Consider the following 141656-nt stretch of genomic DNA (forward strand, 5'->3'; position numbering starts at 1 on the left):
ATTGCAAATGTCAATGTAACATGAGGTATCAAAATGTGAAATTCCAGCAATATATTTAAACACTCATTCTGCCCCCTAACAATTTTAATACCAGGGTTCTCAAGGTGCAGTCCATGGAGGCAGTCGCAGCCCTTGATAACATTTTATGTGGTCTATGAGCGCAGCAGGACAAGAATGCACTACTGTACATTTGATTTATCTGCAGGTCAAGTCATTCTATGAAACAGCTGTGCAGAATGAGACCAGAGAGTTTCTTCTCTTTCTGTTAGAGCAGACTAAACTTTCCTAACACTGATAAATACACCTGGTATTAAGGAAATGTTGCAGCCACAGGAGCCACAGTTTGATAGAAGATAGTATTTAGACAAAGGTGTTTCTCATTAAAATAAATTAGGGCTCCATGCTAAAATGGAACAGAAACTTTAATGCCATTACAAACACCTGTATTTGCTTACCATTTCATGTTAAATCAGGTATATGATTAAAAAAAAAACCTCTAAAACAGTACAAATTATCAATATGAAGCGCTATCCTCTGAGCAGGCGTAAAAATATTGACTACACTTGATATGTGCAATTTTCTTGTGAGCCCTTCAGTTTCCCCAAAAATGTACTCAGTCATCAAAACTTTAAAAAACCACTGGTTTAGGGATAGCAGGGATAGCTCAGGATAGGGGCAGGGATAGCTCAGTAGGTAGAGTGGTGGCCTCATGATCGGAAGATCGGGGGTTCGATTCCCCTGAACAGCTACCCTGAGGTACCCCTGAGCAAGGTACCGTCCCTACACACTACTCCCCGGGCGCCCAATGGCTGCCCACTGCTTCACTGAGTGAATGGGTTAAATGCAGAGAGGAATTTCCCCACGGGGATCAATAAAGTACACTTTCTTTTTTCTAATGCTTTAAATAAATGCTCAGAAGCAGACGATATATAAGCTGAAACAGTGCTGTACACATATTTAAAGGCTAGTACAAGTAATTTCTGCACCTACATAATTTCTTGCACCACTTGAAAAATCGTAACTTTGATTTTTGATGCCAATTTTCTCCCAGGGTTGACAATTTTGCAATTCACCAACTGGCAGCGCCATCTTGTTCTCAATAAATTATGCAATGATTTGCATATTTTTCAATTCAAATATTTAAATCAGCCACATCTGACATGTTTCCCAATATTTTTTTGAACTGTAGAATCATAATGCATAATATGGCTTAAACTGGATTAATATCACTGCTCAGGGAGCAGTTTTAACTTTTTTTTTTTTTAACATGGTTAGTTAAATACAAAAGAATACATCACACTTTGTGAAGTCACCTTATATTTTGCAGCCAAATAACAACAGTGGAGCAAACTGAAATGAAAAAGCAATGTAATTAAAAGTAAATATCCAATAATCTACTAATACTTTCACTTTTTTAAAATGAGGACCAAGTTTCTCTTTCTCTCTATGCATTTTGATGCTAATGGTGTTATAATAATATATAAGTGTGAACAGACTGTTGACACATCTACAAAAGCTAAATGTGCTCTAACTGTTCACTTTCATGTGCCAGTGTGAACACATGAACAGGTCCAAATTTGCTGTTCTATAACTGAAGTCAGACACTCAAATTCTGACTGTAAGTGTATGCTGAATGCAAAGGAACATCTTTACTTCTTGCCGGTTGCTTGCTATAGATTTAAACAGTCATCTTGTGTTTGCTCTGCAGTGTGTAATTATACAGGATGTTTAGGATATTTGGGTTATTTGAATGTCTAAACTATTGTTTCCAGTCTCTCCACACTCTGCCAGACTGCCAGTCAAGACAACTTCCTCCCTTGATTTGGGTAGAAAGGAGTCCTGTAATTGAATAAAAAGAGACCCCTCCCTCTCTTTACATACTACACACACAAACACACACATGCACATTTTACAGGCTGGTGTATAAACTTAATAGGGTGCATTTGGTTCCAAAGCCCCCAGCCCGCTTGATGGAAAGTGAGCTGGATTGTTTTTCAGTTTCTTAATGTCGAAGTTTATAACAGCCAGATAAAAACAACGTTACCATGGTGATTTAACCACAACATCGCAATTACCTTGATGCTGCGAGACTCTCCAGGCTTACAAACAAACCAGTATAATGCAATTAAGATATAAGCACCACAAAAATGTTGGTAAAACGCAGAGGAAGGATGTAGGACAGCAACAAAGTGAAATAATCATGGTGGCTTTTCCAGGATCAAAGTTATTGATAAATATAGTAAATAACCAAGCACCATGCCAAAATTCACTTCTTTTAATCCTCAGCATAGCAGGAGTTCTTTCCTTAATGAGCACTGCAGGATGGAATTAAGGGGACACATTTTTTTTTCTCTCGCTAGATATTTTTCTCCTAACAAATAACTTAATGAGCGAAAGAACACCAAAAAATGATAGCACTGTAAAAATTCGCTAACATATTTTTCACATCAACTTCAAAGTGCTTCTATCAGGCAGCTGCTTTAACAAAATCATATAGCAAAAAAAAAAAAAAACACCCTGCACCAGCCTCCCCCACCCCCCACCTTTCCTTTGAGGGACAAAATAAAAATGTGGATAAATGGAATAATTGCCCAACTTCAAAGTGCAGGTTATTGCCTGCATTTACTGTTGCGATTGCAATGCAGTGGGGATGTTTTCTCTTCATAAGGGTGGCTCGGCTTGGTGGGAGAAGTGCTTCATTCCTGTCAGGGTGCAAATCCCATTTGAATGCCTAAAAACACTGACCCTTCTGCCCCGGGCTTAGCCAGAAGAGGAGCGCATGACACTTTCAAACTGATTCCATGATAGTTTCTAATACTCACATTATAAGCTTTGTGATTTTTTTATTTTATTTTTATTTATTTTTTTTGATGGAGGGGATGTTGTACTTTTTAAAGAACAGCAGACATTAAAAATTTTTAGAGGAACAGAAAGTGCAAAAGAAACAAAGAAATTCCTGGTCAGAAAAGAGGAAGAGCTCTTGGTCACAGCCATGCACATTTTCAGACTTTATTAACAGCACTCTTAGACACACTCCTGCACAAACACACACACCTACATTCAGTCAAATGATACATGCGGATGCACAAAGTGTACTTGATACACGGGAGTTTCCAGACTCACCTTACAATATAAATGTCCATAATCGGGTTTCACATGGATGATATAAAACAAAGTAACTTGATTACTTAAGTGTGCATAACAGTGTTATCACAGCCCAATGAATGCCCGTTTCGCCTTTTTGTCACACAGACAAAAAATAAAATAAAATTTAAAAAAATCACTCATACAATAAAAATGCTGGTTCAAAGTTCAGAAACATACAATACCAATACATTGGTGCTTATTTGGAATTTCACAGGAAAGCCTAAATGATGAAGGATTTCAGGCTTACCTGCCTTCAATAAGGCCTCGACGCACTTTTAAAGCAGTGTGTGAATGTATATCACCTTTAAATCACTGTACATCAAGGGACCGGTGCTTTGTGATCCGATTTCGTCATTTGATTACTCAATGTACAACCTGTAACCTAGTAAAAAAAAAACCCACCTTAAATAGAAATATCACACAGATGGAACGATAAGAAACGCCCATGAACTGTACATTTATATCTGGAAGAGGGATACCCCCTAGTGGTTGCAGCGTTGAACTGAATGTTTTCACAGAAGAGTCTGTAAATTTGCAACAAGTTCTTTAACTGCGATGTGGTTAAAAATTTGATCATATTCTAAAAATGTTTTACCAAGAGGACACTGTGTAGATTCAGGGGTGAACGAAAAAGTAAGAAAATAAAATCTATCTGGGCTTGTATAAAACGGGGCTGGATTTATCAGAAAAGTTTAGAAGTCAGCGAAAAATCCTGCTCAGAATTAAAAATGAACCAGTACGTGGTGACGTGGAGACCCTGTTCAAGGTCATGATGCTCTGCATAAAGAAAAGAAAAAAAGCACTGCTGGTTTATTTTTTTACTCCTCCATCAGCTCCACACTGTGAGAGCAAAGTCTGTGCATCTTCTGTAAGATGCAGGACTTTGCCTCAGAAGTCACTGAGGATACCGATGTCCTCAAACTCAGTGCGGTATTGTTCAGCAGTGTGGGTGAGCATGAAGGACCATTTCAGGGTCATGACGCTCCACACACAGGACAGGAAGAAGCTCTGAGGGTCAGTGAAGGCTGCGAAAACAGAGACACACAATTCAATTCAATTTTATTTATATAGAACCAATCCACACAACAGCTCCCTCAGGGCGCTTTGACAATCAAATAACCCCTTGTGAGCAAGCACTTGGGGTTATTAGGAAAAACTCCCTTTAACAGGAAGATGCTGTTAGATAGATAGATAGATAGATAGATAGATAGATAGATAGATAGATAGATAGATAGATAGATAGATAGATAGATAGATAGATAGATAGATAGATAGATAGATAGATAGATAGATAGATAGATAGTAAAAGTAAAAGATGCTGGCTGCAAAGTACTGGGTCAAATAATAAAACTATTTGAAATAAGTAATTGATAAACAATGATTTTACATAGCAACAAGTCTGATTATGTACACCACAGAGCTGTTTGGTAATGAACAATATACATTAAAAAAATGAAGTGAGACCAGAAAGTGATGCCGAACAACTCACTGTCTTTGTATATGGCGCCAATGCCCAGGAAAACAACGAAGCTTGCGAGTGCCAGCAGAGAGAAGAAAATCCCAATGAGCATGAAAAACCTGAGGCCTTTCAGCCAGGTCCGCCAGTAGTCCTGCAGGTACATGATGTGAGTGATCAGGGTCCAGAGTGCCAACACACCTGAGGGAAGAGACCAGGTACAGACAGCAAAGTTAGCTTTCAGCTTCATGAGTCTGTTTAAAAAGCACAGTACTACAGGTTTTACATGATATGATCCACCTTCTTGGCATTTTCTAATAATATGTAAATGCATCAACATATTTCCACATTATTACACTTTTTTAATTTTATTGCTGCACTGTAACAGAGCTGCAGTTGTTGTGCACATATTCAACTCCTCTCTGATTCAGATTTAATGCTAAAGCTCTTGTTTTACTAACCTTTAAGCCTTACGTCAGGACTGGTGCTGAAAACTAAGTCTAATTGGAGGAGGAAGTCTGAATATTACATTGAGACTGGCTGAGAATCTGTATTTGGTGATATCTATAAGAGTTCTGATTCTCAAGTGTTTGGTTTCAGTTTCCTTGAGTTCATCAGTGGGGAAAAGATTAAAGATTAAACTTGTGTCAAGTACGTTTTAAACCCCCTTTGAGTTGATGGCAGCTTGGAAATTTGGAAAATACTCTGAGGGACCAATTTGTGTCCCAAAGAGGAAAACATCCTTTACAATAACAGCTCCTCACTTCTGGAACATTATTCTAACTTAGCTGTTTTCCTTATATGCTCACATTTTCTTTTTGTTTGATTGATTTGTAATTCATACAAGCTAACTGTATGTTCTGTCTAACATCAACTTTTTGCCTAGTTTTTGCTCACTTTATCCATTAATGACTTTTATGCTTTCAAAAAGTAGCTAGGAGGCAGATTCTGCATCAGCCATTTGGCTAACGCTGGCACATTTATGGTAACCTTCATTAATGCAGACTGTCCCTGACAATTAACACTAACATTAAAAATGTGTAGTAAACAACACACTTACAGCTGAACTGAACATACAGCCATGTGAAATAGCCTGTGAAAAACTAAGTACACCTCATGATTCAGACGCTTGTAGCACCACCTACAGCAGAGATAATTTAAAGTAATGGTTTTCATTATGAATTTATTAGTCGCTAACATTATTTGGGAGGAATTCTGGCCCACTTTTCTTTGTTTGCTGAGTTCATTGAGGTTTTTGGGCATTTGTTTATGCGCAGTTTTCTTAAGGTCCTGCTACAGTATTTTAATCAAGCTGAGGTCTGGACTTTGACTGGACCATTGCAACACCTTGATTCTTTTCTCTTTCGGTCATTGCGTTATAGATTTGCTAGAGTGCTTGGGAACTTTGTTGTACTGCATAACCCACTTTTAGCTAAGTAACATACGAGCCTTCATATTTGACTCTAGAATACTTGGGTATACAGAGCAGTTCATGGTTGATTTAGTGACTACAAGATGCTACTTCAGGAGCTCAGGTCCTATGGCTGAAAACCCCTAATCATCAACCTTCCAACTGCCATACCCAACAGTCGGTACGAGGTGTTTGTGCAGTGCATTATAGCCAAACATCTGCATGTGCTTTTTAGTGAAAAGAGGCTTTCTCTTTGTATTCCTTCTAAATGAGCCATACTTGTTCAGAAACTCCTTTGAGTTTGAGTCTAACCTTATTGTAAATTTGCTGGGGTGTCACTTCCGGAAAGACTTGAAAGCTCGATCCTAGAAAATTAACAAAACATCTGCTTTTATACAGGTGCTCAAACTTGCTGAATCATTTAATCAGGTGCACTATTTACCCTCTTAATTCATATGGAAGAAGTAAGAGTTTACTTAGCTTTCACAGTGAAAACTGTCTTTTTCACATGACTGCATATACCAGTCATTGACATAAATTTGACTGGTCATGAACTTTTGTTTATATGATCAATTAATGTTGGATCATGACACAGCATGCTGCCAAATGCTGAGTCAATAAATCACACTTCTCTTTTTGTCATTGCAACAGAAGGAAGTGCAACAACTTTTATATTAGTTGAAGATCAGTGAAGATGCACAGGATACACTTTTGCTCTTTCCTGTGGGATGACTCATCATCATGTAAACATGTTTGTGGTCTCACAGTATCAGATTCAGATTTACTTGTGGGTAAAAGAATTCAAAATCTTGATATTATATCAATATGTATTTTAAAAAGAATGAGAAAAACATGGTATGGTGCAAATGAACCTTTAACTGTTTACTGTGTGCTAGTTTTTTTTTAAAAAAAGAAGTTGGGATGGACAGTCTGTATGCAAGCATACAACAACAACCATGACTCTACTTCATGTGCTGGATTATTTCTGATATTGTGTTAATAAAATAACAGCTTTGATTAAAATCAATAGCCCAATTCTGTTCAACTCTGACTGACTGTGAAATAAATCAGGCACGTCAATTACGCCCCAGCCTGATGGACAAAGAAAATGCAGCTCTTCATTTTCAGTCCGATTAATGTGTTACTACCAATGTAATTAGGAATGGTTACTGACTAACTGCACAAAAAGATGACACCACTGTTGTACTTTAACTAGTTTGATCTTTGGTAAAAATGCATATTTAACAACCGCTACACTACACCCTATCAGCAGATGAGCGCAGAGGTTTCAGATGCTCATCTGTAAACCTCTATAGAGTTTCAAAGGTCAAATTTCCAGATGCAACTCTTTTAGTAAGTAAGTAAAATTTATTTATATAGCGCTTATAGTTAAGCCCGAGAAGATGTATGTGGTTTCAGCAGGTCAGATAAATATTGAGGAGCCTGACCATGTAGGGCCCTAAAGGTTAGAACTAAAATTTTAAAATGAAACCTAAAATTTACAGGCAACCAGTGAAGGGAGGCCAAGACTGGAGTGATATGCGATCTTCTCTTGGTGCCTGTTAAGAGACGTGCTGCAGCATTCTGCACAGTCTGAAGACGATTTAAGGCTGATTTGTTAAAACAAGTAAAAAGGCCATTACAATAGTCTAAACGAGAAGAAATAAAAGCATGAATAATCATCTCAAGTTCAAGCTTTGATACCATTAGTCTGAGTTTAGAAATATTCCGTAAATGATAAAAACAGTTTCGGACCAGCTGCTTAGAATGCTGCTCGAGCGACATCGAGCTGTCAAATATGACACCGAGATTTCTAAGGCTTGAATCACCGTTGCACAGTTGTGCACGGGCGGAAGCATTTTTATCTTTTTGGCAAACCTAACAGGATCTAACATTGCAATTTATAGACTTACAAAATTGTGACCAACACCCTGTCAAGTCCATTGTCCATATGTTCACACTGCATGATAAAATCTGAACTCAAAGCAGCACAGTCGTAAAGGAAATGCTACTGCTCTAAAACAACAGCCTTTCTTTTGCAATGTTGACATATTTTCCTTTTATTGTGAGTTTGCACAGACATGCCCTTTAACCAGGTGTAAATCTGTACTCGGATTATACTCGGATATACTTGGATTATACTTCACGCTCCCTTATTCACCGTCAATGTCCACAGTAAGTCATTCATTTGTAGAGACTGATTCAGTACAACCGACATCTGCATGAGGAGGTTGAGAGAAAAAAAAGTGGTTTTCAGAAATACAAAGTACTGGTGATTTAGGATTGGAAAGGTTTTAAAAATGTCCTTTAAAAACTGACATTGGAGAACGGAGACTCTAATGGTTGATCTAGTAGGTGTTCACCAGTGGGAACAGGTTAAAGTATAAACAACAGGAATGCTATTATACTTGTTAATAAATGATGCTGAAAACCACCGAAAAAGACTCTTCTACTGTGGATAGTGTTATTTGTCTAAATGTTCTGAGAATTAATTCATAATTCAGATGAACACAGAGCGACTTATTTTACTTAGATTTATAGGATTTGGGTTTTTCGTGGTCTTGAACATATTTAAACTTTCTATTTAAAAAAGACACTTGTGTAGAAGTTTATGAACATAAAGTGACATCTGATTATTTTAAGGTATTTAAGACGAACAGCAAATTTAACAAAAACAATTTTAAAAAAAAACTGCAATATTTACGCACACATTTAGTTGCCGCATGTGTCATAAAGTTAGATGACCTGGCCTTGAAATAGAAGTTATACCTGTGACCCATCTCTAACTCTACGCTCCCATAAATGCCAATAAATCTCTCATTCACTGCTCCTCACACGTATCACATGTATCGCTGCAGAGAGTGTTTACTTCACCTGACAGTCCTCCCATGGCTCCAGTCCAAGGCTGATTGTACACGAAGTTCCACACCAGAAAGGCTGAAAAGCCCACGATCGTACCAAACGAAGCATAGGCGATCCTCATGTACGTCTTATTGATACCCATGATTGCAAATTTAAAGTTAATAATAAAAAATAAAAAAAATAACAGGCTGTGTGGGGAGAAGCAGTCGCGGGCTGGGCTGGAGGAGAGCCGAGTGTCTGCGAGAGCGACAGCTGCAGCAGGAGGTGAGAGCTGGTAATAATAAAATATCTACATCCGGTCAACCGGACCAAAAAAAAAAAGGTCCACGAGGACACAGTGTGACTAAAATAACGTGTGTGCTCTGCTGGCTAAGGGTTAATGTGGTTACTGTGAAACATGACAGCGCGTTTCTGATGAGGGATGTCCTATCCAGCTGCAAAAACACACAGCCTTGCGTTACGTCATCAAGAAATCTGATCATGGTGGGTGGACACAGCAACCCCTACAGGACCACAGAGGAAATTATCTACCTCAGAGCTCTGTGTGTGTGTGTGTGTGTGTGTGTGTGTGTGTGTGTGTGTGTGTGTGTGTGTGTGTGTGTGTGTGTGTAAAATAACAGCTGGACGGATTAAAACCCTTTTTAATTTGCATGTTGGATTCATAGATGATGAATGACAAATGTGTTCTTATTTTATCTGGGCAGATCATAAGTGAAAAAAAAAAAAAGAAAATGATCCAGCATGATTTATATGGAGATTTTGAATAAAATAACGTGCTTCTTGGGGCTGTTATATTACAATTTTATTTGATCTGTGTACTGCATTTGAAACAGATGGCCACATTGTCCATAGAAACTGCTGGTGTTGGTACAAAGGCTCCTGTCTTGTCTTCATAGGAGAATTCTCCCCATCCTCAGCCATCCTTCATGGGGTCTTTCCCATATTCTCAATCTAAATGCCATCCCTGGGTCAAGATAATCCATTTATACAGTCATGTGGAAAAGAAAGTTGTCACTTTCTAAATCGTCTTGTAAAACACTCAGTAGGCTCTCATTGCTTTCATGGGAATTAAGTGGCTAAATAGGTGTTGCTCATCAAAATAAAACCATGCAATGGTTGCAAAAGCACCATGAGCTACATCTAAGATGCTACAGAAGTTAGCATGTTAAATGTTTAAGTTCATGACAGTACAATCACAAAAACATTGAACAAGTATGGCTTGTTTAGAAGCTATACAAGGAAAAAGCCTCTCGTCTCTCACATGGCAGAACAGCTTAAGTTTGCAAAGCTGCATCAAAGGGATAAAACCATAAGACAGATAATGGTCATAATGCTGTGAGTTATGTACTGATAGGCTGTTTGGTTTTCTCCAAACAACTCATACTGACTGTCACCAAGGTAGAATAATGTTCCCAAAGTGAGGAGCTGTTATTCTAAAGGATGTTTTCATCTTTGGGACACTAATTCTCCCCTCAGAATATTCTCCAATTTTATGCTGCCATCAATTCAAAGAGTACCACAGGCACCTCTGACACAATGCTATCTTACATACAAAGCACTCCATTGATTGCAGCAGTGTTCTAAACCTGCACAATTAATGTTTTGGCAAAAGAGCGCAACAACATTCAAAAGGGCAATGGTATATTTACATATATATAAATATATTTATTTACAATATATTTATTGTAGAGTCCTAATTTCCACTGCTATGCAGACGATCAGCTCAGTGATCCTACGCCCGAGGTCCTTTCATCAGGCCCAAAAAAGGATTTCTTTTTTTTATATATATATATTTTATTTTAAAAAGACCACAAAAAAATGTCATCCATGCTTTCACATCTTCATGTTTGGACTGCTATATTTCCTGCTTTCAGAGGCTGTAGGCCAGGAGCTAGAGCAGGTCAGGTTGGTGGTTTGATCCCCGGCTGCTCCAGTCTGCATGCAAAATATCCTTGGGCAAGGTACTAAGCCCAAGTTGCTCTCTGATACATCCACTGGAATATCAGTGTTAGAAAGTGCTTGAGCATAGAAAAAAGTGCTAGCGTGAATGAGTGAATGAGGCATGTTGTACAGGGTGGGCCATTTATATGGATACACCGTAATAACATGGGAATGGTTGGTGATATTAAAGCCCTGTTTGTGGCACATTAGTATATGTGAGGGGCAAACTCCTCAAGATGGGCGGTGACCATGGTGGCCATTTAGAAGTCGGCCATCTTGGATACAACTTTTGTTTTTTTCAATAGGAAGAGGGCCATGTGACCAGTGTTGGGCAAGTTACTTTGAAAAAGTAATTAATTATAGTTACTAGTTACTTCTTCAAAAAAGTAACTGAGTTAGTAACTGAGTTACAATATTCTAAAAGTAATTCATTATTTGAAAAGTAACTATTGCGTTACTTTAAAAAAAAAAAAAACGTTTAACCCTCTGGGGTCCAGGGTATAATTGGCCATTTTTAACTACTTTTGATTTTCCCTCCACATTTTACCTTTAAAAACTATTTACTTTGCCTTATTTGGTATCATCCTTTTCAGCACAACCTCACGTGCCTGAATTTACAGTTATGTTTTCATTGTAACATACTGTATTAACACAATTGATCTAAAATCAGACAAAAAACAGAAAATCAGAGTAGAAAAAGTTATATATTTTACTGTAACAACCACAAACATGTTTAATGAATCATATTTCATAACTTTAAATGCAAATATAAATGGTCAATTTTAAAATCATATGCACAAGTTTTGCAAACAACAAATTTATTTGCATCCATTTACCGTTTACCTTGATTTTTTAAATAACCATTTCAAACTATTTACAGAACAATCAGCTGTTCTGCATTCAATATGATGCCACACAAATTATTTGTGCCACTCCAAAAAAATAATTTCTGTCCACTATAAAGGAGAACATCACAGCCTGATACCTGCAGGTCTGACAGCAGCAGGTGTTTCACTCCTTTTTCTACCTGGAGACAGCAGTCCCCTCATTGTTCTGACACACAACACAAAACTATCCACAACACTACACACTAACTACACAAGACAACACATTAACTACACACCCCAAACACGCTAAACATCACAAATCTCTCACATCTCAAAACTCGCTCTCTCCCTTTTTCTGCTGTCTTTATTTCTCTCTCTCTCTCTCACTCCTAAAACTTCCCCTTTTTGTTTGTTTGTTTGTTTGTTTTTTGCTCATAAGCGGAGAGTGCTTGCTAGCGCTGTCCTTGGACAGTAAAAGTGACGAAACTATTGAGGAAAAAACGGCGCGTATATATTGTTTATCATGACTCTTGTTTTACGTGGCCTATAACACAATTTAAAAACTGGTATATATCACCTTGTTGCTTTGTCTTTAAGTGGTCGTGTGATTGGCTTACCATGACTACTTTATTCTTCCTCAGTCAAACAGCAGCACTCATGTTATTGTTTTGCCCCCCCTTAGCTCCAGGTGTTGTGCTAGACAGTGATCGTGATTGCTGTCCGCGGGAGCGCGCGCAGCTGCTTAAAGCTGTAGCGTTGTAACAATAGGAATAGTAATTAGCTAGATTACTCGTTACTGAAAAAAGTAACGCCGTTACTTATAACGCCGTTATTCCCATCACTGCATGTGACACATCAAACTTATTAGTAATGTCACAAGAAAAACAATGGTGTGCTTGGTTTCAACGTAACTTTATTCTTTCATGAGTTATTTACAAGTTTCTGACCACTTATAAAATGTGTTCATTGTGCTGCCCATTGTGTTGGATTGTCAATGCAACCCTCTTCTCCCACTCTTCACACACTGATAGCTACACCGCAGGAGAAATGCCAGCACAGGCATTCAGTATCCGTAGTTTCAGGTGCTGCACATCTCGTATCTTCACACCATAGACAATTACCTTCAGATGACCCAAAAGATAAAAGTCTAAGGGGGTCAGATCGGGAGACCTTGGGGGCCATTCAACTGGCCCACGATGACAAATCCACTTTCCAGGAAACTGTTCATCTAGGAATGCTCGGACCTGGCACCCATAATGTGGTGGTGCACCATCTTGCTGGAAAAACTCAGGGAACGTGCCAGCTTCAGTGCATAAAGAGGGAAACACATCATCATGTAGCAATTTCAAATATCCAGTGGCCTTGAGGTTTCTATTGATGAAGAATGGACCCACTATCGTTGTACCCCATATACCACACCAAACCATCACTTTTGTTGGTCCAGCAGTCTTGGAGGGATCCATCAAATGTGGGTTAGTGTCAGACCAATAGCGGTGGTTTTGTTTATTAACTTCACCATTCACATAAAAGTTTGCCTCACCACTGAACAAAATCTTCTGCGTGAACTGAGGGTCCTATTCCAATTTTTGTTTTGCCCATTCTGCAAATTTTGTGCACCAATCTGGGTCATCCTCGTTGAGATGCTGCAGTAGCTGGAGTTTGTAAGTGTGCCATTTGTGAGTAGCTAATATCTGCCGAAGGGATGTTCAACTAATGCCACTCTCCAGTGACATGCGGCGAGTGCTACGCTGTGGGCTCTTGCTGAATAGGACAGCCACTGATGTTTCTTCATTAGTGACAGTTTTCTTGCGTGCACATTTTGGCAAATCCAACACTGAACCAGTTTCATGAAACTTAGCAAGCAGTTTGCTAACTGTAGCATGGGAGATGGGTGGTCTCGTAGGGTGTCTTGCATTGAAATCTGCTGCAATGACCCGGTTACTGCGTTCACCAGATATCAACACAATTTCGATCCGCTCCTCACGTGTTAACCTCTTCGACATGTCAATGGCTGTGAACAAAGAGAAACTTGTAAATAACTCATGAAAGAATAAAGTTACGTTGAAACCAAGCACACCATTGTTTTTCTTGTGACATTACCAATAAGTTTGATGTGTCACATGGCCCTCTTCATACTGAAAAAACAAAAGTTGTATCCAAGATGGCCAACTTCTAAATGGCCACCATGGTCACCACCCATCTTGAGGAGTTTGCCCCCTCACATATATTAATGTGCCACAAACAGAACTTTAATATCACCAACCATTCCCATGTTATTACGGTGTATCCATATAAATGGCCCACCCTTGTTGTGGGATTTCTCTTTAATGTATTGTCCTTTAATGTATTGTCTTGATGAAATGCTTTCATGTTACTTAGTTTAGTACGTCTGGTTCACACCTCATTCACGCCGGAAAACAGACGGTGAGAAACTGGTGAATGTCTCCCTGGAGACGGAAGCCAGGAGACAGAAGCTCACACAGGAAGACTTGACCCCAGAGTGGGGGAGATTCACACAGGTGATAGAGAGTCTTTCTGTTTAGAGCCAAGGTGTGAACTGCAACTGTAAAAGCCTTTTGTTCTGCGACTGTGTATAAAAGGGACCTGAACTGTTCATTGTCAGAGACGACTTTCAGTGCCCCCTGACTGACGTCCCTCCTTATGCATAAGATAGCTGAAATAAAGGTGTTGTTACGACTCATCGTGTCTGCATTGGTAATTAAAATTTCCACAACACCCTGTATAAAGTGCTTCGAGTGCCCATGCCACTCTAAGTGGTTCAACAGCCACCTGGTGGATGTTAAGAGGTTTACACCAGAAATAGTTACTCATTTGCACGATCAGCTTGGTAATAACAGGTATCGAAAAAGTTAAACTTTCTGTTACAAACACAGCTGTGTGCCAACCTAGACCTTGCTGCTTCTTCATATCAATTGTATTGATTAAAATGTGCAATTCTATAAAAGCATACCAAATATGACCTGGGCCCTGTTTCAGAAAGCCGGTTTAGTGCAAACTCTGAGTAAGTATACCCTGAGTTAACGAAAACTCTGGGTTTTTGGTTTCACAAAGCGAGTTTAGATTAACTCTGAGTGAGTTACTATGACGACACACTCCATGAAGCTAACCTGCCCCCTAGCAGGTTTACTTCAACTAACCCTGACTTTCTCCGCCTCTTTGTTGGAAACCTGACTGTAGGAAGTGTCAGACATGGCGTGCCCCTTCCTTGAAGAGCCAGTAGATGTTGAAGCCCAAATTCTCCGCAGAGCTCTCCGCCGGGAGAGAGTGATTAGAGCACGTTTGGACATTTTATCATTTCCTGATGATTTTCTGTGTGAACGTTACCGTTTTTCAGCACAATCTATAATTTATTTGAATAACATCCTCAGGCCTAATATTGCTCATGTGACACATCGCGGACATTCTCTCAGTTCTGTACATATTATTTGTATTGCACTTCGTTTTTTTGCAAACGGGAGCTTTCTGTATAATATTGGTGACGCTGAGCACGTTTCCAAGGCTACCGTCTGTCGGGCAGTCAGGAATGTTACAGTTGCACTGAAACGTCTCCTGTACTCGTTTGTGGTGTTCCCCGGTCATAGACCCACAAGATTTATCAAAGAGGGATTCCACAAAATTGCAGGTATCAGGATGAACAAAACTTAATTCATGATGTGGTGATACTTGAACTACTACTTAAATTTTACATTTATTTTCAGGGTTCCCAGGCATGATTGGCTGTATAGATGGCACTCACATTCCAATCATTGCTCCTTCAGTAAATGAAGGAGACTATGTGAACAGGAAGTCTTTCCACAGCATTAATGTACAGGTACATAGTTCCCTGTAGCATTTCAAACTAACAAATTATTTCATTATAGTAATGGATGCTAATTTGTGTTCTCTGCACTGTGAAGATCATATGTGATGCTGCCAACATTATCACAAATGTGGAAGCCAAGTGGCCAGGCTCTGTTCATGACTCACGAATTTTTCGTGAATGTACACTGAGCACAAAATTCGGACATGGTGAGTTGAAAATACTTTAAAATATATAAAGACCAATTGCTACAGGGACATTTGAACTGAAGTGTATCCTTCTGTCTTAGGAGAGTTCACTGGCTACTTGCTTGGTGATAGGGGGTATCCATGTTTACCCTATTTGCTTACCCCTTACCCTGACCCTGAACCGGGCCCACAGCAGCGATATAATCTGGCTCATTGCAGGACAAGAGCCAGAGTTGAAATGACTATCGGAATGCTTAAGGCCCGGTTCCAGTGCCTTCAAAGACTCAGGGTCACCCCAGAAAGGGCATGTGACATTATTGTGGCATGTGTGATTCTTCACAACATTGCCACAATTAGAAGAGAACACTGTCCTTCTGAACCAAACATCAGCAGTGATCCAAACCATGAACATCCTGACCCTCCCACGGACATACAAGATGGAAGAGCAGTCAGAGACACCATATGTCACAATCTTTTCCTTTGACCCATCACCTCAACATGTTGAAAGAAGAATAAACAGATTTTTTGTTCAACTGGCTTTATTGGTTGCCTGTATTTCCTGTACACAAAGTATTAATAAGTATATTATTATGTTGTTCAAACACTGAAATAATTCGTCCATCTCTGACCACTTCACCCACCCTTAACTGATGTTCCAGCAGTAAAATCTCAATCTTGGTCTTTTGGATCTGCTGCTTGAAGTGTTCCATTTCCAAGTCGCATTTTTTTATTTTCTTGATCAAATAGGTCTTGTACAGCTGCTTTACAGGGAGCTATTGAAACACAGTAAATAGCATTGACATTCATAGTACATGCCTACTTAGGTTGGTTGTAAATCAGTGCTGAACATCTTACTGAGGAAAGGTTTGTTGGAGAAGTGGCTGGACCCTCTTCCTCTTCATTTCCATCATCACTCTGTTAGAGACATAGAAAGTCCATGGTTTTATTATAGTACCACATTTTATTCAATTGTTATATTTTCCATTGTAAGATGTAAACCTCATAAAGTGTCTCTGTTGCTTCCTCCTCTGTAACAGCTGTCAATGTTTCTTCATTATTTTCCTGTAGTAAAGAAATTAACATGAGGTTTATACAGGTCACTTATAACTTACAAGGGACCAAATGGCAATTAACAAACATATACCAATCACCTTACACTTCATTGTCATTATGCTCTCAAAGACAACCAAGACTGAGGGAAGGCAAAATCAGTAGGAAAATAACTTCACTACAAAATAATTCATTATGGTAAAGAGTTTATCAAATGAATGAGTAGCACTGCAAAGGTGACTGTGAAGAAAGGATGTATGCACATCATGTATTATTTTGAATTTACCTCTTATGTAGGCACTTGTGTCTTGCGGGGTTATTGACTCAGAGGATGTCCCCGCAGAGATGCCTTCAGCCACACGGCGCCCACTGTTTTGGCTGAGGGCCAACTGCTCAGCCTCTGTGAGTGGTGGTGGTGGTGGAGGACCCCCACCTGTTTTTCGGGCCTCCGCTTTTTTTCTGTTGGCTATAACGGGTCACATTTGAGCATACAGAGTAAGCAAATATGTACTTGTAATGTGCTCAGATAATTTCAATAAGTGCTTACAGGAAGAAAATTAATGTAGCCTCTAACTGCAATTGATTTACATAGACCAAGCACTATGGCTCATAATACAATTACACCTTACCTGTTTGGACTATATTTTTATATTTCATTTTATATTTCATTTTTACTTGCTGCCAGGAATGTTTGGGGCCTGTTGGGTTGCACCTGCGCTCACATCACATCACAAAATAAAATGTATAAAATAAAAAATAAAATAAAATATAATAAAATAACGTGTTAAATGGGTGGAAATCCCTAGATCAATGTTTAAATTAACACTCACGCATTGACTCTGTCGGCTATGTTTTGCCATGCATGCTCCCTTTCTTTTGCAGCTGAGGCTGTGTTACTTTTTTTCCGCAAAATTTGCATGTTATCGGCATATGCTGCCATCAGAATTTCAGCCTCAAGCGCTGTAAAATACATTGACCGCGCCTTCTTTCCCTCCGTCTCCATGGTGACTCGCTTAATCTGTGCTCCACTAATCAGGGCTTTATGTATCCTTGTGCGCGCGCTTAACTTGGGGTTAAAGCAACTCCGCGTTGATTGAACTAATTGTTATCAGCCTTTCTGAAACCGAATATTCCGAGTTGGACAGTTCGGGGTTACTCAACCCTGAGTATCATTTTTAACTCTGAGTTTTCTAAACCCGCTTTCTGAAACAGACCCCTGGGGTTGAAGTTAAAGGTACATGTAAACATAATGAAGAGTTGTCTGTGAAGGCTCTCAGTCATCCAGGTCATTGTAGTCTAAGGAGCTTGGAAAGAAAAGCGTCTGGACTTCTTTAAGTTGCTTGAAGACGTTTCACCTCTCATCAGAGAAGCTTCTTCAGTTCTAAGGGTCAAAAGGTGGATAGTCCCAGGTTTAAATCCAGTGGGAGTTTCCCCCCCAAAGAGGGACGAAGGACCCCCTGATGATCCTCTACCTAATCACATGAGCCAAGGTGTGAAAACGGGTGTGGGTCACAATCAGCCAGGGTTTCGGGTGAGCTCATTGTGAAACCTAGCCCCACCCTATCATGTGATTTCCTGAGTTCTGGAAGAGTTCTGGAAATCTGAAAGATAACAGGAGTTAGAGTCAGAAGAAGTGTAGAACTGAAGAACTGTATGAATAAAAATAAAAAATGACCTTTATACAAAAAGGGGAAGACGGTAAAGGATTTTAGAAGACCTGATACAGTTTTATTGTAGCTCAAAGATGAAGATCGATGACTTGAAATGGGTCAAAATGTCAAAGAATGAGCTTTGTAAGGGGTAATGTCAGTTGGACTGACACAGTCAAAAACAGCAGTTGACACATTAGTTAAAAGAACTTTAAACCAACACAGAAATATGTTTTTCTCTTTAAACTTTTTATTTCAAAAACAGTCCAACTCTTTGTTTAACGCTGTACAAAAAAGTAATCAAAGAACTGTGCAAATTATTGGTAAACTGATTAGTTCAATAAAATAATCATCACAGTGTACGCAGGACTACAGCCTGGAATCATGCAGTAATAAGGAGGGAAAAGTGACAAATAATAATTGCATGTAAGGTCTGGCAGATTTTATTTTTTTAAAGAAACTAAACTAAAATGACACAAATTAAGAAGTTCAACAAATACATAAACCTCCAATAAAAAGTAATGAGAAAGTTACATTTACAATAATTCCAGCAGAAAAGATGACTTTAAAACAAATGTTCAGAGAACATCATGCTAACATTTTCCACATGAAGCCATTGCCTCCTATTTAGTTACTCTGTATTAATGATTTTAGACAAAAACCTGAGTGGAGTTAAGCTATTGATCATGTATACTGAACCTGGGAAGGTTCAGAACTCTTCGGCTCAAGAGTTAAACCAGCAGGATGCTTTTATTGTGAAAAAATTAAAGAAAGTGTTGCATGCTTCAGTAATGCAGTAATACAGTGGAGAAAAAAACTGCACTAACCCATTTTATGTTGGCCGTTAATCTGGCCCATAGGGGAAAAACAGCATACAGCACTAATTTGATGATGTCGATGACAACTTTACATTTGCTGGCAAGAAGTAATAGAAAAAGAACTCGTCCAATTTCTTCTTCATGATCTTGATAATGACGTTGTCACGGTATATACGCTGAACCAGCATGTCTTCTCTGGACAACACCAACAGATCACACCATGATGTGCCCGTAACCATCATCTCTCCCTGGATGTGCCAATAGTACGGGTGATTCTTATTCAACTGTAAGACTCCATTGCGACAGATCAGGAAAGCGCAATCAATGAAGCTCCGAAACTTGACGCATTTAGCATGCACCAGTCCAAAACTGTTGGTCTCATTGGAATCGTACACCAACCCATCAGGGTTCGCCCCCAGCCACGGAGCATTCGGATGAACGACAAAACCACAGGGGTACCAGTTGACGCACATTTGCCGACAATATTGCTGGAAAGCTTCATTTTTTATTTCCTCCTCTATCTGTGCTGCTTTGCTCAGAGAAAATCCTTTCTGAATCTTAAATATCAGATGCTCGATATTGCTTTGTCCCGATTTGAGTTTGCAGATCTCTCTGAAACGACTGGTCAAGCGCAGTTTCTGCAGTTTCTTTATGTTCTCCCTACAGCCACGAGTGGATTGCTCCAGAGTGTGTGCTTCTTCCCAGGTGACCTGCATGGCATTTACATGTTCCTGCTCCTTGGCGCTAAGTGTAGGAATGGCAGACACTGATTCCAGTTCATGGTGAGATAGAGGAAGCGGCAGCCGAGAGGGAGCATCACTGTTTATCGTATAACCCTGACTTGATGGCACAGGGCACTGGTAGGATAGGAGGGAACCTTTGGGAACTTTACCAGAAGCACAGTCCACCCATTCCACATCTGTTGTGAGGCCCATTTTGGTTATCAAAGGCTTCTGGTCATCAGGAAAGTCCCTGTAGGCTTCTTTGAGCCTTTCAATAAACGACTGGCATTCAGATGGGACAACAGTGGTGAATTTCATGGGCGTCAACCTGTATGACACACATAATTATTATCATTATTATTATTATTATTATTTTTAGCAAGTTGGGAGGGTGATTATTGAGGTTCTTGCCATTCTTACCTTGGAAATTCTAGCATGGTTTTCTGCAGGGGGCACACTAGCTTCTTCCAAAGAGTTTCACCCAAGGAAAGAAAGAGAAAAGAATTTTAATTGTTAAAACAATACAAACAAAAGACAAATAAAAGCATCTAAAAGCATAAAGAGTAATTTCTGCACATATTTGCAGATGACACCATTATGGAATCATGTATATTGAGAAAAAGGATTGGCCAACTAACCCTGCACTTTGGTGTGATGACACATTTTTCTCTAAACTTGTGTGACAGCTCCTTTACCTTCAAAATGAGTGCCACTTATAGCTGTAAGCAAATTCAGCATCAAGTTATCAAGTCATTGAATCATCAAGTTATTGAATAGATTAACCATTTATCTGGACAAAAAAGTAATTCCAAATGCTGTTTTGCAGTACAAAAGACTCCTTACATACACATTTTTACTAACCATCAGTCTTGTACAATTTTTATTTATAAAAATTCTGAAGCACCAGAAACTCAGAATGCACTCGCCCGCATTTCATCAATAGAGGCTGTTCATTTTTGAAACTTAAGGCCAATTCATCGGTCAATATCCTAGATCACTTATGGCAGTTAATTCAGCAGTAATTATTAAAATGGGAAACGAAAGGTTCTCACAGTTCCCGTAGAACAGGAATGGGATTTAATCGAACAAACTTGATCGCTGAATCATCAAATGTTTTGGGAACAACAGTGATTGTATCACTACTGATTCAAACTAGCTGTAAGGATGTTTGTAAGGACTTCAGAGCATTACTCAGGCTTAATTTCACATCACATCTTGAATAAGCATGCATCAATAAATTCCGGATGGTGGTGTTAAGCTGCATGTGGACTTGAAACAATTATTTAATAAGTAGCGCTCTACTTTCAAGTCAAACCCATTAAGACTACTAAGAATGCAAACATTTTTTTAAAAAAATCCAGTTCTTCAAAAGCTAATTCACTGACACTTTTTATTTCCATGAATTTGAGATGTCTCTTACCCTAAGAAATGACAGCTAAGGGAAACTGGAAGTCAGCACAAAATGTGGATGGCCAATAAAACTTTCAGACGATGTAAATGCTGAGCAGACGAGCAAAGTAAAGCCTCCATAAAGCAAAAGACCCGCTGAAAGGTTTAGCTGACAGGGAGCTAGTGATGCAACATTTCACTGTAAAGCGCTGATGCGCAAACAGAGTCTAAAGGTAAAACTTGCATGGCACATTCTCGCAAAACTCAATGTCTGAGGTATGCAAAGCAACATGTCATACTGTAAACAAGTGGCATGGACAGATAAAGTTGAGTCAAAGGTTTACGAGATAAAAGGAGCAGCATTTGATGAAAGAATGCCTTGGCAGTCGCTAAACATTGGAGTGGCAATATTCTTCTTTGGGGTTGTGCAGCAGTAACAGCAAAAGCACAGAGAGGCTTTCACTACATAGTAACAAAATCTCATTGGACAGCAGCCCTCAACCATCAGCTACTCAAAGAAACACAAGCTTAAGCATTTTGATGGCACTTAAATTCATCTGCCTTAGTAATGCTGTGTAAGCAAAACAGCCTAAAAACATCAGAACGTAAAGTAATCTGCACAGAAAAGTGGCTGAAAATTCACAAGTTAGGAAGAGAAAGACTAAGGCTACGTTCACACTACAGGCGAAAGCACATCAAATCCGACTTTTCTGACCCTATGCGACCCATATCCGATCATGGTATGACAGTGTGAACAGCACAAATCCGATACGCCAATTATCAGCGCCGGAGAAGCGCCCAAGAAAACATTGTGAATGCTTCCTGGCCATCCAGTGTAGATGTTAGTGAAACTGTTGGGAAGACAGCGTTGGAGAAATGTGAACATTTTATTTGTACTGTATAATCTGCAGATTCTGACAGAAATTTGCAACTATCCTCTTGAAGCACCGCTCCTCTCTAAAACAACAATAAGTATAGTAGCAGTATAGTAGTTATTAGGCTATATGTAAATAACAAAATAACTTTATAACTTAAAGCAAAATTGGGAAACGTAAAGTGCGAAACAAGTCTTTATATTAAGGGCCATCGGTCAAACAATATTGTTTGCTCTGGGTCTAAACAGAGCACGTTGTGTGTGACGTCTTCTTTTGCGCATGCAGATCGCTTTGAGGGTTCACACTAGAGCGCGTTTGCTGTCACATTTTATATGTAGTGTGAACAAGAAGACAAAAAATTGGATTTGATCAAAAAATCGCAATCTGCAGATCTCTAGGAACTTCCTGGTTGCTGATGTGTTGTCAATCTAATTAGTTGTAATCATTGATTTCTGTTTTTGTTTATTTATTTTATTGAGTGTCTGATTCAGGGGGGAAATGGTTGTAGTTCAAGAACTATTGGCTATTTAGCATCAGAAAATAAAAGGAAAAAAGAAATCCCAATAAAATAAACATTTAGACAATTGTCTACTTTTGGTGCACGTTTACTGAAAGGTGTGTGTGGGACGTTGGGAAGTTAGGAATAGCATTTTGGATTCTCAGCAAAGTTATTTTAGATTTAAGAAGCCAAAACTTACTTTTGTGTTTGAAGTTTCTGAGCCTTTTTTAAATATGTGGCTCTCACTTGTCCCTTCTTCAATCTGGTAATCTGCTTCTGACTCATCTGAGGTACAGTCTCCATCTTCAGTTGCTTCATCAGTTGAGCTATTAGCTGAAGCCTTAAGTCTGGTACCTGCCACATGAATCTGGTTTGTGTCAGTGATGTCTTCTTCTTCCTCTTCTTTTGATCCGTTTTCAAAACAGTCTGATGTAAAATCGTTGTTGGCTTCACCCAGCCCCAGATGTTGTTCCAAACTTATGTCACACTCAATATGCTCTTCTTTAACACAGACTGGTGTAATGAAGTTGTCAGCTTCAGTCAGCACTTGTCGCTGATCCCAACTTAAGTCATGTTCTATTTGCCCTGCTTTAGCTATCGTAGTGAGGCCCTCTGATATTTCAAGGTCCACCCTGGTGTTAGGCTTTGAGGGCTGTTCTCCAGCGTAGTTATTAACATCTGTCATAGGAAATAGAAAAAAAACCCATTATTGAATACATTACATAGTAATCATATATGTTTTGCTTTAGTTTGAGTCATGGTACTTGCCCCTTAACCTGAGATTCTTTTAACATGTCAACATGGACGTGTCAGTGAACACATAAGAAATGGAAACAGTTTATCTCAAGAGAGAGATATCAATAGTCACCATGCAGAACAGCTGTTATTGAGTTATTCACAATCACCAGCCACTCAGTTAGGTACACCTGATCAAAAGCTCTTCAACACAAGAGTGTCGGTATGCAGAAGAGTGTCTGTAAGCGCACAAGACATCAAACCCTGAAGCAGATGGACTAAAGCGGCAGAAGACCACACTAGATGCAACTCTAATCAGTCAATAATAGGAAACTGAGGCTAGCCAACAGTGGACAACAGAAGACTGGAAAAATTTATTTTTCTGTTCCAACATCCAAATACAAATCATGCTTTGTACTAGGGCTGCCAAGATTAGTCAACTAGTCATTTCAGAGACATCAGTTTCCCACCAGCTCGATAGCTGGGGGGGGTTCGAGGCTCACTAGAGCCGGTGAGAAAACCAGACATCCGGCAAATCGTTTTCAAACCCACCGCCATCTTTCGCTACTCAGGTTAAACATGATATATAAGTCACTTAGATAACTTAAAAATGTTATTGTTTGGCTTTTTTTTAGTATTTTATTTGTTCCTGAGTAAATCGGTTTGGCTGAGATTAAAGTTATAGTTTTTACACAGCTGAATAAACGTCAAGCAGACAACTGATTATCAGAAGTGTGAGATGCTTGAGAATATACTCCGGTGTCCTGTTAAATTTTAGATAGCAAGGAGTTTATTAAACTTCACCGAAACAATCTGCAAATTTCATTAAAATTTAATAAACTATCATCTTGTCTTTATTTTTAGTTAGCACATACCTTAAACACTTAAAGCTGTAAGCTAATGATAGTTATGTAAGAGCAGATGCATGCTGGTGCAATAAGCTGTACGTTTTACGTCCAGTGGATACATGACTAATCGCAAAAATAATCGGTGACTAGTCGACTATCAAAATAATCGTTTGTGGCAGCCCTACTTTGTACCAATGATTCAGGCTGCTGGTTGTGGTGTAACCGTGTGGGAATGTAACGGTTTCGTGGCGCAGTTTTAGACGTCTTAGTACTAAAACACAAATGATCTCAAACTAGTTTCTTGAACATCACAATTGCTTTACTCCACTCAAACGGCCTCTAAAGTCACTACATCTCAGTCGAGCAGAGCAGTTTTGAGATGCGGTGGAAGGGGGAACGTGGATGTGCAGCAGACAAACAACAGCAACTGTGTGATGCTATCGTATTTTTGTGGATCAATATCTCCAGCACTTGACTGAATCCGTACCATGAAGAATTAAAGCAGTTCTGTTAGGGTTAAATGGGGTCCTACCTGGTACTGGTCATTTTGTATGTGTTAGACTGATGGGTTACTACCTATGAAACGTGTCCGCAGTAGTTTAGTGGTAAAGGCCAATCGAGGTAAAGTTAATTTTAACAGCTTTATAATGTGAGGGGGCCCTTTAGTATTAGTCTTAACTAACTAAAGCATTCAATTACGCAACCATCACACACACGTCCTACAATATTTACACACGGTGTCGCATTAAGCTTGCAATGCTTTAATTTAACAATTCCTCTTCAAGTGTAGCTAATACAGGTCAGTCAACTGGAAACGCAAGGATCCAAAAGCAACAAACCTATCCTGTGTAACTTTATCTCGGGGTTGAGGACCATGTGCAGAATGTCCCGCAGGCGCTTGTTTTCCTGACAGCACTCCACAACGATACTTTCAACTTCACCAAACACCTCCATGGCCACGGCGGTGAGGCGTTCAGTCAAAAAGCTCCGAAAGCCCTGGAGTCTAACGCTCGACATTTTGGACTATTATTATCTACACAACGCCTGAGTTCATCCGCGTGAACACGCTCAAACAAAAGAAAACAAACGGAATTTCACAAAGGCGACTTCCTGTAGGAAAAGTCTTCTTCGGTGGATTTCGTGGGTCACATTAGCGCCCTCTTCTGACAGCGCGCAATCTACAAGGAGTACAGATTATAAAAACTAAAGAGGAAATACAATTTTGAGATTACAGTCGAAATTTTAAGATTAAAGTCGAAATAATATTTTGAAAAAAAGTTGAAATTTTGAGATTACAGTAGAAATGTTATTTTAAGAAATTTTAAGATTGAAGTCAAAATAGTAATTTGAGAAGAAAAGTTGAAATGTTTCGGTTCTTGACAATGACACGCCTTCCTGCTCAAAGGTGTTCTTCAATGGGCTAAATGTTCTAAAGGGTTTTCCTTATATAAAGCTCAGTGCATTCCTTCTTTTTAAGAGTGTTGCCAGATTGTTGATTTTGTCACTCCAAAAAATGTATGCTTTGTCTGTAATCAGTTTATTTGGGTTTTTTTTTTTACCCTAATGATGACACCCCATTACTTACATCAACATATCTGTAGACGACATACTGACAGTTCCAGTGAAAAGATCGAAATACAAGTCCAGCACTTGGAATCGACCCCTGAGCTTTTATCTGTTATGTTTCTCACTAAATAATGAAGCCTCGCTTTTATGAAACTGCTTGTCAGTATTGATCGGTTAGTTTAGGGCCTTCGAGTTTCCATGCATATTTTCCAAAGCAGAGAATTTGTTAAAATGTAGGAGACCTTTAAAGCAGGCCTGCTTTTATCCCTTCACACTACTGGCCAAAGATGGCGCTAATCAACCACGTCGTTCCCTTAAATAAATAACTTTGAATAAATAGAAGAAGAAAAAGAAGCAGCAAGGGGCAGGCAGCTGGTGACAGCCGAAGTGTACCGTTCCCCCACCCCCCTCAGCACTCTGTTAACTGGATCAAACGGAGAAATTGCCGGACAGCTCGATGGAAATACAATAGTAACGTTTGCTGATAGTCGGCGATTACATTTTATAACTTTGAGCGGATAGGACTAGCGTTTGTAGGCGAGTCCAAGTAGTGTTATCGTTGCTGCTTGTGGCAAAATGAGTTAACACTGTTGCTTCGAGTTTTAGCATAGGTAACGTTACCGTTAGCTGTCTAGCAAGAAAAAGCTAAATAACTTCAGTGTTTACGGTCCCATCGGATTGCCAGCTTCGACAGTCTGCCAGGTTATCGCCAAAGCCGTCAGGTTGTCGGCTACTCGGTAAAGATGGGTGACATAAACCCATCGACATCCCATGCATTTCAGTCGGAGGTGAGTGTTTTATATAATTGTTTGACAGTGAGTAGTTTGCAGTCACGGCTAGCGACGTTAGCAAATGTCAACTTATTTGAGGTTGTCACTGTGACTAGCAGCTGCTGATTAGTTAGCGTTAGCTTGCTGCTGCTAATGTTGACATATAATATTAGCCAGTGGAAAAATTTGACAAGTTATACACACCAAACATTCCCGCGGTATTAGAACAAGCTGTCAGCTTTCTGTAAATAAAACTTTACATGTCGCATGAAAATGAGTCATTAATGCCACTTTAAACGGTACTTCACGAAACCTGCGAGTTAGCCTTACTGTATGCTTCATGGAGAATAAAACATTCCATCATCATTACGGAGCATGCTAACATTAAAGCTAGCTGACTAACCATCATATTCACGCCATCTGGATTTTTCGCAATGTAACAGCTGGCGGACAATGATGCTTTTGTTGCACTTTGTTATTCCTTGATAGTCTGTAATATGTATTACCGCGCGGCTTCGTTGTTTTGTCCGTTAATTGAACTATAGTGACACTAGCTGGTTAGCAGTAGCTAGTGAGTTATTTGCGGTCTACCGCTAGCCGACCAAGCTAACATTAGCTGTCGTTTTTAGTTGGGTTTGTCGGTGGGGGTTGGCAGTAAGGTTCACTTTCATGTCTATAGATAAATATGTGTGTGCGTGGGCGTAGTGAATCAAACTTTTGCCTGTGTTAGTCGCCGTTTCTCCCCTGTTCAGTTCTGCTACGAGTGTGGCACCGTGTACAATAGAGGATGTGTGGCGATCACTCGTCGTTCATATCAACGCCATATCTGGCAGTGCAGGTTTATTGCAGCTAATGCTTCGGTAACGTGATTGTGTTTCAGGGTTTCAGTCCGCCGTACAGGAGGAGGAGGACAGTGGAGGATTTTAACAAGTTTTGCACTTTTGTTCTGGCATATGCCGGTTACATCCCATACCCCCAAGAGGTAAGAAAACCAGGCGGTTGGTGGCTGTGCACTCTTCTTCACATCAGCATCTGTCTAGTTGGGCTATAACGGTGTCTCTTAAATGTTTTATAGCAGGAGCATCGCCTGTGTTATACATAGTTGCATTATGTTTCCGCATGTAAACAAACAACCATACAAAGTAGGAAAATATTTAAAATATTTAGTCTTGACCAGCAGAAGTGAAATCTACACAGAATCAAAATGTTTGTAAAAATGATAAATAACCAAGACCCAAAGCCTGTCACTGAGGCTATCTGAGTGTGGGGGGACTGTTTTAATCACGAGCTTTATTCTAAAACCGGAGCTACTCTTTGACAAAACTATTTGGATCAGTTACAGATGATCTTGCATATCCACTGTGGATTAACTTCAAGTAATCTAAACCTGTGGTCTATTTGTCAGTTATAAAATGACTTAATGCAACTGCTGCCACTCATTATTGTTTTTTTATTATTATTATCTTCTTGAATTTTATTCACTCGCTAAATTGGACATGAGACTTTATCGTCTTCTGCTAATCTTGGGGACCAAAAAGGAGATGGCCAGACAGGGAGATTACTTTAACAGATTCTTTTGGCTTTATAGTTTCTCTGCTTGTGTTTATTTTAGTTTTACACATACTCAACTAAGAACTTTATCTTCTTTTTTTTTTCTTTTTGCACTTACATGGACTCTTGGTTTAACACATGGGTCTCTTTTGCCCTTGTCGGGGTTTTTTTTATATAACTTTTTTTTTTTTTTTTTAATTCTCCCACACATACAGCCATCTGTGATGTTACTATGTACTAGGTTAACTGAATCGGTTGTATGGAAAGTAGCCTTGTTCATGCTGGTCATTCATTCACATTTATATGCATTTAACTTGTTGAAAACATTCATTTTAGTCTAATTACAGTTTGTTTGTTTTTTGTTTTTTAACACATGCTCCTCCACTGTCTAGAACATGGAAGCCATGTCCTGTTATCAAAGGATGTAGAGCTGCATCCTTTGATAACAGTGTATCTTTTGTTACACAATGGGTTTTTTGTTGTTGTTGTTGTTGTTGTTGTTGTTGTTTATTTTTTTTATTCAGACTCACTTAGATAAGAAGCACCAGGTGGTAGAGATGTTCCTGTAAAGTGACACACACCCTTGATAGCATCAAATGTTCTGTTATTCTCCACTGCTGCAACTAAAGTAGAGCATTGTTTTTAGTGCTATTTTCTGTAAAACCAAAATAAAATGTGACATCCCTCTCTCTGGTTTATGTGCAGTTTCTTTTATCATAACTAACGTTGGATGACTTTGTTTCCTTTTCTTCACCATCAACAGATGACTCGTTCGCTTTCCTTTCAGGGATTTATTTTTATGGTCATGTGATTGCAAATGTATTTTTTACCTGTTAGTAGCCTACTTCATCTCCTTATGTTAGTGAACTAACCCCTGCACTTCCATTTATTATTTTAGGACTCTCCACTGCGCAGTAGCTCAAGCCCCCCGAACAGTACAGGCAGCACAGCCGACAGTGATGGCTGGACCCCAGGACCAGCATCTTCCTGCCCCCAACGCCCCCTGAAGGGCCCCCAGGATAGGAGCAGGAAGCGTCCACAGCCAGGATCCATTCTGTCCAGCCACGCCAAGAAAGATGTAAGATGGATTTATGTCACATCATCAACCTTATATAATCTGACCAGGTAAAAGTTTTGTTATAATTTTCAAATGGATATCAAATTTTCTCCTCTGCAGCACACAATCACTACCCTGCATCCAGATGATCGCAGGAAAGCTGACAAGCTGAAGAAGAAGAAGAGGAGGAAGGAGAGGGAGCATCAGTCTGTTGAAGAACGTGGGGCTCACTTAGCAGTCCCAGAGCTGCAGTGCCCGCTTTCCTTTGGCGGCCGAACAATCAAAGAAGAGCCAGAAGATGACATCAGCATTCCCCTCCACCCTCAGTGCGTGCCTAGCCCGTCCCCTTGCAAAGAGGAACCCAAGGAAGAGCGTCGATACTGGGACGGACGAGACCTTGAGGAAGGGGTGGTAAAGATACAAAAGGTGGAGGGCTTTTCAGGAAACAGAACGGTGTTCCGCCAGGGGAAGCAGGTGGTGTTCCGAGACGAAGATGGCTCAGGGGAGGATGAGGATATAATGGTAGACTCTGGTAAGAGATTTTGGGGTCAGAAATGCTTAAATGTTTTAAAAAACTGATGAATGAATAAAGTGGAAGCTCAGTGTATTCTGTCTCCTTTCTTTTCAGATGATGACTCGTGGGACCTGGTGACATGTTTCTGCATGAAGCCTTTCGCGGGACGCGCCATGATCGAATGTAACAAGTGCAACACCTGGATCCACCTGTCGTGCGCTAAGATCCGCAAGAGTCACGTGCCAGAGACATACATGTGCCAAAGCTGCCGAGAGACACACGGACCCCCAGACACTCGACGTTCCCACCGCTCGCGTGTAGGCCCACGCAAACACATGCTGGACTGACCCCAGGCCACATCCTGAACTTTGACCCGTACCGCTCCTACTTTAACCCTCTACTGGACTGGCCCCTCCTCCTCAGATTCAGGTCTTGCACCCTTCAGTCTCTCTCCTTCAAGGTTCAACCATGAACCCATATTTTCTACAAACATTTTAGTGGACCTATCCCGAGCCCTTATCCCATTTGAGAACAATTTGAGTGCTATTTTAGATTTACTAAGGTTTGTTTCTGCTTCCTACAGACTCTGCGTGTAAGGCAATCACTGAATGGATGTCTGTCTGTAGATGGCATTAGCATAGCAACAAACCGCTACTTTTGGGGCTTGGTGTCTCGTGAACACTGGAAGCATTTTGAACTGCCATATTGAGAGAATTCTCACAACTGCCACCCACTATGGTGCATGCTGGGATTTGTGGGAAAAATGGTTTGCACTTTTTAAAAAAAAAAAAAAAAAAAAAATCCACCTAACCTTTCTTTCAGAGACGGGTGTGTCTTTCTGATCTGGTTAAACTGGATTTAATATCTCTATGATGCCTCTATTGATGTTACATAATTAACCATTTAAAACAATTGCTTCAGATGGTGCTATAGTATTAAGCTGAGGTATAATCGAATAGAACAAAGATGTAGGATAAGAGGCTAGAGTCTGCATCTGCTTCATCAGTTTGTTGTTCTGCTTTTCTTGTTTAAGACATTTTCAAGAATATCATTGAGGCCATTAGCTCATACAGCTGAACCAAGATCTTGTCTTCCAGACACTGATATTCCTCTGAATCAACACGTTACTCAGCCATACACAGAAGCTTTCACACTTTGTTTCTCAATGTGTTTAAACAGTGTTCTTCGCTGACCACATTTGTTCCTAATAAAGAAATTGTTATATAACAGTTTAGAAAAAAAGAAAAGTTTGGCAAATGACAAAAGTCAGGTTTTCAGTGTATCCTGTTATATCTGGTCAGTATGATTTTAGTTAACCACTTGATGCGCTTGACTAAGTTTTCAGAGACAAATATATTTATAGAAGGGAACCACAGTCCTGTTTGCAGTACTGACAGGTGAAAAAAAAAAAGGTATCTTTAACTGGAATGGTGTCAGACCAGAAATCTTCCGTTTTCAATGAAGATTTCCGGTTGAAATTATGCACGCAAGCGTTTAAATAAGGGTGTTGGCGATGCATCTGCTGCTATGAGTTGTCTGAACCAATCTCCATGTTTTTTGTTTTTTGGGGGGGGGTTTCAAGTCTTTTGCAAAGCACCAAGTAGGGATGCACTGATGTGTCAGCAACACACCGGTACTGGCCCATGTTGGCCCTGTTGAGTTGTTTTTACACTTTTAACTCTGCACAACGTTGTGAGAATCGGGGCTGTTGTCTACACTTGCCGTCTGATATGTAGCATACAGGGTTTTTTTTTTTTTTTTTTTCTTCTTCCCCTGTTATAAGGATTCATTTGTCACCCTGGCCCAAAGTGAGTAATGCTCAATAATAATAAACATAAAAAAAATGGAAGTCAGGTTTTTATTCTGTATTGATTCTGAATTTTCAAATCAGTGCACCCCTAGTACCATGGTAGTGGTGGTTTGTCTCTGGAAGGTCAGAGCAGAAGGTCAGATCTCAGTGAGTAATCGCCTCCCGTTAACTTTTGCATTGCAGTATTCGGTTCTATGTGGAGTACCATTGATGGAAAACTTGCTCCCATTTGGATTAAAAAAATTTTAAGCTTTGTTATTCATGTGCCATCTGCTGTTGGGACTTGTGTTTCTGAACATACACATATATACATACATACACACACACACACACATAAATATATAAATAAATGCATAAAAGCCATACTGTAGAGTGACAGATTTTAGACTCAGATTCTTGGATACTTGTCTGTGATGGGGTTTTACAATGCAGAATCAAAGAGTTGACCAGGGAACGACTAAAACAGACGAAGAATGTTTGTTTGGGGGGTTTTTTGTGTAAAGAACAAGAATTTCCAAGAGTTTGAACGATTAAACTCATCTGTGCACTCTCCTGGTATTTACAAATGTGGGTTAACTGGTTTGTACCCAGCAGTCGCCTAAGTTATGTTTTTAAGACATTTGAAGAACTAAAATCACTTTTGCTGTTTCTCAGGACATGCTTGTCTTGAAGAGAATCTGAAGACGCCTTCTGACACAAGCTCATAATTTTGAGTGTGCGTCTTAAAGACATTAGTGTAAATTAATGTTGGAGGGGGGGGTGGAAAGCTCATTGTGATACAGCTTGTTTAATCTGAACCTGGGTTGTTCTATCCTCTTACTGAGAAAGCGTTGTTTGTTCTGTGGTGCACACTGTTTCTGTGAAACTATTGTAAACTACTGTAAATAAAGAGTTACCATTTTAACTTGATTTTTTTTTCTTTTTGGCAGGGTGAGGTGTAAAACTTCAGTGTATTCTGTGACTCTGGAGGGTGTAATCAAATGCCAAACATCTTTTAATCATGTTTATTGTCTTTACAGGACACAAAAACGGGCTCCTGAAACCATTCATAACATTTAAATACTACGGCCAGTCAGTTTGGATGATGGGTTGGAATGTAACAGCAGGGAGCACTCTTTCTGCAGGCCTCAGGGTGGCACCAGAGCAGAGGTGACAGATGACTTGACCAAGAAACCTTTACATCACACTTAAAACAACATAAGACAAATACTACAAACAATTAGTGCAAAATGGACGCTGAAAGAGTAATCCCAACCAAAGAGCAGTATAACAGCTCTCCCTTTCTCTACACCAAAACTTGATGTCTCCTAACCCTGTCAGTGCTTGACCTATTATTGTTGTTATTATTATTTCAGGCCTACCCACAGCTTCTGGATGTGAATGCTATTCATAGAAATGGACTAATGAAAATCAAAAGGACACCATATGAAGTCACCTGCATTAATCAGTATTTCTTAATGCAAACTCCAGTTTAGTAAAAGTGTACCACAATTAGAGGTTTGGTGACAATCATCCTCTGACATTTGTTCCAAATGCTGTGCATTTTCTGCACAACCCACTGTAGTTATAGAACCTGCTTATTGTGATTACTGACAGAAATAACAGTTTAGGACAGGGAGTCTGATCAAAATAAACAGGAGCAGGGTGCAACTAATCTTAAAATCTTTGGGACTTTTATGCTACATCACCTACTAGTTTCTCAACAGTTAAGTGTATCATAGGATATTGTGCCTTTCCCTCACCATTAAGAGGAGCAAATAACAGCCAAGGAGAATTAGTGCATGTATGACCACATAAAGTGGCTTCAGAACACATTCGCCTTGCAAGCAAAAGATCCTGGGTTCAGTCCTAAGAGAAGACAAATCCCTTGAGGAATGTGTCGGAATTCCCAGAGGAATTGAGGTGGTGTGAAAATCTGCCAAATTAACTTTGTGGTGCTACCTGCAGTGGCGACGCTTTGTGAATAAGGGAGAAAAATATTCTTTTTATCATCTAAAGGATAGTAATACAAGCCCTCTGCAACTATAGAGTGGCGTGTCGCTTAAAATGAGTGTGAGTCTGATTTGTTTTCAATGAAAGCTTCAGGGAGAATAGTATTAAATTAAAATATATGACAAACTAACTAAAACACTGTAACACCCAATTCAGACATAGCTTTGTGGTTTTGGTGAGGCTACGGTTCAGTTGCCCAAAACCACTGGAGTCAATGGAAACGTGCCTCTGTTCTACGGTCTCTCCACCTCAGAGAGCAGCAGAAGGACCCCGACACAAAATAGAGTAGATATTATTGACAACTATATTGCCAAAAGTGTTCACTGACCCACTCAAATCATTGAATTTAGGTGTTCCAATCACTTCCATGACCACAGGCATATAAAATCAAGCACCTAGGCATACAGACTTCTTCTACAAACATTTGTGAAAGTACAGGTCGCTCTCAGAAGCTCAGTGAATTCAAGCGTGGTACTGTCACAGTTGTTATTATAATAAAGTGGAAGCATTTGGCAATGACAGTAACTCAGCCACAAAGTGGTAGGCTACATAAAAATCACAGAGCAGGGTCAGTAGATGCTGAGGTGTGTAGTGCACAGAGACGGCCAACTTTCTGCAGAGTTAATCACTACAGATCTGCAAATTTCACGACCTTCAGATTAGCTCGAGAACAGTGTGTAGAGAGCTTCACAGAATGCTTTTCCATGGCAGAGCAACTGCATCCAAACCTTACATCACCAAGTACAATACAAACCTTCAGATGCAGTGGTGTATAATATGTTGCCACTGGACTCTAAAGCAGTGGAGGCGTGTTCTCTGGAATGATGAATCAGGCTTCTGAGTTTGGCAGTTGCCAGGAAAACGGTACTTGTCTGACTGCATCAAGCCAAGTGTAAAGTTTGGTGGAGGGCTCTGTGGGAACAGTGTGGGGAGGGGAGGGCAAGGTCCAAAAAGACACGGTTGAGCAAGTCTGGTGTGGAAGAACTTGACTGGCCTGCACAGAGTCCTGACCTCAACCTGACGGAACACCTTTGGGATGAATTTGAGCGGAGACTGTGAGCCAGGCCTTTACATCCAACATCATGTCTGACCTCACAAATGTACAAATTCCCATAAACACACTCTTAAACCTTGTGGAAAGCCTTCCCAGAAGAGTTGAAGCGGTTATAGCTGCAAAGGGTGGACCGACATCATATTAAACTAAAAGCGAATACTTTTGGCAATATAGTGTATAAGAATGATCAATTCAGATCAATACAAACCATGAAAGGTAGAGGTGGGTTGTAAAGTGGCTTGCATATGCACAGCCCTATTACAGATATGGCAATTGTGGAGTGTAAAGGGGGAATCATCTGACCTGTGACTGCAGCTGGGCTTGATTTCATAGCCAACGTGTTAAGCTCAATAAATTACATCAGCAGCAAATGAGCTACATGTGGCAAAAGTGCTGATCTTCTCCTATTTGCATCCAACCAATTACAAAATAATCCAAGTTCAAATGTTTCAAATCCATGCCAGTATTTTACTGCTACCACTGGATTTGTTCCAGATATACATCAGAGAAGTACAAACTATAACCTTCACTGTATTTAAAGTCCTTATAGAAAATTCTGTTTTGGCTGCAGCTGCACAGTCAATCAATAAACACTGACGCAAATCAAATCCAAGTTGAATTTCTGCCTTTAAATTGCAGTCTAGAATAGATATTAAAAATCAATATGTGGAATTTGAGCTTCTCTCCCTCTCTTTAGTTGGAATTCTACCATTAAAGGGCAACTGCCGCGTTCCCTCCCCGAGCAAGCCCCCCCCTTTCTTCCACATCTCAGCCTTCACAGATACAAGTTCAGAGCACCAGTTAGCACCTGCCGACCGGCACCGCAGTGAGCAGCAGATAGCGGCACTAAAATCATAAATAAATTAGGATGATTTTTTTGAGCAGATGATGAGAAATTTAAAAAAAAAAAAAAAAAAACCACGAGTTTAGTCATTCCTCAGTCGTGGCTAGCCTCGGGGTTAGTGAGACGTGATCTGCGACCAGAAACATTTACATGAATTATTGCAATGACTATGCCATACCAATATTAGATCAAAACTATCAATGTGATACACATATAGGACAAAGACTACAATGATATGGGGTAAAGTAGAGCCCCCACTTTTAGCTCATCACTGAGGGAGTGTCAGGCCCTCTTGTGTAGTGCATATATAAATCTATGTTGTAGGTCTGTAGGGTTGTAGGGTCTTCTCCCCTGAAGAAGGCAGGTATTTGAGCAGCTCTCTCAGGTGTGGGGACACAAAGGGCAACACCTTGTCAGTGCTGACTGAATTCTGCTGGCCCACAGGAAAACATGAGGAGTGGAGGAACTATCGGATTTGCTAACGTCACAACAGAAGAAGGCCAGAGGAGAGAGGCCAGCTTATTTTCGATGTGACCCCCTCCATTCTTGGGTTCTTCTGTTCACACACAGTCAGTTTGCCTCGCCGTACTCCGACAGCGCTGCCCTCTAGGACTCGGACTCAATTCTGTGAGCTGATGAGACAAAAACACACACTAATAATCTAAACACGGATGCAAGCAGATGCTGTGCTGTTGAATAATATGGTAAATAATGTTACTCTTAATAGTCTCACATACTAACATTGCTTGGGTATCCGTAGCGACTCTGTGTCTGCTGAGATGACTTGGTGCAAGACACCCCTGAACTGGTAGAGTAATTTTAGGCTCTTCTCTTCGCCTACACAAGGGTCGTAGAAACCGGGCAACCCTGACTGCACACAGAGAAACAGTTTAAAAGAAATGCATGCAGATGTACATCAGATGCAGAAAGAAACTTTCGTTTGGTTTGACGCACCTTAGAGGCCTCAGTGAGGATGAGTTTGGAGTCTTTGACGAGGCACTGTAGAGGCACGGTCACATCGATGACCTTGGCTTTCTCCTGCTTCTGGCTGGTGTCTGACACAAACGTCCCATACCAAGCATTCAGGATGATCAAGCCTAAAAGGTAATATACATCCATCATTATTGGCTTCACAGCAATGATGTTATGGGAGTCAGACAGACAGGATCTAAAGTTACAGTGCATTATGTAGTGTGACAGCTACTTTGACATGTGTTTTAATTATATGGATTCTTACCAAGTTTTGAGTGGATACAAACTTAAAGAAATATCAGTTTTTCCACACTGTGCAATGATTTTATTGTGTGTGTGCATGTGTGTGTGTGTATATACTCTCACCCATCTTGGATTCTTCTGCTTCTATGATTCTCCTCACAGACTCCTGCATCAGCAGAACCTGCAGAGGAGCCGAGGGAGAAAAAAAAAATAGGGAAGGCAGGAGGGGAGAGGGGGGTTAGAAAGAGAGCAAAATCAGGATAGGATTGTAGCGAGCTTTTCTGGCGAGATTCAGTCATGAGTTCATAATGAGGAGAGCTGAACTCAGAAACAATGATCAATTATCCCCCACACACAAAGAACTGTGTTTCAGCATGCGAGTACTCACAGCAGACTCTGCCTCCTGCTTCTTCTTGGCGATGTCTGTGGCAGAGCTCTTCCTCTGCAGCTCCAGCTCTCTGAGAGGCACAGAGACAGACAACAATCACCCGCTGGGATTCACATTGGAGGCGTCTGTGATGACAGTGTAAGCATGAAAGAAATCCCTCTAGTATTAACAACACCCGCAATAGAAATGCTGCTCTTTTTCCCCCCCTACAGCAGAGTTGATCACCTTTATCTGATGTGTAAAGTTTGGCCATCATGCTATTATTCATTAAGTGTAAAAAAAAACAAAACATAGATCAAATACAGAAAAGTAGAGGAGAACCAGGTGATGATTAATAGAAAATTATCTTTTCTTATTTACGAGTTTTTGAGAACAAGCCTGGAACCAAGAGTTTCTTCTGCTGGGACAATGTGAGATGCTGTTTGAGGCAGAGGACATTTACTCACTGTTCTTTCTGTGCTTGTGTGTACGGGATAACGATCAGCCTGTGGACGGCCATGTAGACCAGCAGAGGTCCCACAGTGGCATAGAAGACGGCGCTGGGCAGCAGTTGATCAGTCAGATGGACTGGGAACAGGTATGTTTGATTTGCACGTGCCAGCCTACATAAGCCCAAATGTAAGCACACTCTTATAAGATAATCATGCAGTGAGGCAAAGACACACAGTAGAGTGAGACCACACTGTAGATGGCCCGTACTTGATCTTGAGTGTAACTCCCTGCGGGACCCCAATGCTGACAGTGGCTGACAGTATACTGTGTCGGCTGATCTTTCTCTCTGCTCCATATTCTACCACAGTGCCAAACCAGCCTGTCCTAGAAACACGGGGACACAAAAGTGAACAGGGAGATAAATGAAACTAGGCAGCTAGTAAAGAGAATAGCATGGCCACAATTGGACTTTTAGAGCTACTATAAGTGGTGATCACTGTTGTGAGAAAACAGCATGTTTAAAATGTTTGCTGTTACATTACCTTTTAAAATAATGTCTCCATTAATGCAACAACTACAGATCATGTCTTAATCTGCATTAGCTCTGTGAATAAGCTATTGTTATGATATTGAATATGCTAACAAGAAGAAAAAGTAAAATTATATTTCTATAACTTTCATTGTATGTTTGAATAAAACCAAACACAGCATATCAGCATAAACATGCAACTGGGCAATGACCCCAAACACAATATCAGCAAACTATTTTTTGCATGTATGCATGTTTAGGACACTTTTTACACACATACTTCACAGATCCTTTAACTTTGGTCTGGTCTTCATCCTGGAACTTGTACTGGTAGCTCATCATCAGGTAGGAGTGTGGCACGCCCAGCTGGACAATGAAGGTTGGAAAACCAGGAGAACAGCAATAAAGAATAGAAATAATAAGGAAAAAAATGATCAAATTAATAAAAGTAATGACGTAGTACTGCTGCAGCCTTTGTGTGCATGCTTATCTTTGAATGTACCTGCAGAGCTAGAGTAAAGTGGCTGCTCTTGGTGTCTCGGACGAGGCTGGTAGTCATGGCGCTGTTGGGCCCCCAGCGCCACTGAAGATAACCCATGGTGTTCTGATCCAGGTGCCGCGCTGTCATCAGAGAACAACTCGGTCGCAAACCTCGAGGTGAGAACTGTAAACCGCACTGGGCTGTCATGAAACTGAACAGGAAAAAAAATCATACAGAAAGGAGATATGAAAGGAGAATGCAGTTTTGCAGTTTGACGCATTATTGACAAAAAGTTGGGTCTTACCACCGTGGTGTGACATTGCGAAACACCTTTAACCCAATAAGAGGTCCCAGTATGTCTCCCGCACCAAACTCCACCTGCAACAAATGCAGATGCAAGTGCATGGAAGGATAAGATTGTAGAAGGCTACGAAAACTGAACCTACCACCTTACGCACTACATACATCATGTCTGCAAGAATTACCAGCTTGCAGGTGTATGATTCCCAGCTAGTTACATCAAAGTTTCCATTTGGTCTTCAACCAAGGAAGATCTGTACAATCACTTCAGCTTAAAAGTGCATGTATTTAAGGTCACAATGACCTTGATCATTGGCCACCAAATTCTACCCAGATTCTCCTCGAATCCAGGTGGACATCTGTGCTACATTTTAAAAAAATTCCTTTAAAGCATTCCTGAGACAATGTGCCCAAAAACCTGGATAGACACACAGACTTCCTCAGAGGTATAATGAGATGGATGGACAAGTTCCTACTCATTAAAACAAAACGTTAATGTGCTTCTCTCTGTAAATGTGTCTGCTTGTGCGTACCTCCCCCCAGCCCTTGGCTGACATAACCCTGCGCACGGTCATGTTAATGTTTCCTCCTCCGTTCCCATTATGCGTGGAGAGCGAACCAGACAGCACTGCTGTGTCAGAGTTCGTCAAAGGAGCCTGCAGAAAGACAGACAGCACAGAATACCGATGTGATCTTGGCTCAGGCTAGCACGTGGGTGGACGGTAATGGCTAAGTGAATGTTTGTTGTACCTCTATAGACTGAGAAATATGCATCTTGTTGATTTCAATATGAGGAAAGCCTCCTCCTGGCATCTCTTCAAAGTCTTCATCATAGTGGTCAAACAGGTCCGTTGCATCCACACCAACGCTGATGGTGCCCTGAATAATTATGCCGTGACAAACAGATTGACAGGATTAATTAAGAAAAAAGGAAAAGAGCGCGAGACATAATGCAACGAACGTGGAAATACTCCACAGTGGAAACAGGGCTGTTTCGTGCTGTTATGATGCTGCAAACCTTAGGGTTTGTTCTTTGCTGCAGTCTCCTCTCCTCTCTCTCTCTCTGTAGCCTTTCATATTCCTCTCGAATTTCTGCCGGTGCCCTCTTCCTCTCCACCACCTACACAGAATCACAAAGTGCAGGTGACGCAGACACACCACGTAGCAGCGAAAAACCACTCAAATGCAAGAAAAGTAGATTATGTTTGGAAACATACCTCCCAGCCTTCCACCTCCAGCCCTTTCTTCCCAAAGATGTCATAGATAGCTCTGGAATGAGCATCACTCAGCACTGAGCAGAGGGAAAGGGGGTTTATGCACATGTTTTACATGTCATTTTCGACTGTCAACATCCACTGATCCCGAAGACAGACAATTCATTTCACAAGTTCAACTATACCTACTAAATGCCTTACAACTATGAGATTCCTCACCTTCATAAGCTTGGTGAACCTGGTTGAAAAGTTGCTCAGCTTGTCTTTTCAGCTCTGGGTCTCTGTGTTTGTCTGGATGGTAGAGCATACATAGCCTCCGATATGATGCCTTTAGCTCCTCAGCTGTGGCCTGTGGCAGGAGACAGGACAAGCGTCACCCCTGAGAATGACTGACTAATTAAACTGATTAAAACAGCAACTGTTGGGTATTTCTGCCTGAAAATAATTGCCACAACCTCCTGAATTAATGTCTGTTCAATCAATTAACTGACTAATCAGTTAATTGAGAGCTGAAACACCACTGCTGCATTAGTGCGTCCAAATTCAAGAGTGAAAAACAGTCAGCAGGCGTTTACATTAAAAAGCCATTAACAAAAAGCGTAATAATGCACTACGCGTTAAGCTAAGGAGTCTGCCCCTGTGTACCTAATGCTATCTAATGTTACTTAGATGAGCAAGTACAATCCACACAGCTCATATTCGCCCCAGTTTTTAGGAAAACTCAGATTTCAGAGGATGTTCTCCAAGACGATCGTAGCATTTCTGCCAGTGCCTACTTCCATGTAAAGTAGATAGACATCCTGCCTGACATGCATCTGCGGCATCGACCGGTCTCAACCTCTAACGATGATGGTGCCGACTGAGAGAAGCGTTATTCGGGTGGAGGATGAGAGCACACGGGCTGCAGAAGGCTTTCTCATTAAAACCCAACACAGAGGTCACAGCAAAAAGTCCGCTGACGTCCGACATCACTGATAAACACGAAGCTAACCTTACCTCTTTCCTAACGTTGAGCAGTGAATAGAAGTCCTGATTGTTAGACTCAATATCATCATCTAAGGGAGCCGCCATGTTTGCGTTTGGCCCGGTTCGGTCCCGCCCACTCGTTCAGTGTTCTGGGAGCTCATTGGTCAGTCACAGGAGGAGCCGCTGTCTTTCTGTCGTCCTCTGCTGGCTGTATACATACAAGGAGAAAAGGGCTTTTTATAAAATGTATGTTGTCAGTTTATGACTTTTTTTTTGTCATCCTTCAATTTGAATGTGCGCCAAACACTCAACTGTGATTGGCTATGACAAATTTCGGGGTGTTTAACAAATTAAGTACTATCGAAAAAGAAGTACCCCGAAACAGTGGAAGAAATAATAAATAAACAAACAAATAAGTAAATAAAATCTTGTTACTGGCATTGGTTCTTGGCCTTCTAGTAATTTAAACATTTCACAATCTGTGCATCGCTAATAATAGCCTCTTTGAGTCTACTACTTCCTTTCCTTGAACATTTAATTTTGCAGCCTTATATTTCTACACTATATTTAGAAGGAGAACTGAGTACTCTGTACTCCACTACATTTATCCTTAGATAAAAGACCAGAATCAGATTTTACAACCAAATCACTGTTGACACCCTCAGAGCTCAATGACTACAAACTAGTTGCCAACTAAGACATGGGTGAAGACATCTCTTGACCCTCTGCAGTTTGAATACAGATTAAATCTGCAGTCATCTACATGCTTCAGAGAGCGACATGGTGAAGATCACCCTCTTTGATTTCCATAGTGCATTTAACATGATTCAGCCGCTGCTGCTGAGAAAGAAACTACAGGAAATGTCAGTAAATGCTCACATTCAACAACTCATGAATTACTGACAACCAAAAAGACCAGCTGCAGTATGTGAAAATGTGCAGTGCTCTTTGAGATCAGGTGATATGTGGTACAGGAGCTCCACAGGGGACTGTGCTGTCTTCATTCCTGTTCACCTTGTACACCTCAGACTCTCAGCACAACTCCAGGTCATGCCACCTACAGAAATACTCTGACAGTTCTGCAGTGGTTGGATGTATTAGTGATGGGCAGGACGAGGAGTGCAGAGCGCTAGTGGATGGTTTTGTAGAGTGGTCTAACAGGAATCCTCTGTTTCTGAATGTTAATAGCTCAGAAGAGAGATGGTGATCAATTTAAGAAGGAAACAGACAGTTATACGACCCGTGTGGGACAGGATGTTAATGTGGAGGAGTACAAGTACCTGGGCACCTGCATTGACAAAAAGCTCAAGTGGAAAGTCAACACAGACTGTTCAGGCTCTGTTTTGCTAAGGAAGCTGAGATCCTTCAATGTGTGCAGCAAAATCTTGTAGTTTTTTCTCACTCAGTTGTGGTGAGCACAGCGTGCTGCTGCGGGATGAGAAGCATCAGAGCTGGTGACACGGATAGACTGCATAATTGTTTAGGAAAGCTGGCTCTGTTATTGTCTGCAACCCGGAATATTTTTGAAGCTAAAATCACAGAAAAACCCTAACCACCCTCTGCACCACTCACTAGACAGGCAACAGAGCAACATCCTTAACCGAATGATTCAGCTGCCAAAAAGACCACACATTATTATTATTATTATTATTATTATTATTATTATTATTATTATTATTATTATTATTGATCAACTGGCCATGTAACAGACTGGCTACCTGTTCTGGCTGTACCCCGCCTCTGTTGCAATAAAAGAATTTCCCAAATATGGGATAACCTATTTCTCATCTCATTTATAGAAGTGCGTATACACTTCCACACACCAATTAAAACATATATAAAACATTTACCCCCTGGATTAGCTCATGTTAATAAGTGAGTATATACTAACATGAAACAGGTGATATTACATGAAAAAATCTAAGACCATCATGTGATTCACTCTCTTAACCTGGGCTGACAAATTCATTTTACTTCATGTCAGCCCAGTTTGATCTTAAGTAGGCTGGGACTACCAAAACCTTTGCATAATTACATATGAAAAAACAAACACCCCAGTTAATTTCTCTACAAAACACTTTGAAAACATTTCTTTTTAAAAGTCGCATTTAACCAGCCATTGCTTTACAAAAAAGGTGAAAAGTCTGAAATTTCTTAAGAAAAGTAAGTCTGACATGGTCATTACACCGTCATTGCATGTGCATTACAATTTAAAGATCATAGTGAGGCTATAAACTCACAAAACCTCCACATGTGGAGTTTTTGTGGGCAAATAAAAGTTTTTTGTGAGTGTTTTATGTCTTTATGATCCAAACAACCTACCGGGATCTAACATTTGTAATTTTCTGTACATTTTCACTCTTGTATAATAACGCTGGCATCACACCAGGAACAACATAAATCTCTCATGAAAGAAAAAAACACACTGAGTTAATAATGACTTGATCACACTTTGCAAAGTCATCCAGTGGGCCAAATTGGACCCTCTAGTGGGCCCCAGGCCGTATGTTTGACACCCCTGTTCTTCACCATAACACTGGACAAGTGCCAGTGATTACTCATGTATCCAGTACTCTTGAAGTACTATATATTTTTGATTAAAAAGTAATCTCATCGTTGGCTGAATAGAAAGTGCCACACTGTGTTGGTATGAACAGTGAGCTCCACCCTGACATAAATAACATAAATGCAATATTAAACATTTGCTTTCTTTCTTATTACACCGCTACACGTTTGTCGTTGTCGTTCACCATCTCTGAATTCCGCTGATCTCGAGTACCTAGTGTGTCTCTGCACCCCGAGGCTGCGCAAAGCACACGTAGCCGAGGAGGAACCATTCAAAACCTCTGTTTTCCGTGAAGCGTGTCTGTGGAGAGGATTGTCTCTGTCAAACACAAGGCTTTGGTGCAAAGGCGATATTCTACCCCGAGGCACAGAGTGACAGTGTGGGCTGGAAACGAGAACATAATGATCCCAGTTAAGCCCTACTATTTAGAAAAGGATAGCATCGCATAAAACGGCAGAATTATAAATAGCCTGTCAGTGAGGATATTGTGATAGGCTCGTTATAAACTAAACTTTACGCAAAGATATCAGCAGCGACATTTCATCCCGCACGCTGAGCAGGAGGACGAGTATGGAGGAGGGCATGTTTTTTTTCCTTCCACCCCACAAGTTTTCATCTGACCTGCCATGGCTCCCATTTAATAACATGGCTCAAAGAAAGCAGGTAGTGAGTGCACGCAGCTCTGTGTAGGCGCGTGTGGAGCTGTCCTTTCAGCACCGCGAGCTTCAGCACCACGGCGAATGACAGCACCCGGCAGCCCACGCGCGTCAAAAAACTCTCTTTCAGGCAGTTCTTTTCATTTAGATTCAAGAGGGGTTCATAATTTATGGCGAGACGCGACCTTACATCGCATTTTCTCAACAATCCACTGGGTTTGCGTGTGAAGAAATGAGCGCGCGCTCGCTAGCGAGAGTTTCTGTGCGCGCGTAACGTATATGTGTGTAGGCCTGTTGTGCGCGTACGTGTGTGTGCGCGCGCGTGTGTGTGAGGGAGAGAAGATGATGATGAGCATGATGATGATGCTGTGGGAGGCTGTCAAGGTGTCCTCGAATACAGACGTCGTTCAGTGACGTGAGAGGGGTAAGAGGGAGAGAGAGAGAGAGAAAGAGTGCGCGTGAACGGCGAGGAGGGGGCGTGGTCAAGGGGAACAAGCGGAGGGATGGTGAATTCCGCGAGTCACCATCACGGATCCCCGCTGTCAGTCCTCTCTGTTTGGACCAATAGCCGCGCTGAACGCGGCAGGCTCACCCTCCCCACCCCTTCTTCTCAGCCCCGCCCCCCTCCTTGAGCTGTCCTCCTTGTGCACGCGCGTGGTCCTCCCCCCCACCCCCCTCACCGGCACCACCACCATCACCACCCCCCCCCTCCCACTACCACTAGGTCGAGTCGAGGAGGAGGAGGAGGAGGAAGAGGAGGAGGAGGAGGGATGAGGCGCGCGGCGGAGGGGAAATGGCTGCCGAAAACAAGCCGGAAGGTAAGAGAGAAATAACGGTTTTTATTTAAGGTGCCGGAGTCCCGCTCTTCGGGTTTCATGCGAGGCTATGAAGGGACGGAGGGATAGAGGAGGGCAGAGATAGCGGCGGGGCTTTCCCTCTCCTTTAGCCCGTCCCGAAAACACCGAGGCTGGTGCTGAACCAGCGACTGTGTGGAGCACGGTTAACCGAAAGCAAATAAATAACAGGAGGAGAGTTGTCCTGTCGGTGGGCTCTGGCTGATTCGGGATACGGTAGTTTTTCACCGTCCGATGCTTGCCAGCGTTTCCCCCTCGAGTAGCTGGCTTATGAATGCTTTTTAAGCATTTAGCTTTAAGGGGATGGAGGATGAGAGGAAAAGAGAAGAGTGGTTCACGCTGAAGGAATTCAAATGCTGCTCTCTGTGTGTGTGTGTGTCCGTGTCTCTCTTTAAGGATAAAGTAGACCACTGAATTGCTAATTTCTTTCCTGACAGGCACGCAACCTCCCCGACCAGCTGTGTATTTATTTAATCACAATCGGTGTGTGTTTCGGTGTGTGTGTGTGTGTGTTTTGTTCCTTCAGTGTTAATGTGTCCTTATGGTTGCTAAGGCGCTGAAGGTGAGAATTTGGCTGCATATAGGTTTGGGAGGGGTTGGTGTGTATGTGTGTCAGTTTTAGGTCATAATGAGTCCAGCCCCCCCCCCCCATTTGTGGTCGTTGTTTGTTTGTGTTTTTACTCCCTTAAGTAAACTGTTGAGGTCGTTATCATCTCTCACACACAGTCACCATTTCATTCAGACTACTATTTATTCATTCATGAATTATTTAAGGGTTGCAATGTTATCTCTGTGTCAACTTGTGAGTTCTTTACTCGTGGTGTTTGACATTTCTTTATAAATACCCCCTGGTTGTTACTCTGTTCACAGCGCCTCTTTCGTTTTGTGTCTTTAAAGCACTGCTGATGCCACGAAGGGTTAAATTTACAAAAGAGGGCAGCAAACTTAGCAGCAGACTGTGTTGTAAATGATCAATGGCTCTCTAAACGGGGTCTGTCCCCCTCAGGTGTCCCAAATTAATTTATAGTAGATCATAAAATTGTGTTGTTTCATTAAAAAGTGGATATATATATATATACACAGATGGGGGACCATTTATGCCAATAAAACAAGCATATTGTGTACATTACTCCCTCCCTTTGTGTTGGCCCAATATAAACCCTGATATGGCTGTGACACATCCTGTCAATCTGTCATGAAATCAGTCATTTCTCTCAGTGTCTAACAGACAGTTCTTGCTGTTGCATACCTTTCATTATCAGCGCGCTCTGAAAAGTGATGCTACACCTAAACCATCTAAATTGTTTTTAGTTTTTGTGAGGCAGTCCTGAGAATATCTTCTCCCTTGCCTCAAAAAGTTTGAGAACCCTTGTTACAGACACCACAGTTCCTTAGCAATTAAAATTAATTAATTAATTAATGGAAAAATCTTTTTTTTTTTTTTTTTGGGGGGGGGTTAAATAATCAAAGGTGTAGTAAAATTGTCAGCGAGAGCTTTCAGCACTCTCTCCACTAGGGAGCAACACTGAGCAAGATTTCTCAAAGGGGCAATTTTTGGCAACACTTGAACTACCGTCATGCATTTCTGCAGTGCATCGTGTGTACAGCACTTAAAGTCAGGCACGCATATACAATGCGTGCAAGCAAGCATGCAGAGTGTTGCCAAAGGCGAAAGGAAGGCCGTGGGTTGAGAGTCCCGTTGCGTGAAAAGACTAGAACTGTTGATGAGACAAAAGGCCCATGGGCAGATCAGCAGGCAGTGTACCACATAAATATTAAACCTTCCCCCCTGCCCATACTGTACCATACCTACTCACGCAAACAGATTCACAGTGTGTTGGAGTTTTATCCATTGCCCCTTCAGTGTTGCGTGTAGTCTGGGTATAATGATTTAAAAGCCTGAGCCTTGCTGAATGAAAGCCAAATGAATTGTGGCGACGAAGGCAGGAGACAGCCTTCCACTCTTCCCCCTGCCTGGCAGATGTGGATGGCACCAGTGGGCATCAGAACAACATCCACCATATAGCCTGGAAGACCATCTCCCTCTGTGCTGGTTGGTCTACTTTGTATCATAGCAACAGTGGTCAGGGAAACAGAGAAATGATGAGAGTGAAGAGAAACTAAAGCTGGGAACAAGTTAGTCACACACACAGAGGCAGTGTATCTTCTGTGGCCAATCGATCAGGGGACACGATGGATGCAAGTTAGTGGATCAGAAAATGGATCAGCCCACATGCATATCACTTGGAGTTTTGTTTCTGGGCTTTAGAGGAGAAAGATTGAGGTGAGGTGTACGACTGCCAAGGAAACCAAAGCCTGAAGTGTCTCCTAAATATGTCCCTGTTTTTTTTCTTCTTCTTCTTTTTCTCTTTTTGTAGGACTGAAGAAGATAAGAAATCCAGAGCGGATGGTCAGGATTGCTGTTGGCTACACTGGACACACCCCTCCCAAGAGTGACGACACTGACGCCAACAGTAAGAGTCACACAAACACTCTTGGCGCAGTTTGTGTGTGCATGTCTGTCTGTGAGGGTGTTTAAGTGCCACCCGCACATTTGTCTGTAGCACAGGGTGACTCTGGGAGCAAGCATAAAAGCCTTCTGGCAGAATGATGCGATGCGGGAACTGAGGTCTCCTCCTCATCTGCTCTGTAACTGATCACACTTACGCATACGCAGAAACACACACACACACACACACACACTATCTCTATTTCTCTCTGCTGAGACGTCATTCCAATTCAGCCCTGTTACACATCATGTTTATTCATGCATGCCAGTACAGTATTAGTGGGCGCACGCACACACTCCTGCACATAGCCATACAGAAGGCAGGGCTTACTTTGGCTGTCAGTAGTTTATTGTCACACCTAATCTGTACACATGGCATTATGTATCTATAATCCTCAATGGGCCTTGTTAAACTAGAAGTGAGATGGAGTGTGTAATCTGGGGTCGGTGCATGGCCGCGGATGTGTGTGAGTGTGTAGCAAGCATGTGTGCGATTGCTTTTGTCTGTTAGACAGACTATAAAGGCAATGATTGCTTTGATTGGCTATTGATTCCAGAGGACATGGAGCAAATGCATGTGTGTGCCTCTGTGTGCATGTGTGTTAGAGGGACAAATTGGAGGAAAATAAACAGATGCGAGGAGGAACAGACGGACATTTAGTGAAGTGATGGTTAGCAGTGGAGGGGGTTAGGAGTGTGGTGGTTGTGGCGATGGTGTTGGGGGATATATTTAAACATCACCCACCCCAACAACAACCCTGTCCACCCCTTACTTCAACCCCTTATTCATTTCTGCACCAGACCATGCTGAACAGGGAATGAAAGCTGGACTGAATAGAATAGAATAGAGGGTTCTATTTCTGATGACTGTTTAATAAAAACCAAGGCTTCCCGAGCCTATCCCTGTCTCCTATCTGTTCTCACGTCCCAGCTGGAGGATTACTGGAGGAAAAGTTTATCAGCAGAATGATAAAATTAGCATGCACGCCCATCTCTCTATCCCCCCCCCCCCCCCCCCCCTCCGCCCCCTGCTCTCCCTCTTTTTCTCGTCTCTCCTCCCCTCTTCCTGCACTCTCACTCATCCCATGCCACCCCCACCCCCCAAACCATCTTCTCCGTGCCCTGGCTCTCCCTGCTGCCCTCCTCTCACCCTCCTCCCTGCCATCCCTCTATCTAGCTGCTGTGCAATGAGCCTTTCTTTCTGTCACATTAATTTCATCCCGAAAAGGGGGAAAATGTGAAAATTTCCCCTGACGCCTCCTAATATCAGTAGGGGGAGAGTTAAGAGTTGCATTTGGAGCGTTTTTCTCTCTCTTTACTGAGGAGAGTTTTATAATTAACTGACAGCCATCTCACAAGGGCATTGGCTTGTTTCTGTGTTAAATATGGAGATGACAGTTTTATGAGGTAAAATATTCATCAGTCAGAGGCTGCTCTTCTGTGTGATTCCAGTCTAAATGGTGGCATTTGATAGCGTACCCAAAGCAATGTTTCACTTTGGTCGAACATTTTCGGTCTTTAGCTCACATACCTCTATATGACTTAATGAGCCATCAGTTTCACATTAGCATTCAGGCATTGTCACTCTTTTGGACTCGTTTTTACTAGATTAGCAAGTGAGTGAGTGATCTGTGTACACCCAGAATTTGTGGCGTGCTGCTGAGGGACTCGCACGAAGCAATGCAGGTATTGAAAGTGTTTTATGATTTTAAATACAAATGTAAAGGCGAACAGCGTCGGATTTTCATATTTAGATGTGCATTCCTTGGGTCCCAGGATGCTTCATTTTCCTGGGTAGCCAGAAAACAAAAGACAAGTTTTTGCCCCATGTCACACAATAGTATGGCTCCACCGAGAGTCATTTGGAGCAGATGGAAAGGACGATTGCAACAGCACTGAGGCTGAATCTTTTCAAAACAGGGACGCATTCTCTAGTTCAGGATTGTTAGAAATACAAGATACAACTCTTTGGGGTGTAAAAGCTCATCAGCATTCAACAAATCTGCAAAGTTGGTCCTCCGTTCCTCGTCAGCAGGGAGAGTAAATGCGAGGACAGGTTAAGATGATGGTTGTGTCCATGAAGGTGTGCTTTGAAAGGGGTTTGGGCGCCAAGGTCACTCGTTTAAAAAAAAAAGAAGAAGTCACTCTGGGACAAATACTGTGATGTGTGTTCTTTGATCAGCAGGCACTGCTGTATGTGTCTGTTTGTATGTATGAGCATGCATATGTGTATGCGTGCGTGCGTGTTTGTGTGTGTATGTGTGCCTGCGCATGTGCAACGGGCTTGTTTGATGTGGTGGTTCTGGTACATTTCAAAGGCGAGGCTCTGATGAGAATTCTTCAGAACAGCAGAGGAAGGGAGGGGGTTATAGCCAGGAGGGGTGGGGTCTAAACGCTGATTGGCATTCATAGCAGAGAGGCTGGAGTGCTGCTAAAAAAGAAATTAGGCTTTAACTAAGCTGCACCATTCAGCTGTTTAACTAAGCTGCTGCACAGTTCAGCTGTTTGAAATTCTGTCTTCTCAGGCCTTCTATTAATAAATGCATAATTGATTAGGGGGAGCATACGTGCCTGAACACACTTCCTACTGACACAAACACACACACACATGCTCAGATAGCTACTTACACTCACACACACTCACACACACACACACACACACACACACACACACACACACACACACACACACAGCCCCTTCCCCTGTCCTGCTACAGCAATTCTTCTTCTTCTTCTTTGCATCTTTGTGTTAGCTTGTTCCAGTCTCCCACATTTCTTTTTTTTTTCTTCATTAACACCATCTTTCTGGCTCCTTGTCATCCTGCCTCTCTCTGTCTCCCATGCTGACCCTCCCACCTTACCTATCTGTCTCTTTCTCTTGCTCTGTCATCTTCCCTCAGGTAGAGTATAATTCCTATCTTCCCAGGGGAGTCATGAATGGACGCCCTCTACTCAAATGCTTATCAATAACCTTTGAGTGCTTGCTCGCTTTGACTTCTGAGAAGCACACCCGTTGGGAACACACTCACAAACACATAACAGGGGGTCTGTCTTTGTGTGGACACACTGGTGAGGTGGTATTTTCCTGAGGCTGAGGCTTGGTGGATTTTATTTTATTTTATTCATTTATTTATTTATTTATTTATTTATTTATTTACTTACCTTCCCTGCACCTATTCGGTATTTTGGTGACTCTCCGCGCACAGCAGTAGGAGGAGAAGCACAGTAGGGGTAGTTTCACTGGTAATTCAACACCAACAATCAGCTTTGCTGTCAAGTATGACTATATTTCTGCTGTGACGATCTCATATAGCGCCCTCCACAACATTAATTATACTGTATACTGCATAAGGTATAACTGTCTGTGGCTCTCAGCCCCTTGGTTCCTCTGCTAATTACGTAAATGTTTGAAAATGAGCCACAATTATATTGTTATGTTAAAAAAAAAAAAAAAAAAAAAGCAGAGCAATTTTCTAAAAAAAAAGCTTGGCCCTGTAGTTTTTAGAAAACATTAGTCAGAAGAAAACAGTGAACATTTGGGGGCTATTTTTGCTCAGAAAAACAATGTATGTGGGACTGACTCAAAATAAACTACAGTGTCTATTTTGAATTCAGTAAAGATTCATCAGCCTAACACAAATATAGCCTGATATTCACCTCGCTGACTGCCATCCACCAATCAGCAAAGAAGGTAGCATCCATAATTCCTTTAAAAAAGGCACTTGGGTTTAGAAGCTTTTATTTCTGAATTTTCACTCATGTAAGGGTGGTGGATGATGAATAAATAAACACACAACAAAATTAACCTGCAATGTTTTTTTTGTCGAGAGATTTTACACATTTTCTCAAAGAGGTTGTAACCAGAGGCGAAGAAATATGGCTAGCATTTTAATAAAATTCAATTTTGGCACCTTTTAACTAGTATATCCCAGTTCATACAATCACAGAGTATAGTAAACTTGACTTCAAAACTTACTGTTTCAGTTTACTGTCACAATTTGGGCATATTAGTAATGAATATATTCAATATTGATAAGGTAGAATTTATTGTGAAATTAAAATAATACAGTGGTTTTATTGTAATGACTAGCTGTTGGTTAGTGAACCCTTCAGGGACCTATATGTGTCAAGTGTGATTGCTCATGTCCTGACTGTGTAGGAGTTTGCAGACAGACAGGCAGAGATTATGTGCACTATAGTAAAATAAGGTCTAAATTTCAATAGTGGGCATTTTGTTTATCTAGTGTTTAGTAACACTAGAAATACCGAGATTTCTATTGAACAGATTAACATAGACGCATTACCCTATGTGTATGTACATGGTCTGATCCTGCTTACTCGCGCGTCACCCTGCCTCCTGTACAAGAATATTAGTTAAATCACAGGGAGAGCTATTCTGGGTTCTCCACTTCATTACCAAACTGTCTGTGCAACACTGTGGGAAAAGCATTGCTTTTAATGGGGATAAGTAATGCCCCTGTGATTAGCTGTGATTGTTATCAACCCCAAATGCACTGATAATGTATGATAATGGATTCTTCTTTATCTAAATCTGTTTGTGGGTGGGCCCCAGGTGCATCTTCACTTGCGGTCCAAAAGTAACCCAGCCGCCACTCCCTCTGCACGCTTAGCTATTGTTAACTTGATTAACTCGACTGGAGGACTTCTGTACTCCTTTTCATGTGTAGCACTTTGAATCACACATAGATAATAAGCTATATTAAGGCCCAGTGACATAAAGATGATGTGGAAATATTAAACCCAACTTCATCGGTTTCTCATTCAGACTTCCTTGCAGACATCTCTTTCCACTGCTATCCCAAAAATATTCCTGATAAATCTCAAATATCCCACTCAAGTACAAGATGGACAGAACACATCTCTCACATCAAACCTTTAAAATTGTACTTATAATTTTAACTCATAATTTTCCTTTGCCATATCCAAGAATTCTGCTATTCTGCTCAAGGTGTCTTGGTGTCTAATGTGCAATTAGTCCTCTCTTTCTACTCGTCTGTCATTTATCCTGTTTAATCTTCTTCTTTTTTTCTTCCCTACCTCAGATGAGCCCGGCCAGTTGAAGATTTACCTTCCTAAGAAGCTGCTAGAGTGTCTACCCAAATGTTCCTCTCTGCCCAAGGAGCGCCATCGCTGGAACACCAACGAGGTGAGAATGAGACACACTCAAGAGGGAAATATCAGTGACAGAAAGATGAACAGTGTTTTTGTTTTTTTCCTGGCTGGTGACTCATCTCTAACTAATGTCACATTGAGAGATGAAGAGGAGGTAAACAAACACAATGGCAGCTTTTCATTATGGGATCCTAAAACTGTGACACTGGGAAGTAACAAAAAAAAAAGCCCAAAAAACAACCATCAGCAACCTGAACTCACAGCGAAAATCTGACAGAGTATAGATTCCATTTGGCATGTTGCTGTCTGTTTTTCTTTGTAACCCAAAACCATTCTGGGGTAGGGCATAGGAAACAGCGGATTTGAGGTCTGAAACAATAAGGCTTATAGGCTGAAAAAACAAGGAATGCGGGTACAGGTATGATTGTTTCTAGTGCTGCGTTTTACTAGGTTCAAAGAAGGTCTGGTCAGTAAGATACATTTTTTGCTATGGAACCAAAGAAAGTTGATAAAACTGTTGTATGTTTTTGGCTCCAAAGCAAACACAGCTACCATTCATTCATAAAGAGCAGAGATCGCTTTGCTCTAGGCCAAAATTAGCATCATCTTTGCTGTGTGAACAATAGATAACTTAGCCAAGAGTGTAAAATTGGGTCAAATTAGGTTCGGGACAGCTATTTACTTGGGGCCAAGGATAACCCGGAGATGAACGTTTTGGGCGTGCGAAAAGCTTTTCAGAGTTGCATGTTGTTTCCAGACTTAAGCTGTTAGCTTAGAAAAGTGTCTGATGGGTGGAAATGGTTGCAGGCATTCATCGTCAATACCTCCTTGTTTATGCATCGCACAGCCCCTCCACTGGTGGTTTCCTCCATCCATTGTGATGTGGTTGGCCTCTGCTGAGACATTTTCTCCATGTGCAGACTGTGCACTCCATTATGGATGTGTGTTTGTGTTATTGATTACCAAGTCCAGCATTATTATGCAATGCAAAGCTGATTTGGCCTGTGGTTTTTCTCTCAGGAAAGTCATTACATTTTTCATGCAATCCATCTCAATGAAGGTCATACTGGGAGTTAAGCACGGTGCCTACTGAACAGTGTGTTTGTATGAATAAGCAGTGTGCATGTGCGGTGTGTGTGTGTGGTGTGTTTCAGAGCAACGTGACTGCTACCGGTTAGGGACTTCCACACATCTGCCAACCACAAGCAATTGTGGACAATGCTCTGAATTAGACGAGCACACCTTGTTTCTGCCCCTTTTCCTGGCCTTACTCCCTTCTTGTCTCCCTAAGTCTCCCTTCCAACTCTTCTCTCTCCATCTCTTTCTGTCTCTACACCCCCAGTACCACTGCCCCCCCTCCACACACACACCACTCCCCATGCCTCTCTCTCCCTCTCTGATGAGGAGGTACAGGCTCAGTTCAGGGGGAGGTTGGTTGTCCCTCAGCGGATTTCTTCAAAGCTCCTCTTCCACCCAGGCATAAAGTTTTCCGCATACTTAAACAGTCCATTGTGTCTGCTGCTCCTCTTGCTTAGTGCTTTCTTAGTGGGAGACATGTGTATGCTCACTGTGCGTTTAGTGCATGTATGTATTTCAGCCTGTGCATCCGGCGTAAGGAACCCTAGATTATTGCCATTGATTATTTTGAAGCTGCTGCGACAAAAGAATTGATTTTTTTCCCTGTCTGTTGACTTTTTTTAATCTGTCTGAATTGCAGACATTCAAAGAAATCTACCAGTTTTTGTCATCAGTGTATAGGATATTAAATTAGCATTGTCCTGAAATGTTATCTTTTTAGATGCGGGGTTTCTGGACCAATCAGCTGTCAAGCCAGCTGTTAAATTTGGAGATTTTATTTACTTGGGCACATCTCTTCAATATTTGTATGCATGTGTGTGTGTGTAATTATTTAGTGTGTAGATCCATTTGTGTGTGTTTCTATATAATTCTTTGTTTCCATATGTCTGTACATAAGCAAATCAAGAATTGGCTTTGGGTGTCCTCATCGTCAATGGCTTTTGGGTTTTTACATGCTGTTTATAAAAGCCATGCAGAATCAGGATTATCCTTAGTTTGTGTGTGTGTGTGTGTGTGTGTGTGCGCGCGCGTGCGTGCGTGCGCGTGTGTGTGAGGCTACGAAAAACGAGCGTGATAGATAAAGAGATTAAGACTTCGTTTGAGCGAGAATGCCTCTTATTAAGTCAGATTCAATCTTTACATGTCTTCATCTGATATGTCCTTAGTTTCACCTTTTTCTTGGCATGTGCATCACTTTGCAAGTGTGTGTGTGGCTGTGTGTGTGTGTGCGTTTGTTTCCCTGTGCGCAAAAGGATCTCTGTTTTGTCACGCATGGCTCCCCCTGACACCTTGGTCTCCCACAAGCACTGAGCTGTGACCCCACACATTTTTTACCCGGGCCGTTCCTCCTGCTCTCTGTCCTTTCCTCTCTTCCTTCCCTTCCCTCTCTTTCCTCTCTCTCTCTCTCTCTCTCTCCCTCTTTTGTGTATCTACTGATGTGTGAAATTATTCTGGGATGGAGGGATGGATTCCTCCCTGAAGGGCTGAGCGGAGGCGTGAGCCTTTTGTTCAATAATAGATTGGGGGTGTATGTGTATCTGTCCATGGTAATAGACTATGGACTAGTTTTAGATAACAAACCACACTCAGGTGGGCAGACTGATGGTGGAGCCTGTGTTATCTATCCATCTGGAATTACTCGTTGTTTGGTTTCAGCAAATTCTTCGGAGCACCACCACGAGGAGGCTATCAAACTTTTGAAATGTAGACAAAGACCAACTTTAGAGTCTCATCGTGTGACTCAAGCTCACGAAAAGATATGATTACTCTTGTGGGGACCCTTGACATCCTGGCTCGTATATTAAGAAGCCAGACTGAGATGAATACTAAGTTAAAAAATTCTTTTTAAAGCCCCAGTTCAATATGAGACATGCACACACACACTGTGCAAATGTGCATGTCATTGTGTGGTCTAATGTGCATTTTAAAGGCTTCTACTTCAGAGCTTCTCCCCCACTATGATTCAAATGATGCAACTGTCAAATGTGTTGGTACAGACTTCAGTGCATCACACAGATGACAGTTGCCTGTGCCACAACGCATCTGCATGTGACTCTGCTCCACATGTCGCTCGACTGTACGAGTGGGGGGGGAAAAAGCAAATGTGAGAGCGGTACTATTTTGTCCTTAATGATATGAAACAAAATGCTCTGAAACAGGCAGTGTTTTTGCCGTAATGCGCTGTTCTCATCGTGCAGAGATGTGTACGTAGCTGTGTGGTGTGACGAGAGGCTCATTACCGGCGCTCACACGCCCGTTGTCTGGTTGTGTTGCTGCATGACAATAACGTGATAAGAAGTGGATCAAAAATCATATATGTTCCACACCATCATCTGCCTCCTGTGTGTGGGTGTGTATCTCTTTTTGTGCATAGTTGTTCTCATGGTAACCGATTGTGCATGAGTGTGCGAGTGTGTGCGTGTGTATGTGTGTGTGTGTGTGCACGCACGCATTTATATTTGTGTTAATTATATGATTGATGATGCATGTGCACCATTCATGATTTTGCAGCACACTTAAGGTGATAGGAGAGGGATTGCAAGTGGTATCAATGAGTTGCCGATCATGTCAACCAGACATGATAATTAAAAAAAATAATAGCAACAACAATAATAATAGGTAAAGAGCAGACATCTCAGGGAAAACTGTCAGTAACCCACTCACACGTGCGTGCTGTAGTGTCTCAGCTTATGGGAGCTACAATTTCTAGACCAAACAAAGCTTGGGTTGCTGGTGTGTGAGTACGTGTGCATGTTTAATTTATTATTAATGCCATTACTGTTGTTTGTGAGCCATTAAACAGATACATTGGATTAAATATGCACATACACAGCACTCCGCTGTTTGTGGAGATATTTCCTGTTTTTCCAATGTGGCTAAAACATGAGGCAGGAGTGTCTGAAAAACAAGTTACACTAGGGGGAGATTGGCAGTTGTCAGTTACTAGACGATGAATCCATTATGGAAACCCTGAGTGATTATTGCAGGCCTCTCTGTTCCATTCAGACTGTGGTGTAGGGAAATAGGTGTTGTGAGTATTACAGCTGTTCATCCCTGCATTCATATTTGTGAATGTGTTCGAATGGTTAGATAAGATTAATTTAAATGTTTGAATAAGCACCAAATAGATCTAATATTTTAATTTGTTACATGCTGTGTGAAAAAGTACAAGAAAAAACAGATTTTCATAGTCGAATATTTGCATAAAGATTTGCAGTCATATGGTGCTCTTGTGGGTGGAAAAAAAATTTCACACAGAACTAAAATTTTACAGCTAAACCTAGAGTAAAATCCAAAAGTCCAAATTAAATATTCAAGTACTAATTTTGCATTAATTGGAAAGATCATATAGTCCAAATCAGCAGCTGTCCTAACAGATAAGTTGATTACACAGAGCCGCCTGAGCTCTTCACCATCCCTTCAGTTATTCCTGCAAGCTGCTTTGCAACCCACATTCACCCCAGCTCCTTCTTTTTGTGTCTGAACTGTCTGACCTCCCCACCCCACAGACCTATTCCACTAAATAAAAATTACTGCAGATGGCTACAATAGTCTTTATTTAACTAGAACGGTCCCAAGTGGCTGAAAGGTTATAGTTCCAGCTGAAGCTTGATTGGATCAGTCGGAGGCATGGTTATTACATCATTAGCCTTATATGAGCAGGCACATACCGACCTCCCACCAGGGAGACAGGCGGTGTAGGGAAATATCCTTGAAAACACTTTTACAGTTCAGAAATATATATCCTATCAGCACATCATTTCACAGTGAGTTTCCCCTTTGTATGCACAATTTAAACATCACAATTTCGATGGTTTGGGCTCTTTCACTCCATGTTACTCTGACTTGGAGCTTTGGGTGTCTGAATAAATTCCCCCCAAACTGTCATACATAGCAGTAGAGCTGAAATATTTGTCAATTTTTTTTAAATTAAATATTTTAATTTAAAACATGTAAATGTACTCATTTTTACTTTTCATTTAGGCGAGTACCACTCTGAGGATTTTGAACCAATAATTGACCCATTTTGTTGTTATGTAACCATCTCCAGGCCTCAGTGTCATCGTTGTCTGGCAACAAAAAAACAAAAACAATCATCCATCCATTATTCCATCTATCAATTTCTTCCATTTATCCAATTCCTGGTAGAGGTGGCTCTGGAGCCAATCCCAGCAGATCCATTCTAGCACACTTATTTTTGCCAGTGGGGATACTCCAGCTGTCCAGTCATACAAGCCACTGGGGTGGACAGTAAAATACAAAATAGTTTAATTCACTATAACAAAAAAAGATACTGCTTTTCTGTTAGCCTGTCATCTTGTTTTCTATCCAGGAACAGCTGATGGGAATTATCCTGAACCTGTTGTATAAATCTGGCACGCTTGCATTATATATTATGGTGATATTGACTGATACTTTGTATTAATGCAGCTATTAAATATACAAGTAGTAGTTTAGTCACTATTTAACTTTTTAAACTATTTATAATTGAAATCGTTCCATGTCAATGTTGGAGCTTATCAGAATGATTAAATGTTGATTCTCTCCCCTCCAGAGAAATGTGTTCTTCTGACAGCTGCACCCACACAATACCACACATGTGTAACTCCAAACCTTTTTTAAAAAAATCAGGGACTATTTGTGCAAATCTTAGTCATTTGTTTTGAATTGTCAGGCACTGTTACAGGCACAGTCCTCAAAACAAAAAGCCCAAACTATTCATGTTCATTTTCAGATTTGGTGATGCGCAGCTACAGTCCTTATGACCCCATTTTCTTTCCAAAGTTGTGCCCTTGATTTTTGACATTGATGTGCAAACTGCCAAAGTGCAACACACCCTGGCACAGGTCGTGAAAGGCTCAAACTCTGCTTTTTTTTTTCTCCTTTTGGCCGTGTCAGAACATAGACAGAAGTATAAGGGTTTTAGAAACTTATAGAAAGTTTTATTTTTAAACAAAATGGGTGTGCTGCCTAAGTATTTGTTAGATAACATGTTGGTGAGAAACTTTATCCGTGTCAGTGTGTGTGTGTGTGTCCCAGAGCCTGCCTATGGCTGTAACCTCTCCAGTTGACATTGAGCTCTGTGCTGTTGCCGTTTACCAGAGTAAAGCATAGTTTAATGAGGGGGCAAAGAAGCCAGTACACACACTCACACATGCACACTCATGCATGCTACATACGTCTACACTCACAGACATGCACACGCAGGACCAGAGGGGTGTTTCACAGCTCCTTGTGTTTGATTCCCATTCTTTTATTTTTAATCATTCCTCTGTCTTTTGGGTTGAGAAATATTTTATGTTTGGAGAGCGCCAAGTTATAATCACTAATTAGTCCTCCAGGCTCTCTCGCTTCATCCCCCCAACCCCCACCCCACCACCCTCCTATCTTCCCATCTCTCTCTGAGCCAAGCATAGCCCAATTACACCCAGCGTCACTTTGTGTCTGCTGTGACTTCCATTTTCCACTTCCATACTGTCCTGCTGACCCGACCGGAAAAATTAACCAAAATGTAAAGAAACACAAAGAAGTAATTGCATCCATTCTACTCAAAGATTAATATCCCTGTTGATAAATGTAATTATTCAGCAAGCTTTTGCAAACAGGGACGTGCATGGTAAATTCTGCAAGTTTTAGCCATGCTGGTATTTTAGCCCGCACAAGTTCACAAGAAGACGAGATTAACTGGGTTTTACAGGTCAGGTGTCTGTAGTTGCAGTTAGAACTGTCCCTCCTTTCCTCTTTACATTGTGTGCTGGGAGTGATGGAGTGTAAGGTGGCCAGTGAGTGTGTGGAATTGGTTTTGTGGTGGTGGTTTTGGACTATTTCCCTAAAGAAGAATAAGGGTAGTTTCATTATTCATCATTTTCATTATTGGCATTTAAATATTCAGTTAATTCGTAAAAACGATCGTCTGTCAGTCATTTTCGAGTCATTTGGGTTTAAGAAAAAAAAATCACTTCCAATCAGTAACTCAATGGTGTGAGTTGGGGAAAACTCAAACTGGAACCTTTTGTCAGCAGAACCGCCTATTTACAGGTATTAGAAAGCCAAATTTGATTATCTGAGGATACATTCATTAATTGGGAAGCAGAGCTACAGCAAAACTTGGGAGTAAAGCAAGAGCAAAAAAAGGGGACTTCAGTCAGAAATGGAATATCTTCCATTAATGTGCCAACAACATGCTTTTTTAAATTAGAAAACAGAAGTTAGGTATCATAATTTGATGACACCTGAAGCTTCCTGACAGGCCACAGCAGCTAATCTAGTGAACATTTTGATGACGGTTGTGATCCTAGATGCATGGATATGGTAATGGAAGGACTGCCAACACTAGATACACACAGAAAACTTCGACTGAGACACCCCTTTCTTTTGACAAGTTGTCTACTGCCGTCCAGCAGCTTACATGTGGCTTAGCATCAGAAATCGATGGACTCCCTGCAGAGTCCTATAAACTGTTTTGGTTTGTGTTAGGAAAAGATTTGTATAAACATTTTAGAGACTTATTAGACTCTGCAACAATGCTACTCAGCTGCTCCAGAGCAGTTTTGCCAACATTTACAAAAAAAGAGAGAGATCTAGGTTTGCTTAGAAACTTTAGTCCAGTGTTTCTCCTTTGCACAGATTATAAAATAATTACAAAATGTCTCTCAAATAGACTGAAGGACTGTTTGATACTTTGGTTTCTGTTATCAATAACAATCAGTCATATTACATTCTCGAAAGCACAAAAATAGACAATCTGTTTTTGAGTCATGAAATGACCTATCAAATGTCAGGGTCTGGATGTACGCCTTTTTTCTATAAATCAAGAAAAACCTTTTGACATAGTGGATCATTTTTATTTGTTTAGGATGCTTGAAGCTTTTAGGTTTGGAATAAAATGTATTTCATGAATTAAGTTGCCCTATTCAAATGCGTCTGTTTTGCTGAAGATACGAGGGGGACTCAGCAGACCAGTCCCTGTACAGAGAGGCATTAGGCTAATGTCTGCTATGTTGTATGCTCTCACCATTGAGCCCCTCTTGAACCAATTAAGACAGGATCTCACCGGGTTAAACTTTGATGCAGATGCCAGTTAGTTTGTCTGCTAGTCAAAAATGATGCTCACATATTGGAACAAAAGTTACCACTGTGTAAGTGTGTGTCCTCTGTGAGAGTTAACTGGCAAAAGTGTGAAGGTTTACTGTTAGGAGAGTGGAAAAGCAAACAAGCAGCCATTACTTCCAGCTGGGCTGCAGTGGAGCAGACAGGGGATGAAATGCCTTGGGGTTTTTCTTGGCAATGATGATTTGCAGAGGAAAAACTGGGAGGGTGTAGTGGAGAAAATTAGTGCCCGATTGTTTAAATGAATGTGGGCCCAGTCACAGCTGTCTTATAGCCCCCTATAGGACAGCTGTGACTGGTCGTGAATAATCTTCTTGAGCCTTCAAATGCACTGGTGCAGGACATTCAGAAGAGACTGATTAACTTAACTTAACTTACCAGTATGGACATATTAGGAACTTCATCATTCTACCTCTGTGCTAAAGACATGCTAAAGACCACTGGCTTAAGAGTGCTCAAAAGTATATGGGAACATGAGGGAAGAGCCTCTGTTCTGTAGCCCACTTACTCAGTTTCCGGATGCTTAACTCTGCTGGCATACAAAGAATCCTTACAACAGCTGGCCTGACAAAGTTGGAAGGGTTGAGATCAGGAGAGCAGTGTAAAACTGTTGCCATCATCTCTTAAACTGGTTTTGTGCTTTGCCCTTCCTGGTCTCCGTGAGCATTATTTGTAGGCTCCGCAGAAACGCAGCCATTGGTTTGAACTCCTTTGCCAACGCTGTCCATCAACGCTGTAGTAGAGGAACATGAAGAAGATGTGGCTCTTGTATCTTTTGAAACGCCACAGCTCACTGATCTTCCTAAAGCCTCAAAGATATATGTATTTCCTGTATGCTGCGAGTATGAAAGCTCTCAACGGAGCTTCATTACATCTTGTTCTAGTTTTCTTCTCCTATAGGCAGCTGGACAAACCTATAAAGAAACACAGTGCGGTTCTCCAGTGGAGAGTGGCACGTGGGGGCCGGGGCCACAAACAGACATGTGGCACATATAGACCATATAACAGGAGACCCTGCAAAATCTGTGGGTAACCTGTCCTAGGCTAGTTCCTCTGGCTGGGTACGGACAGGTGAGGGACGACAACATTCTCATTTGTAAACCCAGACAGATAGTGCAGCATAGTGGAGACATATCTAGTCAGTTTTCTTATAGGTCAGGGATTGTGTTAACCAGGAGGAATAAAATGAAAGGAACAGGGTCTACAGATGTTAAACTTCAAAAGTCTGGTGTCTGCTCGTATCAGAATAGAGTTCACCTACTATGAAATGGTTGCAGACTTGGAACATTTCATCTCTTTTTAGGGGGGGGTGAAGGAAATTTTCTGTACACAGTGAATAATGAATTGCGTGGTCTCAGTTTCTTGGGTAATGGTTTACTGTGGGCTAGGGTGAGATTGTGAAAATGTGCAGTTATATTGTGTTTTTCTTTGTATGACTGTAAATAAGGAATTGATTCATTAAAGGCTTTGTTAAAAGTCAAAGGTCTCCTCTGCTCTCTTCTCTTTTCCTCTCTTCTTCTCTCCTCTCCTCTCCTCCTACCCATCTGGAAGCCCCACATTTTCCTCCTGTTCTATTTTCTCCATGTTGCACAGACCCACTATTTATCTTGCCCACTATAATTTGACACAAAATATTGTTAACTGGAGACACAGAAATATATTAAACAGTGGGAATGTGCGACTGTGAGTGTGGGGGTGTTGTGTATGTGCCCGAGTGCATTTGTGTGTGCTTCTGTGTGTGTGTGTGTGTGTGTGTGCCTTTGAGTTTTAACTTCCTGTTAGATTCCAAACCCGACCAAGTACTGAATGACCCAGAGTGTCTGCTGTAATAAGAAGCTGGGCTGTGCAGTGGAGACACTATTTTTGTATCTTTAAATGTCCCCACATAAAACCTCTGTAATATCTGATTCTTGTGTAAATTAGATTGAATTCATTGGAGACAGATAAAGCATATAAATGTGTATGTGTGTTCATGTGCGTGCACAGACAGCTGGTCCTTCTGCTCCTATTTTGAGAACTGCATCTGTAGAGTTTTGTCTAGATAACTTTATTTAACTTTCATAACTATGTGCTTTGCTGGGCCTTTAGAAGTCAAATACTGCATATGTTAACAACAATTTGCCTTTTGTATATTGCCAAATAACTGTGACTTACACATGACATTAGAGTACAAATTAGGAACAACGAGTGTTGGAAGGCTTTCTTTTGTACAGAGCTTTTTCTTAAGCATCTTCTCTTCTTGACTTAGTAGCTGAAGCTTAGGGACTTGTAGAGAATGTGCCTGGTTCAGGATTTCTGAAGTCAATGCATATTTCATACTCTCTGCTCATGTTTACAAAGGTAGGTTTCAGTCTAACATACTCTTAGCTTTGATGTAAATAGTGCTGCAAAGTCCAACAATGCATAAATAATAAAACAAATAAATAAATCATATAAAGATATGTGTACATCTTGTACACTTGTTTATTCAATGTATGGGTGTAGAGTCATATCTATATGGTCTGCTGATCTGAAACACAGCTTACTTTTACTCATGCCCAACCAGGTTGCAGTCTCCAGTTCCAAAGTATTTAGCAATATTGTTTGTAAATTCATATGACAAATATAGACTGAGCATATCGATGGACATCTGGGTCTGCATGAGCGTAACTTGAGTCATCAGAGAGGTTCTTATATTGACATTTCACACTGCTTTATCACTGTATAAGGATTATGGAGTTGTCTACTCAGCAGTAATCAACAAGAGCTGTGTAACCAGTGTGAAAACAAAATATGTCTGTGGAATTGTATCCTACATCAGATTTGTCAGCTGTACATCTATGAAGTGAATTGGATTGAGATTTGGTGACTGTGGAGGCCATTTGAGTGCGGTAAACTCATTGTCATGTACAAGAAACCATTTTCAGATGATCTGAGCTTTTCGACATGGCGCGTTATTCTGCTCGAAGCAGCCATCAAAAGATGGATACATAAAGGTGTTCATAAAGGGATGCACATAGTCAGCAGCAGTACTCAGGCAGGCTGTCGCATTGCTCGGTACTAAAGGACCCAAAGTGTGCTGAGAAAATATCTTATACCGTTACACCACCAGCAGCAGCCTGAACTGTTGATACAGTGCAGGGTGGTACCAGGTGTGGTCTTCTGCTGCTGTAGGCCATCTGCTTCAAGGTTCAATGTGTTGTGCCTTCAGAGATACTCTTCTGCATATCTTGATTGCAAATAGTGTCTATTTGAGTTACTTTTGCCTTCCTATCAGTTCAAAGCTTTCTGCCAATTCTCCTCTGACCTCTGTCATCAGCAAGACATTTTTGCTTGCTGGATATTTCCTCTTTTTTGGGCCATTCTCTGTAAGAAATATTTATTTAGTTATTATTTATTTATTTTATTTAGAAAGAGGTTCAGTACATATTAATGAACATTTTTAACTAATGTAAATATGCCAGATTATAGCCTTGGGCTAGTTTCCATCTGCAGACCCTCTGGCAGGTTGGTGTTACACACAAGTTAGGAAAAACATACAGAGACACTATTTACAGATCATGTGACAAGGACAAAAACCATGATCACATTATATTAGAACAAACAATTACAAGAAGAGTGGACAAAAGAGGACAGTATAGATAACAATAACGGAAACACATCAGTTACATTGCACAAACCCCAGTGTTACACATGCCCTGACTGTCTTGATATTGCACTGACCCATTACACTAATAGTTATTTCCCTTTTTGTAATACACTAACTCTTTTTCATGTCCAATATAAAGCATGATTAATTAAACATGATCACGTTTGTGTGTCCCTCAGCCACCCTTTTAAGTGACTCTTAAAGGGAGATTTGTACTTTCCCTCACTGACAGTGGAAGACTATTCCAGAAGCTCACTCCCTGATATGACAGAGCATTCTGTGAAAAGGTGGTGCGTCTAAATGCCTCTATCTAAATAGAGATAGTTGCATGGGAAAATCCCAATAGAACAGCGGTTTCAGAAATACTCAGACCATTCTAAATTAAGTCACTCTTCTTTTCCTCTCTGATGCTCATTTTGAACTGCATGTGATCATCTTGACTATGTCTACATGCCTAAATACACAGACAGCTGATGAAATATTTGTGTTAGCGAGCTGTTGAACAGGTGTACCTAACCAAGTGGCCTATGAGTATATATATTTATAACCTATTAATGGTAACCTAGTCTTTAATTTTATTCCCCTAGACATGATTGGAGTGTTTATGGTTTTTATTTCTGCGTCTGTCTGTCTACAAATTTGCAGTTTCTGGCATGATGCTAATTTGGTCTCTACAGATTTTTTTCTCGCTGCATTCTTGGAAAGACACAGATTATGGTTGTGCCTGTCTTTTTTTAATACATCACAGAATATTTATTTTTCTGGAGTGAAGAGACCTCTATTTACTTTCCAGTTTGTTGTCTATTCCATCAAAGTTGCCTCAGTTAATTTTGTACATAGCACTCTTAACTGCCTCTGTTGTAGCTAATCCAAGATGAATAGAATTGTCAATAAAAACATCCCAGCGCAAATATTTTTTACTAACGCAATCAAAGTTCATACGTATTTGCAAAGGGGATGCAAATTTATCCGACCACATTTGTTTTTGCTGCGTAAAGTTGCTGTGGGGTTAAATTGTCAGTTTTGTTAATGTGATATCGCACTGGATCTAAGTGTGTTGGCCTCATAAGCTTCCATCATCTAATGGCCACTTGGAGTCCCTAGGTTTATTTCTAATTAAAACTGGATCATGTTGTTGTTAAATTGCATTTCCAGGGTTAGATCAACTGCATTCGCTCCAGACCAAAAATACAAGGTAATAATAAAGAAATGTCAGATTACTGCGGTAGATTCAGAACACTCTAATTTATTTCCTCTTATCATCTGTTTGCTCATTACTTTATGATTTTATAAAGCAGATGCATGTTACAGTGGTAAATGTCTATAGCAGTGAATTGATTAACATTCATTGGTAGATGTTTTTATGGATGGTAATGTGTTTTTCACTTGTTAATGAGTTAAGAAGACAAACAGTTTAGCACTCCTGCGGTGTGTACTACACTCTCACTGTGAACAATGTTTCTCCTGGTGCAGAGTTGTTTCAGAAAACTCTTTAAAAACTTAAACTGTAACACAAAAATTTCTATGATTTTTATACATTAATGAAAGTGCACTGGATGGCTCTAACAAATGTGGAAAAAAGAGGCTTGATGCACAACATCTGCTTTTAAAACCAAATAATATTATGTTTCAATATTATGCAATGGCCCTAATGTGGTGTATTCCTCCATAGAGGAATCTTTGGAGTCCTTTGAAAACCTGGACGAGGTGTTTGTGCTAATATGCTGTGTTTGGTGCATTATGGCCAGACATCTCCACTTTCGGTCTCGTCTTTCCAGAGCACATTGTTCCAGAAGTCTTGTGGTTTTTACAGATCCAACGTTACAACATTACAAAAAGTCCTGCTACCATGAGCTTTCTCCTGCTAGCCCTAGAAAACAAGCCATACTTGATCTTTTTCTAATTGCACTGTCATGTACTTCAACCTTTAATGAGCTAACTGAGGCCTGTAAAGTCTGAGCTATAGATCTTGGGTTTTTTTTTCAGTTTTTCTGAGCATTCGCTGATCTGACCTTGAAGTGGATTTGCAGGGACATCCGCTGCTAGAAAGATTGTTGCACTGTGTTCACCCAAACCTGAATGCTCTGGACCAGCAAACTGCCAAAATCTGCTCACACTTGTTGATGATCAATTAATCAAGGGAAGTTGATTACGAGCACCTTCCATATCTCTATGGAAGCAGCAAGACTTTACATAATTTTTCACAGGATTACAGAGAGACTTCTGAAAACTTTTTTTCACATGACTGTAGGTCAATTATGATTGCGTGTTTTAAAGCCTACAAAGCATTAATTTCTGCTTTGTTTGTATTTATGTTTGTATGCTCAATTTATTTCTCGGTTTTTCAGAGGAGGTTGGCAAAAGGGGTTAATTGGCCGCCCACAACATCATATCCACAACAAAACATAGTGAGAGAGGTGTGAATCCCATGGTGTTGTGTCTAGCATTTTCCACTAACATTATTCTGGAAATGTAAACATTTACAAGAGTTACCCAGGGAAACATATACATTTACTGGTAAATATGCTGTTCCCAACATCTACCGTAATATATAGAGAGTTTTTCAGTGTCTGTGTGTGTGTGTTTTGCACGTTCAGTGTGAGTTATGATATCTGAGCTGTTCCATTCAGGGGCTCACAGCAGGAGTCCAGTCTTTTCCTCTCCAACTGCACTTCGATCTAGCACTACATATTCCTCCATCTCCCCAATTCGGTCCTCTTCTTCCTCCCTCTCCTGCCTCGCCCCCCTCGCTGATGTATGAAATGTCTACTCTCATATGGAGTGTGTTTGTAAAAGTCATGGTAATCAAATTTCACTGATTCCCGGGGGATTAAACAAGGTGGCATTTGTGTGTATGTGTGTGCGAGTGCGTTCTGTCGCTCTGCATATACACTATTAGCTGTGCACTAAGTTGTGTATTGTAGTGCAGCTGTGTCATTACTCTAAGACCAGCTCAGCTGTAATATATCATCCATCATCTTGTACTCCAAGGAGACAACTATATATGGGATAGCAATGCTGCATTTGCATACCGGCAGAGCATATACTGTGTTTTAATTGATTCAATATGCAGTATAAAGCAGTTAAAGGGGGCATTATAAACACCTCAAGGCAGCGCATCTCACTTGTCTCAGCTGCATCTTGACCAAGTCATAGAGATTAAAAGTCTTGTTTTCTGGATTGTGTGTCTGACTCAGACACTCACAATAACAATATTGTTTGCTTATTTGAAATCAACCCTAACACTCGAGGCAAAATCACTCTCTTACAAAAATGAGATGATTACAGAGTGGAAGTAATCGCTCATGACTGCTGCAAACATGGTGGCAGCAAGATTTCCCACCCACAAAACAGGTATTACTTAGCCTAGGTGCACAATTACCTATTGTTGGAAGTATATATGTTCTGGCAGTATGGCTATAGGTTTAGCAAGTTTTAACTATATTCAACACACAACTTCAGCCTCCTTTTTTTTTCTGTGGGACTCTAAGCTACGATTTCTGCCTGCTCTTAGGTGTTATTGCATGTTGAACTAGAAAGTCACACCCCATTACAGTTCATATGAGGTGGAAAGCTACCAGGACAGCCTGGAAGGCAATGACTGATGTCTGTGTGCCTTTGAATCTCTAAAAGTGCATTCAATTAGCAAATATTATATAGCTTTGGCAGAAGTATTTGCAACAAAGCCAACCAAACTTAAGTAAACTCAGTGTCTCCATAGACAAAAAAATATGCTTGCAGATATAAACCATAAAGTATTTGCTGAAGTTTCTCTTCCTGATATATATATATATATATATATATATATATATATATATATGTTGTAGCGGTAAGAGTTAAAGATAGCACACCTTCTTTGGCGCCCACTGCATGAATCACAGTACTTGAAGAGAAGGTGATGACTCTGGGCTCTACCTTGCATTATGTATCTTTACTGTAAGTATAGTGTGAAGAGGAGCCCCTTTGAATCTAGTGTTACACTATACTGCAAACTATTAACTTCTACAGCATTCTGCAGTTCACGCAATTTGTTCGAGATATGTATACTCTGTCCCTGGTGCTATAGTTTCATACAAATTGAAGTGCTGGAAAAAAATCAGGATGGATTGGTCCACATCAAGCTGAATTCACAATGATACAAATCCATACTTTTTACCACAAGACGCTGCCCAAATTCTGCTGACTCCAGATTTGTGTTTATACCTTTGCTCAGTTCAACAGGAAACTGATTCACTGTCTGAGATCTTTTTAAAAAATAAGCAATAATAATTTATTTAGCCAAAGAAGAAAATGTTCATTTTATTAAATTGAAGTTGCAGTAAAAATGAATTCTGTGGGGACGTTGGTTAAATTAAATTCTCCATCTTGATTCTATTGCTTGTGGTATTGCTTAATTGTGAGTAATCAAAGCAGTTGTCCAAGTGAAAGCACATAATTTGGTTACATTTGAAAAAAAAAGTTTGATTTCTTAGCAAGAAGTGAGTTTTGCTCTCTCTCTCCCTCACTCTTTGAAGCGCAAGCTGGCAATCATCAGAACTGGGAACACATTGGGGACTGTTTTATTAAACCATGTGAAAGGTACATTACATTTTGCAATACCCTGAAAGAGTGAGCGCAGGTCCACAGCCCAGGGCTTCGTCCTAGGCAGAGACAGATCAAACTGCACAACAATAGAAGCCAGTGAGCGGAGCTGGGTTGATAACCTTTCATGTTTACTTTTGCTTATGATTGTTATGACTCCACCTGCCCGTCTCCCAGATTGAAGCCTCCAGCTCTATTGTCAGTAGAAAAGATAAACTCGAGATTGCAAGCAATTTGTACATCTGTAAATTGATGCTTGTCTTTGGCAGCTTGTTTTTGAGGAGAGTTAAATATGCATGACTTCAACATGGGTGGTTCCCAAGTTTTCTTTTCTTCTTCTTCTCCAAAACAACAACCAAATGACATGAAATCTTTATTTGTTAGAAACAAACAGAATTCTGAATTGATTTAGATTTAGATTTCTCCACGTGAGCTCCAGGAGCTAACTAGATTTGTTTGTTTTTTCTGAAATGCAGCTACAGTCATATTTACCGAGCGTGCGTGCGCGCACACACACGTACTGAACAGGTGCGCAAACACACGTGCATGCAGACACGCATGCACACACGTATGCTCCCATCTTTAGTCGGTTGAGAAGGAGACAAACCTAAAGATCGCCACAGAGACCCATCTTTCAAATTTATTCATTAAACTCCCAAATGCTCCCCTTAACGAATGTAATTAGAATATGGTAATGAGAGAGGGCTGAACCAGGGAGTGTTATAATACGCTTAGCAGCACAGAGGGAGAGAAGAGGAGAGGGGGGGGGGGGGGGGGAGAGAGACAGGGAAGGAAATAGAGTAAGGGAGTAAGACGAAAGAGAAATAGAGAGGCTGACTGACAGGGTGCCAATTTATGTCTTGTTGTAAACAAGTATTTATGCCAATGAGAGGTGGCACACACTTTCTTTCACTCTCTCTCTCTCTCTCGCTCCCCGTCTCCCAGTTTCTCTCTCTGTCTCTCTTTCTCTCCTTCCTTATCATACTAAACCTCCTCAATAACAATAACATCAACAATAGCAGAGCAGAGATCACCCTCTGAGGGAAGAGTGACTCACAACGAGAAGAGGCATCAGGGGTTAACACAACCACTGGGGACTCCTTCAGTGAGGCACCCTCACCCCCCACCGAGCCACTGCTGCCACCAAGTCGCTTTCTCTTCTTAAAAAAAAAAAAAAAAAGCCACTGCTAAATGCACTTTCATCATTTGAAATTTCAAATATCCGCCTGTGTGTGCAAGTGTTTATGTGTCTGAGCACCCGTTCCTGGTTAACTTTGCGGGAGTTTTTGAGGACTCTGACAAGCTTTATCCAAGACGCCCTAACGCGGCGGGGTTCCTGGCATTGTGTTTGACACCACACACCTGTTGCCGTCTTTGATGTGCTCACCCCCCCTGCTGAGAGAGTGGGGCCGTCTCCTCAAATGCAAATGCAAGGGAAGAGGAAGAGGACAGGTAAGGTGCACAAGAGAGGGGAAGTCTTAGAAAAATATGATTGATGTTCCCCCAGTGGATTGAGGCTGTCTCTTCTTCGCTCTCAGGTCTCCGCTAAAAGAGTTTGTGCTACTTTCAATACCGTCAGTGTGTGTGTGTGTGTGTGTGTGTGTGTGTGTGTGTCGCCACTTTCACCGTTTGGACCTCTGTAAATTTGGAAGGGAGGGTGATGAGAGGGAGATGAGAAAATCAGAGGGGGAAAAAGGCAGAAGAAGGTGAGCTGTGGGAATGGGAGAGGTGGGAGGAAAGTAAAGAGGTCAAACCAAAAAGGAGATGGAGTGAAGGAGAGGGCAGAGAGATTTTTTCATTACAAAGCCATCACTCACATGCGCAGCAGCCACTACATACTCTCAGACTCTTCAGAGACTAAGCCTCCGCATTGTGTGTGTGTGTATACACTTGTTCATGCTTGTGCATCCTTCCATGTATATTTTTGACATGGGGGATATTTTTGGGTGCACGCATGTCTGAGTGTGAGCGTATGCGCCTGCGCGTGAATGCTGCGAGAGCTGGGGTGAGACAGAGATGAATGTGATGCACATGTCTCTTTCCCAACCAGGTGACAGAGGCGGGCCCCCACTGAAGGTCAGACCTTATCCCTCAATGATAGCCCAACATTAAATATGTATATGTGTGTGTGTGTGTGTGTGTGTGTGTATGGGCACGTAGTTTTGTTCCATGTTTAGGACCTTTATCAGCATGCACACCAACCTTTTTGAAACTACTGGTCTTTTTGGGAACAGCATTTTATGGGATCCTGGTTACCTTTAGAGTTTGGGTTAGACTTTGAGGATAGTGTGTGTGTGTGTGTGTGTGTGTGTGTGTGTGTGTGTGTGTGTGTGTGTGTGTGTGTGTGTGTGTGTGTGTGTGTGTGTGTGTGTGTGTGCACCCAGTTTGGTTCATCTTTATGACCTTCACCATTGTACACACCAACCTTGTTGGCACCACTGTTCTTTTTTGGGAGCAGGAGGCCAGCTTTTAATGGGATCAAGGTTAAGTTTAGGGTTTTGGTTAGACATACAGGATAGCGGCATAAACATGTGTGTCTGTGTGTGTATGTGTGCAGCTGTGTGTTTGTCTCGCAGTGTGTCACTGAGAGAACAGGAGGATAGGCAGACAAAGCCAGGACTAGTTTTGTTTTTATATATTTATTTTTGTATACAAGAGACTTTGTGTATTAACGGCCCATTTGTATGCATGTGTGTGCATAAGTCTTTTATGTCCATGGCCGTGCATGTGTTTGTTACTCAGTGTGTGATGAGGTGTTTATATGATAAACACAAGGCAAGCTTGAGAGGAATTCTGATCAGGGGCTTTGCAACAGTTGTTATGGAAACAGCATTAAGCAGTTGTATTAGCCAGTGGAGGTAATATAAAGGCTGTTGAAAGTAACACACTGTGGGGAGAGAGGCAGTTTGGGAATATAATACAAACTACACATTATTGCTCCGGTTTACAATAGACTTGATGAAATTTTATTGTGTGGCTAGAACAGAACAAAATTATCCTCGTCATAAGTCATTGTCTGTCTCTCTGTTCGAGCCACACATTTTAATTAGCCAGGTTAGAGAACACAGTGCAAACAAGACATTATTGGTCTGGTTTACAATAGACTTCACATCATTAATGTCAGCTTAAGGCAAAGCCTAACTTAGTCTGCATTCGGCTTTCTCTTTGCAACATAATCTTTGCTGCAGCTTGAGTCTGCTCAAAAAAGCCACCGTTGCTCCATGACATTGGTGATTTTTAGAGGTCAGCAACGAGCGTTACACAAAGGGATGCTGAGAGATGAGCCGTGTCACATTTCAGATCACAAATCAAATAGTGTTACGTGTGGATTTAGCGTGAGACAGCCACTGCAATGTGTGTTTTATACGGTGAAACTTTGAAGTAAAAATATATGAAACAGACCAATAAATGATGTATAACATAAATAACAGAAATGCTTTATGCTTGCTAAAAGAAAGCAAAATGAACTCTATGAATAGAATGCTTGTGAACATCAGGCACTTGTAATACTAATGCGGTTTGTTTCACCCCCTTCATATGGTATGTATACAAGACTCAAGGAGCAAGGCAGAGACAAAATTCTGTAGTTGAAAAGGACCTTCAGTTTGTTACCTCCTGTACTGCCAAAATAAACTGCTCAATGCCAGATGATTGCTTTGGTGAGAACCAGCAGCAGCCTTCATTTGAGGCACTTCAAATGGATGTGACAGTTCCAGTTTATAGACAGCTCTGTTTTCCCCCGATCTCTGTCGGGGTGATGCTCATCATTAGACTTCAGACATGCGCACACACATGCTCTCACACATACACACACACACACACACACACACACACATGCTAGCCTGTAGCTAGACCCTATAACGGAATCTCCCTGGGGAAAGCTCCTGGATAAATCTGTTGCTGTGTAGGCGACCCCCCCCAACTTCCCCATCCCTCCTGTGGAAATCTCCCTGAGGTCTGTGAGTGTGTTTGAATGGGTGTGTGTGTGTGTGTGTGTGTGTGTGTGTGTATGGCTGTCTGTCTGCTGTTCTGTACATGCCAGTTTCTTGGAGGGAGATGGTCTCAGTGATGCATGAGTGGGAGGCTGATTTCCCTAACTGCATCACTCGCTCCAATCTAACTTCCCACTTATGCTCTCTGCTTTGTTAGATACTTCTTAAGTAACTCTGTCTCTTTCTCAGTTTCTCTCACACGCAGACAGACAGGAATAGGTGTGTGTTGGGAATAGTGCACGTGTGTGTGCATTCAGGCAGGCCTGTCGTGATGTATTATTACATAGACTCACACAGACATGCAGAATGTCTGGGTTTCTAGAGTAGATCCCTTGAGGAAGATACTCGTCCCTGTCCGTGTGTCTGGCATAGCTATTATGCACGCACGCGTGCGCGTGCATGTACACACACACACACACACACACACACACACACACACATGCACACACAGTATTCCTAAAGGGTCAGTGTGTCACCATCACCAGGCATGCTCAAAGCACTCCATCACTGCTTTCTACTGGGACAATAACAGTGACTTCCTGAGGTTCGACCTTCACCGTCTCACTTCTGTCACTCCTCACACGGGTGAGCGTGAGTGCTGTTGAGGGAGTGAGCAGCAGTGTGTGTGTGTGTGTGTGTGTGCAGTGTGAAAGTGTATGTGTGTGTGGGTGTGTTTTAGAATGTGTCAGGCGGCCGTTTCAGCTGACTCTTCTGTTTCTAGCTTTTTTAATGGCTCTTATGGGGCAGGCCTTTAATTGCAAGTCTCTCTCCCTCCTTCTTAATCCTCCCATCCTTCTGCCTCTCCCAGCCCCTCGTCTCCTCTCTTCTTCTCCTCTCTCCTCCCGCCTCCCACTGGCTGACAGTCACTAGGGGGGCACAAGTGCCTGGCCGGAGCTGTGGAGGCCGTATAGGATATTGACTTGCTGCGGAGTGGTTTGGGAGGAGGAGAGGTGGCTGCCTGTCACAGCTAATGAATAGATGCATAAATGAATGAGGCACTCCTTTTGCGTTTGTGTGTGTGTGTGTGTGTGTGTGTGTGTGTGTGTGTGTGTGTGTGTGTGTGTGTGTGTGTGTGTGTGTGTGTGTGCGTGCGTGCGCGCGTGTGCGTGTGCGTGTGCACGCGTGTGTGTGTGTCTGTTGTTTGTGCCGAGCTTTGGCTGAAAATGTGCCTGTGTGCATCCAAGCCAACCATGACTCGGAGCAGTTTTATGTGCCTGAGACAGACAGACAGACATTAATAGTGGCCAGCTTGAGAGTGATAATTATTAAGGGTGTGATAACAGCCCAGCCTACACATACACACGCACACATAAACACACATAAATGTAGGATGAGGCAGTAAGGGGTTGGAATGAGAGGAACGAATGGAGGGTACATAAAAAAATAAAAACAATCCAGTTAAGTGCAAGCACCCTTCAGCTGTTCCCCCCCAACCCCATCCCCACCCCACCCCCCACCCCTCCCTTCATCTCGTCTGATCGGTGTGGAGCTGAAGTACTCTCTTGCCAAACTGGGACAAATACCTAAACACACACACACACGGAGAAAGAGGCAGAGGAGGTCTGGAGAGGAGACTGTTGATCTGAGGGGGCAGATGAAGGAGTGCTGGAGTGTTGATGTCTTCTTCACTATTGCTTTGTGCCACATTTCAAACACTGATTGCCTTAAGAGGACAATTTACATTTCACAGTCTTTCACAGCAAGTGGGTGAGATGGGAGTCGGGGAAAGAACAATGTTTCAAGGAGGAAGTCAGGGGTTACAGGGTTCACCGAGAGAAAGGAAAAGGCGATGCTGCGTGAGCGACTAAAAAGCAGGAGGTATAAACAAGAGTTTCTTTTGGCTGCATCTCTGTGTCTCTGTGTATGTGTGTGTGTGTGTGTGTGTGTGTGTGTGTACGGGCGTTTTGTTTTTCCTTACTCTTGGTAGAATGCACCTGTACGATTTGAACTTTCTTTTTCCTTATTGGATTCATTTGAGTGTGGAAGAAGAATAGAAGTTATGTGGAGAGGAGAGCTGTGGAGATGAAAAGAGAGCCAGAGGAATTAAGAATCGAGTTAGGAGCGAGCTTTATCTGCCGGGAAACTGTGAAACTGCCAAGTACAAGAAAACTTTTCCTATCAGCGCACTCTCTCAGCTAGTGTATAGGTCTGAACACACACACACACACACACACCCTGTGCATGTGTGTGTGTTTATGTAGCATGTGTGTGTGTTTAGGAGATAGCTTTTCCTCCCCAGTGGAGGGAAACATCAGTGTGTCAGTGAGTGTGATTGGTTGTTGGCCCTGAGGGTCTGTCCTCTATATCTGTCTTCTGACTGGCTGCACTGTGACCAATCAGACGCCCAGACCTCACCGTGGCAATCAAGATAGTGACACGCTCTCTGTGGGCATCAGCAGGTCATCTGGAAATACCTGTTATGTTTTATCTCTCTGTGACACACACACACACACACTGATACACACACGCACACATACCAATATAACCTTTCTGCCTTGTCTCTGTCTCTCTAGGAAATTGCTGCATATCTCATCACTTTTGAGAAACACGATGAGTGGCTGACGACGTCTCCGAAAACCAGGTGAGGGGAGAGAGAGCAGACAATGATTTCCACACACGTACAAAAACACAGTATCGCTCAATCAGTCAGTGGCTCACGTTAGTTTAATCTCAATGACTGAGCGCCTCTGTTTGATTAAAACATTAGTGATGTACGTCGACTGTCTCCAAAGGGTCCTTCTAGCCGACCTGCTCTACATGTAGAGAATGCTCCAGAACATGCTTGGACTGTAAAGCACCTAGTCAGCTGGAAATGGAGTATTAATGAATGTAAATGTATTAGGATAAGTGATGTATAATTCAGATGAGTGAGGGTGAGGGGGGTTTGTGTATATAAGATGGGGTGTGAACGGGGATTCACATGCCAGAACTGAATATTCATCGATCCGAATGAACCATAAGCAGCTCTTTTCCTAGAATGGAGAGAGGTTGTAGCTAGGAAAGTGGGTAGGAAAAAGAGGAAGAGAAAATAAAAGACTGAAGGAAAGGGCAGTGTGAATTATTGATAAATCACCTTATTGACATTTACTCTAGTTAATACAGATGTAAGTAGAGGACTGAAAGAGAATGAAAAATGACAGAGACGGGGAAGCAAGAAATGAAAGAAGAAAGAAAAGTAAAGTTAAGGAAGTGAAATGGTCACCCCCGTGGCCCCATTTCTGATTACTGACACCGCTGAAAGCCCCAGGATATGCCTCTGCGCTCCTATTGTGCCAGCTAAAGGACTCTTCTCGGGAGCAGCCGGAGGCCAGCAGCACAGTTTATGTTGTGGATGGATTTCTCATTGATTGGTTGTGCTGCCGTATAGCCTCAGTCTCCCAGCAGCAGCAGCAGCAGCAGTCATATTGGTGTTATTGAGCAGCAGTTAGATATAATCCCATTTACACATGACATGAGGCACGATTAGAACAGATTACACCTAATCCCATCATATGGAAAGATCAGCTAACGGGGCCCGTGACATTTACGTGCAGCGCATACGTTTTTGTGCGTGCGTGCACGTGCACGCTCGTGCGTTTGCATCCATAAGTGTGCATGTGTTTGCACACTTGTGGGGGGTCGATATTAAGATAACAATCAATGACCTTCATTTCTTCCCCTTGACTGAAATACTTCATTTGTTCAGTGTAATGAACTCCTCCTTCTCTCCTCCCTTACCGGATTTACCCACTCTGTCTCTTTATTGTGGCGTTTTTGTTTTGTTTCTTTTTTTCCCACTGTCCTCGCAATTGCTGTTTTTGCTCTGCTACACCGTGGAACAGTGGAAAAGCTTTTTATATCCCACACATCACAGCCTAGTTACAATCAATAGCATTTATGTCTGCTTGAATCAGAGGGTTCGTGAGCAGTACGGGCACCATCCACGCGCCCCTGTCGCCACACACACACATGCACACATACGTATGAACCCGTGCGCATGTGCCGCCCACACACACACACACACATGCACACACACATCTGAAATCATCCATCTTCTCCATAACATAATTAGAATCAGCAGCTCTAAGATGACTCACGCTGCTCGAGACAGAGACTAAACTCGGCTTTGATGGGAGGGTGGGGGTCTCCACTCCACTAAGAAACTGGCAGGCTCACCCCCCAAAACAGAACAGATTTAAGGTGTCAAAGAAAATCAGCTCAAAGTAAATTCAATTTCACTGCTCACAGTGTTCTGAGTAAATTGCAATCATCTAAATCCATATACATATATGAGAAGGGAAGGGAAGGAAAGGAAAGGAAAGGAAAGGAAAGGAAAGGAAAGGAAAGGAAAGGAAAGGAAAGGAAAGGAAAGGAAAGGAAAAGAGATTAGATGAAAGGAGAAGCACAGGTTAAGATAGCAGCAGAGGGAACAGATGAGATGAGCAGATCAGAAAAAGTGGAGGGGAGAATGCGGGAACCAAACAAGCCTTAAAAGAGAAAATGAAGAGATGGTGTGATAACGGGGATAAAGACTAGAGGTTGATGAAGACGAGGACAGTAAGAGGAGGTGTATGAATGTGTGTTTGTGTGCATGTGACTGCCAGAGAAAGAGCGAGAGAGCATTCGTGAGTATATGTTAGTTTATTGATTGTTAACGCGTCTGTTCTCTCTCTGTTGCGGTGAGATAAGGCAGAGAAAGCATTTTTCAGCGTCCTACACACACACGCACACACACACACACACCTGTCCTTAATGTTTGAAAGTGTAATGATTGATTGCTGGGTAGCAGGTTTGACATTGAGCCCAAAGAACGCACGGCGGTGGGTCCTGCCACCTTTGATATCGCTATAGCCTCGGTGTCTCACGTGTACGTGTACATGCATGGCTCCTGGTGTGCGCCTGTGTGTTTGTGTGTGAGCATCCTGATAGGTGTATATGGAATGGGAGCTTAGAGGCCAATGTTCCTGCCGTGCCAATAAATCACCCTACTAAAATATTAACATGTAGGAGCCGGAGTCTATGTATGAGTGGGGAGGGAGCACATGAGACCAGCTCACTTGACTGTGGGAGAGTAACGCTGATGTCACTGTGTACACCAAGAACATGTTTTTTTTTCTTGTTTGAGTTGAGCAATCCAGAAGTTTTTGGGTACTACGGGAAGTTTTAGGAATGCAGCACAAAACTCATGTTCTGTTCAGTATCCCAGAGAGCTGCATTGCTGCTAGCTTCAAAGACATTTATTCTGAATGACCAACCTAATACCTGACTACGTCTTTATCCTGTATCCCGTCAGACCTCAGAATGGCTCTATGATCCTCTACAACCGTAAAAAGGTGAAGTACAGGAAGGATGGGTACTGCTGGAAGAAAAGGAAAGACGGCAAGACCACCCGAGAGGATCACATGAAGCTGAAAGTCCAGGGAGTAGAGGTGAGAGGCTGCAGTGGAAAAACAAGTCGATGATCTTGTTTGCCGCTGAGTGTGGTTTCACTGCCAATCTTGTCTCTAACTCACTCTCCTTCACTTGGAGGGGCTGCATACGTGTAGCACAAACGAACACACATGCCGAAGCTACAGGCCACTTTGTGACCTGGGAGCAAGTGGTGCCAATCTTTCTTTCTCTCCCTTCCTCCTCCTGTCCCTGTCTCAATCCCTCCCTCTGTCTCCCCTCTCTCTCCCTCTCTCTCTGTGAAGGATAAGAGTGTGTTTGGCCTGAGGCCAGGAATGATGTCAATGCCTCCTTCAGCAGAACAGAGAGGGGTATCGATCCAGTCTCAAGGCAGCGTCTGTGTGTGTGCGAGTGAGTGTGTGTGTTTGAGTCACATCAGCTAGCTCAAAAATTGATTATTCAGCAGGAATATACCAAGAGGTGAGAGGAGTGAGCATGCATGTGTCAGAAACAGAAAGAATGATTTGGAATGGGGAGCGAAGGAGAAGGCACATGGATCCTTGTGGAGGGCTCAGTAGTTTTGCATTAAAGGAGAGCTGGAGACACAGACGTAAAAGGAATAATTGAGATCAAGTATTCCCTTTTGCAACTCACAGCTCCACGCTCACATCCCATTTCACATGCATTTCCCTGCAAATGTTCATGGATGCACATGCTCAAACACATACACAAGGCAGCCGCTTCTCTCCCTGGTACTTGGTCAGTAATTGTTTATGTCACTGTTTCCCGTGACCCCTCAAGCAAGTAAGTAAGTAAGCAGTGTGTTGAGCACAGGAATGAGGGAACAAGGAAAGCAGCGAGATGAGCAGAGGGAGAGGAGCAGGAGGATGGGGAGCGGCAGGAAGCATGAGAGGAAAAACATAACCCTGGATGGAGAGCCTCCTCATATCGAATGGAAATATATGGAAATGCACTCTGCCTTTGGCAAAACACACTTTAGATAGAGGGCTGGCTACTTCTGAGAAGAGGCAAAATGGCGAGAAAATACAAGTGTGTGTGTATATGAGAAAGAAAACAGGGCAAGTTTTAACTGTGGATTATATACTGCCAGATTGCTGAGTATTTGCGTTTGTGTGCAATATTGTCTGCAAAAACAACCACTTTATGTGCTGCATGTGGGTGTGATCGTGTGGGTGTGTGATTCTTGATTGTACTGTGTGCGTTGACCTTGATAGAAGGCTTTTCTGCCATCATTTCATCCTTCTTCTGTCAAAAAGAAAAGCTCACTTCATTAAGGCCGGGTATTGATTCCTCGATACATTTTGAGTATTGACTAAAAAGTTTCCACTGCGCAGATGATCAAAAACTGTCAAAAGCTCCAAACTGGAGTCTGACTTAATCCACGATCAGACTCTATATCTTGTTCACGTATTCTCTAAGATAAGATGTTTACTGGTGCAAGTCATATTTTTGTTACTGCTCTGTTGCAAAACAATTTCATATTCTTTAACTTCAGGTATTACAAAATCATATTGCAGTTTGTTTCAGGGGGTTTGAGAAATCTCAACTGTTTTACTGGCACCAGTTTGCACTATTTTGTACATGCACTATGTCAGCATCCCGCCCTGGAGGAAGTCCATACCAAACCCCGCTTTTCGTCATACTTTCCACGCTGAGGCTCCACTCACACTTTATGCTTTGCTCTCCTCCTCCTCCTCGTCTTCTTTGTCCCCTTTACTGTTGCTGATCTGTCTTGCAACGTCTGTAAGCCGACAACATTGTAACTTTTTGTGAATTCCAAGTGGGTTATGCCTAGTCTTGCAGAGGCAGTAAATTTCACAATCTCTTGTGCTATAATTGTCAGCATCAGATTTATGGTATTTTAGAAAAGACATTAGGAAAAAACGCATACAGCATGTTTGCAATTTAGTTTTAGCACCGCAATCAATACAACCTAAGTGGGTATAACCTAAGTTCTCCTCTCCTGTTCTGTCCTTCAGTGTCTTCTCCCCCTCTCTTCTCCTTTTTTGTTTTTGTCTTGCTTCCGCCATCCCCCTTCTTCTCTCGTTAACCAATGTAATCTCTTTTCCTCTCCTCTCCTCGCCTCTCCTCTCCTCTCTCTAGTGTCTGTATGGCTGCTACGTCCACTCCTCCATCATCCCCACCTTCCATCGTAGATGCTATTGGCTGCTGCAGGTAAGCCCACTGCCCTTTCCCACCTTTCCTTATCGCACAGCATTTATACACATTTAAAAAAAAAACCTTTAAAAAAAGATTTCATAGTGTTGTGATGACTTGTTATTACTTGTCATTTAAAACACCATAGATTTGTCATTTTGGGGCTATTCCCCCTCCCATTATGGCCACTCCATGGCATTTATTTCAGCTGTGTTAGTTTTTATTTAACATTCTACCTAAAAAGGACTGCTAGAAATTATCTAGTATATCATTAGTTTTACACAGAGCTTCACCTGTTAAATTTTCAAAACAAAACACTAAGCTAAACCATAAAGCAGCAATAAAAGTCCTCCTCCTCTTCTGAATTAATGAGGCAGACTCAGACTGCTGGAAATACTGTCACAAAACTGGGCTCCCAATAAAACTTAATGTTGTTTGGCCAAAAGGAGTTTCCTGCACACACAATTAGACCGCTGGACTACACCTAGAATAGGCTCGGCATCTATAGCGGGTCATATACAATGCCATGCCTTGCAGAGCGGCAAAAACATTTCTTCTCCAGAAGTTGACTGTAACTTCCTCGAGCACAGTGTGATGCCTAACACTGAGATTCAATGCTCATGGCAAGCATGAAGGACTCAGCCACTAGTCTCCATGTGATCCTCTCCAAGAAAACACCCCGAAGCTACAAACAACACACACACAACCTGCTCTCACGAACTCGCACGCACACACAGACTCACGTACAGATGTCTACTGTGTATGAAAGCGTGTTGCTTTTCAACAGAGACATTGGACTCACTCTGCTGCTCATGTGAGAGACAGCACAGAGCAGCATTTGTGTGCACGCTCCCCACGCACACCCATACAGGTCTCACTCTCTCTTTTGGGACATATAGTCACCAGGACCTCATCATCTTCAGATGGCAGGCTACATGATTCATCATAACATGCCTGCATACATTTATATACTCATCCTCTGTCTCTCTGTCCATTTGAAAGAAAATAATGATTGAATACCAGGCTATGGAAATGTAAAATATGGAAATGTATACTTATTTATTCATTCATTTCCAGAATTTCTTGCATAATTTGTCACATTAAATTTACAAGAAAATTTCAGCCATCAGCATAAATTGAACATGCCCTTTCCCAATACATTTTTTTGCAACACGCCCCACTAGTTAGACTCTCGTGGTATCTGGCTTTGAAGGGAAATTTGACTTTTTTTATCTTTAATGTGCCATTTTCTGCTCTTTGCACATATATCGAAACACATCAGTGGAAATGGTCATAAATCAGTCTACGAATGCTGTTGCATTGCACAGTGAGGTGCTGTAGCAGCCTACTGTGCTATCCTCTTTCGGAGAGAAAAGTGTTCCACCTCAGCAGGTCCTCCCCTCACCTGAGTCTGTCTACTGAATCTTTCATCAAGAGGAGCTTCTCTCTCTCTCTCACTCTCTCACTCTCTCTCCAACACACACACACACACATACACACATGCAAGTGAATGCACTTGTTGAATCATTCATGGGGTAGAAATTCCATAGGTCTGCTGGTGACCTGCAGTATAGTGAGAATTGTTCTCTTCCTTTGTTTCTCTCTCTATATATAAACGTAATACACACATACATGCACAAACACACATGTAGGCACTGCAGGGTTAGAGAGAGTGATGAGTGGGCTCAGGCTGATAAATCTTTTATGGGCAGGTGAGAGAATCTTATCTGACACGCAATGTTCGACCTCCTCCGTATCCTCCACTTTCTCTTTCACTTTCCTTATGCACTTCTCCTTCCATCAGTCCTGATGTTGATATCTTTTTTTAAGATTTTTTTCTTTTTCTCTCCCATAGGTGGGAAAACAGTGAAATCGCTGAAATGATGAGCTTATGCCACATGTGTGCATGCCTTTGTTTGTGTGTCCTTACTGTTTGCTAGAACCCAGACATTGTGCTGGTGCACTACCTGAATGTACCGGCGGTGGACGACAGCGGGAAGCCATGCGGCCCTGTCCTCTGCTCCATCAACACCGACAGGAAAGAGTGGGCAAAGTGGAGCAAGGAGGAGCTCATTGGACAACTCAAGCCCATGTGTGAGTTCTCTGTGCATCAGCACTTAAACGACCTTCCTCCTACTCTCAAGCACTCAGGGTTTTTAGCCCTCGCGCTTTTACTAAATTCGGGAGTGCGGCTAACCCCGGGTCAGTATCATTCCACTTGTCGTGTTCAAGTAACACCGGCAAAGATGCTGAAGAACCCAGACAAGCATGAAAATGAATCAGTAGACAGTTAGTGTGGAACATCTAAAGCAAAGATCGTTTGGTTCACTGGCTTGTTTTTATCTTTGGCAGCAGAATGGAGCCCCGTCTGGAGCTGTGCCATCATTTATCAAAAGAGACAACAGGTGTTGCAGTGGTTCATTGTTGATCCTATGAGGGGTTTGCTGTTGCACTGAAAAGAAATATGTGATGTAACTGCAGCAGCTCACTGTTTAGTTCCTCGTTGTAAGTCAGTGATCCGAAAAAGAAGAGTGGATGTGCCAAAACATAATTACCTTATGTTGATTAACATGTGAATAAATGATATGTATTGTCATTAAAAAGAATCTTGTTCTTTAAAAATCCATTGTAGTAAGAGATATCTGCTACATATTTTCAGGCTTTATGCAGTTATTTATATACATATATAGTTTTTGATGGCTCCAACAGTCAACGCCATGCTGCCACCTAGAGGCAGATACAAATTGCAACCACTAAATTGAGGGATTGAGGGAAAGAAGACAGGGATGCCTGAAATATCCATCATGTATTATTCATAAATGAGCATCAGGGAGTAGATAACTCCAGTACACACACTAGCGCACATATACACACACACAGATCTAATCGCACCCATCTTTTGATCTGCATTGGAGGGGCAAATAAGGACAGCTGCCCAAAACTAAGTGGCTTGTTGACTTAAGTACTGCTTCATTTCTTCTTCTTGCTTCTCCACATGTCCTAATTTGTTCACACAGCTCTCTGCCTTTTCCCCCCTCCCAGCACTTCTGGTTTGATCACTGACTTGATCCCTCAATGTTCAAAGGGGTTTTTATTGGCATTAGACCTCTGACACTTAGACTGGTGTTTGGCGTTTGTTATCCTCTCTGAAAAAAATGAGCCGGCTACATACTGAACCTGTAAATGAATACAGCTAGTTTAAAGTTTAGAAATATCTTTGGGTAGTAAATATCTTGCAAAGTAAGCAAATTGTACATTCAAAGGGTATTTACTTAAATTTTTTGCAGCAGTTGTATCGGAGTCTTCATGAAGTCAGTTTTCAGTGTAGATTCTGAACACTAGAGGGTGCCATTACACACTCTTAGATGTATATGAGTTAATACTACAATATGTTACTGGAAAATTTGACCTGAAAGTATGAAAGGACAGAAAAGGATGACAGATGTTTGGTTCTTTGTTGATGTTTTGTTTTGTTTTCTGCCAGGTGCTGGAAGCAGCCTGCATCAGAAATGTTCCAGTGTCAAGCAGCGCATCATCTCCTCCAAGCAGGAGTCAGGAGCAGCAGCAGGAGGGGGAACTGCAGTCAGTACCAATGTAGCAGCAGGCCAGAGAGCTGAGGAAGCAGATGGCACAGAGGTCCAGAACAGCGATGTGTCAGAGGGCCAGACAGAGCCCAATCCTGGAGGGGGGAGGAGCAGAGCAGGTGGAGGAGAGAGGAGGAATGGCAGGATAACCAAACCCTCCTTACTCCCCCAGAGCAGCATGGAGGTGTCTTCTTCTACTTCCACCAACCAGGTAGAGGTCCCTGACACCACACAGAGCTCCCCGCTGTCAATCACCAGTGACATGGCTGACAGTCCTGCTCTTGCAATTGGAGCAGGCTTATCACAGAGCACAGCTGTGTTCATGTCTGAGGTCACCACGCTCACTGGGGATTCGGTTTATTCCGCCGGCCACACCCACCTGCTGGCAGCTACCCACGACAGTGCCACCGCTGGGATTCTGTTAGCTGTTGCCCCTGAAAACCAGAGATTTGCATCGTTTCCTGGTGGAGTAGGATTGGGCGAGGGAGGAGAGTTGGTTCTGTCCAGCTCTTTAGACTCTGGTGGAGCAGTCAGCCTTCCTGAAACCACCATGACCTTTGACCCCGATTGCTTCCTCAACAATCCCAAGCAGGGCCAGACATACGGAGGAGGTGGAGGGAAGACTGAGGGCTGTAACGGTGATGATGGAGGCCTCCACTGTTCCTCTAATGGCTTTGTCTACAGCCCAACCCTCGTCAACAACATCAAGACGGAAGCTACACCCCTAGAACAACCCCTGTCCACTCAGAGTAGCTACGTAGGAGAAGGAGCTGGCCTCAGCCCCAGCACCACGCTGGAGCAAATGGATTTCAGTGCCGTCATGTCATCAGCCTGTGTCCCAACCCTGACCCAGCCTTCACACCACCCTTCCCCGAGCCTCTTCCTCCAGGCCTCCCCTCAAACAAGCCAGCCCTCCCAGCTGCAGACCAACGGTACTGAGGCAACCCAGGAATCTGGCGAGGCCCAGGCTTACATAGGCCTGCCCACGGTGCCAACAGACTCTTCAGTTGCCAATGGAGACTCACATACACACCTCCATCAACCCAGGACAGACCAGCAGGCCCTGTGTGCAAGGAATGGGAAAGGATCAGCAGTGGGTTCCTTTCCCCTGACACCGCAGGATACCACTGTCGACCAGTCAGGCAGCAGAGGACACCAGGAGGTCGGAGGCCTAGACAAGCCTGCTGAGAATGGGGGAGAGTTACTCCTCAAGACCGGAGATCCTCGTGAAGCTTATGCCAGTGTTGACACAGAGCACTACCTCCAACCCACAGATGACAACGGAGGAGAGGAAGGCGGAGGAGGTGGCGGAGGAGGAGGAGGGGAAAATGAGATCCTTTGTAATGGTGTGAGCTTGTCAGGGGCAAGCAGCTCAGTGGTGGCCAGTCCTCAGTCAATGGCTACAGGCGCAACCATTGAGGGGGCGCTCTACAGCTCTCCACTTCCTCAGCAAGGTGGGGGGGTGTCAGCTGCAACAGCTGGAGCAGGAACAGCCATCAGTCTGGAAGGCTTTGAGGCTTCTTTTGGAAGCCAGTTTTCTGATCTCATCAATGATTTTATCTCAGTTGAAGGGTCTGGGAATGGGGTCGGGGCAGCTGTCAATGGGGTTCTGATGCCCCAGGAGGGGGCAGCAGGAGAGGAGCAGGGCACAGCAGCAGGCCACTTGCAAGGCTCTGAGGTGGAGCAGGGAGCTTTGGGATTGCTCCAGGAGACTGGGAGGCTGTTTGGCGTGACAGACTACTCCCCAGAGTGGTCTTATCCAGAGGTTAGTAAACCCAACTTGATTGTCATTATTTATTCATAATTATTCCCTACAGTGAAATTAGTCTTTGCAGCACATGACTGAAGGTGGCTCATATGAACGTTAAGCACTGAAATCATGCTGATCACAATTTGTACCGCCAGCTTGCTTGTGTGGTCATTAAGGAGACAGAATATTTCAGACTCAGCTGACTGGATTTTGATGAAATTTCAATATTTAACTGATTCTTCAGGATAGCCTCATTAATTTACCCATGTACCATTTCTAATATTCCAGACACCAGTCTGTGATATAATTACCACAAATACTTAAGATAAGACTGCATCTTGCCGCCATCATTTCCAAAAGCTATGGTGTACCGAATTTTATGGCGGATTGAAACTGCCAAAATTTAAATTAAAGAAATATCAGAAATAAAGAAACCTTTATTTTCATCTCTCTATATTTGTATTTTTCTCATCTACTACAGACATCACAGTTTATGTATGTACATTTTAAAATTAGGAATATTGTACAAAGGTAAATAAATACAAAAGGCAAAGCAAATCAATTCAGTTTACATTTTATTAATGGCTTATTGTGTGCACTTTTAATATTACTTTTCATACATTTAAAAGCATATTTGTATTTATTTAATAACTCCTTTATTTAACTATTTATTATTTTGGCAGTTTTAATCATCCATAAAAGTCTGCTACTGTGTTTTTACAGCTTTCATTTGAATCATCACCAATACATCCTTTTCAGGTTTCGGTTTCCTAAAAAAACAACAACAGTTTTCTCCAAAGGCCAGTGATCCATTTTTGCACTAAATGCCTCCTTAATTTGCCGGCAATGATGATCTTTATGTATTGCATTATTTTTAGCTACACTGGCAGGAACACAGAACAGCTTCATTCAGACAGTTCAAGCTAATTTGTTTTGTTTTGATGTAAGGCGTAGCACAGCCTCTAGGGGCTGCTAGCAGTCACAGATCTGTCATTGCCAAAGTAGCAGGTAGCCTACTTTGTGAATGAAGAAGAATGAAGACGAAAGCAAATATTTAGGCGCCTGGGTCTCGGACATTTGTCTTAGTCACAGATGGGGGTTTTGATAGAAATAAGGCATTCTGCATACTAACACACATACACACATCAAGTGAAGTGTCTCATTTCTCTAAGACTGTTGTTTAAACTTATACTCTGTAGCAGTGTACTGTAAACACACACAAAAAGCTACACTGTGTGATATTACTCTGAGACATTTACCTGTCTGCTGCAGGGTGGAGTGAAGGTGCTCATAACAGGTCCATGGTTGGAGTCAAGCAGTGAGTACAGCTGTCTTTTCGACCATATCAGCGTCCCCGCTGCCCTCATTCAGCCCGGGGTGCTGCGCTGCTATTGTCCAGGTAACACACTTGTGCTTGTGAAGACTCTGTTTTGTCTGTTTGTTTGTTTTTGTTTTGAATGCCTTGGTATTTCTTTGCGAAGCACTTTGTGAGCTTTACTTACTTTACTCTCTCACAACTCACACTTTCCTTTATTTATAAATTCAAACCTTGGTCTGACCTTGATAATAAGCAACTTTTGAAGAAAGGAAGACCCTGACAGGGTTGCTTTTCAGGAGATGCAATCATTTTAATATTACAAGATGATACAAATGAACACAACGGGGTTTTTTTTATTTGTTTATTTTTTTAGGATTAAGTAAATGATACTTGACTATCAGGCTGTTTGATCAGTGTGATTGGGGTAAAGTTCAAGGAAATACTGACTTGCATAAGCATAACATTCACAATATATAATCTGTGATTGACTAACAAACTTTCCTTAAGTTAGCCTTTGACATTTACCACTGCAGTTCATCCACTGCAGACACGCTCCAACACCTTTTTGATATCCGTCTATTTCCAGCCCATGACACAGGACTAGTGATGCTGCAGGTAGCTATGGGCGGTGAGGTCATCTCTTCCTCTGTGGTGTTTGAATACAAGGCACGCGACCTTCCAGCCCTCCCATCGTCTCAGCATGACTGGCTGTCCCTGGATGGTGAGGACCACAATTTTCTGTGTACTGATGGCTGCACTTGTTTCAATGACTTTAGCATGTAACTGGCTTATTGTATACACAGAGTGCTGATATAAACCTGAGTTTTGTAAAAACACACACACACAAATCTATGTGTGTGTGTGTATGATGCTGCCACTTTGCTACTCTGTTCTATTCCCTGATTCTCACATCCTGGTGTGAGATGCTTTTTGTTTGTTTGTTTTTCTGTACTCAGTGTAATCCTGACCAGTTTTTCCCGCTGCTTGTCTTTAGTGCGTTCTTCTCTTCTAGCAAGCAGCTGTTTTTTTCCGTAACCCTCCGCCTGCATGCAAATTGTATCTAGCAGTAAACTGTTTTGATGCCTGTTGTTTCAATAGCACAGGCATGTACCAGGCTCTTTCATCTTCACTGACAGCATTCATAGAGATGTTCGGCTTTGCCTGGTTGGCTTTGTTTTGGGCAGAGTCGCTTATTACTGAGTCTTCTTTGCATAAAGGATTGTTTTGTTTGAGCTGTAGATGTTCTGTGTGAGTTTAAAAAAAAACGTACTTTAAAGGTGATAGAGAAAAATTAAACTTTCTTTGAGTGATCTGGAGGAAGGGGGGGGGGCGCTTTTGTGTGCAAAATATATCTCTTGATACAAATGCAGTTCGGAAACGCACGGGTCTCCTCGGTAAAGGCATGTCCTGGGTCTGCGTTCGCCCCCGTCTCTGCCTTGCGCAATGCGGCAATGCGGCTCCCCGCAGCAGGCTGGCTGATTTTTTTTTTTTTTTTTTTTTTTTTTTTTGCTTTGCTAGAATGAAGGGCAAGGACATAAAGGCACAATCGCGGACCATTTGACAGTCGAAATGCTGGGCACCGCTGGCAGTGGCGCTGTGCAGCCCGTGCTATATTTAGACTCTGTGACTGACTGTGAGCGGAGATAGCGGGCTTGGCGCGTTTCCCCCTCTCTTGTCCTTTGTTTGGCAGAGGCTCAAAATATGTGAAGCATACAGATAAATAACTACAATCAAACACCCGTAGCACCCGGCTTTGTCACACGCCGTTGCTCCAGTGTGTGCAGACATGCTGACGACCGAGCCTCCTGCAGCTCCGAGTCTGGCGGGCGGATTTGAAGCGCGCTGTTTTGCCAGACATAAAGTGGAGACTGCTCGCTCCCTCTCTCCTTCTCTCTTGCTCTGTCGCTCGCTCGCTCTCTTGCTCTCTCCCTGCACTTAGCTGTGTTTTTTTTTTTGCACGGCTGGAGTAGCAACGTGTGAGTCGCACACTTCAAACTAACCGGGTTGAAGCGGGAACAAGAACAAAGAGAGAAGCAGATAGAGAGAGACTCGCTGTTTGGGTTCGTAGCTTATTTGATTTGTTGATGTTTTTTAACTGGTCTTTGTAGCTCAGCTGAGTTTTTTTTTTCTTGTGTTGTAGATGGACATAAACGTCCCAATTTTCACTTTAATTCAGAGCTGTGGAGCCTTTGCTAGGTTTCCATCCCACGTTTTCTGTCAGTTTCTTTTTTAATTTCAGTAGTTTCCATGTGGTTGCCCTGCCAGTCGATTTTAAACAAATGCAGGTGAAGCTGCCACACGATGCCGTCACGCTGGCTCCCAGCCTTTTTGAGTTGAGTTGTAGAATTGTGGCTGAAGCTTGTCTGGTTGACCTGTTCGGTTTCAGCACCACCAGGAGTGGACAGAGCCTCTGAACACTAAGAAGCTCATGTAGAGAGGCCCTGATCAAAACAAGCATATAGAAGAGTGTGGGGATGCTGATGTGCAGATGTGTTGTTTGTGGAACATTTGGGCATGTTTGGATGTTCACGTTCATTTTTGAAAGTTCCTCTGTTTTCATAATTTCCCCAAAAATGGTGTGTTTAATTGATGACAAGAATTCTCAGTGACCTGTGTGTAACAATAAAAAAAAAACCCGAAAGCATTTTACTTTTTGGTAGAGTTTTGGCACAAGTTTAATCATCAAAAGCATATTTAGCGATGTGCTATAACACTGGAGACTTTCAAATTTGGTGATTTTGTTTGTCACTTTGGCCAAATCTCAAAGGAAATCAGGAAGTCTGAACAGCACAGTAAATTCACAGGTACCAGGGATAATTATTGTCAAGCAAACTCTTAAAAATCAGAGAAGAAAAGAGTTCAACAGGTGAAAATGTGTCGATATAATGAAAATGCGGTTTCTTGCTGGTCAGTCAGAAAAAATTGCACACAAAATAAACAGTTTATAAGATAATGTAATAACTGTGCGAAATAAGACTAATATTAGCAGCAGTAATTATAAGGCCAAGTAGAAAATTAATTACAAAATAATAAATTCAAGATTTTATTGAACAGTTAAAAAGGGGAATAAAATGACCCATTTAACTGCCTATTTTCAGTTAATATCTTCAATTATGGGATTTTATTGTATTAGCTTTTTCTGTTAACCAGAAATTAATACTGTAGCAGATATCAGGGTCTATTCTTTTTCTGTGTGTGTGTGAGAGTGTTTACATGCTGATGCGTTGGTGATAATAGGTGAGGACAGGTGTTTCTGATGTGTTTGGCTGCTAAAACTATTGGAGTGTTTTTGCCTTGTAGTCAGCTGAGCTGTTTTGCTCTGGGATTGGCAGAGTGGAGTGGGAGGAGCCTGAGCCCTTCTGTCACTGTCATGGCCCCACCCACCTCTGGTTCAGTCTTTGTGCTTCAGGCAGCAGAAAGAAAAATAGGAGTGAAATGAGAGCAGAGCAGAAATAGAGACTCTGTGAGAGAGCAGCAGGTGGAATGACATAATGTGCACTGCAGCAAAAACCGCAGCAGCCCTGAAACAAAGGGTCACATGCAACCCTGCTACAGACATAAATCTGCATTGCATACATGCTTATTTACACTCTTACACTCTTGTTGATAATAATGGGAGTCATTAGATTTCAGCCAGTATTGAATCCCTTCTGCTTTTAAGCTTCTCTATAGCATTTATTGAACTCTCACATGGATTTCCCTAATGCCACAGTTTGGTGGTGCTTACAGCTTTAAATGTCCCACCTTCATTTCTGTAGATACCCAGTTCAGGATGTCTATCTTGGAGCGTTTGGAGCAGATGGAACAGAGGATGGCTGAGATAACCAATCAAAATCCCAGCTCAGAAGCCATGGCAACAAAGGGAGGAGGAGTGGAGGGAGGAGGAGCTACTGATCAGCAGTCTCAAGTAAGGCTGTTGTGCCTCTTATGATGAAAGTTCCCTTTAGAGCTTTAAAATGTGAAGGCGCACCATAAGAGAAGTGCTGAAAAACATGTGAAACCAAATTCAACTGTTTAAATTTAAAAGCAGCACCATGTGAAGTCATCGTATGCACAAGCAATACATGTAAGCCAAAAGCTCAGACTCCTCTAACACGCTGTTTCACATATATTTTTCTACTTTGAGCTCTAGATGATGTCAAAGAGAGGGGATATCCCTAATATGTGGTCATCTTGGGGCAGCTGTGACAATTCGGAGTGCTCTTCAAACCTTCTGTTTGCAAGTGTCAGCCAATTAAAGGAACAAAAACAAGTTGTTTTTCCTTGACTGATAATGAGCTGAATTTACAAGACAAACTTACAATGCCTACTTAACAGCACAAATACAAGAATCTGGCCCTGTCCACATACAAAACTGATCATTCTTTAGTGAAGTGCTCAAAAGCAGCATTAGTTGCAAGGCTTTTTACTGGTTTTCCTTATATTGCAAAGGTGTTGCAGTATGGCAGAAAAGTTAGTGACACCTTGAAATATATTTTTAGCATTTGGAAAAGAGGCTGACCTAGTCTATTGTTTTATTTTACAATCTTCTAGACCTCTCCTGATCAGGGGTCATTTGAAGGTCGTGTGGTGGTGGTGTGTGAGAAGATGATGTCTCAGCCGTGCTGGGCTTCTTCTAATCAGCTCGTCCACAGTAAGAACTCCAGAGGAATGACTTTACTGCATCTGGCTGCAGCTCAGGGTTATGCGGGACTCATTCAGACACTCATTCGCTGGCGGTGAGGAACACACAATTACAACATGCCATCTTGACGGCACAAACTGGAATGCCAGTAATTTTAATGCTATTTGTGTTTCTTCACAGCACAAAGCATGCTGACAGTATTGACCTCGAGCTGGAAGTAGATCCTCTGAACGTAGACCACTTCTCTTGCACTCCATTGGTGAGCAACCAGTGCTTTTTTTGTGCATATTGCTTTCTTTCCATTCCTCTGTGTGTGTGACAGTTGTTTTCCTTGGACTTCCATAGATGTGGGCTTGTGCTCTGGGCCATACTGAGGCGGCATTGGTGCTTTACCAGTGGGATCCAAGAGCTCTAGCTATTCCTGATTCACTGGGACGCTTGCCGCTAAACATTGCCCGATCCCGGGGCCACACTCGATTGGCTGAGCTCCTAGAGCAACTGCAACATAGTCCTCAAACTCAGGGCCAGCCTGCGGACACTTGGATGGATAGATGGAGAGGAGAGTCACAGACGGGTGGGATGAACAACAGCCCCAGCCCTAACCCAAACTCAGGTTTGTGGTTTCTCAACAACAGGAAAAGTTTTGTTTCACCCTCATAAATAACAAAGTTCTATTTATCCTCTGTCTTTTATTGTGGAGATTCTATTTACTAACTTCAGCCACCAACCTTTAATTATGAAAGTGTATGGATTTTCACTGATATATAGCTGGTTAGTTTAACTTAATATAGAGAGAATAGAAAATGTACCTAGATAACATGAGCCACCTCCCAGCATGACTTAAGCCCTCCTCATTAGCATTAGTGTTTAAAAATGTAGTGAGGTGTTTTTTGGATGGTAGTAACTTCCTCTTTACTGGTTTTGTAGAAATTGCACCAGGAATCATTTAAACATAACCCAAAAAATATGACTTCATAGTTTTTGTTTTACACATTAGGTTTTTGTTCCGTTTGTATAGAGGGAGCTTTAAAGGTGTTGGTAGGCAGTCAGACTTTCTTTTCCTGAGCTAAGCTATCCTACTGCTGACTTTATTTATATACAAACTGATTCTGAAAATTTTGTTTGACAATCCAACAGTAAATCATTACACAGAAAACTGTAAATGATCACCACTATTTATGATTTTAGCTGTAAGTGTAAGTGTTATTGTCGCTGTTTTTCCACCATCTTTGTTTCCCCAGAGCTGAGGAGAACCAGGGCAGGAAGCAAGCCAGACAACCAGAGCCAGAGCTGGAGCCAAACAGAACACAGACCCCACAAGGGAACCCAGGGAGAACAGGGAGGTCCACCCCCAGCCAAGAGGCTCAAACCCAACCCAGATTCACAGCAACAGCTAGCTAACTCGATCTCTGGTACCACCCCCCTCAACTCCTCTCCAGGTCCTAATCCTCAACGGTCTCCTCTCTCTAAGCCACTACAGACGCAACCCACGAACCTCAGCTGTCAGAAGGCACCACTTACCAGGTCCAGCCCCAGCCAGCCTCAGCTTCCTAGTGCCCCATTCTCCCACCTGCAGGCCAGGATAGGGGGAGCTGGAGGGGGCAGCAGGTGGAGTCTGAGACAGACTCTGGGGCAGCGTAGCCTCGCCAGGAAGATTCTAGGAAAGGAGCGATTGGCCGTTCACCTGCGTCAAAGAGTGCTGTCTGACAGGGGAGAGGAAACAGAGCTGTTGACCTATCAGGATAACACAGATGACTTGCAGGTACAGATTTTTGTGTGCAGTGTTGAGTTCGATCTCTAACCAAGCATTCATGCATGAACTGAGTAGCTGATGCAAACTCAAAAAGTACTCAAAATGGAAGTGGTAAATCATGTATTACTGTGCAGGAGGAAGCTGTAAGTATAAGATTTCAAAGTCTTTCAGATGAGTCATTTAAGTATAGAGTGTTATGTGAGACTTTAAAGAGCTATTCAAAAATTACCCAAAAAACTAAGAGGAAGTAGGTTTTGTAAATATTTAGGTAACCTTTCCTTTTCATGATTTGCAGATGGACATCACAATGCTAGCTGATCACATTATGGAGGCTTCAACTGGCAGACTCAAGCAGGAGGTTATTGAAGCAGAAATTGAATCCAGGAAGGTTGGGATCAGCAGTGATGTCAGATTACTGTCTGGTTACCTTGGTGAGGTGGAAAGGTGAGGTTCACATATTTGCATAAGTTATTGCATTGCTTTTTTGTTTTTGTTTTTTTTAACAAACAACCATTCTCAATCTTATTATACTTTAAAAATAATATTTCTTTTCCTCAGGTTTCTAAACTCCAAACCTCAGACTCCCAGCCCCAAGCCAAATTCTCTCTCAGGGCCAGAGGATCAGCAAAGTCCTCAGGCTAAGCAAGCCCCATCCTCCCCCTCTGAGTGGACCTCCTTTCTTTGTGCAGCTATGAAGGAGGAGAGGTTGAAAACAGATTCCTCCTGTCTAGCCATGACTGAGGCAGAGCAGGGAGAGCTGTATGAGACCATCAGGCATGCTCTGCACTCCCTCAGAAAACATAAGGCGAGTGTAACCTAAACTCCTTTAGGAAAAAAAAACTGAATTTGTCTTTATGCTTAATGTATCATCCTCAGTTGCATAATCCACATTTGAAAAAAACAAGCTCAATATGATTGCAAACCATTTTACATATACAAAATTTAGACAAACTCTTGTCACTACCACAGGGTCCCATTCAGGAACAACGCAAAGAGATTGCAGCAGTGATTCAGCGCTGCTATAAGAGATACAAGCAGGTAAGAGTTAACAACATGTAGCCAAGATTAGCCTCTAACATGTCGCTCTGCAGTTCAATAGTGAAGTAGTGACACAGCAGTTGTAGTTGTGTTTCCTTCATAGATGTAAGCTAAATTATCAGGTGAATTTTCACTTTGATTCTCTCTCATACGTGGCTAAATCTGTAGTAAAAGAACAACAGATTTCAGTCCACTTGAAAAAGCAAATCTTACATGTACACGTATGCACTTCTTGTGTTTTTTTTTACCTTGTTGTTCTAATATAGCAATCTGAGAGGAATATATATAACTTAATGCTGTCATGAACTGAAAGAAAAGATGTTCGCATGATGGATTTTGTGTATTCTTGAGATTTTTATTCATTATTATTTTGCTTCCTGATCATTATGTAATATAGCAAAAAGTAAGCTTACAGGTCTGTAGTGCATCTGTGGGTCTTATCATGTGTAGACATGTTGCATATTGCAAAAGTATGTCTTTTCTGATCCCAGTGAGTTTTACAGCACTGTTGTCCTCTCTCCCAGTATGCACTTTATAAGAGGATGACCCTGGCAGCCATCTTGATCCAGAGTCGTTTCCGGAGTTTCCATGAACAGAGGAAATTCCAGCAGAGTCGTAGAGCAGCGGTCCTCATCCAGCAATACTACCGCTCCTACAGACACTCTCTCAGGCACGTCTCACACATGCACACACACAAAGGGAATAATTATCCTATGTATAATCTCTTACCCCTCATCTTTGCCTGCAGCAGCCTCCTAACTAAAAAACAGAACCAGGCTGCTCGCAAGATCCTGAGGTTCCTGCTCCGATGCCGCCACAGGTAAGACCTAAAACTCTTAATGCTGATTCAAACACAAGCGCACGCACATCCAAAGACACATGCTTGACGCTTAACAAACCCACTGCCACACATACACACACTACACTATTGCTAATAGTTGGTGTTGTTTTACTGTTCACGTGAAGCCCCTTGATGGACCATAGGCCTCTGAAGCGGGTGAGTCTTCTCTTGCTCTCTTCTCTCACTCCCTCTCTCCTGGTGGCTGATGCCTGTTTGCATGTCAGCAGAGGGAGGGGGAGAGGAGATCCTGGATTATCATCCTTCCATCTCGCTCTCTCTCTCTCTTCTTCCCTCCCTATCACCTTGTCTCTCTCTCTCTCTGTCTCTCTCTGTCTCTCTCTCTCTCTCTCTGCCAAATGATGTCAGGACTTGTGCATGACTGACATAGTTAGAGGAGCGATCCCTGCGTATGGTTTTCCTAGGGGCATGTTCTGACTGTAATTGCAAGGGGACTTTAAGTGTACTGCTTGGCCTGCAAGTCTTATTTTTTGTGCCTTGATGGGTGGGGAGAGTAGCAGAAGGGAGAATGTGTGCGTCTGTTGGAAGGAGTTGCTGGGAATTTGCTGAATTACGTGCGGCCTTTGGATCTGAAAATGAAAAAACAAGACATGCAGTTGCACGCACACTTACACAAATCTCCGACTCTGAGACTAATATGTGTTTGCTCTTCTTCAGGGCCAGAGAGCAGAGAAAGGCCAGGGGTCCTGAGAGCCCACCACCAGGCCCCGCACAGAGCCCCTTCAGCCTGTGAGCAATCTATGTCCCCCTCCATCTTCTCCTTTTTCTGTCTCTTCTCTTCTGCCCTCTCTAAACTCCCTTCCCTTTCCTGACCCTTTTCCCTTGCTTTCTTCTTTCCTCGTCTCCCCTCTTTTCTCTCACCCTCTCTCCCCTCTTCTCTCAAGATGAAAAAAAAAAAACTTTTCCCAGACAGACTGAGGACAGGATAGGTGTCCATCATGGCAGCTCAGACAGACAGACTGCTGGGCAGAGCCCAGGGACCTGGCTCTGCCCACAGCACTGATCCTCCTCCCCAGTTTCACTGGGAGGCCATCACATTAACCTCATGGCATTCTTTGCACTCTTCATGGGTATGTTTCTTTGCAAGAGCAAGTCGACGAGTCAAACCAGAGAAAACGAGGAAGCGCCCGACAACGGGATACCGCTGTTCACGGCGGCGGCCGGATGCACCGAAAGGCTCCCGTAATGAACAGCTCGCTCGAGAGAAAGGCTACTTTGACATGCAGAAAACACACAAAGCTTGCTGCGTTTTGTGTCCGAACAAAAATCCATGAAAGAATAAGAAAAACATAAACCAAAAAACTCACTTCTGTATTGCATTTGCATGCAAGGTTTTTCGCTTATTCCTCCTCTCCATCAATCCCGAAGAGCTACAGTCGCAAATCATTCTGCCGATTTAGTATACCACAGTATCACCAACCACTCTGACTCGCAGGCGTGCATACCTATTACTCAGTCACCCAATCAAAAAGGGGAGGAACTGCACTTGAATGTAAGAGGGGCATTGTTAGATAAAGGGATGGGGTCTGAATAACGATGTCTTAATTTGTTACATGGACTTTGTATGGAGTCGTTCTCAGAGGCGGCATTTTGCCCGCCCGATGTGGTGTGTCCGTGTTTGTTCAATTCAATGCATGTGTTTGAGCTACGAGCTCCTGCATGCTTGCCAAAACTGCTTTAGTGTTGTTTCTTTTGTATTTCTGTGTAATTGTGTCTCACTTACGTCCTCATCAACTTATCCTTGCCCTGTGTAATGTGAACTGTGTAAGGACAACTTACTTATTTTGGGTGCTTTTGTTTTGTTTGTTTTTTTAAAGGGAAAAAAAACTTTATTTATTTAAGGGTCTGATTATTTATTTAATTGGCTCAAGAGTGGTTGTAGCTCGAGGCTGGTTTTTTTCCCCCCATGTGATGAAATGCGACATGTTCCAATGGTTAAATGTCTCTGTTAGTTTGTTCTTTGCGTGAACCTCTAAATCCTACCTGTGGTTTTGAGGAGAGAGTCACATACCATTGCCTTGACTTCTTCTTGAGTCTGAGAGGTCTCTATGCTTGCTCTGTACAGGACATGGGTCCTATACCTGCCCCTATACAGGGCACTGGTCCCCATATTAGCCCATACGGGCAATCAAATCCATATTTTGGACTATTGCATATTCCTGTATATAAACTGACGAGGTAAGGGGATATGAGGACCCTGAAACTTTTTCATAAGAGGACTGTATTTAAGATTATAAATTATTTTACTCCCATAATGAGAACTTAAGACAGAGACCTGGGTACACAGGATGGCTGTATTGCTTGTAAATAATGTAGATAATACAAACGGATTAACGTGCATGAGATTTAAGACAAAGAAACAGCAAAAAGAACATGTTAGTGGCTATGGACTGTGAGAGGATTTTAACTGCTTCACTTTAAGAGTATCCAGTTATAAGTGTTACTGAAAAGAACATTTTGTTAAAAAGCATGCAACTTGAAAACTCTAATGTTAGAATTATAAGTGGGAAAAACAAAGTTAGCTGAAACAACAATCTTTCAGACAAAACATTTACACTTTGTGCTTTTCGTTTCTTGGCTAGCAAAAATTAAACTCCTTTTGCCAGTAGTGCCAATTATTATGAATGCTATTTTGCCTAACAGTATGTTACGTTGGCGAAACCAACGCCCAAAAGATATCGGTAAGATCTACCGAGGCAACACGCAGACAATAAACCGCAGAAGAGATGTAGTGCCAGCGCAGCCGTAGACCTCCTACAAGTTCTGAAGTTTGCCCAAGGCAGGCTTACGTATAGGTGACGATGCACGTGGGGAAATGATGCCAATGGCGATGATGATCGTTTAAATGTGAGTGCAATGACTGACGATGCAAAAGAAAAGAAAAAAAAAAAGGGAAGAGGGCGCTACATTCTTCACAATGTGGTTGTGCTTCAGCAGCATACTAGCTTTTATTAAGATCATTTATCACACCTACAGCGGATCCAACCTGGCCTCCAGTCTAAGCTTTCCATCCTCAAACAGAATGTCCTTCCCCGTTTTGGTTTTGACATATCATTTTCTCTTCATTGTCACTGCCATAATTATACTACATGTACTTTAGACTTATGGAAAGCTCTGTTTAGAAAGTGCCTGCTCAATAACAGAAAAGTGCAAAATAATATCAGGAAGTATCTTATTGTGTGTCCTCTGAAAGGTTTCCAGTTAACCTGTTTGTTTTTTCCTAAATTGTGTGTTTTCAAATGAATCTGACAGTGTTAAACTTGACCTTAGTCTAAGCTGGAAGCTGTAATTGGGAATGTGGTGTGAATGAATGCTCATGGCCTGATTGACGCTGTGTGTCGCTTGCTCGGGCGATTAATTACACTATTGCCGTTAAGTCCTACTTTTTGTGTGCGTTTTTCAGTAATTAGAAGGGAGAAAACTGCTGAATTCAGCCTCCGTGTACTAAAGTATGAAAGGCACAGTCACGAGTATGTTCGCCCTCCAAGAGGAAGCTGTGTTTTCTTTCACTTTGTCTGCTTTTCCCCTGCAAAAAAAAATATTTTACAACATTTAAACAAAATCATAACTGGGCTTTTTTTTCCTCATAGAGGACAAAAATATCTTTCACACACACTTCCTTTCTTTGTCTTTCTCCCTGTCTCACAAGGATGTGCATAGACACATAAAAGCAAATGTACACACAGGTGCAAAAATAAAACGGCCACACGCTTTCTCTCTGTGCTTATGTCTTCGGGAACAATGAAATCTCTCCCTTAGATTTTACTCAGGGTTGAAGAACAGGGAGATGGTATGTGGAGTGCAATGACTGCTGGCACAGAGTTGTAACACTGCAGGTGACAGGTTGTGTACATTTGGGTGTGTATGTGTACATATTTGAATGTGTCGGGGATACGTCGTCCACTTGTATCCACACTCTTTATAATAGTCTAGAAGCAGCAAATGTGATCTGTTTGCCTTATCTGAGAAGAGAGTGAAAAACACGCTTAAATATGAATTCCATTCAAAGCAAGTAATAGGGTAGGAAAAAAATACTTATGCATTTGCTGTAGTCTTAAACGCACAAGATTCTTAATATAAGAAATTCATAAGTGATACAAAAAATAGGTAATGGCCCCTGAACACCTGAAAAACAAAACAAAACAAAGTGAAAAGAGATAGCAGATTGTGAGATTAACAGCTGGAAGATATCGATTGTGTTCCATATGTTTTCTGAGGTTTCATCATACTGAGAGACAGCCATGGTTTGGACAGTGCTGTTAGGAGCGTTCATACGGTATCACATGAATAACTTCTTAAACTGCCCTTCCTCTCACATCAGCACAACTAAACGACACTGCTTTTATATAACAGACACACATGAACATACGCACATACACAACAACTTCTAAATGCTCAAGCTTACAGACCACACGCACACGCGAAACTGAACACACAGATTGCAGAAAATCCATCAATATGCTCACGTTTTTGGAGAGGATGGTGACTGTAAAAAGATTATGTAGAGTAGAAGAAGTAAAAAAAAAATAAAATAAAGAAATAAATACATAAATAAAAATAAGAAATGTTGCCATAGTAAACAGCTGGTTAACATGTGCAGAGATGGCCTCTGTTCTCTTAAGTCCGCCTAGAAATGAATGGTATATAACCTTTCAGGCCTTGTTTCGAGAGGGCGTGGCCAAACACCACATTGCATGCTAGAATGGTAGTCCCTCATAGATAATCTATGGCTAGACCTCTCCTTGCCTTCCTCTTCTTTCACTCCCCCCTGGCCCTCCCCGCTTTTCTCCCGCTCTCATCTCCTGCTGTATCCCCACCTTGCCTGCTGTTGTGTTCTCCATGCCTATCTCAGTCTCTCATTCCTTTTTATTTTGTAGCCTAGTTTTTAACTTCTTTTGTTTTACGAACATGCATGCACAAGCATCACTAAATTGTTGATGTTTTAAAAAGAATATTTTGTTGCTGAGGCCATGCAAAGTGTTTTGAATATTGCCCTTATATGTGGAAAATGTCTTCTGAATGCTTTACATAATTTCTGCTGTAAAATGATATCAGAATAAAAAAGAAAATTTGCACTTTAACACATTTCCTGGCTCGTATTTATCCCTGACTGGGTCCCTAATGAGAAACTTGCAGATTGCGATGCTCTACTGAAGGGATGTCAGACTCATTTTACACTGTGGGCGACATATAGCGGGCCAGACCAGTGAAACTCTCCTCTCTCTTCTATCAGTGTAAAGAGGTTTACCTACACACTTGATCGCTGGGATAAGTATTAGAAAAAGAATTGATTTTAACATTCCAGCTCTTAACCAGATTGTCTTGTGATTAAAAAACAGAGTTTTTAGTTTATTTACAGAATATGTTCTTTCTTTTTTTTTAATTACCGTGGACCTATTATAAAAAAAACAATCAAAAAATCAAAAATAGAAGTTTATATAGTAGAAAAATTAGGAAGGTTTCTGTCATTTAATTATCTGTTACTTTGGTGTAACATGAATGGCCATGGCTGAAATCCTCATCAGTAGGAAAAGCTGTAAAACTTATGAAAATACAGTTAAAAGTTCATGTTTATTCTTTTGCTGTCAAACAATTAAAATTTTTAATCGGATTAATCACAGGGTTGCTGCTGATCAATTTCGATTAATCACGATTAAATATCATTCATTTTTAATCTATATTAATCACATTTCATTTTGCATGAGCAAACAGACTCAAGAAAAAAGGGAATATATACACACTTAACATGTTTATTGAGCACCTTGAACATTCATGTTAACAAAAAACTGTAAACATGTATCCACATTAATGTGGTCCTAAGACAAGCTAACTTGTTGACATTGCCCAAGAGGAGAGCTGACCGCTTCTTATTTACAATGTTGCTTGCAACTGTGAACGGTCTCTTGCACAGAACAGCGGTTGCAGGAGTGGGCAGATATGTTCTAGCCAGCAGTGCCAGCTTGTCATGAGCTCCTGAAGGAGCTGACCACCACTCCGAGGGACAGTCCTAATGATCGGCTCTGCTCTATACAAGTGCTTGATTCTGTCAGGCAGAAACTCCTCATCTGATTCTGAATCTGAGCCCATCTGTAACAGACTCACTCATTACAAGTCTGTCGAGGTGAGGACTCATCATGCAGCAGTCTTCCAAGTAATGCTTTGCATTAAAATGTGATATTTTAAGCTGGAAGTGCTTCGGTGAAAAGAAGATTCCTTCTTGCACAATGTGCATAATACTGGTCAACTGTTCCGTCTTGTTTTTGTTTTTTTATACTCAAATTTCCCATCGAGGGGGCCAATCATCTTCCATATTTAGTTGACTAATTCTGCTGCCTGTCACTACCAGATCAACTGCCTATTTGCTCATGTGCGAAGGTAACTCTCCTTGGACAAACTGCCCGAAATGCGTTGACAGAGACACGTCAGGGATTTTGAGTCATTCTGCACTTCAGATGGGTTAACTGCGTTAAAAATTTTAATCTGCTTATTCATGATGATGGATTTATCCGTCCTGAAGACTTTCTGTGACTCTGTAGTGGCATCAGTGATCTTTCATGATGTGGTCTGCTGCTAAGCATTCCTTAGCAATATAAATAATTATGAAAATAAAATGAACAAATATTTCCAAATTAATCTTAACACATAATGCTCTGGTCATAATTATATCAAGGTGTTTCACATCAATGAATGTCCCACTTCAATGATCCAACGTCTAGTGCTTCTCAACCTAGATAGCCTAAATTTATTGCTAAGTAGCAGCCAATCAGAGTGCCCCAAAGGACCCGGCTGGTGGTTGGTGGTCAAAAGGAGTGGACACATATCCATACCTCTACAGGTATGTCATCTGGACCAACTACCTGTCCACTCTTCATCCTCTCTACTCTTCATGCTCTTCATAGCTGTCCTAACTCCCTTTTTACTAATTCACTAATTTCCTCCATTTGCTATCCCCTTTCTATAATTTTCTTGACTCATCAGCTCATCAAAGTACTCTTTCCAACACTATACTAACTGAACAAATATACTAACTGAAAACTTACATCTCTATATTTAATCACCCTAATCTGCTGCACATCCTATCAGGCTCAGTCTCTCTGCCTAGCCGGTTGATACAAGTCCTTTCTTTCCTTCCTTAGTGCACATCACATTCACTATAAGGATTTTCCTTTGCCATCTCATTGCCCAGTCTCCCAGTAGTGCTGTCGACTTTCTTCTTTTCCAGTCTCTTCCTTTAAACCCTTTACTGTACTTCCACCACCAAGTTTCCTTGCCTTCTCTCCTCTGTCCAGAGAAATCAACAAACACCTTCTTGGCAGTTTCCCTCACCACTTCAGCTGTACTTTCCCAGCACACCACAGCCTTGTTGTCTTTTCCTACACGACTGCACGTTCTTAATAAGATGACAGGAGAACATAGTTACTTCAGCAAAACTATTAACAGTACATTAGGATAATACTAATGTAATAATTTTAATTAAGAATCTGACATATAAAATCCTACTTAAGTAAAATTTTGCGTATTATCACGAGTATTATATTTATCTTTATTATTTTATACTTTTTAAATATAAAGTATAAATACTTGTGAAAACTTTTGAGTACTTTACAACAAGGGACTTGCTATGCTGTCAAGTTGCTTGACCGTTACACAACTTAAAGTTAGTCGCAACTTAACAAGTATGATTAGATATGATTGGATATTTATGAATCAATGCAAGGTGGTGACAGGTTTGTTTGCCTGCTGTGTTTGACATGACATAAGGGTACAGTCTGTTATTTAACAGCATTTCTGGATCTGTGTCATCATGAGTTAAAAAAAAGGAAAGAAAAGAAAAAAGAAAGATTAAAGCTTCTCTTCTGTGAAAAAAGTGAACCGTGGCATTTCAGGACAAGACTTGGGGAAATTGTTTAATTTTATTTCATGCTTGTAAGCACACTTGAATTTGTGTCATCCATCACTAAAACAAAACAGACTGGCTTCTCTCTGCTGAAAAAAGTGAGATTTGTGCCATCTCAGAGGCTCCTGGAAACTTGGGAAAATTTTATGTTACAAAAACATGACATTTTAAAATACAGAAACCAGATTGATTATTGCTACTCAACAGTAACCGGGGGCGGAGCTTAGCAAATGTGTCAGAGGCCTTTAGAGTGCTTTATGTTCAAATGAATGTTGTCATAGCATTAACAGAAGAAAACATTTTGCAGAGTGCTGGCAGATTTTACACACACTTGCAGTGGATTACAGTTGAAAAAAGGAGAAGACAGAAAAGGAAGAAGAGATTATTTTCTAAGGTAAGAACCGCCAGGCAAGTGACAGTTGCTAAAGTGGAAATTTAAAGGTGACATGCAGTGTCCACATTAATGTTTAACTTTTCTAAACACAGTATGGACCTGTACATGTGTTGCTCTTCTAAGGTACCTTCTTGCTGCATAGTGTGAAATGATTTAAGAGTACAACTGTGCATGCAATTTTTGCATTATGGTTACAAAAGAGAAGTTGAATCGTGTATATACCACTTCAGTAAGTTTTTGCATTGCAATGGTGTATTATCTTATTGGATTATTGATATTTTTTACTGAAGTAAATAAATTCTCCTTTGAATGCTCAAGGACATGAAAGACTGTTTCAGATGGGCACCCCTCTTTATTTGTTTTGTCAGACTAGGCTTAGGAGACAGAGGCATTTGTACATGGGTACTCACATTTTGTAATTCCTTTAGTGTGATATAACAAAGCAAGTACTTTCTTACAGCCCATTCTTACACCAACCATGTTTGAAAAATTTCCAGGCTAACTACTAAAATCTAACAAAGAGGAATGAAAATGTTTGAATTTTAGGATCTGGTATCTTTTGTTGTTTAGCTAGGGAAACTATGTGTGTGTGTGTGTGTGTGTGTGTGTGTGTGTGTGTGTGTGTGTGTGTGAATTTTATTTCATGCTTAAAAGCACACTTAAATCTATGGTCGTCCATCAGTAAAAAAAAAAACAGACTGGCTGCTTAATGCTTCTTTTTCCTGGGAAAAAAAAAAGAGATTTGTGGCTTTTCAGAGGCTCCTGGAAAATTTGTTATGTTACAAAAACATGACATTTTAAAATATACAAGCCAGGTTGATTATTGCTACTCAACAGTAACCGGGGTGAAGCTTAGCAAATGTATCAGAGGCCTTTAGAATGCTTTTTGTTCAAATGTATGTTGTCATAGCATTAACAGAAGAAAACATTTTGCAGGGTGCTGACAGATTTTACACACACTTGCAGTGGATTACGGTGGAAAAAAAGAGAAGACAGAAAAGGAAGAAGAGATTAATTTCTAAGGTAAGCATCACTGGGCAAGTGACAGTTGCTAAAGTGGACATTTTAAGGGTATATGTCCATGTTAAGTTTAACTTTTCTAAACACAGTGTGGACCTCTACATGTGTTGCTCTTCTAAGTTACTTGTTTGCTGAACAGTGTGAAAGTGTGAAATGCTATTAACATGTAAAAAAAACAACAACAATCATTTATTATTGAAGTTGCATCCAGTAAATCTAATATCACTCATCAATCCTCTCACTTACTGCTTTATTCTGATAGTTAGTTGGACACAGTATTTCATTTTTCCCATTTGGACTTTATTTTGTTTTCTGAACTTTTTCCAAGTGTTTCAATAAACAGCTCACCTGTTTTCTTTGTCACATCTACAGACTGTGACATTTGAGTACATTTCAGAGCCTGTTAAGAAGTTTAATTAGGACTTGGACTTCTTCCGGGTTCTGATTTTGAGTGTCCAGCCTCAGCGACACATATCAATACATAAAACACTGGTTAGACCTCATAGTCAAAGCCAATACAGACATTGGAAGAACTGATGCAGTGCAGGCACCAAAAACAAAATCACCTGAACAACATTTTGGAGAATGATGTACTTGAACCTTACCCAATACACAGTGTTGGGGAGTAACTGAATATATGTACCAGAATTACGTAATTAAAATACAAAATATGAGTATCTCTATTGCGTTACAGTTACCACATAAACATAGGTGATAATTAGAATACAGTTACTTTGCTGAAATAAATGAATTACACAGTGGTCTTTTCCTGTTTCAGATGTTAGGCTATCCCCTCTTTAATTTTGGTAATTGCACACACTGCCAGAAACTCAAACAAAACATGCTTGCTGTTGTGTTCTCCATGCCTATTTCATTCTCTCATTCCTTTTTATTTTGTAACATGAATGGTCATGGCCAAAATCATCATCAGTAGGAAAAGCTGTAAAACTTATGAAAGTAAAGTTAAAAGTTAATGTTTATTCCTACCTTCACATTTTCCAAACCTGTCCTGTGGTCTGGGTTGGAGTGTTTGCCAGGGGAATTTTGGGCCAAAGCCCTATGTTTGACACCCCTGCTGTACTCTAGCTGGTTTAGGCCCTGTCATGTGCCCATAACACTCTTTGCCCTGTTACTACCACTGCTATTATTGTTGTTGTTATCGTTATTATCGTCATCATCATTTTTACTAACACCAAAACGGATCAAACTTTAATTTTCGTTTAACAAAGTTTAGCACAACAGCTGGAAAATTACTGGTATATTCTGGTTACGTCACGGCAATGTCTTTTTTTTTTTTTTTTACCGTAACGTGTCTTTTTTTTCCCCTCTTGTTTCACTTGCTGTGTAACATGATTCCAAATATGGCTGATTATATTTTTGACAATAGAGAGGTCATAACAGCGTTGGGTACGTTGTTGTCTGTACATGTTTTTTATTCATTCATATTGTTTAACAAATATATATATATCATTAATGATAAAATATGAAGAATTCCTGCTAATTACGGTAATGCGCGGAAATGACGTCGGATTCGCGGCTGTATAAGGACGTGGTTAGTTCCGGTGAAAAGTGGTTTTTGCTGCTTTAAGGCAGTCGATTTTAGAGAAGGATAAATCATCTTTTAACTAACTGCTGTATAAATTTTAGGATTAGATGAATTCATTTATTGATACCATGAGAACTTTTCCCCTCTGGAGGTTCTGCGCTGTAAGGCCTTCTCACGCTGTCGGGCTCACCATCGACTGAAGACACAATGCAGGCCTAGCTAGCATTTAAGGTTAACTAGCGGAAGCTAATCGGATTGGCAGCAGACTGTAGTGGGATTTAAACCTCGGACGAAGCCTGTGTTTCCAAGCCGTCCTAACATCAAATCCGGTATGTTCCAAGTCACTCTACATTCACCATCTGTTCTGGGCACCTTGAGAATGATTTAACCCCGCTTGCTTGGATGAGATGCTTTTTAAGCACCATATTGTAAAAAAGTGGCTGCGTTAGCATATTAGCATTAGCGAGTTAAGTATCGTTGCCTTGTTGATTTGATCTTAAGTCTCTTACTTTAGCAGGAAAAATAACTACCAGAAATATGAAGGGTTTTAGTTTCTTTAGTAGCGATACGGAGATGTGTCATCAGTGGCTTGAACACAGCAGTTGTCTATAAACTTCAGTCGTGAATGGTAAACTGTAGCTAAAGAATTTGGTTGAGCCGATCCGTCGAAGATCTCCACCCTCCACCCTTAGCAGGGCAGTTCGAGGGTTTTTTGTTGTAACAAAGGGTCGACTGAAAAACGAGTGAGGGGTCAGTCGGATTTTTTTAGGAGGTAAATGCAGCATTGAGAACTAGCTTCAAAACACGGGGACGAGTCGTGCAGGTTATTAATCGAGATTGCAGTAGAAGTGAGTCTGTGTAAGAGCCTGACAATAGGTTTGTATTAAATACAGGTTTTCGTTTGCAAGACCAGTAGCTTAATTTAACCGACAAACACTTCTGATATCAAAGAACAGATCACTACTGCCGGGCGGTGTGTTTGTCATGTTCTCCGTGTTGTCTCTGCCTGTTAACGCCGTTATGAAACTTTTCCGTAAGCACGTCCGTCCTTTAATGTTGTCTCTATGCTTGCTTGCTGTTTCGTTTCTTTTCTCGGTTTACCTAAACCAGCTTACTGATTTGCACAGAAACACACACAGCTCGCAGTTATTTACAGTGAAATTCACTCAAGTTCCAGGTAGCGTTGCCTACAGTTAGATGAGCAACACGCATGACTATATAAACTTAAATTAACACAAGCGTATTCACTTTTTTCCCCTCTACACTAAGAAGTAGATCGTGGACATTATTTAAAAGCAGATCTGAAGCTATTATATCGGATAATTTAGGCTTAAATCTTTAAAATAATGTTTCTTCTATAAAATAAAGGATTTTTATGGAAAGTTTTTAATTGAACAGAATAACTTAAATCAGAATACCTTATTAATCCCTGAGGAAATTATGTGGTTACAGTTGCTCCAAGAAAATAAGAACAGTAACAGACTGAAATAAATTATATAAGATACAACTTACAAATAAAAGATACAAGAAAATAAAAAGTAATTTATTTTATTATGTGGAATGGCTCTAATGTATACAAATAGGTCAATTTTAAAAAATTGGCCCACTGAGAATATACATTTGGCCATTGCTACTGCTTTTACAGGTCCATCCATAAATTTAAAAAAAAAATGGAAAAAATAGATTTTTTTTTTCTTTTTTGGCTTATTCCCTTAAAAGTAAATGAAAATCAGAATTTGCTAAATTTAACTAAAGGTTTCACCACTAGGGCGCAGTGTTTTACCAGAAAGTTTTAATGTAGTTGTCCCCATATTAATAACAGTATTTGCCCTAAGTGGTGCAGTAGATTTGTTATAGGGCTTTCTCTCTCTCTCCTTTTTTAAAATCACTGGTTTGTTGTTGTTTTTTCACTTAAGATTTTTGTTTTTATTTTTATTTCTGGTGAGTAGCAGCAGATCCCCCAATTTTAATTACTTTATCAGACAAGTTCCCACCCCTGCTTCAACATGACTTTTACCAGGTGCATTTTACCACTCTGTTAGTGGGTTTTTTGTGCATCATATTTTAGTTATTGGGAAGTCTTCCATCAGCTCATTGTGGTGACAGTTCTACTGGCAGAAGCGAGGCCTGTAATCTTGGAGGAGCTACTGAGGAAACAATGGGTGTTTCAGAGCGGTCGCTGTTCTAGCGATCGTTAATCATAACTGATTAAGATAGTGATTGGAGCTTGATGTGCTTCGTGGAGCCTTGCAGCAACAAAGTGACACGCTCGTACTTCCTGGACCACTGTCGGATGGTATCAGACTTCAGGATGTTTCGAGTCGATGGTGACATTAACCTGAGCAGCAGGAAGAAATATAGAGGAATGGAAAAGTTGTATGATTACGGACCCTATACTCCAGGATAGTATTTCTGTGGCCTGAATATTGAACTGGCAGCTGCAAAATCCATCTATATTACTTGCTGAAGGAATTCATCATTGCTGTTGCTGTCTGAATCCAGTTTCGGTCAACATACTTTCCGGATTCTTCAATCAGCGGGAACAGGTCACGTAAATGGCTGTGGTTATTGAATGGATCCTGACTACCCTCTTCACCTCTTACTGGACATGCAGCTGAGCACTTCTGGCTCCATTCCCAGAAGGACAGATACAGAAAACCACCTCATACAGTAATAGCTGCTTTCATTTTAGTGTTTTTTTTTTTTTGTTTGCTTGCTTTGTTTTTGTTGTTGTTTTATGCAAAACGTCAAATATAAGTTGTTTTTCATATGTTCTGGATGCTGTAACACAAATTTTCCCAACTGTTCAGAATTTTTTTTTTTTTTACTTTTATATCTGATATAATTTTCTTTTTTAAACTTTATTTTATTATTTTTAAACTGTCATGTGATCATGCCAGTGACATAATTTAAGGACTGCTGTGTAGATATTCCAGTCACAAAAACATCAAAAGTTTAGTCTGACCACATTGAGAATAGTACAAAGTACAGCACATGTATATTTTATTTTAGTAACTTCTTTAATATATTAGATATAATGCTAAATTTTATTGTGCATCTGTAAAATCTTTTGCATAGCGTTCTCAGGTTGTTTGCGCGTGCATCCTCAGTCTTGTAGCTGGGGCCTTTCTCTGGCATTTGTTTTCCCACTGTTCAGTCACGTGGTTTTTGGGCTACTACCAACTGTATTTGCACAGAAGTAGCAAGAGCTGCTACCTACACTTGCATGGATATTTTCTTTATGCCACACATTTGGCATTATAGCAAATTAATAACAAACATTATTAAGATTGCATTACGCTTAACATATCCATGAATCCACTAGCATTCCAGTAAATGTCATCATCAGGCAGTGAGCGTGAGGGTCTGCGCAGTTGTCGCAACCCTGTGTCCAAAGTATATGGTACAACCGGTCTGTAAGCTACTCTTATTTGTGCTGTCCGTCACCCAACCAAGAAGAAGAACAAAGTTGTGGCGTACAGAAGGTTAAAGTGGGAGAGTTAAAAACCATGCCAAGTTTTCATTGCTGCCACCACCTGTACCACTCAGATGTTTACTATCTTTGTTTTTTCTTCCTAAATTCCCTTTCTTTACAAGGGGAATGACTCTTTCTGGGTGCTTAAGGAATTGATTGCTGTATTGTTAGCTCCAATAACAGTCCTTTCTCATTTGCCTCTTGAGCTACATTTCCTCTTCTTTCCACACTGGGCTCTTGCAGTCTGGACTCCATATTGACTCACTACACCACCATGTTATTCAAACTGGCATTACAGAAGACTTATTGTTCAATTCACTTGGAATCTCAAAAACCCATTAGACACCCCCCGCCCTTTGTTTTTGTTTGATGATTTACCACTTTCCAAAAGAATATGATTTTAGTCATGGGTGCCCCTCATGCCTCAATAGGTATGCATGGATTTGGAAATGCAGCTACCCCTTGTGCAAGATCCTGCCTAGTTGTAAAGTGAAATAAGTGTTTCATGCAGTTTTCATTCATCAGGAATACTTCCTGAAATTGCTTAATATGCAGGCATACAGATATGGGTTGGATTCGATCAAACTGTGAGGTGTCGACTTATATTTAATATGCAGCCTCATGCACTTCTGTCTCACTGCACCTAATAAACTTGCAACAAAACAGAACTGTGCAAAAGTCTTGAGGCATCTCTCATTTTTTTGTGGGTTTTGGTGTTTTGTTTTTCTTTTTGTTTTTTGTTCAGCAATAGTTCTACAGGCTTGCTGAATGTCTTTCAGAGTTCTCCCATGAAAACTGGCTTTTTCCAGCCATGAAAGGATGATGGGACATTGTCATAATGCTGCTAGACAGCATAGAAAAGTTTGTGAATGTGATGACTCGAGAACATGGCAGTGTAGGATTTTAAATTCATGCCATAGGTGAGTTTACTGAAAATCTCAGACGAGTTTGAATCTTGGTGACATTGACTTCAAGGTTAAGGTCAGAGGTAAATTTTTTCCTGACTTGTGAATGTGGTAACTCAAGAAGTATTGACAGACCAAAACAAAGGGTAGTGAACATCCAAAGAACAACTTTGAATGTCCTTCAAGATGCCTGGAGAACTATCCCTGAAGGCTACTTAAAATGGCAAGAAGCTTGGCTAAGAGTTCAGGCTGTGCTGAGGAATAAATGTGGTCCTTCCAAATACTGACTGACTTCTTTTTGTTTTATATGCTTTATTTCTATTTATGTTTGTACATGCTTCATTAAATTACTGCATCTATTTCCATTTTGGTACCAAAATATAAAGAAATGAGGTTTGGCTGGAGAAATTTACACAGTACAATAATGTATCACAGTTATTCTAAGATACACAACTGTATTTGTTTGGGTTGTTTTTGTTTTGTTTGGTAGGCCATGTGGCTAACACTCTTCAATTTCTTTACAGCTATGAGTTCCCAGCTGCAGGTGTTCTCCCCTCCGTCAATTTCCTCCAGTGCCTTTTGCCGCGTCAAGAAGCTCAAGGTGGAAAGCAACGTTTGGGATGTGTCCACCACTGAGGCTTACGGATCCATAGCGGGCCAGTCCGCATACACATTCACCCCAGCCATGGCTGTGCCACCATTTGCGCCATCTCTGGTCTTCCCCCCTACAGCGCCCGGCTCCAGGGGTCAAGTGGTGGTGCGAGCAGCTGATAGCACCGGCAGTCTTCCTCGTGGATCCAGTCGACGCGTCACTGAGCAGGCTACATCCTCCTCTTATGCTCACGAGACGTCCTCTGAAACTAGGGGGCACAGGCATGGGCAGAAGAGAAAGATGGAGGCGGCCAGCGACGGTAGCGGAAGCGGATGTGGAAGCGTCCAGATATTAGAAGAGCTCTCAGCTCCTGCGGCAACTTACTCCACGCGTACAGGCGGCGGTGGAGGCGGGGGCACAGGCCAGTCCATACCTCACTCGGCTCCAACCACCAAGAGCAGCAGCTCCAATGGTGAAGGGGATTATCAGCTTGTACAGCATGAGATCCTCTGCTCCGTGTCCAGCAGCTATGAAGTGCTGGAGTTCCTGGGGAGGGGCACATTTGGACAAGTGGCTAAGTGCTGGAAGAGGGGAACCAATGAGATTGTAGCAATCAAAATTCTGAAAAACCACCCTTCATATGCTCGGCAGGGCCAAATTGAGGTAAGTAGACAGGATTTTGTTCGATGTACCAGTTTCTTCTAAAAGTTTACGTTACATACACAAATTGCTGTTCACTACACTTGCATTCCCTTCATAGGGGTGTACTAGCGTTTGTCTTTCTCATCATATTTGGTTGTTTTTTTTCCTTTCCTAATAGGTGGGCATTCTGAACCGGCTGAGTGCAGAGAACGCAGATGAGTACAACTTTGTGCGTTCGTACGAATGCTTCCAACACAAGGGTCACACCTGCTTGGTTTTTGAGATGCTTGAACAGAACTTGTACGACTTTCTCAAGCAGAGCAAGTTCAGCCCACTTCCCCTACGGCACATCCGCCCCATTTTGCAGCAGGTTGGCAAACTGTGAATGCAGAAAAAAAGTTGATTCCTCTTTTTTCACCCAGACTAACTCTCATGTGTTCACGTCTTTAGGTGGCTACAGCACTAATGAAACTGAAGAGCCTGGGTTTAATTCATGCAGACTTGAAGCCTGAAAACATCATGTTGGTGGACCCCATTAGACAGCCCTACAGGGTGAAGGTCATCGACTTCGGCTCTGCAAGTCATGTGTCCAAAGCAGTGTGCTCAACCTACTTACAGTCCCGTTACTACAGGTAAGTGGAGCGTTTAAGTGCCTTTTAGTTTGCAGTGTTATGCATAAGAGTTGAGTTAATGTGACTCAGTGTAGCCCAGTTCTGTCCCCACATTAATGTATAAATCTCATCTTTCTTGTTTAGAGCTCCAGAGATCATTTTGGGGCTGCCCTTCTGTGAGGCCATTGACATGTGGTCTCTAGGGTGTGTGATTGCTGAGCTGTTTCTGGGTTGGCCTTTGTACCCTGGAGCCTCTGAGTATGACCAGGTCAGTCATGTTAATGGTCCCAAGGACTTACAAGTTAGCAAAAACGGTGCTCAAAGAAAGACTAGGAAAGTCTTCCTTTAAATAAAGGTCACATTTTGCTTCAAGTAAGCAAGACTACATGAATGTGCCACCACCCTGCTTTGTAAGAGAATGGTATTTAGTTTTTCTCACATCAGATTGAGTGTTTTTGGCAAATTATAATTGACCTATTAACCAAGAGAGGGTTCTAAAATGCCATGCCGCTCTAAATCCAGGTATACGTATTTAATAAACAAGTCAGTTATAGTACTCTTAACTACACAGTACTTGAAACATCACAGTTCTGCAGTGATTGCTTAATCTGAATATTTTCTTCCGTGTCCAGATCCGTTACATTTCCCAGACTCAAGGCCTACCTGCCGAGTATCTTCTGAGTGCCGGCACAAAGACTAGCCGCTTCTTCAATCGAGGCCCTGACTCTAGCTACCCGCTCTGGAGGCTTAAGGTTAATATTACGAGTATCTTCTTGAATAAGCTGTAAAGAGACTTGATGCTCGTTTTGATTTGGTTCCTTCATTTTGGTTGTCCCCATTCAACTGATTTAATGTTTGTAAATGGTAGTGTTATGAAACATAAATGGATATTGTGCTTCTTTTTTTTTAGACCCCGTCAGAACATGAAATGGAGATGGGCATCAAATCTAAGGAGGCTAGAAAGTACATCTTTAACTGTCTGGATGACATGATGCAGGTATATCCAAATAAGTGCATAACCCAGGAAATGGCTTTAAATATGGCATGTAGTGATTGCCTGACCAGGTTTTTCCTTTTTGTCCTTCCCTTCTTATCATTAATGTACCAGGTCAACCTTTCCTCTCACTTGGAGGGAACTGACATGTTGGCTGAGAAAGCTGACAGGAGAGAGTTTATAGACCTCCTAAAGCGAATGCTTCGTCTGGATGCTGACAAAAGGATCACACCTACAAAAACTCTGGGTCACCCCTTTGTCACGATGAGCCACCTCATGGATTATCCCCATAGCTCCCAGTAAGTGTGTGTAGAAGGATGAAGAGTTATTGGTCTATTTAAATGCATTTGCTGATGCAATGGTATTAATTCCTCTTTAGTGTGAAGTCGTGCTTCCAGAATATGGAGATCTGCAAGCGCCGGAGCTCCTATGAAAGCAGCAAATCCCTCTACTCGACCAATGCAGTCCCCAGTGCTGCAGCGGGCAACCTCACCGTGACCTTCAGTAGCCAACTAAACCAGCATAACCAGGTATGATGCTAAATTTTTACTCTTCTATCAACCTGTAGTCTTCGCTGGTATTAATGGGCTTTGTTGTTTTAACAGGTGCCTTCTGCAGCGGGTGCGGTGCCTTTGCTGAACTACCAGCCAGCTTTGTACCAGCAGGCGACCATCAACATTCCCGGGCTGACTCAGCAGAGTGTCCCGATCCCAACGCGTCCTGCTGGGCTGTGTAGCCAGACGGAACCCTTCCAGCAGACACTCATCGTCTGTCCACCCTCCACTATCCAAGGTAAGTCATAAAGTTGAATACAAACATTCACTTTGATTTCAGTATTAAAGGTATGAATCCTCTGTGCTGGTTTGTGTCAGGCTTTCTGTACCAACAAACTCTTGTTTTTGTTTTTTTGTTTTTTTACCATCTACTACAATATTTGTAGACGTTGTAGTAGATGGTAGATGCTTTTAATTCTTTAATAATTGAGATGTTTGTCATCATTTGTTTTCTAGGGCTGCAGTCATCCAGTAAGAGTTCCAGTTTCCCCGTGAGGGTGGAGAACTCTGTACCGATAGTACCTCAGAACCAGTCTACTCAGTCCTTGCAGATACAGCCAAGTATGCTGACACAGGTAAGAGTTTGGAAGGTGCAGCGTTTGAAGGAATTCTTGAGTTTTGTGTTTTGTTTTGTTTTTCATTTATGAATTTTCTATCAAGAGACACAGCATCTTGGGTTTTTTTTACCTTTTCTGTTCCCTAGTTATTTTGGGTGAGTTTGATTGTGGATTTACAGTGGGTGATGTTATGACTGTTTTTAAAAAAAAAAAAAAAAAAAAAAAAAGGCGTCGTGTGTGACTGTTTGCAACCTTTACCTGAGAATTTTTCCGCTTTTAGACGTGCCACACACGGGCAGGCAGAAAGAAGTGCCGCAGCTTTGACTGATTTGCTCACTTTTCACTGTTTTATTTGTAATTCTATGCTTCTGCGCTGTGAATGGATTCAGTCTTTATTGTGACCATTCGAGTGACAGCTGTGCATTCTGAATAGGTCCAACACTGAACATAGATGGTGGTTATATTCACTTTTCCTGGAAGAAGAGATGAGGTTAAGTTGTAACTGGGGTCTGGTGTATTTGAGTTTTCTTTATTATCTGATATAACTTAAACGTACATAAATACACCTTTTTTTTTTTCTTTTTTTTTTCTTTCTTTTTTTCTGAATAATCTGTCATTCAATAATTTCAGCTCAGGGGTTACTGTAAAAAATCTAGAAACATCCCGGTGTTACTTGCACCAGTTTGTGGAGCACTGGTGCCTTGTTTTGCTCCTTTGTGGATATACTGAGTGCATCTAAAAATTCTCCCTGCTTTTGTTGGTCATTCTGCCAGGAGGAAGGCAGATCAGGTTCTTCAAAGGAATTTAGGGCATAAGATGTTAGCTACTTAAATGCGAGTGTTGAAATAAGTCGAGGGCCTGGGCTTTACTGTAAATTCTGTTTGTTTTTCTTTTTCTGTTGACTGTGTGTCTCCACTTGAATTTGCTGACTGGATCACCACTCTTGGCCAGGCCTCTTATTCCCAGTCTTTTTATGTGGGAGAAAGGTCACATGTGTAGTGAGACTCATGGGTCCAAAAGCTGGTTAATTGCTGTTTGCTAAATTGAGGAATAATTGCTGCACTCTGCCGAGGCCAGGTCTCCAGTTGGCCAGCGGTGCCAGTGTGCACCTCTTGTGCAGCTGGGTGTATCTGCTCTGCCTGTTTTTATTTTAAAAAAGAAAATAAATCTGTATCAGTCTTGAAGGGCGCTACTTTTCGTCATGACTTAACACTGCCCCTCCCTCCTCCAGGGTTCCTGCACACCCCTGATGGTGGCCACCCTGCACCCACCCCCAGCAGGCCTAGCCCCGCAGTATTCTCTGCCCCTTGGGCTGGGCACTGGGGTGGGTCGGCCTACCCTCCTGGAACACACAGCCACAGTGCTGGTAAAGCAACGATGACATACTCGAAGAAAGACATGCACATGCACACTCCCTCTACCACTAACAATGCCATCTCTCTCCTGCCCTGCTCTCCCTTTTTTTCTTTTCTTTTTTGTTTTGTTTGCAAGTTTTCCTCTCCCTCTCTGCCACACATTGTATGGGGCCCATCTTTGTTTTACACATCGTATTTCAGCATCGTTCCTCTTCACATGTGGATTTGTCACCTTTCATAATTATGGTCGTTTGATGCAAATTTTTGTAGGAAAATCAAACGTTTTTTGTGTGTGTGTGTTCTGGCATCACATTTTATATTACTATTTTATTTTATAAACCCCCTCCACAGTGCAAAATTGACCAAATTTACACTGGGTTTTTACTCATAAGGACATGCTCGCCCCACACCATTCACACAGTTTCATTCCCCAGTCTTTCCCCATAGGTCTGCTGAGGGCATGGAGCGCATGTGTTGCTGAGTTGGTCTGCGCTTTGCTTGCAGCTTCTCTTGTCATGTCCTTCCTTGGTTTCAGCAGAGGGGGCTGCAGCAACAAAGTCGTCTAAACTGTCCTGACAGCCTGTCTGACTCTGACACATACTTTTTTCTTTTTTGTGTTTGTTTGTTTTTTGTTTCAGCCCCAGAACATGTGGCATGCCTTTTCCCAAGACATATCATCAGCAGACTGTTAAGCAGCAGGGAACTCAACTAATCTCTTAGTGTTTCTTCTTTAACAGGCACCATGGTTCTGTCTACTTGTCTTTATACCTGATCTGACATTTTACGGTGCTTCATTCTTTGTGCTTTGCATGATTATCATCTTGTGGATTTGTTGCAGGGCAATGTTATAATTAAGGAATGGCTTGGGAAAGGTTGCTCGCTTATCTAGCTTTGCGCTTTTGCCTGTAGAAGAGATTGGCCATTGGCTTGCCTCTTTGTATTCAGTCTTTGGAATTTATGTCCGCATGGCTCAGTTTGTCTGGCCCATTCCAACAATCAGATAATTTGTTTTCATCCATACACAATTTGTCTTCCATATTACATGTACTCAAGTGTTGGTTGTTGTGTTTTTTTTTTTTTTTTCTGTTTGTTTTTTCTCAGCAGGCCTGGCCCACTGGTACCCAGCAGATCCTCATACCATCATCATGGCAGCAGGTCCCAGGCGTGGCCATCCACGGCTCTGCCCATCAGTCAAATGTCACCGAATCACCTGTGGAAACGATTCACTCAGATGCTGCCACGCAGCAGGGACACAGCTGGCGGTGGGTCAACCAACAACTATTAAAGATGCATGTAGACTGATGGGCTTCTCAAATTTAAAGCTGAATCATTTTCAATGTTATTTCTTTCAGGTTAAATTAGAATAAAAATAATGAAATCATTTAAATATTAAATAACTTTATCGCTTTTCATAACTAGTATCTGAAATGCTATGTTATTGTTATTTCATACGCAAACACTTTGGCCTCCAATTAACTCATTTCAGATAAGTTAATAAGACGCTACAAATCTTTTGGGGGTTTTGTTTAGTTGAGTAGCAACACTAGAACTGGTTAATTTCATACTACATGAGAAATACTGCATTGAAAGGTGAAGTAAAATGGCAAATATGAAGGCTAAACTAGTCTGACCTTTGACCTTATAGGAGCATTACCAAGACTCAGCAGGAGAGGAAGAAGGTGAAAGCCAGACGTGGAGAGAACAGAAACAGGTTGGTACAGCTCTGCTCTTCTTCCAGTTTAATTTTAAGAGTCCTCGTTGGGGTTTAAGCTACCATACCGAGGGAGAGATGGCTAAAGGGCCTGTGACGGTTGCCACACTGGTTCTGTCGCTTGCAAACGGTGACAGGACACTTTATACCTGCGCTGAGGGCACAGCATCCACTGCAGTATTCTGCTAAACGATACGTGTTGCCACTCAGACAAAAAGCATTCTTATGGGAGTAAAAACTAGTTGAAACTAGAAGCAAAGAAAATAGCTTTATTTTTAAATTTTTATTTAAAGTCTTCTTTGTGGTACCGCAGCTGAAATCACTTGTGCTTGATGGGTTGAACACACAGTCACTGGTTGGTGGTGGTGGTGTTTTTCTTTCCCGTAGGGGTGTATCTACTGCATCAGTGGTCAGTAGTGGCGTGACTCCACCCAGCTCCAGCGCAGCCTTGTCACAGCCGATCGTGATCTCGGACACGCCGAGCCCAGCGGTCAGCATCATTACGATTCACAGTGACACAGACACGGAGGATGAGCATAAGTTCCACCCTGCTAGGTGAGAACAGGATGCTCTTCTGCACTGAACACAGTGGTGTGGTGTTTCTTTCTCAGATCACTTTCATTCCTAAGTTGAAATTTCAGAATGACAAGGTAAATGAGAGAAATGCAAAGCAAGGCTTCTTTGAGCTCATAGACAGCACTGGGACCCAATTCATGTAGAATGAAAGCTGTTGACGTACTCGTTTGCCTGATATGACCCGGGAAATTACACTTCCTTCCTCCACAGTCTTGGACTGAGCCAGCGCACCAACGTTATCAGCTGTGTGACCGTACACGACTCGGACTCCTCTACCGCCAGCCCCCTGACTCCCCTTCCACGCACTCTTAACTCAGCAAGCACTATGTCATCTCGCCAGGCCAAGTCTCTGGCAGTAGTGGCACCTTCAGTCAAAACACAGGCATCTGAGAGAGGAGCAGAGTCCCGAGGACGCTTGGAGACTGGTGAGTCACCCGTGTGCTGCTGTAGTTTTAGCTGTGTATTTAACTGAAGTGTGAAAGCATAATTAAGTATGTCTTACTGCTTTGAATTCTCAGTGAATTACATCAAGCCCAAGAGATCCTCTAACAGACAGCCGTGCAGTTCAGGGGAAAGTGTGGAGCGCCATGGACTGGTGCCAAGTCAGTCGCACCCTTTAAACCTCAGCCAGGTGAGGCTTGTTTTATCTTGTTGGTTTTACATTAAGTAATTAATGTGTGTTAATGGGACATTGTTTTGTGAGAATCCTTGTCCATAACCACGCAACTAATCAACTACAGGAGGCTGGGCCCTTATTTTGATTGTAGCAATATGAGGAGAGTAAAGGTTATAGGTAAGCTACATCAGAGTGCACCATTTCATCATGTGATTGAGTGAAAAGGTCAGGAGCTGTCATAAGTTATGACATTAGCACCTTTTACCAGCAAAGGTATAAAACATTTTTTCCCAAGGATTCTTAATATCCTGTTATTAAAGGCCTACGTGTATTTACTGCCCTCTGCTGGGGGAAACGTGTATTGAAACTTTTTCGGTGAGGTTTGCATTTGTACCATATGCAGCGATTGGACAGCTAATGTATTGAACATCTAAAATTATCTAATTTTAGCATTAGTTTTGCTTTATATGCACATTATGTCAAGCACCAGGAGTTTCCCCTCGTTTTTTTCCTCTTAAGGTACCGGCTGTTATTTTTACAACACAATTAGGGCTGCAGCTGTTGATTATTTTAGTAATTGAATTATTCCATCAATTGAGTAATCAGAATTACTTTTGTAAATAAAAAATATTAAATTAACAATTAATTTTAGAAATTGTAACAATTTAAAAATAAAAATAATACATACAGTGTATAGATAGATAGATATATAGATAGATAGATTAATTATATATTTTTGTTTTGTTCATTGTATTTACATGCCAAGTTAATCTTGTTGTCAGGCTTCCTTACATTAGAAGAGAGCAAAAGGCTTGTGACAGTATTCTATCTCCTGAGGTAGATTTAATGTGTTTTCATGTGTGTTTTGTGCATGTATTATATTTTATATTAACGTAAATCTTAAAAATAATGTTAGTAAAGTCAAATGTGCACTAGGGCACCCTATGCCCCCTTTAGACCCACTCACTCAGACTATGTTAACAGGTCATCTGCACACACATGCGTTTATTTTAACTTCTGTAGCTGTTAAGATTTTTCACTGTGCAAAACAAAGTGCGGTAGATGGGAGCAACTCCAGAGTTTGCTTTTCTTCATGTTGGAACAAGTTCAGTAGGTGGTTTGACAGTTTTGTGGCAGTTACGGTAACGTTTTTTAATATAATTGAGTTACTCAATGAATAATTGCAGCCCTTTTTAATAAGCCCAAAGCTGTCTGTCAAATCCAAGGGGAGCGGTGTAGGTAACATTCAAGCGCGCACCTTCATCTGTTATCTGGCAGTTATATAACACAAAAAAAGGGAGGGGAAAAACAAGTGGGGTTTTGTTTGTTTGTTCCTCCCCCATTTGGCACAAAAAACTGACGATACCAAAGATGTAGATGCAGACTATAATCTTCTTGCATGTTGTACCCAGCGTCTGATTGAGTGTATGTATTTATTTTCAAAGGTTCACACAGTAGTTTCTTCATCTCAGGAGCGTTCGGGGCTCTCCCACAGCGACTCATCGTTACGTCGCCAGCAGACGTTCCACCAGGCCGTCTCAGCCTCTCACTACAGCTTCCCCGAGGTGGCAGCCCTGGCGTCCGGCTCGGCCGCTGCTGCCGCCCCCCCCAGCCTATATGCCTACCCGGCCTCTACTGCCCTCTCCTCAGCCTCTCAGGCCACGGAGCAGCTGCTGGGCCGTGGTCACAGCACCCACGGACACTCCCCCTCCGCTTATGCAGCAACGTACACCTCATCCTCCTCCAGGAGAGACTCGGCCAGTCGCAAGGACTCGGTGAGCAGCCTGCTGCACGGCCTCCCTGCAGCCTACCAGCATCAGTTCACCACTGGTTCTCCTTATGTTAGTGTGACACCCCGAACCGAGGTTTACAGTGCCTACCAGCTAAGCCCTAGGCGCCTCGCGCAGTATCCATATTTGTAGGAAATCTCGCACAAAGAATTGGGGCGGGGGGGGGTCACTTCCCCATATGATATCACAAAGGGACATTTTAAACTGTAGAGTAACTGTTGGTCACTTATTGTTTGCTGCTTTGAACTACAAGACAGCGTTTCACCTCTAGCACATTTATATGCTCTTACGGACTCTTAGTGTTATTGAAATGATCCTCTGTATTATTTATGTATCTTTTTTTCCCTTTTAAATTGTTTATGGTCCACATTTTATCCCCATTGTATCCTGATGTATTAATATGGTGTTGTTGAAACATATTTTACAGCTGTTTTATCTCGAGGTTATCTGTGAAGAGAGATTTTCCTCCTGTCACAAGCTGCAACGAAACTTGAGGAGGTTCAAGACGCTGACTTGCCAGACTGATGAAGCTGACAGTTTTTAGTTTTATTTTAGTTTTTTCTCAGTTTTTTCTCTTGTTCTTTCCTGTGAACCTTATTACAAAGTTTTCGCACTAATCCACTGAGGCCCTGTGTTTTTAGTGACATAATAATGACTGTACCTTACTTATGTTTGTTTACTCATATGTCTTCTGTTTATTAAATTAAGTTTTAATGTCTGTGCGAGGTAGGAAGAGCGAGGTCCATGAAGATGTGGATTAAAAGAAGAGATACGGTGAAAACTGATGGATACGTGTTAATTTAAGTGCACATGTGATAGTCTGTTAATGTAGTGACAGTGTTTTGTTTTTTTTTGTTTTTTTTAGCCAGGATTGATTGTCCTTATGCAATAGAATCTCTTTAAAAACAAAAAAACAACAACAACAAAAAAAAAAAACTACAATAACTGAGTGCTGAATGTATTTATGAAATTCAGAGTGGGATGCCCAGTCTGAGAAATTATGTGAAAAACTGTTTTTAAATTGTAAGAGCGGGGAAATCAAATGTCCTTGAAATAAATATTTTTTAAAAAAAACCTCACATGGGCTGGGGAGGGGGGGAAAAAAAGACGAAACACACAAATTTCACCCCAAATTCCCACGCCTCTCCATAACAGAGGAGATTTTCCTTTTTTCTCCCTGTGACGCTCTGAAAATGCTTGCTAGGAAGTTGTAACAAACTTGCACACTGTGCTACACAAGGACTGACTGATTAAATGTATGCAAACTGTCTCAGTTTAGCGTTCTCATGAATTATCCCGTGTCTCAAAGAGAGATCTTTATACTGCTATGTCTCGCCCAACAGTCAAGACAGAGGTGCAGCTGTCCTTTACATGTACAGCTTACTTCGTCTCAGAAAGGTTTGGAGTTTGGAGAACAGCAGTCACTGTGTTTTTGAATTTTTAAAGGAGGTGAATCTTTGGTTTCTTTGGATTATCAGCTTTTTTTTTTCCCCCCCCAAAGTAATTCCTTTCCCCTTGTTTGCATCAGTTTTGTGTTGTAACGTCTGTGTTTAATCCTAACATAGTATAGTAAAGAGGCTGTTAGATCTAATTCAGGGACAAAGGTTTCAGCTAAGTAATCCAATTTCATTGTTTTCCAATAAAATAACCTCAAATTCACAGCGACTCATTTCCTCATTCATTCCCTTTTTTCCCCTAAGATAACGCTTTATTGTCATTGCACAGTCATACATAGTACAATAGTACAATGAAATTGGAAAACTGTCCTACGTCAGCACTACATATGACACGATACGACACAACACAGTATATTAACTTAGTAATAAAAAAATAAGTATATTTGTATTGCACATTAATCATTATTGCACCTTGTTATAAATATAAATATTATTATTGTTATTGTTTTTACTGTTGTTACACCCCCCCCCCCAAAAAAAAAAAAAAAAGTCCAGGGAGGTAGCCAATCAGGTCAGCTGTTTGCATTGATTAGGGCTATTGCCCTGTTGTAAAAGCTGTCCTTGAGTCTATTTGTTTGGAACCTCAGCAGCCTGAACCTCCTGCCAGACAGCAGCAGCTTAAACACCCGGTGTCCTGGGTGTGTACCGTCCCGTAGGATGCTGCGTGCCCTCTTGAGACAGCGAATGCTGTACAGGTCCTTCAGGGAGGGAAGTCAATGTCCAATGATTTTTTGGGCCATATTGATGACCCTCTGGAGTGCCTTTCTGTGTGCTGTGGTGCAGCTGGAGAACCACACACCGATGCAATATGTCAGCACACTTTCAATGGAGCAGCGGTAGAAGACGGTCAGCAGCTCCTTCTTCAGGTCCATTCTTCTGAGGATTCTCAGAAAGTGGAGACGCTGTTGGGCCTTCATTAAAACCGCAGAGGTGTTAGAGCTCCATTGGAGGTCCGTGTCTATGTGCACACCCAGGAACTTGAAACTGGAGACCCTTTTAAAGCACTCCCCGTTGATGCTGACAGGCTGCAGCTCAGACTTCCTCCTTCTGAAGTCAACTACCAGTTCTTTTGTCTTGGTGGTATTGAGGTCCAGGTTATTATCTACACACCAATCTGACAGCCTCTGAACTTCAGCTCTGTACGCCGTCTCATCTCCCCCAGAGATGAGCCCCACCATAGTGGTATCATCTGCAAACTTGATGACTGCGTTGTCTGGGTGGGTACTAACACAGTCATGTGTGTACAGTAGGGGACTCAGTACACAGCCTTGTGGAGAGCCAGTGTTGAGGCTGAGGGGTGAGGAAAGATGAGGCCCACTCTAACTCTCTGTGCACGGTTTGAGAGGAAGTCTCTGATCCAGCGGCAGGTGGTAGAAGGAAGTCCGATTTCCAGCAGTTTAACTATTAGTCTGTCCGGGAGTATTGTATTGAAAGCAGAGCTAAAGTCAACAAAAAGCAGCCTGGCGTAACGGCCCTGCACTTCCAAGTGAGAGATGGTGGTGTGGAGCGTTGTAGCAATGGCATCTTCAGTTGATCTGTTAGCTCTGTATGTGAACTGGAGCGGGTCGAGTGTGGGTGGCAGGCAGGACATGATGTGATGTCAGACCAGTTTCTCGAAGCACTTCATTATAACAGGTGTTAGAGCAACTGGTCGGTAGTCGTTGAGGCTGCTAATGTTAGTACGCTTTGGCAGTGGGACAATTGTGGCTGACTTTAAGCACGGTGACACTGTTGACACAGAAGTTAATATATGAGAGCACTGATGTTGTGTGTTCTTCAAGGTCCTGATGTTCGAACACGCTCCAGTCCTTGTTTTCAAAACAGTCCTGCAGCTGATGTGATGCACCTTCTGGCCAGGTTTTCACAGTTTTTGTGACGGGGGGGGCTCTTCTCCTAACGGGAGTGTATGCAGGGATCAGCAGCATGGACATGTGGTCTGACAAACCTAGATGTGGTAGAGGGGTTGCTCTGTAGCCTTTTTGGATGTTGCTGTAGGCTTTATCTAGTGTGTTTTCCCCCCTCGTTGCACATTTAATATGCTGTTCAAATCTGGGGAATACTGACCTTAAATCAGCATGGTTGAAGTCCCCAGCTATAATGTGCACTGCGTTTGGATGGGAGTTCTGCTGATTGCTTATTGTCTTGTGCAGCTCCTCCATGGCCGAGTTAGCATTAGCATCGGGTGGTACATACACGGCCGTTACCATGACAACAGTAAACTCCCGAGGTATGTAGACGAGTCTGCACTTCACAGTCAACCTGGAGCTCTTATTATGTCCTCCGGAATCCTGTGAAAGTGGTGGTAGTCCGACGTAATGCTCCTTGCACAGCGTAATACCAAACTCAGAAGGTCCTGACGACTGTAAGTGGACTCTACTCAATGTATAATAATAAAAAACACACACATCCACACGTAGAAAAAGTAAAAAACAAAACACCGAACGTGAGAAGCAGTGAGCCGCTGTGTCTGTGCGCGCCGCCATATTCATGAATTTAACTACCTACATGTATCTAAATTCCTCCTAAACTGAAACTACTGAGGAGAAATTCATAGTAACTTGACAAACTGGTAAAATGATCAGTAAATTCTTTCCCCATGTGTAAGTCTTATCAGGTCTGGATTGTTATTAGCGGTGTTGGTCAAGTTACTTGAAAAAAGTAATCAGTAACTAATTGCTTCCCCCAAAAAGTAATCCCATTACTTTAGTGATTACTTATTTTCAAAAGTAATTAATTACTTAGTTACTTTTTAAAAACACGATTTACAACCTGAATAGGTGATAAAGCAATAGATCTTTCAGCCCAATTCTACTTTTTCTGCATAATCCGTCATACAAAATGTAATTAAATGGAAAAGTCTCTTTTTAAAACTTGTTTTATTAGTTTTAATCTTTTAACTTTATGCATCAAGCAAAAATTTAATTATATGCAACATTCTCTGACTGGAAGAAATTTGTTTAACATTTAAACCTATTTTCTGCACATTCCAGCACATAAAATAAAATATGTATTTTTTGTTTATTTTTACTCACTCTTTCAAATAGATGCAAGTAAAACACAGCAGAAAATAAATAAAATCAAAGACTAGCAGTCCTGTTGCTCTATTTTCACCTGTAAAGCAGGAGTGGGGTAGGCGGTTTGCTACGTTTGTTACAAGTAACGCGTTACTGCCCATCTCTGGTTATTAGTAAGGAGCTGACATGAGCGGAGACAATAAAGGGGAGATGAGAGCTTTAATTTTAGCAGGAAGCTCACAAGCAGTGTGACCTGTACATGTGTGAAAGAATACAGCATAGAAGGGTGATACATTTTTACGATGGTTAATGATTTAAGATTTTTATATGATTTTGAAATATAGTAACATATGTGCAGAGATAGCTGGCTCTCGGTGTCGATAAACACATCAGAATACAGTAGAGACTCAAAGAAAACAATGAGCGCTGGATACTTTTGAACATTTATTAAACGGTTCCCATATTTGAAAACTGAACATGTGCTCCTTCAGTTCCAAACACTTTATTCACAGATGATGTTCATTAACATGTTTGTATCACAGACGGCTATTTACATACATAGTAGACAGTTTGCATTTCACTGTATTTAGTTAAAACCCTTCATTTTTGTGATTCTTATAATAGAAAAAAATTAACAAACATGACACGGTTTTCTTAAAAATTTATAAAACAGGCAAAGTGACAAAAAAGTTTCATTATAAAATAAACCATATTATTAAATCATGCTTTAAATCATCTTCGTTGTTCAGATAAACAGTGCTGATCTGATTTATTTTTTCATTAGTACATTTGCTGTTGCTGATATAAAACAACAAAAAGGTTCACAGTCACAACTTTAAATGGAGGCAGATTCAGTGCCTTCCAAATCAGTCAAGTTCACACAAAGTCAAGTCGCACGGAAGACTTTCAGGCCTTCACTCTTCACAAGACGCAAACTCTCACTGAAGCCCTGTGTGCAGGTCCATTACGTGGAGCTCAGATCATGCAAACTTTACGGTCTTGCACACTTCAGTCTACGATTAAACAACATGTAAGAGGTACAAATCCTGCTGTTAATCACTTAGTGTCTGCTCTGCAGAGGCATGCAGCTGAAAACCCTCAGGAGTGTGGACTTCAAACGAGAATGCTGTGAAACGGGTCTAAAAGGAAAGAGGAGAAATTTTATTTATTGAGATCTCTAGGTAAGATACAGACTACAACTTCTCTCAAAAAAAAAAAAAAAAAAAAAATCAGAGGAACTGGACCGCAGTTCTGAAGCTTATACTTACAGTGAGTGCTCGATGAGTAGCGACTTTGGGTCTTTCAAATCCTCCATTGAATGGTTCTCATTCTGATTTTGCTCCGTGGAAATCTGGTCCCAGATTTCTGTGTTGACCCAAAGAGCCCCTGGCAAAGTCAGGCTGGCTCTGGTGCAGGTAATCCAACGACAGAGAGGGCAGGAGACGGTGTAGATGGCACCCTCCAGCTTGGACAGTCTCTCCAGACAAGGGGCGCAGAAGGTGTGGTTGCAGTGGAGGACCCGCGGTATCCTGTTGCTGCGTGAATACTCATAGCAGCACACGCAGCACTCGAGCTCCTCGGCGGTGACCATGCTCGTATCAGATATGCAGAATAAGCAATGCGTGGAAGGGTACTTTTCATTAACTGCCTGCGATACAGAAAAAACACAAAATAGGTGAGTGGAGGGGAAAAATAGACACAATATAAAATATTCACAAATGTAAAACTGAAATGTGAAGAAATTCAGCTTTTCTTTAACAGATGCTCAGTAACAAAATCATCTAAGAATCATTTGAAATACTTACTTGCTTGTTTGCTGCCGAGCGTTGCGTCTCTGAGTGTAGAAGAGGTGTATTGTGCCCGTTTGACTGGTTGAACGCTTTTTAAAGCCCTCCCTGATCACAAGGCTGTGTCATTTCCAAGGAAGTCTTGCCCTCAGGTAAATAATATTCCATGGAACTTCACTCTATGGAAAGGGTGTGCGGGCATGCAAGTCCACGTATCTTTCATAGTTGTAACCATTTGTTGACTATTAAAACTTTACGAGGACCTAAATTTGACTTCTTTTTTTAAAGAGAAAATAAACTTGAGTTTTGTTGAACTGTTAAGCTGTTTTTATCTGTGCAGCAGATAAAAACAGCATGTGATGTTGTCAGAGAATGGACTTCCACCTATGTATCATTTTTATAGTCTAAACCCTCAAAAAACTTTAAATGGAATTCACGTTTTTCACTCTACAAACTTTGAGCTCTTCATAAGCATTTACTTCCAATTTAAAAAAAAAAAAAAAAGAAAACCTGACATGCATGCGTTTGTCTATGGTGGCAGAAAAACCGAACCACTCAGGGGAAAACACAACAGGCACGTCCCACAGAAAGACACCAGGAAGTTGCAAAAACCCAGAAGCTTCTGGCTGTGAGGCGCTGATCACTGAACCACTGCGTCATCATTAAGCAAATGGAGATATTATTATTAAATGCCCCACTGAGCAGGGTAATTTATTTGCATTTTACTATGAAAACAGAGACAATGCCACACAAGATTAATTGAAGCATGGTAATTTGGGCATTTGCTGTATAATCACACAAACGCACTCTCATCATAATCATCATGTTGGTCTTATTTTGAGATGGCGCCAAGAAAAGAGCAACAAACAAGAGAATCTTCTGCTTTCGGAGTTTTCTTCCTGTGGAAGCATTAGATGCAGTACAGTAGAACCAGCTTTTACTAAATGCAATGCACAACAGTAAATCATCAGCAATTGCGTGAGCCAGCACCACTAACACGACCGCGTGTTTGACTGCACAGCCCTAAGAAAAAACACTAGGTGTTTTCCTTAGAACCACGACAGACAAGCTGGACATTTCTATAAATAAAAGAACAAAAACACAAAGAGAAAAAATGATTAAAAAAAAAAAAAAAAAGGAAATAAAAGGAATATACAGAAACAAAAAAAAAAAAAAAAGGTTCTCTGCATGGGTCTCCTCATTTAATCCTATGTAGATTGCTGCTATACTGATTGGCTGAGCCAAATTAAAAGGTCCTTGTCTCTGTTTATTTTTGTGCACACACTGCTTGGCTCATGGGTTGACTGGAGAGACCATCTGCACTAACATCTAACTCTGACCGTGTAGCTTTAGCTGCTTCACAGGATCAAAGGCCAACTTTTGTTTTCTTCATGCTCTCTGCCTTCATATATGAATAGAAATCAAGGCTGGAGTTATGTCTAGTCTCTCAGTCAGTGACGCATCACCGGTGCTGAATCTCAGACAGTGAGATAAACTGATAAGTACTGACAAGCATGAGCTTTCTTTTATCACACCCATTTTCATATAAGTGCACGTATAGTTTTGCTGCTATACGCTTCTTTATCATATTGATTATTAAAAGTTACTGATCTTACACTATTCACAGAATCTGCCTTTTATACTTCCCTGGATGGGAATTAATCGATTCATCATTATTTTGGCCACAGACTCATTTTGCAAGTCCTTATTATCATGTCCAACCTTTACTAAATTACACTAATGTATTCTCAGCATGTGTCCCAGCAGCCTTTGAACGGTATACCAGGAATGCATTCAAACCCATTCATAGGAAACAGAAAGCAGAAGACGTAACACCTCTGACACAGAAAGTGGAAACCATAACTACTACTTTGAGGTTTTTCCGAGGAAATGGATGACATGAAACTTGACTTGTATGTATTTGGTCTCTTCATGTCACTCTAAAAATAAAATAAAAAGTCTTGGAGCTGGATCAAATCATCTCTTCATCCCCTGAGGATTTTATTTCCTCTAATGAATTAGCAGGAGACAATGCAGATGGGAATGCTTTCTAAAGAAGTGATTGGCAGAGGCAAACAATTTAGAATCAACAAACAAGTTTTCCAGTTATGCAAAGTTCATTTTCACAAAGGAAATCAATATGTCTGCTGTGAAGTCTGCAACAAAGTGACCCACAGAGCTACACTCTCCCACAACCCATGAGCCAAGTTTGTTTCTAGAAGTGATATAAACCACAGAAGCACAGAGTAGATCACAACCGTTTTAATAAACCCCTCCAGTCTCCCCGGCCCCGGCTCTACAGCCACTCCCGTCCATCCCCCACCTCCTCCTCCTCCTCCCCTCAGTCCTTCCTGGCTAGGTGGGCTTTGAGTTTTTTTCTTCCAAAGTCCATGTTGGTAGTGGTAGTAGTGGTGGTGGTGGAGGTTGTGGTTGTGGAGGGGTTTGATCGGGAATGAACATCCCTCCCCACCCCACGTAGTGTGTTTGTAGAATATCGAGTCCACTAGTTGGCTCACCTGCAGGGGGAGGGGAGCGCTGCCCTAAAACACCGGCTCCTCTCACTCCTGCGCTATGCTCCTCAGCACGTACTTCACTGTGTAGGCAAATGCTGCAAAGCCTACAATCACAAAGAGGTTGGCTAGAGCCCCACCTAGTAGTCCATGGTTACGATTGGCCTGCTGCTGGCCAGGGGCGGGGTTGGCACCCCCTAGTGGGGCAGGACCACCGTTGAGGGCTGGGAGGCCATAGTGGGCTTGCTGGGGGTCTCCATCAGGCACCACATCAGGTAAGGGGAGAGGCTGTGTACGGGTGTTGAGCTCCTCCTGGGCCTTCTGCTTCTGCTTCATCTCCTGGCAGAAAGGAGGAGGAGAAGGTTAGGATGGAATCAGTCCCTGATGAACATCCCCCCTCCCCAAACCCCAAAAAAGCCCTTATACTTACGTCAACTACATCAGGAAACAGCTCACAGAATACTTTGTCTTTGAGGTTGAAAGCCAGGCTTTGGGCTGATAGCTGTCTTTTCTAGAAAAAAAAAAGAAAAGAAAGAAGACATGAAATACCTGAGACATAACAGGTGATTTATGTCATTATGTTGCAAATAGAATAGTCTGTTTTAATTACTGTGTAATCAGAGGTCTCAATGCTGCCAAGAGTGGGTCCTTTTTCCACCATGAAGCTGAGCAAACCCGTGAGGATCGTCGAGACGGACCACGCTGGGTTCCACGTATCCGGGTGGAAGTCTGTGATGGACAAACATAACCTGTGGAGAAACGGGAACATTTATGACCAAGTTCTAAAAACGCAGCCTAAATCATTTTCAAAGCTTTAACGCTTAAATTAACTGAGCAATAAGAAGCTACAGTCCTACCTTGTGTTGCACTTAAATCTCCCGTTTGGCGTTATCATGTAGATACTTGGTGGTTTAAAAGGGAATTCTCTGGGAAATATAAGTTTTCCATGGTAATATCCACCTATAAATTAGACATGACATATATAAATATATGTTATACAACACTGTGATATATCAAAAGCAAAAAAACCCCAAAGGATTAGTCAGACCTGTATGAAGCTAACCTGAGAAAGACTCACCTGATCATTCAAGTGATGTTATCAGTTATTAACTCATCTAAACTCACACATTACACAAGTTTTTTTCTAGTGTTTAGCATTTCTTACCTTCATACGGAGTTTTCTCAGGACCTCTGACTACATAGTGCCTGAAAAAGAGGAACAAAAAAAGTTAATCACTTATTTCAGATTTGACTAAACAAGTCATCTCTAGACTTGCTGGCATGGCCCAGAATCAAACTCTGTTTCTCCTCCAATTTTTTTTAAATTTAGATCTTTCACATCCTGTGATCTAAGATCGAAATAATCTATATATATATTTTTTAAATCCAACATTCTCAGGACCTCTGTTTATATCCAGACCAGAGCGTGCACACTAGTAAGTGTACAAATGTTGAATTTTCTGCTCTAGCTACACATGTAAAAGACAAGCAAAGTTCCTGGAAAACATCAAGATTGAGAAGAAAAGCCGCCCTCTGTTTGTGTACATAAGTGATATATTAAGCATTTTAAAAACACTGAGCTATTCCATCTAGGAACAGCATCAAATAACGGACCAGAAGAAAACTAAAATACCGTAGAAAAAAAGTAGCTCACTGCTTCCATTTAATTATCAAAAAACAGATGTGCACAATTTACAATCTATATTTAAGATTCCTTTTGTTCCATATGCTTCACCCTCCTTTAGTATCACAGGAATAAAGTCTGAGGTCATTTGTTGTCTTTGGGCACATCCTGCATTTACTGCCTTACACGGGAAACCAAATAATTTCAGAGTGAGCATTATAACAATGAATCATGAATCATTAACAACTTAAGACCCACTGACAGTACAAAGACACACCTTATCAGTTATAAATACCAGTCATTTATCCTCCACTTTTTCTCAAATATTTTTAACAACACACTGCACACTACGCTGAGATATGCCAATAGCTCTTTGGAAATCACCATGTTGGTAATTAAAATAAAATTCTACTTATTTTACAGATTCAAATAAAACAAATGAGGTGTTTTTTGTAACAGGCTGCTAGTCACAAAGGGCCTAAGATACGATTTAAAATGCCTACTTTGCCAAGTTGTCTATTCTGCAATGAATCTTTGTAGAGCTTTCAACATAACCTACACTAGTGGCCAACACCGCTGCCAGCATTCATGCTCGAATGCACAGAGTGGCAGCTGCTGGCAATGGCAGCCACAAGGTAATTACGTGTTAATTAGTGTGCCTGTGTTTCATACATGATGCAAGATACAAAAGAAACAAACTGCTGGGACTTTTTCCCCCTCCTAGCTCCCTTACTTGTTGTTGTCTTGTTTGTTTTATTTTTTGAGCCAAATTAATTTTTTCCTCACGTTTCTACCTCTCCGCACCTTCCCTCACATCAATTCCAACAGTTTTGTCTCCCACCTGGAATTTGCTGACCTTTGTGAATCCTTATATTGAGGCTACTCTTATTACTCTTTATATCAGGTGGTGATTTTTATTCTCTCACTGTTCCATTCAAAAACTACAGTGAAAAAATGCACAGGAGGGCTCAACAATACACATTAACTGCAAGCTGCATTAACTCAGTGGTCTAACACAGTGGTCCCCAACCTTTTTTGCGCCACGGACCGGTTTATGCCCGACAATATTTTCACGGACCAGCCTTTAAGGTGTCGCGTATAAATACAACAAAATAAAACTAGTACCGGTACCGAAAAAAAGAAGATTTATTCATAACACACGTGAAAAGACCCAGGAAAACAGAGTTAACGATAAAAACGATAACAAAATAACGCTGAAAACTGATAAAAACCCTGAAAACCATACATTTCACACCTGAGCCTCAACTCTCGCGGCCCGGTACCAAACGACTCACGGTCCGAGGCCCGGGGGTTGGGGACCGCTGGTCTAACACAAAGGCAAACTGAAGAAAACAAAGAACAAGAACTGGACTGAAAATAAGTGAAAAAGCAACGAGTGTCCAAAGATTTTAAAATGTTCAAAAAGTCTTGAGAACTACTGCTCCGGACCACTTTGAAAATGATAAGAAAGTCTGGCTCCTTGGAAGCAAAATATAAAAACCAAGAGGTGAATTTAGAGTTTTGCACAGTACTGCACTGATCACTGAGGGCATGTTAAACTAACACTCAAATGTCTAAATAATTACAATAAAAATATCATATTTTTTTAATATCATATATATTTTTTTTCTTATAAGAGTTAAACACACTACTGAGGGCCATGTCATATTCCAGCGCTCATTATGACTTTATTTGAAACCATTAATTTCTTTAATAAACATCCATTCAAGAAATGCTAATCAAATTATATGGCTAATATTCAGCTAAGTGCTAAAAGTGCTCAATTACATATTACTGGAGAGACAATTACAATTACACGTATTCAGAACATTTTTGGTCAATTGTACTTTTTCTCCACTATCTATACGTCTTTTTTGTCCTGGTCTAGATTTTTAAGACATCTCCCAATAGAAGGAAAATGAGCATCACACAAAATTAACAAAAACAAAAACCTGTTCATAGCTTTACAGGAAACGATACCTGATCATCATTAGGATAGTCTGTGGGATATATACAATTTGTACAGTGTCACTCTTCATATGGGTTTCCTTCTACCGCAGAAATAGAGCTAACAGTGTTATCATTCAAATCTAAGCCTGTATTTGCCACTATTGAGGTGCAGTAGTGTGCAGTCTTTACTCATTTCTATACATTTTCCTTCTAAAAAATATAAATCTTTCCAAGGAACCAGTCTTTCTGACGTGACCAAAGTGGTCTTGACGCAATAGTTCTACAGGCATGTTTTTAAATCTTTGAACATTGGTTGCTTTTTCACTCACTTTCACTTTTGCTTTCTTGTTTGTCAAGTTACTTAACACTGTCCTAGGATTCATTCCAGTATAAAAAGGGACGACTCAGTATTGTGTACACACATAAGAGACAATGGTTCAAAGAAATGACTTTGTTATTAGCAGCCTGTTGGAAAAACATATTTTGTTCCCACTTCTTTAGTTGACTCACTACTTTCTGTAGGAGCCTGTTGCAACAATGAACGATTTCTTCCAATTTCTTAAGTCAAATACACAAAAAACAACAATAACATAATTTAAAAGTCATAAAAATAGTAGTTTTGCACCATGTCCTTCAAGAAGCACTGAGAACTATTCCTAAAGAAAAAGAAAGCACACAAAAGCTTGCCTAAGAATTCAAGACATACTGAAGGATAATGACTTTCAGCCTTTCAACTCAGAACTGTGCAAACTTTTGCCTTATATACTGTATTTCCATTTAAGTTTGCACATGTTTCAAAAATTGCTGCACCGATGTCACTTTTTTTTTAGCAAAATATAAAGAAATGAGGACTGCCTCCAGACTTTTACACAGCACTGTAAATTTTTTAAAGCTCTGAAAACAGAATTAAAACTGCATCCACTGCTAAATACTCACTTGTATTTAGCAGTGGATGCAGTTTTAATTCTGTTCATCTGTTCATCTTGGAAACCACGATTCAATTTTGTTGGTGTAAAACACTAGCCTGATTTTACACATTAAATGTTTAGTTTATTATTTTTCTACAGAATATTCACAGGTTTTAAACTTTGCCGATGGCCCTAAACACCCTTCCCTGGCCGGACCTCAAGAGTCAAAAAGTCCCAATATTTCCTGACTAATGAGGAACTTACCATTCTAGGATGTTGGAGGGAAGGGGCTCTGCACAAATGTAAGGCACGGGGTCTTTCTTTATCCTGAGGTAATCCTGCTTAAGTCTCTGAGTGGCTGTAGTTGGAGCTCTTTTGTTCCCGTTGTTGTTCATCTGATGATTGAGAGAACATGAACAGTGAGAAAACAAAAACAGTGAATTGCATAAATCTGGTTTTACACTGACATCACTGTCCAGATGTATTCCTTTACATTAGGAAATCAAAGCATATCCTGTTTTACTATGGATCTGAACTCTGGACTGCATAGATTTGAATGATTGAATGAATGAAGAACTCTGAATGAATGAATGAATCATTCTGGGTAGCGGAAAGCTTTAACCCTAATATGCCTGATGTAAGGTAACTGCAGCTTCAACTAGAGCAGATCAAAAAACATTGCATCCAGCACTGTCACCTGACCTATTAAATATCAATACTATTAAATATTTAATAAACTCTTAAACATATCACTGCAAATATTATTTATATAGTACATTTCATTACACGTAGGTTAAATGTGCTTGCCACAAAAGATAAAAATATTTTAAAAACTATGTAGCTCTACAATCTCTTAAGGCAATAAAAACAACATAAGAGAGATATGTTAACAGTCACACACAAACACAAAGTTATTAATCATATGCCTGCAAGAATAAAGAGGCTCCAAGTTTGTTTTTGAATGTAGACACAGTTGGAACTGACATCAGGCCAGTGGGAAGGTTGTTCCAAAGAAGAGAACCATTATAACAAAATGTACCCTCAGCAAACTTTCATCTCATTCTGGTAACAGTTTACAGACCTGCACCTGATGACCTGGGAGGTCTAGTTAGGTTATAGACCTAACTAGACCTCTCAGAGGTCTTAGAGTCCGAGATGTACTGGGGGTCAAACCACTGAGTGCTTTAGGAACAAATAGAAGCATTTTAAAGGCATTTCTGTATTGCAGTGGCAGCCAATTAATTTCAAACAAGCTGAAGTTATCTAGCTGATGATTTGGATAATCTTGCAAATACACCAGTAACCTGGTTGATATGAATGGATGGACCATTTCCCAGTCAGTTTGAGATAAGAATTTTTTTTGACATATGGTTATACTGTTAGAAAGCTGCATATGCAGTTGTGTTGGCCTTATTAGTATGATTATGAATGCTAAGACCACTGTCCAAAATAAGGCCAAGGTTCCTAACATGTTCAATGTGTTTCAACTAGAGTGAAATCGGGTTGAAAAGACTAACAGTGTGTTAATTAACAACAACAACAAAAGCAGAGAAGGGCAGTAAAATCTCACACTGAACAACACGTAACCAGTACAGGCTTCTGTTTATTTATTAGCAAATGCTAACGCTAACTGGAGAAACAGGCAGAAATAGCTCAACTTTGGCTGCAGAGTGAAGTTTAAATATCAAGTGATTACTTCGCCTCTGTTTTCTTAAAGGATGAAGTTGTCCAATTAGTACATCTTACAAAAAGCACCGAATTTTAAAAACAATTTATCCAATCTCTCATTGTTCTCTAATGGCGCTGTGACTGTTTGTTTTATAACTCGTGCATGCCTCGCCAAGTGAAAAAGTAAGCATTTAGCAGAGAGTGGAGTATAGTAAGTATTGCGTTCAAGTTAAAATACGCATTGTGCTCCAAATACTTACACAACGGATATAAATGTACTTTAAACTTTCTTCCCCTGTCAACCCATGTAATTGAAAATTACGACAATAACAAACACTGTCAACTGACCTGCTGTCACGGGGACAAACGCTGACATGTAATAAGCAGTACGTGGACCGCAGCAGTGCTAGAATTATGTCATTATCACTTCCTAATAAAGAGGAAGGCTTTTTAACGCAACTTATGTGACTGAGGCTAATCCGCTACTTAGCGGCTAACGTTACATTTCTGGCACATTCAGTGCCTGTCATAAAGCCGGATAATTAAATAATAAACAACTATTACGAACCAAGCTTCAGCTACAGAATGACTGCATATGTGTCTGACCACTCTTTAATCACACCACACTTTAATCAGTAAAGCCAGTTCAGGAAGGCTAGCTTGGCACGGTGGCGTTGCTAATGCTAGCCGGTGTCGGTTCCTGTTTGAGTGCATTTTAGAACAAGCGGCTAACGTTAGCCAACGTAGGCCACTGCTAACCGGCTAATGTTAGCAGCTACTAGCACGAACAGTTGTATTGTATATTGTATAACGACAGCTGACCGCGACATCTCTCGCTTTTATTAGTAACTACGGGATGTGTAGTACACACATACCTCTCCAGAAACCCCAACGAAAATATGTATTCGTGGCTGGACACGAAATAAGGTTGTTGTTTCTGTTGCCAACCCCAATCCGATAAGACGATGACACCAAAGTAGCTTACGCTATCGCCAGCAGGAGGAAAAATTACACTTCCGGTTTTCTTCTTCATCGCTGCTGTAGCAGTCGAAACGTTACTTAGCAAGTGCTTTACTGTCGCTAGCTGCCCAATCGCGATCCTCCTGGAAGTCCAGTACCGTCTAACAAACATGGTCACCCTTCAGTAACTGTCTTTTAATCATAACATCCGTACTTACATTTGTAGTCAATCGCCAAGTAGCACTTGACACACTACACACTGTCTGATGCGAGGGGCTCAGAGGGCCTCCCGGTACTTTATGCTGGTGTTTAAATTTGGATTTGAAACAAAACATTGCACAAGACCTTTAATAATTTCAGTAGATTTTTTTTTTATTTGACTTCTGCCATCAGCTACAAAACACTTAAAATCATTTTATCAGAAATTTCATCACAAATGCTGAACAAATGTTAAAGGATTACTTCACTTAATTTAAAGGTCAAGTTTCATTTACTCGTCATTAAGCCCGTGGAAATATTTGCATAAGCATTAGCAAACACAGTTTAACCCGGATTATTTTATCTGTGTTATTTTTTTTATTTTGTTGGTGTGGGAGTGAGACCCACGGTTTGGGAAGCTCAACTGCTTCCTGAGAAATTTTTTTTTTCAAAATTACAGTAAATAACAATCATCACCTCTTGCATTGCACTGTTCTCCGGGGAGAACTCGGGTCCTGAGAGTCATGAGGACATTCCTTGCACATATGACCATCTGTCCAAAAACTGTTGGACATAAAGAAATTGTACTTCCCGTTGGCAGAAATAGGAACACAAAAAAACCTCCAGGCTCCCCAGATTCCAATCTGATGATGCATCTACATGATGTCTTATCCAACTCAAGCTCCAGAGGTCCCATTGTTCATGCTCAGACAGGTCCAAGGTTGAGTTTACTTTGTAATGGGGCCCTATGCAATATTAGTTGGACAGGTTGAGAATTGTTTTGTTGTTATATGTCTAAAGGTCATCAGCTCTGCTGGATGACTAACATTATCAAAACTGGAGTAAGTCAGCTAAAACATCAGTGCAATAGAACTCTTTGTCTTTGACCAAGTTTATTTACGAGAGAATATTACAACTATTACAAGTCTGCTGTAGTTTTAACTTGTGCCTGCTGGAATTTGACTTTTCTTTTTTCATTCCCAGAGCATTCACTTCGGAGGACCAACGTGTCTTCTAATCGAACGCAGCAGTCTCCTGCCTGATTCCAAAGTGACTGAAGAGAGGTCGGATGAAGTGAGGGGTCAGCAGTGATCACTTTGGCTTCTTACAGCTGCTGAACTGTAAGCTCCTTCTTCTCAACTTTTCGGGCTGGAGAGACGCGAGGAGAGAAAACTCGCGAAAGACATCAGTGCAGGAGATGTCACCTGAAACAGTGGACACTGAAGTCAAGGATCTGTCCCACTGCAGGGCACCATGGAGAATTACCAACCTTCTTTTAGAATATGCGATACACTACTGTGAAAAAAATCTTGAGACACCACTCATTTCTTTTTCTTTTGGTAACACTAATTTATGCCTAATACTGTTTCATTGTGAGTTTTTCTATCTAGCAATGCTTTGCCAGTGTGGTCGGGATCATTGTAATCATTAAAAATGAAGTGGTCATCATTACATGGTGGGTCAAAATCCAACCATGACAATGCTGTAGACACTCACTGACACCAACTAAAAATATAAAATTTGAATTCATTACTCCTTCAAAAATGTCACCACTGATTTTCAGTCCAATTCTTGTATATTTGCCGTATGTCATTCTTCTTTACCTGTTTTCCTTTCCTAAGAATCTAGCCACCCTTGCACTGAGACAATTTCTGTGAGGCTTCAGTCAACAGTAGAGGGATCAACTGAAGGGTCAGGTGCGTATCTCAGAGCCTGGGCCAGGCCTATGCTGTGTTTCTAACCTGTTTCTTAAGCACATGACTTTCAGATCCTGTTCATCTGTTTTTTTCAAATCCTTTCTTGTCCCCTTTCCTCAACATTTTAAGCGCATGCTGAAAGCCACGTGGACATATGTTAAGTTTTCAGCTAATATTTAGGAATCAACTCATTGGTACAAAAATAATGTTTTATCTACAACAAATGGTGTTGACCATTTATCAGAAACACGGTGACTAAAAATAACATTTAAAACCGGTTGTTTGGCAAGTTGTTTGTTAAGACGAGCCTGGCACATCCCTGAAGTCAGAAGCATTTTTATACTTGAATGAATCATCAGTGTTGATTGGAAATTGTGAGGCACAAAGACTGGAGTAAAGTTCAGTGAAAAAGCAGCTGATAAACTTTGAACTACTGACCACATTTTTTAAAATAACATAAAAGTCTGGCTTATTAGAAGCAAATTAAGAAACAATTGGTGACTCAAGCCTTTTGTACAGTACTGTATATAAGCAAGATTATAAGGAAGAAAGATCAGATTAATGTTTGCTTTGCATACCCACGAAAGAGAAAAGTGCCCACAGCCTCATATTTTTGCGTTGCTCCTAAGTCTAACCCTGTGAATCATGGGACGTACAAGTAAAAAAACTTTATTTCCTCTTAAATGGGATTCCTGGATACTTAATAGCAAGTGTGGAATTTAAAGGGAAGTAGTGGTGAGCATCCTGTTCATTCATTCATTTTTTTAACTTACCAACTCTCATTGAATGCAGTCAAAATTACAGTTTAACTATATAAATACTGTATTGTAGCCGTCTTGACACATCCTCCTTAAGACAATGTTCCTGTGCCTCATTTATAAGAAAGAGAAAAGACTGGCAGCATTATCACAGCAAATGTTTTCCAAGCTTATCCATAAAAATAGGAGGGGGGAGGGCCACAGAGCAAGAACCTCAAGTTAAAGCGCAACCACCAGAGCAGGAAAAATCATAGTATCACGCTAGTGTGCCACAGCAAGACAGCCCAGGATGCTTCACTCACTCTATCCCGAACATCCTTAGGTTTTACTCTCCTCCTGCTCGGGGTACGTCCTGTGGTAACAGAAGCAATGATATGTCAGTCAGTGGTTATTTCCTCAAGTGGACATGTGTCATTCGTCTTCAGTGTTAAATTGAAGGAATTAGAGAGGACATTTTATTCAGGGATGGTGTGACAACGCTTGTGAGAGCACATACATGTTTTACACACTGGAGACACTGAATTATTCAAGGCACGGTGTTGCTGCTGCGGGCAAGCAGATGAAGCACTGTTTTAATACCCATAAGACTCTGAATGCTTAAGTTATTCTTAAATAGTAGAGTCTGGAGGGATCCACGTGTACACCTCAGTGATATTTCACAACATGAGACTAATTGGTTTATTGCTTTGAATAAGCCAAGTGCTACCAAAAGTTTGTAAATCACCAAAGTCACACCAGAGTATTCTGTAAAATAGCACTCTCCCAGCATCTGGCTATATCTATGGATTACAACCACTGCCGTATTTATTATTATTCAATAATTAGAGCAGCTATCATCTGGAAAAAGAATGCTGGGAGAATGTTAGACAGAAAAGATGAGAGAGGGAACAGCAATGAGAATAAGAAGCAGGCAGCTGGGTTAACAGATCCATTTCAGTTTCTCAGTTTTATTGTATGTATTTTGTTTTTGTTTTTCCCCTTAGTGCTTCTAAAGACATGGAAGGGAGTATTCCAAAGATATCCAAATGCCAGTAAACAGAAGAACCCCCGCAAGTAATTCAGAACCGTGTCACAGTTCTACCCGACCGGCTGTTTTTCAAAGACAATGAAAAAACAAACATTAAACAGAATCTGTGACCGAATGCTGAGAGGCAGGAAGTTAGCATTAAGTTAAAATATGCAAGTGTACTATATACAGCATGTTTGCGCCTTTAACCACTCTTAAGCCAATACTACACACAAATGGACACAACATTTAATACTTCTGCGAGGGCGACAGCTCTTAACAGTTTGGTCACAGTAGCTTCACATCACCCCCCGAGACTGGTTCTACTTGCAGTACATTGAACTATTGCATCTATCAGGTAAGTCACATCTTCTGAACATGTGAGCACCAACAGTGTTTCTACCACTCTCACAACTCAGAAAGGATGGTAAGAGTATCCTGTATATACCCAAAACAATTCTTCTTTTTTTCCTTTTTTTAACATGATGTTATACAACAGTGTCAGACACTTTCCCTTTAAAAAAAAAAAGTCTTTGGCAGAGGAAATTAAAAGCACAGTATAAAAAAAATGAAAGAAAAGAAAAGAAGAAAAGTCACCACAGATTCGTGTGTGGATGAAACAATGGCACAGAGGTGGAAAAAGGAAGAAACTTCTGACACCAGAGAGGTCATATTGGTACATGCTTTTTTTGACAGGACTGCACTGCACAAAGTGATCAAATTATAGAAAAAATATTCATCATGCTCAAGATGCAAAGAAGGTCAAACTTCCCAAAAATCTAGCAAAGCATACAGAGGATATTCTTAGCACTGACGTAGATATGCTAGTCCTGTCACGACACGAGTTTTTAAAAGATTAAATATGCTCCGTAATTTCAACATGACACGAATACTTTCCTGTAATATTACCATTGCCAGGAAGCTGAAGAGCTTTTTGGTTTCATGTTCTGTAAATAGAAGTGAATAACATGATGCAATTTTACGTTTCTGCATGTTGTCACTGCTCTGAACTATTGGCACAGTTATTGCTCAAATGAGTCACTGTCAATTCAGAATTTCCTCAGAGCAATCAGAAGTTCCATTGATACGCTTGCATAACCTAATGAGAAGTGGCACGTTTTACTGCCAAGACAAAAGTACTCTGTAATCTAAGGCCATTTGAAAGTTTTCTGACTGCTGTTAATGTAAAATATATCTAAAGACCTCCATCATAAATTCTGAATAAGGATTTTAGATTGAAATGACAATCATTAACAGAAATGCTGATATAAAACTGCATTCAATAATGCATTGCACTGGTCCTCTGGAAAGATAAATAAAAAAGACATCATTAAAATAGACAATAAATTGACAACAACTTGACTAGACAAGAACAATGTAAAAGCTA

General features: G+C 41.3%; 9 protein-coding genes across 24 annotated transcripts in view; 3 read left to right on the forward strand and 6 right to left on the reverse strand.

Annotated features, from left to right (window-relative positions):
* Positions 1-2995: 2995 nt before the first annotated feature.
* LOC146386730 (heme transporter hrg1-B-like) lies at positions 2996-9332 on the reverse strand. Its single transcript, XM_084928002.1, has 3 exons — positions 8889-9332; positions 4637-4804; positions 2996-4172 (listed from the first exon to the last, which is right to left on the reverse strand). Exons 1-3 carry the CDS (start codon positions 9016-9018, stop codon positions 4036-4038), a joined length of 435 nt encoding a protein of 144 aa, XP_084784128.1. The 5' UTR covers positions 9019-9332; the 3' UTR covers positions 2996-4035.
* An 8883-nt stretch (positions 9333-18215) lies between these two features.
* LOC146386731 (uncharacterized) lies at positions 18216-25368 on the reverse strand. Of its 3 annotated transcripts, XR_014800244.1 has the most exons (5): positions 25077-25368; positions 22854-23332; positions 20312-20355; positions 19179-20219; positions 18216-18303 (listed from the first exon to the last, which is right to left on the reverse strand). XR_014800244.1 is itself a non-coding variant. In XM_084927988.1 (4 exons), the coding sequence occupies exons 1-4, from the start codon at positions 25252-25254 to the stop codon at positions 19232-19234; spliced, it is 1686 nt and encodes a 561-aa protein (XP_084784114.1). In that variant the 5' UTR covers positions 25255-25368; the 3' UTR covers positions 18580-19231. The 3 variants fall into 3 exon arrangements, 2 of the variants coding, with proteins under 2 accessions (XP_084784114.1, XP_084784113.1); XM_084927988.1 differs by lacking the exon at positions 18216-18303 and having other exon boundaries at positions 18580-20219; positions 20312-20352; XM_084927987.1 differs by lacking the exon at positions 18216-18303 and having other exon boundaries at positions 18580-20219.
* A 783-nt stretch (positions 25369-26151) lies between these two features.
* phf13 (PHD finger protein 13) lies at positions 26152-32409 on the forward strand. The gene is made up of 5 exons (XM_084927998.1): positions 26152-26591; positions 27454-27555; positions 29023-29202; positions 29302-29713; positions 29810-32409. Exons 1-5 carry the CDS (start codon positions 26547-26549, stop codon positions 30040-30042), a joined length of 972 nt encoding a protein of 323 aa, XP_084784124.1. The 5' UTR covers positions 26152-26546; the 3' UTR covers positions 30043-32409.
* An 85-nt stretch (positions 32410-32494) lies between these two features.
* dnajc11b (DnaJ (Hsp40) homolog, subfamily C, member 11b) lies at positions 32495-44514 on the reverse strand. Of its 3 annotated transcripts, XM_084927990.1 has the most exons (17): positions 43700-44514; positions 40951-41128; positions 40174-40303; positions 39958-40031; positions 39759-39860; positions 39491-39619; positions 39274-39396; positions 38745-38818; positions 38462-38651; positions 38240-38325; positions 37698-37814; positions 37445-37600; positions 36999-37068; positions 36734-36791; positions 36350-36492; positions 36137-36266; positions 32495-36027 (listed from the first exon to the last, which is right to left on the reverse strand). In XM_084927990.1, the coding sequence occupies exons 2-17, from the start codon at positions 41023-41025 to the stop codon at positions 36002-36004; spliced, it is 1683 nt and encodes a 560-aa protein (XP_084784116.1). In that variant the 5' UTR covers positions 41026-41128; positions 43700-44514; the 3' UTR covers positions 32495-36001. The 3 variants fall into 3 exon arrangements, with proteins under 3 accessions (XP_084784116.1, XP_084784117.1, XP_084784115.1); XM_084927991.1 differs by lacking the exon at positions 43700-44514 and having other exon boundaries at positions 36133-36266; positions 40951-42548; XM_084927989.1 differs by lacking the exon at positions 43700-44514 and having other exon boundaries at positions 40951-41273.
* Positions 44515-44852: 338 nt separating this feature from the next.
* LOC146386734 (calmodulin-binding transcription activator 1-like) lies at positions 44853-96446 on the forward strand. Of its 7 annotated transcripts, XM_084927976.1 has the most exons (22): positions 44853-44960; positions 47375-47470; positions 52569-52672; positions 75540-75607; positions 78299-78434; positions 80518-80589; positions 82512-82665; positions 84056-85920; positions 87178-87304; positions 87810-87944; positions 90982-91130; positions 91757-91941; positions 92028-92106; positions 92193-92460; positions 93089-93609; positions 93896-94044; positions 94159-94405; positions 94570-94638; positions 95163-95308; positions 95390-95458; positions 95605-95635; positions 96155-96230. In XM_084927976.1, the coding sequence occupies exons 1-22, from the start codon at positions 44936-44938 to the stop codon at positions 96185-96187; spliced, it is 4728 nt and encodes a 1575-aa protein (XP_084784102.1). In that variant the 5' UTR covers positions 44853-44935; the 3' UTR covers positions 96188-96230. The 7 variants fall into 7 exon arrangements, with proteins under 7 accessions (XP_084784102.1, XP_084784100.1, XP_084784101.1 ...); XM_084927974.1 differs by lacking the exon at positions 95605-95635 and having other exon boundaries at positions 95387-95458; positions 96155-96446; XM_084927975.1 differs by lacking the exon at positions 95605-95635 and having other exon boundaries at positions 96155-96446.
* Positions 96447-106337: 9891 nt separating this feature from the next.
* Positions 106338-122391, forward strand: hipk1b (homeodomain interacting protein kinase 1b). 4 transcript variants are annotated; one of them, XM_084928003.1, is made up of 18 exons: positions 106338-106683; positions 111259-111989; positions 112147-112338; positions 112419-112600; positions 112724-112847; positions 113212-113331; positions 113490-113576; positions 113688-113872; positions 113953-114103; positions 114179-114365; positions 114584-114702; positions 115916-116050; positions 117141-117301; positions 117685-117750; positions 118138-118305; positions 118537-118751; positions 118845-118957; positions 120388-122391. In XM_084928003.1, the coding sequence occupies exons 2-18, from the start codon at positions 111261-111263 to the stop codon at positions 120862-120864; spliced, it is 3411 nt and encodes a 1136-aa protein (XP_084784129.1). In that variant the 5' UTR covers positions 106338-106683; positions 111259-111260; the 3' UTR covers positions 120865-122391. The 4 variants fall into 4 exon arrangements, with proteins under 4 accessions (XP_084784129.1, XP_084784130.1, XP_084784131.1 ...); XM_084928004.1 differs by having other exon boundaries at positions 117144-117301; XM_084928005.1 differs by lacking the exon at positions 115916-116050.
* Positions 122392-125634: 3243 nt separating this feature from the next.
* LOC146386736 (uncharacterized) lies at positions 125635-127558 on the reverse strand. The gene is made up of 3 exons (XM_084928012.1): positions 127009-127558; positions 126472-126851; positions 125635-126342 (listed from the first exon to the last, which is right to left on the reverse strand). The coding sequence occupies exons 2-3, from the start codon at positions 126792-126794 to the stop codon at positions 126264-126266; spliced, it is 402 nt and encodes a 133-aa protein (XP_084784138.1). The 5' UTR covers positions 126795-126851; positions 127009-127558; the 3' UTR covers positions 125635-126263.
* Positions 127559-127669: 111 nt separating this feature from the next.
* On the reverse strand, positions 127670-136693 carry ube2j2 (ubiquitin-conjugating enzyme E2, J2 (UBC6 homolog, yeast)). The gene is made up of 7 exons (XM_084928011.1): positions 136526-136693; positions 134247-134377; positions 130666-130706; positions 130358-130460; positions 130111-130249; positions 129931-130011; positions 127670-129839 (listed from the first exon to the last, which is right to left on the reverse strand). Exons 2-7 carry the CDS (start codon positions 134375-134377, stop codon positions 129549-129551), a joined length of 786 nt encoding a protein of 261 aa, XP_084784137.1. The 5' UTR covers positions 136526-136693; the 3' UTR covers positions 127670-129548.
* Positions 136694-136992: 299 nt separating this feature from the next.
* LOC146386738 (arf-GAP with coiled-coil, ANK repeat and PH domain-containing protein 3-like) overlaps positions 136993-141656 on the reverse strand; it is a 57761-nt gene continuing 53097 nt past the window's right edge. For 2 of the 3 annotated variants that reach the window (XM_084928008.1, XM_084928007.1), the window contains exon 24: positions 140191-141656. This exon is cut by the window's right edge and continues 1056 nt beyond it. Coding sequence is in view for 1 of the 3 variants with exons in the window: in XM_084928009.1 (XP_084784135.1) it covers positions 137945-138013; positions 139566-139615 (119 nt within the window). In the remaining 2 variants the exon portion in view is untranslated. Of the gene's footprint in view, positions 138014-139565; positions 139616-140190 lie in introns of those variants that run through there. The other variant, XM_084928009.1, reaches the window with a different exon arrangement.

This window comes from Perissodus microlepis, chromosome 5 (genome assembly GCF_051167445.1).
Source record: "Perissodus microlepis isolate ML-2025 ecotype Zambia chromosome 5, ASM5116744v1, whole genome shotgun sequence".
NCBI lineage: Eukaryota > Metazoa > Chordata > Actinopteri > Cichliformes > Cichlidae > Perissodus > Perissodus microlepis.

Bases quoted from the DNA above. Each gene is read 5' to 3' on its own strand.
- phf13 (XM_084927998.1), top strand. From the start codon at position 26,547: ATGGGTGACATAAACCCATCGACATCCCATGCATTTCAGTCGGAG. The intron at 26,592-27,453 runs GTGAGTGTTTTA...ATTGTGTTTCAG, and splicing joins CCCATGCATTTCAGTCGGAG to GGTTTCAGTCCGCCGTACAG. The intron at 29,203-29,301 runs GTAAGATGGATT...TCTCCTCTGCAG, and splicing joins CCAGCCACGCCAAGAAAGAT to CACACAATCACTACCCTGCA.
- LOC146386730 (XM_084928002.1), bottom strand. From the start codon at position 9,018: ATGGGTATCAATAAGACGTACATGAGGATCGCCTATGCTTCGTTTGGT. The intron at 4,805-8,888 runs GTGAAGTAAACA...CTCTTCCCTCAG, and splicing joins AGCCATGGGAGGACTGTCAG to GTGTGTTGGCACTCTGGACC. The intron at 4,173-4,636 runs GTGAGTTGTTCG...CTGTTTTCGCAG, and splicing joins TGGCGCCATATACAAAGACA to CCTTCACTGACCCTCAGAGC.
- hipk1b (XM_084928003.1), top strand. From the start codon at position 111,261: ATGAGTTCCCAGCTGCAGGTGTTCTCCCCTCCGTCAATTTCCTCCAGT. The intron at 117,751-118,137 runs GTTGGTACAGCT...TCTTTCCCGTAG, and splicing joins CGTGGAGAGAACAGAAACAG to GGGTGTATCTACTGCATCAG. The intron at 118,752-118,844 runs GTGAGTCACCCG...TTGAATTCTCAG, and splicing joins CCGAGGACGCTTGGAGACTG to TGAATTACATCAAGCCCAAG.
- LOC146386734 (XM_084927969.1), top strand. From the start codon at position 44,936: ATGGCTGCCGAAAACAAGCCGGAAG. The intron at 52,673-75,539 runs GTGAGAATGAGA...CTGTCTCTCTAG, and splicing joins ATCGCTGGAACACCAACGAG to GAAATTGCTGCATATCTCAT. The intron at 87,305-87,809 runs GTAACACACTTG...GTCTATTTCCAG, and splicing joins GCTGCGCTGCTATTGTCCAG to CCCATGACACAGGACTAGTG.
- LOC146386736 (XM_084928012.1), bottom strand. From the start codon at position 126,794: ATGGTCACCGCCGAGGAGCTCGAGTGCTGCGTGTGCTGCTATGAGTAT. The intron at 126,343-126,471 runs GTAAGTATAAGC...CTTTCCTTTTAG, and splicing joins CTACTCATCGAGCACTCACT to ACCCGTTTCACAGCATTCTC.
- LOC146386731 (XM_084927987.1), bottom strand. From the start codon at position 25,254: ATGTCGAGCGTTAGACTCCAGGGCTTTCGGAGCTTTTTGACTGAACGC. The intron at 23,333-25,076 runs GTTTGTTGCTTT...TTCCTATGACAG, and splicing joins GATAAAGTTACACAGGATAG to ATGTTAATAACTACGCTGGA. The intron at 20,220-20,311 runs GTAAGAATGGCA...TGTGTCATACAG, and splicing joins ACCATGCTAGAATTTCCAAG to GTTGACGCCCATGAAATTCA.
- dnajc11b (XM_084927990.1), bottom strand. From the start codon at position 41,025: ATGGCGGCTCCCTTAGATGATGATATTGAGTCTAACAATCAGGACTTC. The intron at 39,397-39,490 runs GTACAACAAACA...GTCTTTCTGCAG, and splicing joins ATATTTCTCAGTCTATAGAG to GCTCCTTTGACGAACTCTGA. The intron at 38,326-38,461 runs GTACATTCAAAG...TTCATTGTCCAG, and splicing joins ACTTTACTCTAGCTCTGCAG to CTGGGCGTGCCACACTCCTA.
- ube2j2 (XM_084928011.1), bottom strand. From the start codon at position 134,377: ATGAACAACAACGGGAACAAAAGAGCTCCAACTACAGCCACTCAGAGA. The intron at 130,461-130,665 runs GTAAGAAATGCT...TCTAATTTATAG, and splicing joins TGAGAAAACTCCGTATGAAG to GTGGATATTACCATGGAAAA. The intron at 130,012-130,110 runs GTAATTAAAACA...TTTTTTTTCTAG, and splicing joins TTGAGACCTCTGATTACACA to AAAAGACAGCTATCAGCCCA.